This window comes from Meleagris gallopavo, chromosome 6 (genome assembly GCF_905368555.1).
Source record: "Meleagris gallopavo chromosome 6, MGAL_WU_HG_1.1, whole genome shotgun sequence".
NCBI lineage: Eukaryota > Metazoa > Chordata > Aves > Galliformes > Phasianidae > Meleagris > Meleagris gallopavo.
The window spans coordinates 30,162,208-30,306,386 of NC_139409.1; the positions used below are offsets into that span (position 1 = coordinate 30,162,208).

A 144,179-nucleotide genomic window follows, 5' to 3' on the forward strand; every position below is an offset into this window, starting at 1 on the left:
CTGAATGTCTGCCCAAGTGAAAATAGTAGAAGCCCACCTGGAGTCAGAACATTATGAGATATAGTTTTTCTTCTTGTGCTTAGAAATAAAGAATCCAAAGAATTGCAAGCGGCAAGAAGTTTATTTTTAGTTACAAGCTCATTAAATAGCATCAGCCTTGAAATTCTGAGCCTCATCTGTTCTCTCAGTTGCAAAGCTTATAGAAGTGTAGTCCTGTTAATTTCCAAAGAATTACTCATGCTTTCACCCACTTCTGCATCTGTGAGCAGGAGAATGAAGTTGTCCATTTTACGCAGAGCTGATTAAAATTAGCTGAATGCTTCTCTTTCTGTTTCTATTCCATGCTGAAATCTGTAGACCAGTAATAGAAACTTAACCTTAGAAGTATGGGAATAAGGGAATGTCTAGTAGACTGATGACCAGAATCATATGTAGCACATTTACTGATGAATAACTTAAGACAGATATGTAGAATTAGACAGCCTTTAAATGGCTTAGGTGAGAAGGGACTTTAAAGATCACCTCATTCCAACCCCCTCATGTGAGCAGAGCTACTACCCACCAGATCAGGCTGCCCAGGGCCGCATGGCCTTATATGCCTCCAGATCTGTGGCATTCAAGACCTGGAACGCACAGTCTCCTCACAATATTATTCTCAGTGTGAAGAGTTTTTTTATTATATGTAATCTAAATCAAAACCCTTTTAGTTTAAAGTCATTACCCCATATATTCAATTTGGTTTAGTGCATTTATATAGCAAAAATATACCCAAACAAAGAAGAGCTCAGTGAATTGTAATTTTTCTTGTTAATAGATTTCTAGGGAAAATGTATGGAATTCCAGTGCTTCATTCATGCATTAGTACAAGTTTAACCATTTGGTATTACAGTTTCTCTGTTACTGAAATAATAAAACTTTTCCTTTAATTTCTAGATCGATGTGAACAGTGTGTTTGAACTGTCTGAACTCAGGCAGGAGAGTATGGAGAGAGTAACAAGCGTCACCAACAAAGCCCTGGTGTACAGAAGATTTCATGATAGCTATGCTTATCTCTGACTAGAGGACCAGCCTGAGTTCATGAGGCAATTTCTTCCTTGTGATCATGGTTTAATGTCCACAGAGATATCTCTTACATCTTAAGTCTCTTGCTGGCCTCCCACCACTAAACAGTGTAAAGAGCAGGCAAGAAAGCAACTAGTCTTAATAACTGGCTATTTAATAAGAAAAATTTGGAGATGTATATGCAAGTTTTTCTCTCTTCTGCTTTAGATTGATATCTAAGAAAATCTCTGTGTTCAGATGAGTAAGTCTGAAGACTCAAGAATTTTTGAAAGCTGCTTTAGGGTGATAATGTAGCCTTTCAAAATAACCTTTCTAAATGTTATTAAGAAGTGGGGCTGGATGTTTAAGGAGTATCTTTTAAGATACGTCATTTTCAGGTTAAATGGAGTGTGTTATCGAAGTAATAAGATCGGAGTCTTTGTATGTAGTACTTCTACATGCACTACTGAGCTGTGTTTGTTGCTTTTTATAGTTTTTTAAAGGTTATTTTTGTTTGCTTTTGTTTCCTAAATATTGTACTCGCAAATCCTCTTGGGTTAATTCTCAGTAGTACTTGCCATATCTAAAAGGTAGACTCAAACTCTATTGAAATTATATAGTTTTACAACATGAGTGCCAATGGCAGGACCAATAGAGCTTAGTACATGTTTATTCACTACAGTAAGCAGTGTTTGCTGTGCTTGTAATTTTACCTTTCTTTCTTTGATAGTCTGATTGACTTCAAAGGCTTTATAAAAGTGACAGATGCTGGACTTCAAAGAGAGAGGCATTATTGTGCACTGGCAGAAATCACTGGTCACCTCTTAGCTGTGAAAGAGAGGCAGACAGCTGCTGGTAAACCCTTTGAACCTTTAAAAGAATTGTTGCACTGTTGGTAAGCTACAGACAGAAGATGCCAGACCAAGTTTGCATCCAGTAGAGGTACTGTATGAAGAGTAATATTCCATGTTTACATATGTGTATATATAGCAATGTTTGACCTCAGAGCTGTAAAATAATTCCATTCTTCTTTTTTGTCCTTCTAAAATGCCAGGTATAAAGCAGTTAGATTTTATTAGGTTCTTTAAATGATTGTTTTATGTGGATGATGGCAATTAGTTCCTTGTTGCATTTTATTCTGAGAAGGTCTGTAGTAATTTTTTAACATTTTTTTTTCTACTGGCAAAATCATGTTTGGTATTCATGTCTCCTTGCAGAAGCTTAGCTATAAAGAATCTCTACTGAGTGCATTTTTGATTTTGAGCATTTTGTGAATGCTTCACATTCCTTTAAGCAGTTAGCAGTAATTTGGGACTCTGATTAGCTGTGGATACGAAACCTGGGATTTAATGTCAATCAAGCAATATTTTCAGGTATCTTAGCCATTTGTTACTGCGTTCTGTCCCACATCCATTCCAATATAATTATCGAGTCTGGCAAGTGAAATAAGAGGAATGTCAAATGGTAGAAGGAAATTCAGTTGTTCAAGAAAGAGTGGGATATGAATGATTGTTTTAATGCAGATTTTTTTAGGAAAGAATTATAGAGTTAATATATGCTATATGAATGCTACATTCTTAATTTTCTCCTAGAAGTATTTATAGTTTTGATTTAAAAAAATCACACTGAAGAACATCATATTCTTTTTGGTTTTGCAATCTTCCTCCTATATTTTCGGATAAACATTAAAAATGTCTCTAATCTCAGCTTAGCAAATATCAAGACAATCCAAAATATTGCAGATTCTCTTTAAGCTCGATACTGATAATTTTCTGGAATAGTTAAAATCAGTGAATAGAAATTATAAAAGCCAGAAGAATCCCACTTCAGAATTGATGAATTCTATGTGAGAAAATTGTAGAAGGTTACAAGCAAGACCACTTCACCAGTGGTTATATCTCAGTTAGATCTTCATTCCAGAATAGTATGAGTAGGAAATCAACCTTGTGAAGTTCTGTTTACCTCAAGAAGTTGTGTTTCATAGTCAGGGTTAAAAATATGATATATTGTCATGAAGGGGAAACAGGACAGTTTCCCTCAAATATTCCAGCTACTTCTGCATAATGCCAGTGGAACTGAGTGTATTTAATATGATGTACACATAGTGCCAGAAGGCTATCAGAAACTGACACATGAAGTAACATAGATGCTTGGATTTTGGGTTGGATTTCAAGAAGATGGAATATTTGGTGTGCTTTCTAGGTAGTGGTGGTGCAGGGCTGGAAAAACATAATAATAAAGTCCAGGAGGTACTGCTGCATGCTAGACCTCCCCCCTGCATCCATCTATCTGTTATAGCAGATTATATATAGCAGAAGCTTGTTTTTACCAAATGTTGTTGACACTTTTATCTGTACTTTCTGTTTCAGAGCAGCATTGATGATTGGACTAAAACCCAGTGGAGACAGATTAATGGGGAACAGATGGATATAGAGATCAGATGATTTGCCAAGGCAGGTTCCATGGCTGTCTGCTTCTACAATTTATCTGTCTTGGTGACACCCCTTTCTCACTCTTCCCACCCACTTTGATGTTTCAGTGGATTTGTTGCTCATGTCCAAAGAGAATGTTCTGGTTTGGTTTGGAGCTTTCCTTTAAAATTTAATATTTTCTGGCTGAGTTTCTAATCCCTGTGGGAGAATATGGTAAAGCCATGTTATCACTTTTCTTATTTGGGCAGTGTGTGAAAGAATAATGAAATAGTAATGAATGACCAAATGAAAATCATTATTTTCTGAGACAAATAAGGTTTTCAGAATTTTATCTGCCCTTCCCTCAGACACAGGTCCAGAGTAGCTGGATTCACTCCATAGGTTGAGCAAAGATGCTCCACTTCAAAGGGAGGACACTTTCTTCACTTGAAGAATTTGCAGTGGGTTGTTGGTAATAATTCTGAAGTCAGTTCTAATGGAACAAGGAAGGAATTAAGTGAAAATAAGAACAGAGGCCCCCTGAATATTTGCAGGACATTAAAGGAATAATTGTGGTCCACAGATAGTGTAATACTTCAGTATGGAATGAAGAAAGTATTGAACCTAGTGGATATAATAGTTCTTATTTATGCATTTGTTTCATGCAGAAATGAGTAGGTTTAATTGCATGCCCAATTAGTAGTGCTTTAAGAGAAGAATTCACTTACAGAAGACTTCTTGTCTTAAACCACTTCAAAATGATACAGCTTCATGCAGCCAGTTGTGATACCAGGGGTGACTGGAGTAATAAAAGCAAGGATAGAGCTAAGGTCGATGCATTGCTCTTCTACTTTCACATCATTCACTACGGCACATACTCCAGATTATGGAAAAGGGAAGATGCTGATGGATACCACTGATGCTCACAGACTGATTACTTGTCATGTTCTTCATGCTCAGGTGTACACAGGAATCTCCCTTAACTCTCTGTGAATGGAGGATTTGGATATATTAAATTCATGAATGTTTTTATCTGAAGAGAAAAAAATAATAGGAAAATTAATTAAATTGGAGCTGTGATGAAGTAAGTGGCTTGATCCAGCTTGAATCACATAATCACTGTGAAGATACAATACTAACAGCTCCATTATTTAACGTGCCATACTGGAAAGTACATTTTCAGAGCCTTTATTTATTTACCACATAAAGTAATTACCCCAGTGAAATCTTCCCTAGTCTTATGTTAACTACATCTGTCCCAAACATCTACAAATGAAAAAGAAAAATAGATTTTCTGACAAACTTCTTCAATTTTTCTAATATCAGCAAAGTACTAATCATTAGGAAAATGTATTTTATTGTTTGGGTGGTCAAACACTGCGCCAGGCTTCCTAGAGAGATGGCTGATGCCCTTTTCATGTCAGTGTTCAAGAGGCATTAGGACAATGCCCCCAATGATATGCTTTAACTTTTGGCTAGCTCTGAAGTGGCCAGGCAGTAAAAAAATTAAAAGAAAAAATTAAAAAAGGCAAATACCTTTACCAGCCTCTAAGATGTCTACTGTGAAGTACTGTATCTATCTGTAGCATGTTTCAACTTTTGTTGCAGCTGGTCAAATAAACTTGTTGCTTAGTGGTATGATGTATGTGCTATGTCTTAATAGAAAAAACACGCAGAATACCATAAACAGACTTTCAAAATGAAAAAAAAAAAAATGAAGGAACAGTGTTAAAATAATATTTCATCTAGGCTGATCAGGTTCAAAGTTTTGGTGCAAAGATGGCAGCATATCTGCTATTTAGAGTGCATATAATATTTGAATGTTTTTCACTTGTATTCCATTGGACATTTTACATGTTTTTCTGTGAGTTTTCTTACTCATTTATTCGTTCTGCTATCTGCTATTGTTTGCTTTCTAGGTCAGCTATTAGTAGTAGAAGATACTATCTTGACAGAACTTCTGGGACTCCATAAAGTAGAAGAAATCCATGGTATAGTTAACAGAGCTGTGCTAGAGTTGGGTACTTGAAACGTGAGAGATCTCCATCTTTTTCTATTTCCATAGAAGAGTATGTACAGATTGCTGTCTTGATTAGGTTTTATTACAGGAAATTCATGATACAAATGAATAGTTTCATGTGAGCAAAATTCAGTGGCTTTTTGTATGCAATGTAGTTTACAACATTGTGCATTGAATATAATTTAATTAAAGTTTTCAAAATATGAAATGTGATATGTATAAACAGAGGTTATAACTACTTTTCTTGTTCTCAGATTTTGGCAGGAACCAGCTGAATGTGGGCTGCCGTGGAATTTTCTTATGAAGAGCATCACAGGAACAGAGCTGCTTTATTAGTCAGTTGATCAGCTGCTTGGGACTCTAGATAACAATCAAGTAAGGACTTGATAGAAATATGATTAGTATATCATTATTATTCCCTCCCTTGCTACACTTCAAGTCAAAAAATTTTTTCTGAATTTTTATCAGTGACTTTTGTTTTCTTCAGATGTTATTCATGTGAGATTATACGTGCTATCTAACTATGTGTATTCTAAGAACATTCTTATCTCCTTGTAGGAGTTAATAAAAACTACAGCTTTCCCATCTTATGTTTTTCTAGCTTTTGTTAAAAATCATTTAATACTATGCTGTCCATTTGCAGCATTTAAAAATGTCTTTTTTTATTGTATACAGTAATAAGACAATTTCTTGAAACTATCTTAGCCCTTGTTCCTCTATTTGATGAATTATTTTTATTAATGCATTTTTATTTTCATAATTTTGTTATAATCTTCTTTTATTTACTCTTCATTAGCTTTTAATCTCCTGTAGTTGCACAGAGGAATGATACTTCTGATTTACAGAAATCCTTTCTGTGAATTTCTTTGACATTTATGACAGCGATAAATGAAATACAAGATTATTGTATTAATTGATGTAATTAATTTCTTTTGCCAGACATGGTTCTGTATCAGCTTAAACATTTTCACTTTTGACAAAATATCAGGTCTTCATTGTTCATTCCGACCAAAAAAGTCACTGAAATCTTTATGAGTAAAGAGAAGACCTTGTATTATTGACATACCTATGATTCAGTCCACATATGTCAGGCAAATTTCTGAGTATTCACTATACAAATTTCTGAAAAGACAAGATAACAAGATCATATCAGAAGGACATTCTACATTTAAAACTTTAAGTGAATTTCTAATTGTTTGAATCTGCAATCTAAACAATGTGGGCTGCAGCATACCTAACGGTACATACAGATTCTACATTATCACCTTTGGGCTAGTTGAGAATCTAGTCAACAATGATGAAATTATTTATGGCATTTAACAGGCACAAATTTCTTCATGGTACGTGTTGAGAAAAGCACTGATCTTGCACACATAAGCAGAATTGTCATGCAAGTTAATGCTTTCTTTCTGCAATCTGTCATTTTTATTTTGTTAGAAGAGATCTAGTAGTATAATCAAATGGTAGTTGTCTGAGTACCTTTTCATTTCCTTCATGTTCAGTCTAAACATCTAAATGGTTGTGGATTTTCTTTTCTCGCCACTTAAGAAATAAGATCTCAAACAAGCTGATGAGGTGCCTTCTTCCACCTCTTTTCTCTATACTTTCTTTTTCTTAGTATGCTAAACAAATCTGAGTGTTATTCTACATGTTGCAACTACTTTTCTTGTAACTCTATTCAGGAGTTAGTGACTAATACGAGTACAAAAAATGTGATAAAAGCTACCACCAAACCAGAGACAAGAAAAAGATTTGAAGATTTGATGTGGAGATAAAAGTTACGGAGAGTTATGACTTGTTTGGAAGACTGGCTCAGGAACATTCAGGGAATGAGCTGTTAAGTCAGGTTGCTTTTTGTCTATATGTAAATTTATATGATAATTTTTTGTCGTTTGTTACTATCTGACATATTGGACTTGTACTGCTTTTCATATGATCAGTTACATTTGAAGCATTGTTTAGTTACATATGGATTTCATGCTGTAAAACTTTGTCTAATCCCTTAAAAATTCTTTCAGTTTGGATTTAATTTACTCTCTCTCACTCCCAAACTGAGACTGGGAGTCTTTCTTTCCTGCTTACAGCAGGACATACTGAACTGTACTGCAAATGTCGTCTTCCAGTACAATTTATAGCTGCCTTGAGTTCATCACTGATCATCATTCTTCCATCCTGTAGAGAAATGATATTCGAAGGAATGTTATTCCTTCTTCCTTTGAGGAAACAATCATAAGAAATTTAAAACAAAAAAATGAAAACAAAACCTACCACTTGATTTGTGCATCATTCTTTGTTATGCATGAACAATTATTATCTTTTTCTGCTCAGATAGGCGTGAAATTGAGAGTTTTGAATCTTAATACTTTTAGTGTGAATATTAGTATGTATTTTCATTTTGTTATTCTTCATACATGAAAATGTATATATCTTAAGAAGAGCGCTCATTTTGCTCTCCCGTTAGAGTAGTGATTTGGGTTTTGTTTGTTTGTTTTCAGATTTCTGTTATCTGTAAATAACTTCCCTGTCCCCTGTCAAGAACAAAGTCTTCTTATGCCTTGATTTCTGAAACTGGATTGTTTGGAATAGCGGAGGGGAATTTCCACATAGCCAAACATATATTCTCATTTCTCTGGTTGTATTTCACTCTCTTAGACTTCTTGGTTTGAACCAGTACGAAGAACATGTTCTGTTTTGTTTCCTAGAAAGCAAATGTGTAAGGAGTTCTGCTTTCTGTATTTCTTACAGAATTTCCATCATTCTGAGGAGATTATACAAATCCTATGCTTTCTGTTCCTGGAAATTTAGCTGTGTTGCATTTGCTTGGATCATAGGTTTTCAGGAGTTAACATGGAAAACTCCAATAAGATCACCAAATCCATTCTATTTCTGGTGCTAACTGATCAACTTTCAGACATGCAGTGTTTAGTGATGATAAGACTGAAAGATAAATGATCTTTGTTATGTTGTTAGCAATTGGGATTGATCGTTATACAAGATATTTTTGATGTTTTCGAGGCTATCCTTCTGTTATCCTTTCTTCAATAATAATCTTCTACATTTTCTGACATTTTGAGACCAATTTGTTTTAAAGCACAAGCACTTTGCATTTCAGAAGTTTATACTGTTATCTACATGCTAGATGGTTTTCCTGGCTTCAGTGATGACCATCTATGACTGTTAGTTCTCTGAATACTAGAATTATTGGTATGCCTCAAGCACAACTTTTTTTTTAAAGGGATGTGACATGTAACAGAAGTACTGAAACTTTTCCAGCACTTGACTGGCTTGAACACTGAGCCTTTTTGGATTATGGATTCTCACAGATTCTTTTAAATAATAAACTTCAGTGGCATGCTTCATCCATTAATTGCTCTATGCCACATATAAGGAGAAGAGCAGGCAAACAATCTTTTATTCTATTTCTCAAGAGTAGATCACTGTCTACATACCAGCATGGTCTTCAGAATCCTCAGTCAGAAGTGTTTTCTGCAAGGCATTTATACCTGAATAAACAAATCTTCATGAAATAAGCATTAACAATTATTAATAATGATTCAGCAATTATTAATAATGATTTTAAGTCTTCTCAGTATTATATTGCGCTTAGACATTTAGACTCTTCTGACAACTCCCAGTAGTGTCATTAACAACTGTTTTAATAGAAATAAGTGTAAAAGTAGAGTGATTGAGGCAAATCTAAGGGAAATGGTTTCTTTCTGCCTCTGGTAGTTTTTGGTGCAGGTGCCTCATCGTCTTACAGACTTTTGAGCAAAACTTTTGATCTTAAATGTCAACAAACAAACACTGCCCTTGGAATGTACAGCATACAAAAGGAGTATGTTTCTTTCTATGAAGGGTGCAGTTGCAACAGTCAGGTGCGCTGAGTTCTGTGGAATTTACTTCATGGATTTTCTCTCCTTTGGGATATAGACTGGCATGAAATGTCAATTATGAGAAACATAAAGAAATTTAAAAACTTACAGCTGTTTTTTCCAAATTTCAAAATATCACTGTTGTAATTACAAGGCCCAAAATTGCCTAATGAACTAATATTTGAATGAATTACCTACGTGCCCCTTATGTGTAGGTTTATAAAGAAGTGTAGAGGGTTAAGTGTTTAGAAGCAAACAGAAAAGACAAATTGTACCGAAAACCACAGGACTAATGAAGTTTTTGGTTGAATATTGCATTTCTCATACTTCCTCTCTTCTTCTGCCCTCCTTTCTTCTTAAATAACACTTTCCAATCCCTTCCTCTCTTATCCTTTAAGGCATACCTCTCCAAACCTCCAGCTCTCACCCATATCCACTATCAGCTGTTTTTGAGCCTCTGGTTTGCTAATTGGCCATCCAGTATGTATGCTAACTGGCTAGTGGTAGGTCAGAAAGAACAGATCAGCAGCTTCTGAGACAATAATGTATTGTTCCTGCAACAGTGCTGAATGGATAAGCATTCACATTGCATAAAATCAATCTTGCATGTGGTTCTAATGATTGATTGTCTCAGCAGGGAGGCCGCAGTCTGAATGGGCAAATACATGCAGTTCACCTCTTAAAGATGGATTCTCCAAGATACATTTGAGTGCATGGAAACTTGGGAAAGACTGTATTATTTGTGCTTACACTGTCTGCAGAACAATATATCTAGACTTTTACATTTAGAGCTCTAAGATTATATCACTGTATGTTTACATCAAATGGATATATGAACTAAAACAATGCTATCCCAGTAACTGGAAAAGACTCCTAAGAATTAAATCCTACTGAAGAGACAGTGTGGAGAGAGAAAAAGGGAAAAGAGCAGCAACAACAACCTCTTAGTTCAAGTCTTCAAAGGATGTTGATGTAAATAGTATCCTTTGTAAAGGTTAATGAGATGAGCTTCCTATTTTGTCAGTATAGATTGTAGCATTTATACTACACGTGCAGGTTTATGCTTTTTTTCTTTTTATCAAAAGGTAGATTCTCGGTTTCAACACCCTGATGAAACTATACAAAAAATAATGTGTCCCTACATCATGGAGACCTATGAAGAAAAGCACAGAGAATACAGGGTTTTTGGCTACTCAGCCCAGGTTGAACTTATGGGTCCACAAATCTGGTGAGTTTCAGATGTACAAATGGCATTCTCTAGACTGGAAGAGGGTTTGGGTTAGACCTGAAGGATTATCACAAGCAACAGGTATGGATACCTTCTTTTTGTTTAATTCAGAGAAAATCTGCACAGTGTGAAAATGATCTCATGAAAAGATATAAGATTTTCAACCCTATGGTAAATCAAATCATTAAATTAAATCATTAGAATATTTTGGGGAAATAAATAAATATGTCATTTCTGTTATCTCATGGGTGTTTTTATCACATCTTGATTACTGGATTTTCCATGGGTCCATTCGGAACTGAGATGAAAGATAAAAGCAAAGATACTGACAGAGTTCAACCACATTAGCATAGCAAGAACAGAGTGCGCAGGCACCACTTATACAAGTGTTAAATCCATGCATTTGTGTAAGGAAGCACAAACTATTGGTTTTGTTGTGACAAACCACTATTTAAGTTAGACCTGCTTTCAGAAGGGTAGCTTCTGATATGTGAATTTTTCATCTGTTCTGGTATGAGCATTCTTTCTTTCTGTGAAAACTTTAAGTAGTCCAGTTGTTTCTTTTTCCCAACCTAGAGAATCTGCCAAGTGGATATGCAACATGGGAAGGAGGCTTATAAGGAGGGGAAGGAGTTATCTAAGCTTTATCTATCTTTAGAGTTACGTAAAATGTATCCCTATAATATATGTGATGTGGTGATGCTTCTGCAAGCAGAGCGCAGCGCTGTCCCACATTGTCACTACTTCCTGTCTGGACGATATCTGTGCTGAGGACTTCTGGACTGGATCTGTGAATTAGGAATGACCATCTGGACCCCCGCAATAGAGAAGTGGAGTTTTGGTGTTGTTTTTTTTTTAAAAAAAAGTCTGTAACATTTTGGGATACTAGGCAATTTCATACAAAATGCTGCTACTGGTATATCCCTTATAATTGCATTAGTATACATCATCATGATTTGCTACAGAAAAAATAGGAAGCTCAGTGAAATTACCTGCCAGTGAGCAGCAAGGTATTTCCTCTGAATTTGAGGTTATTAAATGGAGTGCAGATAATCCTTAAGGTTTTTGTTATGTCTTAATTATTCCATCTTCAGTCTTCCACAGTGTGTTTTTTTTTCCTTTTAGAGGCATATATGTGAATTTCTAGAACAAGGTACTCTTTTCATGTGGTGACTATAAGTGCATGCATACAGAGTATTGAATGCATGCTTAAATCAAAATACTCTCTCCAAGTATAACTAAGATACAACTAAGGTGGCTGTCACATGCTACTAATTTGAATCCACACAAGGTTTCACTAGATGAGGATTGAAATATGAAATTATTCTCATTTCTCTTTTGACCTCTTGAATCTCAGATTTCTTGAAAATTCTTTTGTACCCAAGAAAGCATGTGAGAACAGTGCCTCCCGCCAGTGTTCCTCTAGCAAGTTTCAATACAGGGTGAGAGGCTCCAATGACTTTATTTTTTTTGCCAGAGATTTTATTTATTACAATTTCTAATCATTTTCTAGACTAAAATGATGCATAGAAATTTGGTCAGGGGTTCTCATGGCCTCAGGTATATGTCCCAGTCACATCCTGTAGATTAGTGTTGCAGCTTACACCTTCTGATACACTGTTGGCTGCTATTTAAATGGAAACACTGAAGACACACAGATTTGAAAACTGTAAAATGAAACAAAGTGGATTTCTAAAATGGCATCAAGCCAAAAAGAAACTCAAGAAGCAAAATTAGACTTGATCTGGTAAAAGCAACATCCATTTCAGTGCGAAGACTGCATGGTTCATAAGGGTTTTGGCTTAATAAGTAGTAATGTACTTTGCTATAATAGCTCTATTACAAAGATCTTATGATACACTTCCATCTGTATAAAATCACCAATGCCTCAAGGTGAGTTTAATCTTTTATAATTGATTCTAGTAGTTACCACTCATAAATGGTGAGGAATGAGCTATGAAACCTACTGATGACAGCTGTAGCTTTGTGATGTGTCTCATTGCTTTCATCTGAATAGCTCCTAAAAGGCATAATGACTCTGCAATGGCTTTTTAGGTCACCAGTTCATGAGGTTTTGCTTGGCTGTTACATCTACACCATAGATGGGATGATGCCCAGAAACACTGCTTTGGCACCATTGGTGATGCTCAGTTTCAGGACTTTTTTACGAGTACTTGGGAAATACCCCTCGACTACTTCTTACACCTTTGACTGACAAGTAATGAATGTTGCTAATAGCAGTGTCAGCTTTTTCTCTTTCAGTGAATAAAAAATTAACTGCTCAGTGTTCTTTCATACCTCATATGAATTTTATAAGGTTTTCTTAGACCTGTTATTGAGACAAAGCATCTTTGAACATGTGCATGCTTGTAAGTGTGCACGCTTAAGTAGTACATGAACTTAATATCACTTAATTTAAAAAATAAGTTAAATATTTCTTGCATAATATAATGTATAAAATTAGTGATTAATCTGAAGAGGAGTGTGAGTGGATCTATACCAAGGTTAAGGGGATTTTTCAACAAAATCATTTTTCTCCCAATATGTTAAAAATTCAAAAAAGAGTACTTTTTCACACCACATGCAACAAAGACTTTTATCTGGAATTTTTTTGCCAGAATCAGTGATTCAAGAAAGTGCATCCATCAATCCTGGCTGGCTTGGTAGTTACAAATCACAGATGGGATAGACTATATCCCATAGATTATATCCAAGAACCAAGCCTATAAATAAGGCAAAGTAGCAACAAATATCCTCAAGTTTCCTGTCTTGTATGACCACAGGTGAGATATTACTCCTTGGTTAAAAACAAACAAACAAACAAACAAACAACAAAAGTTGATGTTTGGTTTACATATATAAGTTTCAAAAAGTGTAGTGCACAGAAAGCAATTTCCTGCACTATAGGACAGCACATTATCTTTTTTTTACAGTACATATTTATACTTCATATGCTAAGACTAATCTTTCAAGAAAGAAAGCTTTGAATGTAAAGATATGACTATATTTCATGCTATACTTGTGAATCAAAATGATGTTCTGTGAGTGAATAAATTCCACAATTTTTTTTCCATTGTGATGGGCAGGAAAACAATGCCGATTTATTCCAACAAAGTTTTGGAGCTACACATCGAGCTATGTGATGATGGTCTTTGATTTAGTGCAGATTGCATTAACATTTTTCACTGTTTTAAACAAGACTTGAGAAAAATATGATTCTATGATTTTATTTCTCAACATTGTGAAGTTCAGCGAGCTGCAGGGCATTGTCAGGTGTCTGGAGAAGTACAAGTGCGGATTTGTTTTGTGGCATTGCTTTTCTGCTTCAGATGGCAGGACCAGGCAGCAGCAGGAATTAGCTTTCTTGGTTTTGAGCCTAAATTTATAACAAGCAGTAAGCAACATCTGCTTAGAAGAAGGAGGTTAAGATTTGAATTCATGATCCTCTGCAAAGACTGTCACGGAAGGGGCTGCCATTAGTCCTCTCTTTACAACACACAATGTGGGGCAAAGCACTGCTCCAGACATTAGGATTACTCGTTCTTGTTATATTCCCTACTCATTTTCTAAGAAGAAACCTCCCTAATTCAGATGACCTTCGAGTCTTTAACCTTGGGAAGCCTTCCCAAGCTGTAACACAATGCAACACACCACAATATAGATGAAGCAGTAGCTAGACTACGAGGGATGGAGCTGGCAAGTAATGTTTGCTACAGCAACCTGGGAATCATAGAATCAAGGTTGAAAAAGACCTGTAAGATCATCAGTCCAACTGTCAACCCACCACCACCATGCCCACTAGTTGTGTACCTCAGTTATCGAACACTTCCAGAGATGGTGAATCCATCACCCCCCTGGAGGTTGTCATCTCTCTGAAGTCTTTTTCTAAAGCATCACTGCTCCTTCTGAGAAGAAATTTTTCTCAATAACCTGGTAAGACCAGTTATAACTGATCTTTTAATGTTCTATACCTTAGTCTTAGCAAAGATTAGAGGGACAATGGCTTTCCCTACAGGTGTTTTTTGAATCATATAATTACAATAGTTTTGTTCTTAAAGTTTGAACTAAAGGTTACGCTTAAAAAATAAACAATTAAATCTCTGAAGGCAGGCAGAACCTTGTAAGAGTATTAACCACCCTTAAAAGCGAAGTCCTTTTATTAATGATCATTTCAGATATGTTAGGGTATTATACTGACTTCCAGTCCCTGCACAGCTCCTGCTGATGTCTTTCAGTCATTCACAGCGAATGATGCTGCAGCTGAATGTGCCTGCCCAATGTTTCCTGGTACCTGTTTTACAAGCCCTGCATCTCTCAGCTGCTGCCTTTGTGTACAGTGATGTTACTGAATGCTGACAATCAACTGTGTCTAATTATCTCCTTTTCCTTTGAAGTAAGGTCCTTGTTAGCTCTGACTGGCATTCTTAATTGTGACTCTCTGGAGCTGTGTTTTAAAAATGTTTGCACACAACAGTCATTTTACTTAAGTGACTTATGTTTACCATGTTTAAGTACTAATCTGTGTATCTGCATTATGGGGTTTGTTTTCTTCCTTAAGCCCTGTGCCATGGTCGTCCCTGACATTGAACTGACCTATGAAATTATGTTGGTTGCTGCAAGGTTTATTGATGCACGTCTGTTAGCCAGGAAGTTTATTAGCTTGTGAACTTTCCGCAGGGAACTGCTCTCTAAACAGGTGAGGTCTCTGAGCTTCTTGTTTTTCTACGTGTTTCTGTTCTACTTGGAAACAGTGTAGATGGACATTGTATAATAATTATAATGGTGGTTTTTGTTTGTTAAGTGTAGAGTCTTGTGTTTTTATTTTGAAGGCACTTGAAATCATATATCCATCCTATATATCATCATCAGGTATATCGGATATCATCCATTATATATCATCAGATATAAATTTTAAATGAATAAATGATTTTTTTCTATTCTTGGTACATTTGTAATGTATTAATTTTGTGTTAAAAATCATATGTCATTGATAAGTATGTGGGATGGCTGAACATATTTCTATGACTGTGTGGTATCTGTATTAGAATCAAAGGTACCTCTTGGCAAGAGGAAGAACCTCAAGGGAGATCAGGAACTGTTATGAATAACAAACAATATATAATGTTTAGATGTATGTTTGTTTAAACTCTTGTCAGTGAATATGGTGAAGGATTGTTTAAAATTGAAGCAAAACATTCCTAAATAAATATACGAGGAATTATTTTTATTCAGAATATCTTAGAAATCTGTAACTTATATACATCTATATACATCTTGTATAAATCTATAACTTTCCATACAAATGTTTTTAGACTTGTCTAGGCTGAGTAGCTATCTGTGTCTCTTCTTTAATTTTGATGTTAGATGCAAAATATGTTGCTAGTCTACCCAATTTTCTACTCAGGAAGCAAAAAAGTATTGCTAACATCAGGTCAAATTAGATGTTTGGCATCAATTTTTTTGCTTGCCTCGGTTCATTATGGAGACATTAGTTGCAATGAATAACATTTGAAAATATAGTGGAAGAGGTAAAAGAATTTAGTTAAATACAGCCTGTGGGAAATGCTGAAAATTTCTAATAAAATCATGGCTTCCCAGGAAAACTTGATCTTTGTGATCTCTTTGTGATAGTTCCTACCCTACAGCCTTACTCCTGTGATGGTAAAGTAATAGAAGTGTCTTGAACTTGACAAGTAAGAAACAACTGATTTTTTGAGATGGCACCCTGACATCTCAAACCTGAGTCTATTATATTCTCTGAAGAAGGAAGGAGATATGTTGCATCTTTCTTCATCACTGGAGGAACTGTATGTGGCCTGCTTCTGACATCCATCCCTCTATTTGATTTTTGTAAATGGTATTTGTTAGTATAAGATTGTCACCAGAGGAACCAAAGCTGAAATGGGTCCAAAAGTTTATGGAATCACATTCTCACACTATAGTCCTAAGTCTTTTATCTTCTGGAGCACATTTTCCCACATGAAAATACAGGTGGGGTATTAAAAATTAAATAGATATACATTTTTCACCCTTTTAGACTTTTGCCTTACTTATGATACTGACACCAAGTCTATAAAAAGGGGAAAAAAGGTGTTACTTCATGTGTAAATTGATCACTGTCTTTTAATTATTTACTACCTGGTTTCTTTTCCTATGCTAACATGACTCTTTAAATTGTTTTCCCAGTGCACTGTGACTGGAGACTTTGTCAGTTCTGACAGCTGCTGGTTCACTGAAAGGAGGAGACAAGAACAGACCTGAGGACCAGGTGCAACCTTCACTTGGAAGGTGCAGGAGTAGCTGTTCCTGATGTTTTGTCTTGGAATAAAAATAAAATCCTAAAAAGAGAACGGTTTAATGCTCTTGTGATCCATAGTTTGCCATCCTTTTCCAGGTGTTTATGCAAGCTTTAAGAGATTTCACTTTGCCTAAAATGATGACAGATGATAACCCAATTTTCATGGGCCTAACTAATGACCTGTTTCAAGTTCTGGATGTTCTGAGAAAGAAGAACCTGCAATTTGAACAGATGGCCGAACAGTCTACCCTGGAGTTTCACTTGTAGCCTGAAGAGATCTTAATTCTCAAGGTAAAATAATTCATTGCCTTTAATTACTCCCCTTAAGAGTTTCAATCAAAATAATTGCAAATGGGCTATATTAGACATGAAGGTTATTTCTGAGTATGTTACAGTACTGATAAGGTGTCCTCAAAGTCTCAGTATTTCAAAGACATGGCAGTACAGCACCTCAGTACCCGTAAGGAAATACGCTCTGTTCAAAAAGGCAGTCTCCATTGGCAAATATATTTATTTGTGTAGAGCACCTAGTTCTTGTATTTGGTATCATTGTAATAGTTGGTGAATATTTACAGGGAAGAATGAAGATTAAGGAAACAAAGAAACGTACAAGTTGTGGATGTAGAATGTTGGGTGACCTGTGTTATTTTTTTATGTTTGTTCAGGTTTTTTTGTATAATACAATGCGCATTGGGTGTGAGATATGAGTGCATGAGCATATATGCATGTGCATACTCATAAAAATTAGTTGTCTACAAGCTAAACTTAAACACTAATTATACCTTGAGTTACAGACAGATTGAAAAGTTAAAACAGTGATACTGAAATATAAGTTTGTGTGGACCAAATTTGGACTACTAATAAAGTATATTCTCACCATGTTTAAAAGATTATCCATTATTTGCAGTATAAAATTGCACTCTGCTTTGCTTGATTAAGCTTTATTGGAAACTAAAATAACCAATCAGGTTAAATGTGATCAATCTCAGGATTTAGAAAGGATTTTCTGCTCCAGACTATCTTGTTCCACCATCTTGGCAGAAGTACCAAAACCAACAAGCTATACCTTGGAACTTTCAAGTCAGCCTTCTTGTAGAGTGCTTTGATCCCTGCTAACTGGGTGAATCAGAAAATGACCACTGAGGAATATGAACTTGCTTCTATTAGACTTGAGAAAATCAATATGGATTCTCTTCACTAAGACAGAAATCTATAATCAATCAAGATCTTTCCATTATTTTTCTCACAGAACTAGTTCTTTGGAAGAAATATATTCCTTTAGTGGACCAATACTAAATTATATATAGAATTGTTTTAATTGTGGAATTGTGATCCTCTAAAGTGATGGAAAACTTGTGATAGCTCTTCTATACCCTTGGTTGACACTGTTCTTATAGGTGTATATCTGTATAGCACAATGATAAGAGTTGTTCTCATTCACTCATTAAAATAAGCCAGTGCTCCTCTCATTCTCTGGGAAACAAATGATGTTGCTTGGTGCAACACTGGCTCCACAAAGTCTGTTGAGAAGGCATTTCTTACTAAAGAGGATAGGAAAGAGGAATGGGACGATTACTTTTTTTTGTGTATGTGTCTCTCTTTGGCAAGAGGACAACAGTAGAGCAAATGTTCTTGCTACGTATTCCAATTGTGTGATAGGTCATTCAGCTGGAGAAGCTAGTGGTAGTGCATCACTGTGTTTGTGGTTGGCAATGCATGCACTGGAAAGAGCAAGGTGTCTGCCTACCTGTACAGTGTTTTCAATCTAATTTCAATTACAAAGAAATTATCGTGGTTCTTGCAGAAAACATTCTGCTTGATGCATTGCCTTTGCCGTAGGCTGCTGTGTGATAACATGCTGTTCAGGCCATCCAGTCAGCCGTGTGACGTGCAATGGCAAAATTCAAGCGTTACAAGAAAATTGTACATTTTCTACATTGTTGTTTACATGTCCCAAAGGAAAATTAATCATGACAGCAAGTAAAGAACAGGATATTTGACAGATAGACTAAGTAATACTTTGTATCAGAAGGAGATGCAGAATGATTTAGTCTTCTGGAAAGAAATAGAATGATATATTGCCAAACCACTATGTAAACAACTTAAATAGATCGTGCTTGCCTGTTTGTGCTACTAAACTTTGGCAGGCCTGTGTTTTTACTTCCCCTTTCAACATTTTATATGAGAGACTATGGAGTGGAGCTGTATTGGGATGAGATTCTCCCTTTGAGTCTTAGAGGAAATTTGTGCTATACTTGCACAGAGGCTGGAGTACAACAAGATGAAGATTTGTTTGAGTGTGGAGATCTGCAGAGATCCAGTTTAGAGAGAAAATCAAAGATTCCTACTATCTCTAAATTTACACTAATATGCAGCTTGTACCTTCTCTTTACATACTATATGAACGTGAAACAAAAGTCAAATTGGAATGACCTCAATCCAAAAGCTCTGACAGCTGGTGAGCTGTTTGGTTTTATAAACCATGCAACTCAAGAATGGAAAGATAGTAACCTCTCATATCTCCCCATATCGTTAAGACCATTGACACGCAGGAGTAGATTCTTACTGTATAAAATGTAGTTGTTTTGCTGTATCAAGTGTTCAGTAAATCTACTTTTGTTTTACACTGACAATCTAAAAAGCAAAGGATGGTTTTGATATGCCACAAAATCTTCTTGTTTCAGTGATAAAGACTGAAGTTTTAATTGCTGTACACTACTAAAATTGTGTGATTCTCTTGAAAAACAATTTATGAGTCTATTGTCTTCTCTACAGAGAACAAACTAAAGCTACCCGTGAGGGGCCAAAATGGTTACTTTTGGACAGGAATATAGATCAAATGTGGATTAAGTCATTCAATAATGATAATGATGATATCAAGGTGAGCAATTTGGAAGCACTATCTTCCTCTCTATATGTTTTCACGTTTTCCTCTTTATTTTTTCTGGAGATAGTTTTTGTGTGTGCAGTCCTTTGATTTCTTTGGTTTTCATTATTGCAATGTGATGTTTTGGCATCTGATTAAGCCATTGTCACACCTAAAAGGCTTCAAGAGTCCTATGTTTACTATAAGGCTGATTGTGCCTCCTAGTGTATGAGTTGATGTAATTCAAGATGTCAATCATAAGATTATTGAAAGTGGCATTTGGAAAGCCTTTCAAAACAGATTTAAAACTTTGTGAATTAAGTATTTGTGTCACTGTAGCAGGGAAGGCTGGCACTAGGAAATCTAAGTTAGTCATTTTAAGAAACAACAGACTTCTTATGCCCTTCTTATTAGTTCTACAGCTAAATCAATGTTTTTGGCTGTTCCAAATGCTGCAATGTAATGAAATTCAAATCTAAAATCTGAATGTAACTTTTGGATGATGGTTGTAGCTTAGCCCATTCTATTGTTTTCTTCTTTTGAGAATCTATTTCCATCTAGATATAGTGACGTTCTCTATCTGCATTTTAATAGCAGCTGCCATCTTTGATACTGTTGAGAACACTGCGGTTTATACCAGCTTGACTCTCTGCTCCTCTTACTCCATTGGATCACTGCTCTTTTAACTTGTTTTACACAAGTTCTTTATGCAAATTAATTGTAAAAACATTTTTTTTCTTTTAAGAACATGAGTTTCCATGTTTAAAAGGGAATTTAATTGTTAAGAGCACAATGCATTATTTTAAACAGTTCAGTGTGATCTTTTCCTCTCATTTTGCTGAGCTGATACAGAACGGTTGTGCAAACTTCAGTAAAAAGAGAATAATATTTTTCAATCAGTGTTTTTATTTTCAAGCGAAATTACTGCATTTTCATGTCAACATTCAAATTTTCAGCACTCCAATATCTCACTAATGCTTCATTTCTAGCTATCCGTATTAGAGCAGTGTGTCAGGACAAATGGAGAAGCCTTCAGTGCTTGTATTTCTGAGAGAAATCTTGTTAGTGGGAGAATTTAATTAAGCACCTTGTGTTGCTTCAAGCTGCCCACCTGGGATGGATAAGGATCAGAGGATTGGTGTGGACATGGAGTGGCAATAAGATATCGTGGCAAACACCGTGTAGAGGTGGAAACTGTAGGCAACAAACTGTCCAAACAGGACAACTGTGAGTGACTAAATAATTGGTTCAGGTGGTGTTTGACTGATACTGATACTGATTGAGCACTTTAGAATATGGGCAGTTAGGAATGCATCTGCTGACCCAAAGCATATGTTATAGTTAACATAATTAAACTCGACTTTAGGCCTTGGTTGGAACAGAAACTAGAAGATGAGAAGAATTAATTTTTTTGTCTTCAACTATACAATACCAGACTTTGCAGATAGGCTGGCTTATATATACTATTGTAGATATCTGCAATGCCAGTCATGTTGAACTTGGGTGTCACACAATCCTCAGCTTTATGCACAATTTACATACTGGTATTTTAAGTAGCTTGCTCTAAAACAGCACAGAATGAACATAGGATCCTTGCTGTCACCAGCTTTTTGATAGATCAGCCCTCTGAAAGCAGGAGCAAAGTATCATTTGGGACCTACTCCTTGCTCTACCCATAACAAAAGATGCAGTCAAGGAAAACAGGTGTAGCCATATGCCAGTGTATTAAGCTATCAAAACAGCCCTCAGAAATGCAGCAGCATGGTGACATTCACATGAACAAATAAAAATGTTGTAATTCTGATGGTATTTGTGTGTCACTTCCAAACTTCTACCCTGGATGTGCAATGCACTTAAGATAATCACAAACAATTTTCAGAAGTTAAAAAACAATTTTAATTTTTTTTCAAATTTTTGCTCATGAGAAAATGGCTGCATTTCAATCTGTCTTGCAGGTACTCTGGCAGCTGGATAGAAACAAGGTGAAAACAGTCCTAAAAGCCTAACTTTGTTGAAGATGTGCTTCCTTATACAACTAAGAACAAACTTTAAAGCTGTTTGTCCTATTTCTGATCAGTATGGTACAGGTAGGCATTAGACTCAAAGTGACTTATTGTTAAGCAGCAGTATTTCTGAAATGTCCATTGAGCATGTGGCCTTATGCAGAATAAAAAAAATGTTTAAAATTATTGTGAATCTGAAATGTATGCAAGATGAAATCAGCTGGATACTTTCTCTGGAGATACACAGGGGTTGAGAAGTGTCATGTTGCAGAGATCCACAGTAACAAATAGAAACGTAGTGTGATTATGGCATTGGATATATTTCATTGATATCTGACTTTATCTTGCTTCTGTCTTAAAATATCCGGGGATCAGCCATTTCAACTTTCTGTGCAGCCATTCTGTCTATCTAATGAAGTGCTCATTAAATTCACTAGTGTTAGTTACTCTTATACACTGATAATGAGGCTGTAAATTATTAAACTTTAATAAAGAATAGAACTTGAAAGGACTTAAGAATTTAAATAGCTTCTTGAGGTCACTGTCACCTCCCCAAGGAGAAAGACTCACAAGTCACTTTTTTTACTATTTATTTGCTGCACACTCTCTGTTCTCTGCTTTATTGTTAGCTGGCCCCTGAAAATGTGCCAATGGATTGCCTCAGAGGGCTCTGTGAGTTGCATTTTGTGTTTGTGTGTTTGGGCATTTGTTGGGGTGCTGCCTAAAGCTCAGGTAAGTTGGCAAAAATGACCACAGTATGTCACTTGTCCTTGAGAAACATCTATACAAGCGTCCCTACATATATGCATTCATAAATAGATATATATACATATGTATATGCAGGTTTCTACCCACTAATTACTGATGAGGGTGCAGAACAATGACTTACGCAACTGAATTGTTTGGCCTGTAGTACTGTGTACTTTAGTGATCAGAGTTCATCTGTAAATGAGCTAATTCAGCTGAAGGGTAAAAGGCTGCCTACAAGGCTGTGTGCAGCTTCACTCATCATGCATGGAGAAGGCGTGTTTGCTTGGAGAAGCGTTATCAGTTATCAATTTTAGATTTTTACTTATATTAAAGACCCAAGAAACAAAAAGTAATATGAAGGTCATGCTTACCAGAAGTAAAACTCATAAAGGGTCCGATGTATGTGTAATACTGCCTTTTGTTTTTATAGTAAGAAATGTAAATATAAGTGAAGCATTCAAATGCGTTCCCCTCCATAAGATCTTCTGTTTTGATGCCAAAAAGCTTTGAATAAGAAATTTCTAAACCTCTGCAATCACTTGCCAGTATTTTGGTTAGTTTTGTTGTTTTTTTTTTACAGACAAATATCTAGCCATACTTGCCTATTTAAAACTAGCAAAAATACAATTGGCATCTTCAGTAAATATAAGTACTTACACAAATGTAGAGCTCTTGCTAAGAACCAATTTATGTGTACATCATCCATAGGTAAGGGAGAATAACAAATGCAGGTCAAAGCAGGAACAATCCTTTACTGCATTAGCAGACATGGAAGATCTTTCTGGTCATTAAAATCTGTTATTTTTCAAAAGGCCTTGCTAATCTGTGGTCTTAATCAGGAAGACCTTGTCATATCTAAATTTAAACTTAATTTAGAAGTTATAGGTGATAAAATATTCGATCTGGATGTGTGATTGGTTAGCCTTGACAAACAGTGAAACACTCACCCAGTTGATTGTGCACTCCTTTGAGAAAATAGGGTGAAAAATCATGTGGATTAAGATGAAGACAGGAAGATTGCTTATCCATTACAGTCATGGGAAAAACAGACTTGATTGGGAAAAAAATATTCTAGTTTTCACCAATTAATATCGATTCAAGTAGTGAGAAACAAAGACAACTGAAATACCTTTCTTTTCTCACCATCCTCCTCCAAGCTCAGCCTTATTTCTTGGCTTTCCTTTCTGACCACTGTTGGTAGATGGGGCTAATGGTTAGTACACTGTGGTGTCTGTCTACCGCTCCTTCCCTCTCACAGTTCTCCTCAGCTCCAAAAAGGGCTCTGCACAGTCTGCAATTCCTTCAAGAAATATCTTACTTGCTTCTGTTGGAGATCCTCTGTGGACTGCACTCTGGAATCTGTTTCAGCAACATGAAGAACCTCCTCTTCCTCTGACCTTGGTATTCTGTTATTTCTCACTTTTTAAATACAGTTTCCCAGAGGTGCCTCCAGTGTGGCTGGTGTCCCATGATTGGGCTATTGGAGCTGGCTGGAACTGTATATGCCTGGCATGGGGCATTCCTGACCTCTGCTTACACCTGCAGTTCCACCACCCTGCTGCCCACACCTTGCCATCTACACCCAATATGCAGTGATACCAGGAGGAGGCCTCAATTAAGCCTCAAACAGCAGTAACACTAAAATATTGCTATGATATTCTTGGGTATCTCATTCTACTCATATATGTAATTAAAAATAAGATTTATTTGCAAGTCTGTTATTTATATGCGCTGTAGGTGTATGTCATATTAATGTCTTGGTGTGGAAATAATACTTTAAGAAATTAATGCACCATTTTATATTTTTCATATTACCAAACCAAATATTACCAAATTCAGTGGCTGAAGAAGATGAAGGGAGTGAATTTTCCATCCCAAGGCATAATGTTTAATCATTATCTTAATTCAGAGATGACAAAGTTCAAGCTCTGAGTGTTATGAAGTTCCAAATTCTAAAGTGGATCCAGATGCATCTCTGCAGATACATTGTAAGCATGCCAGTAACTATATGGCTGAGCATTCTTAGATGCAGAAATCATGACAATACACCACTACAATTCATAGATGTCCTGAAAATAACATGGGATGTGTTTGGATAAATCCCTAGTGCCTGAGCTGTGTGGCTTTAATTGAGGGTTGATGATGACATTGTACTTTTACATCTTCCTACATTACTGAAGCACTCCTGAAGACAAATCGGGTACAATGTGCTAGTGGTTTTATACTTTTTTTTTTTTTTTTTTTTTTTTTTTTTTTTGCTCACAGCACAGGAAACTCATGCTCCAAGTCCATTTAACCATATGAGTATTGAAGTACAAAAAACTGTATGCCAAAATTTCCTGTTTTATGCACAGGTATTCTTTTGCCAACTAAATTCCCTTATTATAGATGAGATCAAGGAGAGGGAAATCGCTTTATCACTTTTCCACTATGCCCTTATCAACCTATGAAATTAGAATTATATTTGTGTGATGGAAACTGTAGGAGCTGTGGTAGTACTAAAATGCTAACAGAGGAGAAAGCAGGAGCAGTGAGTAAATGCTTAATTGCATTATTTGAGGCACCTGGCTTCTTGTGCTCTTTTTTTCAGTGTGATTCACATATAATATTCTTAAATGCTTTACAATGTATAGAGTGCATTAATTTTTTAGTCTCTTTAATTGCTTAGATAAGTAGGAATTTTCCTCAGGGGATTAAAAACTGATGGATAATGCAATATGGAGCTGATGATCAGACATTATCTGTTATCAACTATCTTGAAATAAGATTGGTTTTTTTTTTTTAGTTGTAGGAGAATAATTGGTAGGAAAATATAGAGCTTTGAAAATAAAGACTTATCAGGCAGTGAATAAGTAAAGCTAATCTGTTGCCAACAATTTTCTCAAAGAGTTTTAGCTATGTTGAAAGCCAGGTCTAAAAATATATCAAATGTTAATTGAAAAACTAAACAGTATTTGGTTGCACCAACCTTTGATTTCTCTTCTTTATTTTTGAGAGACTGTCATTCCGCAAGTGTTGAAATGGAATTATTTCATTTAAGTTACCAACTGATTTCAATGTTTTCCTACTAGAAAAAATTGAGTACAAATTTTCAGGCAGAAGGGCTGTGAACATAAGAGGTAATTCAGCAGAATATTCTGTTACAGTGATTGTTTTGAAATGGGAGAATAGTGTATCCCTTTTAATCCCTTTTAGAGCTCAGTCCTAGACATATAGAGAGAAATAGAAAATACCGTTTGCTTTCAAAAATAGATAATGTTGTACAGGTTCTGCTTTATTTTGCATTTTTGGTTTTTCTTTTTCCTTTTGAATTTTAGGCAATCTTGACTGCATGTCTCAAGTATTTCATTGATTTCGTCTTAACAAAAGGCAAACCGGTCCTGGTCATTGGAAACACTGCAGTAAGAGAAGCGGTGTTTATAAGCAGCCTTGCTGCACTCTCCAGCAAAGGACTCAATGGCCATGGCCTGGCTACATGTCCAGAATTTCTCAGTTCCTGTCTCTTTCCTTGCAGAGAAAATGTTGATATAATACACAAGCAGACAGGGCTGTGTATCGGCCAAAAACATTACACCAATTGTAGGTTTTGGAGCAAGAGCAGTCAGACAGTCAAATAGGCCCATAAAAGATCTGTTCCTCTTCTGCTTCTCATGAACAACACAATTGAGGGAGAGCACAGCTGCCTGTGGATATGCTCTCATAGCCTTGTTTTTCCTAGCAGTAGTTTGAACTGTCATGGTATAACAGTATAGAAAAAATATGACATATACAAGCAGTAAAAAGCACTGGAAAAGATGCAGAACTAATTTCTCCTTTAAAATCTTCCCAAAATATATGGAGTCTTTAGATAATTTTTTTAGAAAAAATGGTTTGACTGATGCTTGGGTAATCAAATTTTAATTTTCTAGCCAGTCTAATCTGACATTAGTGAATCAAGTTTTTACTAGGATTAAGTAGTATTAAATTCAAATGTTTTGGCCGAATAACTTTTTACCCTACTTTCCTGTCTCCTGTTGATTCCTTCTGTCTTCAGGTTGGATAAGCAAATACTGCTTTCAATTTACTTTGTACCTTAGTTCATTCTTTGAAGTGCTTCCAAATTCATGTTAACTTGGCATGCTACTTTAACATAACTAAATGGCCTTTCTGCACTTGAAATGGAGAGGTTTGAGGAAATCTGCTGTGCTTCAGAGTGAGATCGTGAGCTGATGTAAACTGTCATAGCTCCTTTAATGAGAAATCAACCTCAGAAAGTTTTTAGATATTCCTTTGTTTTAAGAGGGACTGCTTAGCTAATGATTGCCATTTTAGCAGCAACCATGACCAAAGCAGTGGAGCACAAAGGCATAATACATCCCATTGCAAACAGAAGCTGATGAAAGGAGCTCCTAGGTAACTGATAATGAAGGTTATGTATTCTCCGTGCAGGAAATTTCTTAAATAAACCAAATAAGTGAACACAGCATCACAGGCACTTTCCATGCAAGTATAACACCAACTAACTATACTGTAGCATAAAACATGGGAGTTCATGAAGATTTAAGGATTTGTTATTATATATTAGTATCATTCCTTCAAATTTTAAGTCAATATTGTAAAGCATCTGCCATTCCTTTAAAGAAATATTAATAGATGAACAAAACAAAAAATGGACTCTGGTTATCTGCAGGTCATTCTTGTCTCCGCTGTTCTTCAGCCAAGTTCCTCCTGTTAAGTGCTCTCCCAGAAGTCACTCACCACTATATGTGAAGGACTGCACGGCAATTCAGGACCAACTGCATTGTTTTTGCTTTCCATTGTGTTTACAATGTCTTTCTGGTGAACTGTGACAGAAGAATGATTTTGTTCTGTCATGTTCAGCTCAGAATGATAACTTCTTATATTTTTATGTTTACGGACACTGATGCTTCAATCCTGTACAGTGATTTCAAGTAGTGATCACTCACAGAATTCACTACAATGCCTGCAACTTTGGTTTTGGCCAGGAAGTTTGTAACAACCAGGTTGTTGTTTAAATGGGAAAAGGCATCCACATCAGATTACACAAATGAATAATTTAAATTAAGTATCAGCTCAAAATTGAGAGCTTAAAAGCTGAACTTGTTGAAGTACAGCTATTCCCTCCATTGCCATGTTCTTTCCAGAATTTAGAGGTTAACATATTTTTTCTTACCTATCATATAACTTTTAATCTGCAGTATTTCCTACCAGCTCCCATTTTGTACATATCCACATAACTTTAATTGAGGTATCTGCTTGAGTGGGTGTGGGTGTTGGGTTTTATTTAGCATTCTTCAAGACATATGACTCATCAACTCTTTTGGTGCCTCTAAGCACCAAAAATTTCAGAATGGCAGGTTCTGGTGCAAACTTAGATTGGTATCTAAAATTCGGTCATGAGTGATACTATAGTCTGGAAAATTGCCACAGGGTAAATTTGCATAAACAGGCACAGTGGGATTTAGTTCAATGGATTTCCTTATTGTTGTAATGCAGTATTTAAATAATGTAACGAGAACAAAAGATTATAAATGTGGACATAAGATTTGGCTATAGTTAAGCATCAAGAACAACCATTCCTAATTTAGGAATAAAAAGCAATGATATATATGCACTTTAGTTGAAAGAAGAAAGTCTTCCCTAAGATACTGAGATAATTAAGATTTTGGCCACGAAGTGCTTTCAGAACTTTCATGTGCCCATAACTTTTGTGCTTTTTTTTCTCCCTTTGTGGCAGAAAATTAGGATGATTACAGACAGACAGCCTTTTTTTTTCAAATCTTATCATCTACCTACAACAATTATAAGGTTTTTATTTCTGTCTTGTCCTCTAGCGCATCTTCCTTTTTCACCTGCACAGTATCTGTCCTTTTAGCTGACTAGATGAAATGTGTTTGGGAGCATTTGTTATCTTTCTTGAACTGTCCTGACAAACTCACTGTTGAGGTACACAAAGGATTTATTTCACTGTTCGAAGAATCTGAGATGATAACGCAGTGCCCCTTTTGTTCTAATGGAAGCTGTTTGCAGTGATATGTTTGTTTATACTGCTTTGTCTAAGAATCAAAAACATCTATGGAAAGTCAGAACTGCAGTGGAGCTAAGACATAGGGTATTCAGGTGTCACTATGCAAGTGCCACTCCCACTGCCTACAAGAACTCTTGAACACATTGCCCATTAAAAAAAAAATCAAGGCAAGTTCAAAACCATATATTTACATTTGACTTTTTTCTATCTGACTTAAAAGACATTAATATGCAGCATACTAAAGTGTAAATACATTTTAAAAAAATCACAATGTTAGCATATACTGGATGCATTTACTCTCCTTTATTCTTGATACTCAAGTCACAAGAAAAGTCATCTTCTTTGCAAGACCAATAGTAAGCGTAATGCACAACACTATTGTTTGTAAAGAATGAATCTCAGTTGCATAAGATCTGTATCAAATTCTCTCCTGTGCTGTAAGGTTTATAACCATCATCCTTCATAAAAGTTTCAAAACCACCTTTGTTTCAAATCCCTTACATCAATGAAACCAAGAATTGCTCTGAAGTTATGCTGCTCACTAAGGCTGTCAGCCATGGTCTCTAGGACTTGCTGAGAAGTTTTCCTAGAAGTCCACCTATTTCTGCACTTTCACTTAGTGCAGAACATTTATATGATTTTATAAATGGCAGAAGTTTATGACATAGGAAGGGAGAGGAGATGGTTTGGTTCCAACCCTGTTATAATCAATTCTTAGTGGGTTCTACAGGTTCATATTTCTACATGCAAAATAGAAGCTGAGGTATCTGAGCAGCTGGAAGTCAAATTTTCATGAAGTTTGGATCTTTCTTTGAGGATCCAGGAAATACTTCATTAAATGACAAAAATTGGGGATCAAATCATACTAAAATACAATATTTTAATAAAACCTAATAAGCAAGCAAGCTGTTTATATCGTGTTTTCTTATGCCACATACAAAGAAAACAGTGTGAATGGTCTGGTATGTAAAGGAGAGAAGTGATCAACCATTAAAAAAAAAATTAAATACACGTAGATATCTGTGCACTGTCAAAAGGAGGTGAACAAACAGGCAGGCTATGCGCATAGAAACACTCATTTCAGCAGAAGGAGGCTGAGCGTGTCTGCTTGGTTCTGTGCTTCACCAAGTGTTCAGCAATTCCTTTCCCCTTATATCCCTACCACTTTTGTTCCACAGAGGGCTCTTCTTACTGTCACGTATGCTATGACCTGCCCGGGGTAGTGACCAAAAGCATCTTTGCTGTTCTTGCCTCTTAATATAGAACTGTATAAGTTTTTATTAGGTAATATTTCATCTCATGAAAGAACAATAAAGCGTATCATCTAAATATTTTATTAAGGAACAAGATATAAAGAGAAAAAGAAGTAACTGCTCAAATCTGAAGCATCTCTAGATCATTGAAATCCATCATGTCTAACTTAGTGCCATGCAAAGTCAATCTGTTGCATTGTCCTTCTGTTTTCTTCTCAGAGTTCTATGCTGCTGTAGTTAGTGATCTTTTTGTTTTCTCACAAAATCTTTAGAGTTTAATTCTAAACAGTTCACAGTTTAAACAGTGTTTAAACTATACGTGCTTCTCTGTTTTAAATTGTTCCTTTTGAAGCAAAAGATAACAAAAATATTAAATTTTAAAAATGCATCAAATTAGGGAAAAGTTACCTTGCCATTTAGGAATTCTAAATGCAACCATTTGATGATCTATAGTAGAGAAGAATGCAAGTTTTGTTGCAAATATACAGGAAAAAAATATCATTTTTTGAGAAAAAGATACATTTAACTATGAAGTCCACTGAGAAGTTTATTGATTTAACAAGGACTGCATGTATTGTTTTTGCAAAGATGGTAGCTGCTTGGCTTCCTTCAGTTGTATCTTAACTTTCAAAGAAGCGAGGCTGTCTACAGATTTGGGTAATTAGAACTCAAATGACCTGATACTAAAAGTCTCTCTTTTGAAAATTATAGCGGTCTCCTTTTAATTTACTTAGAGCCACACACTATCATTTGGAGAGCCAGAAGTAGTATTTATCAGATGACAGTGCAAATCAGGAGTGATCTATTAAGCACGCTGCCTTTTTAAAGTATAATGCTTTCTCTGAAGTGTACTTGGTGTTGGTTATTTCACATTGCTCTCAGAGCCACTTCCTCATGTTCATGTAAATGATCTTTGTAATTTTGTTTCTTATTGAAATCTATGCACTTTATCTGCTGTTATCAGACTGTGCACTCTTGAACTGATTTGAACTTCCTTTATCTGTGTTGTGCAAGTCGAGTTTGGACGTAGTTTCATTCAAAAATTTCTATTGTCTTCAGAATTTTTGGTGAAAATACAGTATGCTCATTTCATTGATCAGAATATTTTGAAATAGTGGAGGAGTTTGTTGTTGTAGTAGACTTTTAATTTGGTTTGTTGTTGTTTTAAAGTTTTTAAATGATGTCCTAATTTGATACTTTCATGGCCATTTGCATTCCAAAATTTCCAAAAAGGCAGAAATATTCATTCTTTTATTGAGGATAAGCCTGAAAAGTTGACCTTTTTTTTGGTGTCACTGGTTTTAATCAAGCTACATTTGCTATCAGGTACGATAAGCAGAAGGTAACTACTACAGAAATTTATAGTTGTCAGTGTAGTTGCCTGTATGAATCCAACTGCTGCCAGTTCACTATCATCTGTAAGCTCCAGGTACGATTTTAAGTGTCATATTATAAAAATCTTGATTAATTCATAAGATCATTATAATTTACCTATCTCTGCAATAGTTAAGAAAGCAAAGGAGAAAACACATCATCTGAAACAGTACAGGTTCAAAATCCTGAAGTACTTATAGCTAAATAGAAAGAGAGAGATGATACTGAGAATCCACTGAATTTCACAGCAGTTGCAGTCTTGTGGTCCTTCACCTGGCAGATGTGCCCTTGGGGCTCAGAGCCAGACATGAAACTGCTGTGGAACTGCACCAAGGATGAAGCTAAAAATGAAGTATTTTCTGTGACACTTGGGTGACTGATTTTCACCAGGGTGTACTGTCATTTAACACTCCATTTAATCTTATCTGTTGTCTTGTGATAAGGAATCTTTCTTTTTCTCTTTTCATTTTCAGAGACATTTTGTAGAATTTGCTTTGAACTTGTCTTTTTCAGATTCCCAAACTACCATCTATACAAGATAGTTTTCTTCCAGTTTCAGCAGCATGCTTTTAATCTCTCAGTACTGAAGAATATTCCAGCCATCATACAGGTAGCCATATGCCTTCACAAGCCAATGGTCCAAAACTTCTCACTGACTGCTATTAAATTCCACTGTGCCTTCAACCTGAGAGACCTCCCCACTGTCTTCCAGACTATATCATGGGTTGATTTTCTACCTCATGACACTCTAGCATTGCTCCTTATTATTTATTGATGCAAATCCCACTGGACCATTCTGAAGAAAAATGTGCAGAGATAATCCATGCCCCCAGGTGACTATGCTTGGATAGATGGAATGGATATATAAAGCTAAGGCAGAAAATATATTTAATGTCAGGTCCCCTCTTAACACTGCTCAGTGTACCACGGTTTGCATGATGAACTGGTCAACTTCACCATATCTGCACCCAACCTGGCATGGAATGTTTTAAAGAAAGAAGTTTGGACTCACAGATTTGAAAGTGCTAAATTGTTTGTGATAAACTTTGTCTCATTTTTTCAATCAATACTGCAAAACAGGCCTAGTGAACATGTAAGATCCTGACTGATGCTTCCCTGTGCGCTGTGCTGCACCAAGGCTACAGACCATGAGTCACCTCGTGCTAGTCCATAAAGAGCAGACGTTTGTTTTAATTATACTTTTGCAGACTCAGCTGGCTGTAGAACTTGCTAATTTAAAGAGAAATTCTGGTTCATGTTGAAGGTGGCATAGTTTCAAGCACAATGTATATTTGGTATCTAAGCAGCACAATTAATGTTTTTGAGGAGAGAATTTGGCTAATATTCTACAGACTGTCATTTTGGTACCAAATGAGAATGCTGAAAAAATAAACACTGTGTTAAATTTTTAGCTACAGCTACAGCTGTGGCTACAGCAACCCAATGAGAGCCAGCAGCTTTGACTGCATGAATCAATACATGTCTGTGGGGACAAACTAGTCAAAAATGAAGACTGTAATTTCCTTCGTAAAACAATGATGGACACGATGCTCAAATATTTTAATATATGTTAATAGCTTGAAAATATTTTACATAATGTCAGTAAGTTGAAATCTTTGTAGCAAAAGATCTTATTTAATGGAACCATGAGTAGCAGTAGAACACCAGCATTTTATCTTCAGCCCCCACTATAAGCACCTTCCTTGATGAGGAAAAGCAGGCGCTGAGTAAGTGATGAAGAGAAATCAAGGAAGTTTTCCCTTCTTTTTACCCTTTCTAACTCTTTGCAGCAGTGGTAGCTTCTTGCCTGGGTATAATGTTTAACTAATAGGAATGTCAAGTATTTCTGTTGTGATGTTGTTAGTAACTTAGAGGAAACACCTGGGCCTTCACTAGAAAAGGGAGGCAGCAACCTGTCTGTGGATATGATTCTTCAAGTTCATCACTGTCCATGTGGAAACACATTGCAGTTTTCATTTTCTCCATTTCCAAATAGTGTACTTCCAACAACAAGAGGGTACTTTTATTTTTCTTGGAAAATTGTTCCTTTTGTACCAGACTTCCTTGAATAGTTCAACTTGAGAACTAAGAGTATTTGTGTATAGATTTACAAAAAAGGAATTAAGCTATTTTTCAGTTAATTTTAAATTGCAGTCTCTCTTTGGATTTCAGAGCGTGTTAGGGAGAAAATTTTTTTTTTTTTTTTTTAACTGCAAGCATTGTTCCTAGTCCAGAAAAAGTATCCATTATCAACTATTAGATATGGAATGTGCTACAAATTGCAAGGCATACTTAAGATGCAGGTTTCATTTTGGGCTTTCTGCTCTTTGGATCTGAGAGATAATACACCTGTCTGATTTTCAGTGAGGAGACACTGTAGATATAAGCCAGGGTGCAAGTATGTTCCTTTGCCTTAATGTTCTCAGTTAAGCCTTGACACACATGCCTCCTTTTCTTGTCCTATGTAATGAAATATAGTACCTCTCAGTCACTGTATCAGACATGCTACAAGAAAAAGGAAATTATGTGTTACACAGTTGTTATGGCATATATAGTTTCTTCTGGAATTAGTGTGCTGGTGCCAACACCAAGGAGGTATCAACTTATGTGGACCGCATTACTGTTTCTACTTGCCCTTCTAAAGCTCTTCGCTTGAAAGTATGCTTATTTTTCATCAGACAAAGAAGCAGAAACATGAACTAAAATAAACATACTGAATTAATGTATGTTTAATTTTTAAAAAAAGAAAATAGTTTTCTTAAGAGTCAAAAAAAAAAAAAAGGAAGAAGAAGGAAGTGCAATATTTGAATTTTTTCAACAACAAAAAATGGAGACTGTAAAACACCGTCTTCATTTCACAATCTTTTTTTTTCCCTTGCTTTCCCTTGCCTGTGAAAAAGAAGTGAGAAAAACAGAATAAGGATAGAAATGAGGGCATCAGAACAGGAAAATTAAAAGAATTGATAGAATGGGGAAGAGCAAATGCTGCCCTTTTCTACAGACCAGTGGAAGGATTGCAAGTATTGTGGGCTATACTTGAAGAGTCCCTAGAAATCTACTGTGAAATGCATGCTTGAATGAACATATCTATATTTAAGAGTTTTATGTAGCATATGTAAGTGGAATATCTATTAACATTCTCCAGGCAACAAGTAATTAATAATGATGTTATAAATGTTTGCATGAAATTATTGTTTCTGCTCTTTAGAGGTTATTGCAGTGCTGACTCATAACACTCTTAATATATGGGTCATGGGAGGGCACCATGCAGCAATATTCCTGGTAAACATGTTTAGTTTGTGCCATTATGGAAGAGTAGATTGTGTTGCTATGACCAAAGCTAAGCTCCATTTTGTTTCTTTTGGAAACATTTAACCCTTTTTCTGCTACACAGATATTAACAACACTTGTTAGTTGAAAAGATAACCTATAATTTTGCAGTCTGCCTTATTTGCATTGAAATATTTCTCTACAATAATAGGCCCTCATAAGAAAATATTTCTCTCTTCTTTCCAAGAAAGGAAAATTGCTTTTAAAATTAGTTTAATTCAAAATAAGAACAAGTAAGAAAATACCTTAAACGTCTTCATTGTTCCTCCTTTTCATTACTTATAATTCTCTTTCAACATATATAGTCCTTCTAGTTATGAGTAATATCAATGATTTCCAGAAAGACAGAGAGGCCCATGCAGAACTATGCATTGTTAAAGCAGTTTCTATTATTTGCAGTGTCAAATCATTTAACATGGAAGCTTTTCTTACTGAGTTGGACTAGAATTTCAGTGTCGTTGTTTTTCACTTTGCACATATTCAGGCAGGAGCTATATAAGAGAAGGCATGCTTGACAAAGCAGTCTATTGTAGAAGTTTCTATCCAAGAGGATTAAAAAAGAGCTTAAATTACAAAGATAATCTTATGGATCTTTCATAGGGACTGTAGATCTTGTTCTGCTGATTTAGAGGTTAATGTGATAATCATCAGCAATGCAGACAGAAGCCTTCTCGAGTATCACTAATTTTGCCTGAAAATGTTGGTAAGCCATTATCATCTCCTCTGAAGTCTAGTGACCGAGAGTAGTATCCCAGTTTGGCAAACAAAGTGGCAGGGTGTCTTAGCCTTACATTTTGGCAGACCCTGAAGAAAGAATGTGAAAGTAAATCCTGTAAAGTTGATTTTGTTGTTGTTGTTGTTTTCCCCCCAGCTTTTATAATTTATTTTTATCGATCCATTGTGTAATCATCAATAAGGCTGACAAAGCTCTATAGTGAAGTCAAAGAGGACTGTATTTCATAACATTTAGGTTGAACAGGTTTCTACCTTTTTATTACATTCATCCAAATTAGATACACTATCCTTATATATTTATTTATTTATTTAAGAAAGTTAAGAATGTTTTTTCAGGAATTATTTTTTTTCTGTGGCATGAGATATTTCAGAGAATGAAATAGCTTTTTGTTTTTTTTTTCAAGCAGATGTGGTATTCTCATGTGCTCCTAGAATGCAGTCAACCTTCATTCAAATTAACTAAGCTTTTGTTTTGAGTCACGTCAGCATCTGTCAGGATCTTGGAATGATGTTTTAGGGCTGCTCAACATAAAGAATGAGCAGCCAAACATCTCTGCTCATTGTAAAGCATTACAGTTACCATCAATGTTTTGAAGGAGAGCAACTTTTCTTTCTATTTGCTCATTTATTGGAAAGAAATAGAATGCTGACATGGAGATAATGTATGTTGGGATGTCAGGAGTTCACTGGCACAAAAATATTTGTGGTTAAAAGAATCGGAGAAAGTTCATTACAAGGGTTGCTAAAGACTACATCACATTACTGCTTTTTGTCACTGAGTGCCAGACCAGTTCTATACCGGGAGCCTTTAAGGGTTAGGTACTTCTGGTTGCAGCAGGTGGTAGTGATAAACAAGTCTTGTCAAGGCTGGCAGCACGCATCTCTTCCCCGGTGGTCTTACAAATTATATGGAAGAAAGACTGTGGAAGCCAGAACCTTGAGGTAAACTAATAGATATTATTCAAGTCTGTTGAGTGTTAAATACTTCAAGAATGCAGTGTTTTGTTGCTGCACAGACTTGATAAAATCAGAGGTGAGACAGTATAGTTTCCAGTAATAATCCCTATGGTTCATGGGATTTTCAGATGTACCTTGTATTTTCTTTTTCTCTGTAAAATGTCTGGTCAAAAGTATTTTGCTGTCTGTTTGCTTCACAGAAATTTTAGTGTTTCTTCATTTTCTCCAATACAGATAGCAGACACTTCAAACACTACCAAGATGTATTTGAAATTCTGAAGTTAGTGATCTGCTACCAATTGCTGCACATCATTGCACAAGTCTTGATTTAGTGGAATAAAATTGTTATGGGTGAACCAAGTTGCAAAATTTTGCCCTTGCTGCATGTTAGTCACTTAGTGAAACCGCTCATATGCAAAGATAAGGAAGATAGTTGAATGAGGTGCTCTATTCAGCTTACAGACTTCCTGGCTTTGTAAGGTTGAGCCCTACCTTGGAAGCAAATGTAGAAGGAGCAAAATATTTCCTTCACTTTGTGTATACAAAGAGCAAAGCTTCTAGATCTCAAACAGAATAATGGCTGTTATCATGGCTAAACTAGGTTCAGGGTTGTCCTCAAAACTGCCTGTTAGCCTGGAGCTGTGATTAAGCCACAACAATGTATGTAGTCTGAGACATCAGCTTTATGTCCTGGAAAAATGGAGATTTATTCGCTGTCTTACACAGTCTCTCACTTGTGTCACTCTCCTTCCCAGGGCAAATGAGATTCAGTGCAAAGCGTAAGCACAAGTGGTCATTCCCCGCCTTGCTGTTGCTGAGTGGAAAATTTCCAGTCCTCTGCTAACAAACCTGAGAGTTTGTTTTCTGCTAGGTCATGTGGCAATTCATTCATATCAGCCAGCACTGACCTTATTCTGTATTTCAAGTGTAATCACAATCCAGCACAACAGATTTTTTTTCTTTTTTTTTCTTTCTTCCCCTGAAACTCAATGCCAGAAAACATTCCATGTTTATTCAGCTGCTAGCACAATGGTTCTGTGTCCCTCTCTGGTGCATCTATGAATGTTGATAGCAGTAGTAGCAGCATACTGTGCTCAGTCTTTAAGTGAAATTACATAGGAGAGCTTTCTTTTTTTTTTTTTTAAATAAGTATTTCAAAGCTAACAAAGTAGACTTTTAAGACAGTAGAGCTGCAATATCCAACTTTTAATACACTCATGGAGAGATTTCATTCATTATAGAATCACAGAATCATAGGCATTGAAAAGGAACTCTGGAGATCATCTAATTCAAGGTAACCCTCACACGGGACCTATTTTTATCATCAGCACTTGGTCATGTCAAAACCTCGGTGCTCATCATTAAATACAGAAAACAGAGGCGTGCTGTCTTTCCCTTCGGATGTTATGCAGCAAATTAGCAATATGTAAACAAATTGAAAAATATAAGAAGTCAGCAGCGTGTTGCTATTCACTAATGTACATTTCATACTTTCTCTGTATCAACATTTTAACAGAATATGAATGATTGCCTCCTTTCTGTTCAGGTAGATATTGCCAGTATGTGCATCAAGACTGGTGCCAAGAACATACCCACAGTGTTTTTTCTGACAGATGCCCAAGTTCCGGATGAACGCTTTCTTGTGCTGATTAATGACTTGTTGGCATCAGGTGATTAGACCAACACATTTCTTGAAAGATCTTCTCCAATGACAAATGATCTGTGGTTTCAGTGAACTTTAAAGAGATTATTTCTCTTTCAGGTATTTGTAGGGGAAGCCTTTGGAGAAGCCAAATAAAACCAGCCAGCTTGAGCATTGAGTCTAACTTGCTTAACAAAACACAGAGGAGACAAATTGCTAAGGCTTATCATGCATGAGTGCATTGATTTGGTGGAGATATGAATCTCTTTCACTTAGTATGTTTTCTTTGATATGATTTCACTGACATCAAGATTTTCCTTGTGACTGTACAGGTGTAAAAGAGAATAATGCAGTTGCACCCATCTTGAAAATATGAGAATCTGGATTCCAATTGTGGGGATCTGGAGAAAGGAGAGAAAAAAGACAGGGGTGGGGAGAATAATAATAATAATAATAATAAACCAGAAAAACAGGATAAATACCATGCTATGCAACTGGGGAGCATATTGAATGTATTTTAAAAATATTATTTCTATTTGTAACCAGACAAAACATCTGGGAAGAGAAGAACTGCTTTTCTGTGGGATATATCATGTCTGTGAATTACCTATTGGCAAATATTTTTGCCTTCTAAAAACAATATTGTTTCTTCTCCCTTAAAAAAAGAATTGTTCTCTTTAAGTAAGTGAAAAGGTGTTGGGAATAAGAGAGATGCTGCTTTGTTACTTGACTGACTATCAGAACAATTCTCTTGTTGTGTACCAAAACTTCATCATGCTAAATACTACATAGATTTTTTTTTTTCTCTGAGTGTACTCTGTAAGGCTTCTCCTAACTGCCCTTTTGTCTTTTCTCAGATCTTCCTGATCTGTTCACTGATGAAGATGTGGAGGGTAAAGTTGCAGGAGTCAGAAAAGAAGTCTCTGACCTGGACTTGGTGGATACAACAGAAAGCTGATGGAGGTGGTTCTTCAGTGGAGTGCAGTAGTTGTTAAAAGTAAGGTATGCCTTGGGGAAGAGAGGCAGTAGTGAATTGGTTAAAAGAACAATATATCACAGTCATCTCACAACCCTTCATATGTTGGCACATCTCTCCTGAAAGACAGTCCTAGTTCTCAGCCTCTCTTTGTAGCAGGGGTGCTTCGTCATCTTCATGAAACTTTTCTGGACTCTCTCCAGTATGTCTCTTCTCTCTTGTAGTGATCAGCTCAGAACTGAGCATGGTACTTCAGGTAGTATGACTTCACCAGTGCTGAGCAGAGGTGAAGGACCACTTTCCTCAGCCTACTGGCAACACTTTGCCTGGCAACTAAGGATTAACCTTCTTTGTTGCAAAAGCACATTGCTGGCTCATATTCAAACTGCTATCCTCTAGGACTCTCAGGTCTTCTGCAGACTTGATCCAAGCTGGCAGCCCCCAGCATGGCCTGGTGCATGGATCTGTTCTGCAGATGATGGATTTTGTAATTCCTATTGAACTTTGTGAGGTTATAGTAGTTATCATGAGGCTAAAAACATTATAGCATACCACTTTCTCATTTTTTTCCTCTCAGATTTTCCTCATTTCTTTCCTGCTTCAGTTTTGCTGATATTCCTTCCTATCTCTAATTCTGTTGCCATCATTTCTGACCCTCTACAAATTTCCTCTGTAACCCAAAGTCCAGTGGAGTCTTATACAGGATTTAGTCTTACATATTGATTTTACTTTTCTGGACTTCAGTGACATGATCAATAGCAGTGCTTACCTTCAGTATATCTCTTTCTAATCAGTGCTATTTGTCTCTGTTTTGTGGATGTTACATTTTTTAGGACAAGGTGTGTAGCATTTCTTTAAGTTCTTAATCCTCTTTTCTTTCCCTTTTCCTTTTGTGTTTTCCCTATTCCTCCTACTTTTTTTTTTCTTTTTTTTTTTTTCTTTTTCTTTTTAAGGGCTTTTTGAAAACGAGCTTTCAAACACCTTCACCTTTTACCTTGCAACAATTTCAGCAGTCCCCTACTGTGCAAATTAATGCTTCTGGAGACAAGAACAGGAAATATCTACTGACGTTGCAGGGAAGAAAAGTAGAGATGCTATAGTACTAAAGAAGATATAAAATTTCATGAGTTAACACACTGGCAGATATCTCTATGGACTTTTAGTTAGTGTCAAGCAACATCCTGCCTTCTACTTTCCCTAAATTTGAAGAATGAAAGACTAATGAAATGTGAAAAGGAACAAAAGAAGGAATTTAGACAGTTTCAGTATACTGAGGCTTAGTGAAGTAATATGTTCTCATTTTACCATTTCATTCTAAAAAGTCAGGATTCTGTGCTAAGCCACATTACCATTTTACTCACCCTTCGTCTTATCAATGCTTACAAATATCTCATGAATAGGAGTCAAGCTGATGGGGCCAGGCTCTTTTCAAGGATGCTCAGTCAGACTACAAGGGCCAATGGGCACAAACTAAAACATAGGAAATTCCATACAAATATGAGGAAAAATATGTTTTCTTTGAGACTGACGGAGCTCTGGAACAGGCTGCCCAGAGAGGCTGCGGAGTCTCCTTCTCTGGAGATATTCAAAACCTGTCTAGATGACTTCCTGTACAATCTACTGTAAGGAACCTTCTTTAGTAGGGAGGTTAGATTAGATGACCTTCAGAGGTCCCTTCCATCCACTACAATTCTGTGTTTCTATACCCTGCAGTTCTCTTTATGATGAAGAACACAGCTCAAGAACACAGACAACACACTGCCATTATTTAGACCACTGCAGTTTTGTGCAGCTTTTTCTTTGATTGTCTTCAGTCTGGAAGTTGCAATCAATTCTACTATTAGTATACTGAGAACATGTAATTTATGAAGGTATACATTTATGTCAGTGTAAGATGGAAGCATGTCAGTTGAAGACAGAGGACTGCACCATTATAACACAGGGGTCTGCAGTTGAGGTTTGTGCGTGGATGTATATGTATCTGAGAATTTCAAAAGCTTTGGTGATGAACAGTTAAATAAATTAAAAAGCAAGAATGTGCTTAAGCAAACAACTCTGATGGATGAGCACTCTAAATGGTAATGTACTGATAGAGATAAGATATGCCATTGCATAGGCTAAAAAATTTCTAGAGCTCACTCTTATTTGATGGAGATCCAGAAGTTTTTAAATATCCTACATGTCTGTGCAGTAACCACTCTTAAATACTCTGGAAGTTGCCAAAATCTCGTAGAAAATAAAAGGCAGAATAAGCAACTTCTTCTCAAAGGCATAGGTATGAGACAGGACAGTTGATCCTCATGAAGATCCTGAACTGCTGTCTTTTGATCTCCACTTGATATTAATTCTTTTGATTCTAGCAACTTTTCAACTTTTTCCCAAAATAGGGAATACCTGGCCTGAAATACCTTGGAGCTCACAGGTCCTACAGAAACGTACCCCTTAAGTGTAAATTTCCTAACAATATTATAAATACATACAGCTTTTCTTCTGAACAGCGTCTCTGTTACTCAGTCCCTGTGTAGCCAGTATTCTTAACAAGCTGCCAGTCTCTACTGCAAATGCTTTTTCCTGTTTATTGAACAGGTTTCCTCATTGTCTGCTTTTCTCACTTTTTTAAGTTTACGGTCCCTAGATGATATCTGTTGTGAAGTCCCAGCAATAAGAATTATATCTGCTGCTGTTTTGTCAAGAGACATCTTTTTTCCATTGCCTTTCCAGTAAGCAGACTGGGCTGAAATACTTTAGCCATCACATCCATGACATCTCCATATACAAGGAGAACATTCTTCTCCTTGCATGGTCCTGTCAGTGTTTAGTTTCCTCTCCATTTTCTGAGGGACTCCAGCTTCAAATTTCAGTTAGAGTCAATATCATTTGGCAGGTGCCCTGCATCACTACAAGTATCATCTATGATATTTTACTAATAGTTTTCTTTAAAATAATTATCTCCATTTCCAAATCCTCTTTCATCAGGACGTATTAGCCTTTTCTTGTGCTCTGTTTTGTAAATTGTGCAGCCCCATCACAGCAGGGCTGTTGGCCAGTTGTCACAGTTGCTTCTTCAAGAGAATAAATGCACATGCCTTTCAGCTTGAATGCCTTAATCCCAGCTAGAGAACTTCTGACTCTGTGTTTGGCTAATATTACCTGGTTTTGATTCATGAGGATATGAGTGTACAAGAGGTGGTATCATCTATCACTTACCGACTGCACCTCTTGACTAATCTTTGAAGTCAACAACCAATGCCAGCAAGGAGGCGCATGGATCAAGGAGAGACACACAAATACTTCTCCCCAACTAAATGAAGTCTCAGGTTATTAGACAGTGAAGAATGTCCCAGGATTCTTAAGTTTTGTAGTGCAAAACCTAGCTTCTTCTGTAGTTGTCAGGCTCTTATGGAGTTCTCTGTGGAAAGCTCCAGGGTTTTTTTAATTTGAATGTCAGCCATCTTTTTTTGAGTAATGTAAGACTACATCTATGTTAGTGTATTTGAAGCCTGTTTTACAATCCTCAGGACGTGCTGTAGTGTGACATGACTGGCATCCACTTGACTTAGCTTTTCCCTTGCTCTGCTCATTAAATCTGTTTCTTTAAAATAAAATAATGGATTTATCTGGGAGAACTTTATTTTACTGAGAAACACTCACTGCTTATATCTTGGTTGCCTGCATGAAAATTATTTGCTTATTATGTTTACCAGCTTTTGCTAGATGCTTCATCTGTTTCTCTCCTGCCTGTCTTCAGTCATCAGTCTGTTCACACTCTGTTCCTTACTAATTTTTTATGGAAGATAAGCGTCAAGATCTTTTGTGTCCTGTGGTAACCCACATGAGATCTACTAGTACTGTGCTGAACTAGCATGGGATTAGAATAAAGATTAGAACACATTTCTATAATGTACTCTTTAAAAAAGTCCAAATATTTTTGGAACAGTGGCTGAAAGCAAGGAGGAAATAGATGGATTCTGGGTATGATTTTGTAAATCTAGCATTTAGATGCTAGGAGAAAGTTAGAGAGTGAACAGTCTGAAGATGTCAACATTATCTTTCAGGGATCCACAGTTTACATAAACTTATGTAGGTCCTTATAGATACTAGGTCTTTTAAGTCCCACCAAATAATGTCAGAGAAGGCACCTTCTTTCTGAAAGCTCAACACAAGACTGACGTAAATAAGGCTTGAATCATTCCATACAAAGAATTCTGTACAATATTTACGAAGGATAAAATACTACTGAGGGCACAAGACAAAAATACTGATTTCTGTTTGGCAAATGGTGCCAGATTTTGATTTGGACACTTCTTGCATTCCCTTGCTTAGAGAGTTAAGTCCAAATATGACTAATATGAGCCTTGTAGGAACATGAAAAAGGTGCAACTTCCAGCAGGACTATGGTTTGCAGACTTGAAGGTGTAGGATAGATTCAGTTTGGCACCAATGCTGTAACAAGGACACTTGTAAGAAGCACACTAAAGGGATGTCAGATATCTCTAGGCTTTCCATTACTATTGCTACCATATCAAGGGTGATATGTTTATATGAGGAGGTGGCTGCTAGAGGGATAAGAGGAGAAAATGAGGTGCCACAAACATCAACATTTTTTGCTATGTGTCTGATAATATAACTTTAGAACTTTATCAGAAAGCAAGGTGACATGAATGAGAGGGAGAATATCTAGTTGCAGAATGTGTGGTGTAAAAGAGAAGAAACTTCTGAGAAGTGTCCAAGGTGTTCAACAATCTTGAAATACACACAACATATTCTTCACCTACGTTACTTCTCTATTTCAGACTTTTGAAATGGAGACTCTCTATTCTTGAATCTTTTTGATTGCTGCTTCCTTGTTTGTCCTTATTTTTCATCGCATGATGAGACCTTGCTGTAAATTCCGAGATCTTTCTATGGTCTTTCTTCAGTTTTAGCACAGTTGTCATCATTTTGCTTGAATGATTTCTACATGGATATTTCTGCCACTTCCCTTATTTTTTTGGAAAAAAAAAATAAATGCAAATAAAGTCTTCTCTGTACATTAGGCCACCTTGCTGATTGACAGATATTTGTGCTGTCCCTGTACAAGCTGGACTCCATTGTCTTTTTGCACAGACCAGTGGCTACATTTCTGCTGGCACTCTTGAAGACAGCGTGGGACATTCTTCTTTCAAGTGTGAGAACATGTACTGCTGCTTGTAATTCTTGCAAGAGTCAAAGGTCACAAATGATTTAAAACCATTGGTTTCTCTTGCTGATTTGTTCTCAGGTACTTTATAGGCAGTTTGCAAGTCACCTGTGGTTAGAAGAACTTTAGGCTGTAGAAGATTTAGAGAGGTATTTTAAGCTGTTTCATAATAAAATACATCAGCAGGGGGACCAGAATTACTACAGCAATTCAAAACGCTGTTTTAACAAGAAATAGTCATCCATATCTTGTTCCATAAGACAGATTAAAAATGTACTATGAGAAGCTATGGGAAGCTGATAAGTATGTTGGAAATGGAATAGGTTCTAGTGAATACCCTCCATTTAGAAATGTAAAGAAGTAAATGGACTAAATAAAAAGTGGAACATGCAGTTAGTTCACAGTGCAGTCTAAAGCACAGACTTGGGGAATCTAATTTATTAAATACTTATTGTTCACCAACCAGGAAAGATTTCAATAAATTCTTCCCTATTTTATGCCCCACTTAATATTTCAGTCTGCAGCATCTTGGTGTCTGTCAGAACTTGGAAAATCATTATTTCTGTTTGTCTTTCTTGCTTTCTCTCTGTCTTTTATCATTGTTCCTCTCTTCTACCTTTCTTCTCTTCTATTTGCACCACAACTCCCAAGAGAAATGGACTGCTTCTGTTTTTCTTGCTGTTACAGTTGACCTTCTAAAAATGGTGCCAATAATCTGAAGCTTTCGGTTGTCTCAAAATCCCATCCAGTTTGCATTGTCATGAAGAAAAAATTTTTGTGTGATACAGACTGACATGGCTGTAACCAAAGGACATTTATTGATTGATTCCGATCTCAGCCTTGCCAAGGAGGATGTGGGGATTCTGAGATTCTGGTGGATGAAAAGATAGGCACTAGCCAAAAGAGCATTCTTGCAACCCAGAAGGCCAATTGTCTTGGGCTGCACCAAAGAAGGAGTGGTCAACATGGAGAGGGAGGTGATTGTTCCCCTTTTGCCTTGGGTGATCTTCTCTAGTGCTTGATTTAGTGGCTGGCAATTCTGTCCATGGCAGGAGATTGCAACATGATGATCTGTAAGGTCCATTTGTAACCCAAGCCATTCTATGATAAGTCTTGTAAGCCAAAAGGATACCTCATTTAATGAGAAGTACATAGGAAAGAACACAGCTCTGTCTTAAGATTTGAATGTCTCTCATTTTGCTAATTAAACAAAAGCAAACACCAGGACTAAAACATGCGTTAAAAGCATTAAGTAGGTCCATGGATATCAACAGATAGATGGAGTAATCCTTCCTTCCCAAATGTGAATTGCTTTGGATAGGCCTAGTAATACCAGTGGCCAAATACAGATTTATTTTTCTTTGACTATTTTAGCCTGGTTTGGGCTTTCCCCTTTTTTAAAAATACTTCTAAACATTCATGTAGAAACCAAAATCTGAATCTTATTTCATTTACATTCTTTTGACAGAGTTGCATTGTGTATTAAAATGGCTGAAAGTGGCTTGAATAGATTAAGAAACCCGAGAGCTGGTTTGGTGTCACAGGGACTAGGCGAATGTGTGCTTCATTTCTTTGCAGCTGCTTTCTTTCTTACAGTTATTGAAGTGAGAAAACTGCTAGTCACGTGGGGAGAGGAAGCAGAAGTGGTGAGTATGCAGTGTATGTACAGAAAGAGAGTAAAACATATTTGCCCAAGGTACCATTCTAGCTGACTAAGTTTTGTAGCTGCCAAATTGGTTTGGAGCCTCAGCTGTGAGCTGGCTCACCCTGGCGTGGGTTCATGGTTCACTGCATGCTTTTCTTTGCTGGTCTCCATCACTATGTAGCTTTCCCTCCTTCCCTCCCTGCAGATATTCTGTTTCTGCCCGGACTCATGCTAGCAGCTTGGGTTGTAAGTTCCCAGCATCTCTAACTGTGTGTTATTGACAAACTCTATCTGTGGTTGCAGGACGCCCCGTGCTGGGCAGTGGGAGGCTCACTGGGGGCACCAGAGGGAGATCAGTACAGAGCCTTTAGCTTGTTAGTCCTGTAAGGAAGCAACAGAGATATCTGAAAGACTGGTAACTGAATAAGCTGAAAATGGAACAATGTTCTTTAAAGTCCTTCTTGCATACTTGTTTTCAATGTTGTTCAAGCTCTCCCCTGCTAAAAGCTGCACTTTATGAGCATACCACTCCAGTTCCTTTGGAGGAGTGGTTGCTTTGGTTGAATTGATGATGTTTGTGGTCTTTTCCAACCTTAATGATTCTGTGATTCTAATTTAGGGAGGTCAACATAGTACTCGCAGGGAAGGGATCAGAAAAAGGAAAATGTGCTGTAATTCATAGTACCACTGTCTTTGCAGAGTCCTTCCATCCTGAGCTGTTTAGGAATACCATAGGTACAGAATTCATTTTCCCTTCTCAACACAGTTGAATGTATTCACTCACACTGCAAGCAGGGAGGCTGAAATTTTGCAGTACGCACTCCAAGCTAACTAAAGAAAAGCTATCAGTTAAAATTTCCCCTGTGGCATGACAAATGCGTTTAGAACTTTGCTGCCTGGATAATTATTCGCTCTCTGGCTCTGGTCGGGGCGGGGGATAGAGCCAAGAGCCCTCCCGGCGGGCGGGCACTGCGGCTGACCGGGGCCGTCAGCTCGCGGCGCGCTGCTGCCCCCTATAGGGAAGGTTGGGAAGTGCAGCTCTGCTGCGCCTCGGCGCTCCGCTCCTGCAGCACCGCCCGCGGTATTCCAGCAGCACGCGGTTACGTCTGCTGGAATATTTGGGGGGGCTTGTTCTTTTTCAACGTGTTGCCAACTTACATATTCCCGTTTATTTTTAAAGAAAATAACAGGACTATGCGGACATAAAGAGAATAGACATTTGTTTTAACTTAAATTCTTTTTTTTTTTAATCAGATTCTTAATTAATATTATATCTTGCTCCTTTGAAAGTACATCTGATTTAGGCTTTTCAAATGGAAGTTATAATTTGCTTTAAGGATTGTCTTCCTGTGTGATTGCTTTGTAGCTGTTTAGAAGAATTCCTAAATTTTTGGCACTGGAACAGTTTGCCCATAGCAGTCAGTGGTGGATCCCCCATCCCTGGAGATATCTGAGGTCAGCCCAGATGGGGCTCTGAGCAACGTGATCTGGCTGTCAGATGTCCCTGTTCACTGCAGGTGAGTTAAGTAAAGGTGATGCCTTTAGTGGTCCCTTCCAACTCAAATAATTCTATGATTCTAGAATTCAGATAGATAGTAAAGAACAGAACACTTTGCTGCTTGTGAGTGAAAGTTCATGCAGCATCGACACAGGCAGGGCAGTGCCTGAATTAAGCAACAGACGGGATATGAAAAAGCTGAAGAGGAGACAGGATGGATTGGAAAGCGATGAGAAAAGTGGACCCAGAGCAGAGACATAGCATAGGAAGGTGTGGAAACATGAGAAACTGTGACAGTTTTGTAAGAGAAGAGATTTAAAACTGGACTAGAAAAGTAGGAGAAGTACCTGGAGTTCTGACACATAGTATAACTGCTGGCATTGTGAAGAGCAGTGAAAGATCTGTTATTGAAATATTTTGTCATAATTAACTCTTCGCTTTCCTGTTTCACTATTTAGGAAGTGTACTGAATGTTTCTGCTTGTTACATATTACTTTTAATATTCTATACAAATATGTCATTATATCTACATGATGGTGAACAGGAAATGGAACATTTCTGAGTTTAAATGCTAAAGGAAATCTAGGAAAAAAATCAGAGTGATTGAGAACTGGGGAGGAAGCCACGAGTTCCCTATTTATTTTTAAGCCAGCTCCAGGTGTTTTTCTGTAGGATGCAATTCGTCTTGGGGGAGGAAGGTGAGCTGCAGTGCCAGTGTGTGCTATGAAGGAGAGTTTGAGCATTCCATCTGCATTGTGTGGAATTTCCTTTTCCCACAGAAATCCCCACTTATTCCTGGCCGATGTGGGGGTGAAGGGCAAGAGGGGCAGTGAGTTCAGACACAGTCAGAGGGAAACTGAGAGCATCAGAAATGTAATTGGTTTGGATGCCTTTGATTGGATGTCACCTTGGCAGGAAGAAAAAAAAAAGAAAGAAAGAAAGAAAGAAAGAAAGAAAGAAAGAAAGAAAGAAAGAAAGAAAGAAAGAAAGAAAGAAAGAAAGAAAGAAAGAAAGAAAGAAAGAAAGAAAGAAAGAAAGAAAGAAAGAAAGAAAGAAAGAAAGAAAGAAAGAAAGAAAGAAAGAAAGAAAGAAAGAAAGAAAGAAAGAAAGAAAGAAAGAAAGAAAGAGGAAAAGAGCCCTCTTCTGTCTCAATACTCAAACTGCTGAACTTGGATACACAAAGATCACAAGCAAAGAACACTGTGCAGCAATACCAAAATCTGTATTCTGAGCTGAATGAACATCCAAAAATGCCTTTGTAGCTCAGTTGGTATAAAATATCATCTAAAGTATTTTAAACTAGTTTAAAATTATTTTAAAATCATGTCTGTCTCTACATTCAGTGGTGAAAAATCGCCCTTACTTTCTACTGGTTTCATGTATCACCATAGCACATGGTAAAGGAATTGAATTAATTAATCTATCTCTTTTAAAATAGCTCAAAGTACATCTCTGACATATGGTTTTCATATTTATTTTGCTACTGCTGTCTTGTATGCTGCTCCTTCAAGACATGGCGCTAAACATCATATACAAGTAAGCATACCAAGGATAAATTAATTATGATTTTAGCAAAATACAAAGTATTTTACAACAATGATATGGAAAAGAAGACAGAAATAACTTTTTTTTGGCCTTCTCCTCTTGCCTTTTATACTCCCCCCACATATTCAAGTTCAGAGATGCACCCAGTCTTGCTTGATTTATCAATTTGGTCAGGACAGATTTACACCTCAAGGAAAGCAACAAGGAGGACTCAGGCAAAGCTCCTGTCTAAGTTCTCCTTGTAACATGCACTGTTGTTTTTGGATGCTTAATGTCAGTCAGCCAAAGTCTAAAATAGAGAGACTGCATCTCAAACAAACAAAAAGCATTGCCCATATATGTTCTTTCACATTTGAAGTAGGCTTATTGCTCACTCGTCTTTAGGACTATTGAATCTGAATTGTGACAATCTATTCTTCACTACTGGTTTCAATCTACTTTATGCTTTCTAGTGAATGGCAGTTAAATCAGATTTTGTTACTGTATCAACTCATTTTGTTCGATATTTTTTGTAATAAGGCTAAATTAGCAAGAATACTTTCCTTTGCCTAAAACCCTGAATAGGCATATACTGAAAAATACAATGTAGCATTAAAAAAAAAAAAAAAAACAACAACAAAAACCTGGAGATAAATGAATGGCAGAATAAATAATTTATGCTAATGAAATTACTGCAATTAGTAGTTCCACAATGACCCTTTTAAAAGCCACAGCTGTTAATGTCAGGAAGTGCTGTCACCGTTGACCTTATCATAAGAGAAAGTGACAAATTGGAAATGCAGGGAAGACCAATCATCAAAGAGGTCTGTTCGGGAACGATTAGTGTTTTCTGAAAAACAGCGTGAATTACAACCAGCTGCTCTCTGGCTCGGCGTGTCTCCCATGCTGTGCCATTTTGTTAAGCTCGGTAACAGTAGTTATTTTGCCCCATTGAGACAAGTTGTCTCGGGCCACTTCCAGCTCTACCGGAACCCACTTCTTCCCTCTCTGATTTACAAATGAAATTGTTGTTAGAGGGCTTTTCAGGGCTGCTGGGTAGAGACCTCTCATAAGGATCATGTGTGAGAAGGCTATCTTTGCCTAGGAAGATCCGTATGGCAGGGTGTGTGTGTCGAACACAATAGGAAAGGAGAACAAGGCTGTAAGAGATGTCAGTGTAAAGCCAAGTGCTGCACAAATCTGCATAAAATGCCCATTCCTGCTGACCAGCCTTACTGTTAGAAGCATCTTTTTGCAAGTGCACGTAATATAAGATGGATTTATGCTAGCTTTGCTTCAACTAATGTATTTTTTTATTATTATTATTTGTAAAGCAATTTCTTTTTGCTTTCCCTAAGCGTAAATCATTCTTTGTTTAGTCCTTGCATTAATTTCTGTTGTAGCAATTGCAGGTGAAATACGTATTCTTTTAAACTAGATTTTAAAAGTCACGAGAAAATAATGAGGTTTCTCACTGAGAAAAATGGCAAGATTTTCTGCATCAGCCTGATTGTAATATTAATGATGTAGGCTTAAAACATTTAACTGCATCAACAACCACTCGTGAGCAATTTTCCCAAAGTTCTCTAAGCATTATTGACAATGCTTTGGTAAATTACGTGTGACTTTCCTAAGAGTTGGTGTAGCTCATTTAATTCATATTAATTGATTTTTAGGCTTCCCTTGATTAATTGAACTGGGTTAGTCTTGTACAGAATGCAATAAATAATCATTAAAATGAAGGAGATGTGACTCCACAAATTATAAAGTTAAGTATGCTAGAAGTCACAGAGGACAAAATGGAAGTTAGTTACACTGATGGAGTTAAATAGGCTTTCCTAGTATTTCCCTGTTAATTTAGCATGCAGTATTCTAGCTTAGAGCTGTATATGGATATATTGTAGTATTATAGCTAGATATGATCCTTAATATGAAGATAAATGAATTTAGAGTGTTCCTTTTTCCCAGGGAGGTACACTCTTAAAGCTCCATTTTCAAAAAATTAAGGAAACCAACAGCAAGTAGCTGACGAAGTTACCAGCAGGTTTTCCCCTCTGCTCACATTGGGCTGCCCTGAGGGCCTCTGGTCTGAGCTGGGGGCATGTAATGGATGGCCAATTCTGTTTGATCCGAAGTTAATGGCATAAAAAAAAAAAAAAACATTCTGCTCTGAGTGGGAATTTAACAATATTTGAAGTATGTGGAGATCAGAGGTTTTAGGGTAACCACTGTATTTTCTTTATGGGATATGTTTTTAGGTGGGGTTTCCAGAGGTGGAATAGAAAATTCATGTAGAGTACACAGAATCATAGAATAGTTAAGGTTGGACAAGATCACTAAGATTATCTGGTCTAACCATGACTAACTTTATTAATTCTGCATATGTAGTGATTGCCATCATCTGTGCTTTTAGATTTTAGGAGTATTTATTAAAAAAAAAAAAAGAAGAACTGTTGAAACACTTAGCTCCTATGGGAATGAAGGCTTCATGAATGCCAGCAAAGAATTAACTAATTTATATGCAAAAAAAATTTGGAGGAGACTCATTTAGGTTCAACGTCCTTTACATGATGACAAAATGATGTTTTAGGGAGACTTTGAAGAATATTGTTATGAGTGAGCCATTGTTAGTATCCTCTTCTGTCGTTTTTGAGACCTCTCTTTGCTTTCGTATTTCATTTGTTCCTGTTCCTTGGTTATGCTCAGCCACTCACTCAGGAATCTATTTGCAATTTCAGGGCTTAAGACATGCAGCTAGAGGGTAGTGGTGGAATGCAAGTGTCACATAACAGCCAAATCACAAGAAGATGAAGCTATGTATGTGGGAATTTTTTTGCATGGCCCATGACCAACTGAACAGTAACAAAGACAGGTGGAACCTCTACATCAGCAGTCCGCTTCTTATGGGGTCAGCGCCACTTAGCCCCCACTCAGTGCTGCTGTCTCATTTGTGGCTAGTCAGGGAAGGGGAGGCTGCTTTCAGCCTTTCTCCACACACACATACCTGCTCATGACAAGATGTAATCTAGTAATATCTTTATATAAAACAAAAACAAAAACAAAACAAAAAAAACACCCTGTGTGTTTTACATGAAAAATGTAGATGAAATAAATGAAATGCTCAGTTACATCTTTGCATAGCGTCGCAGCTTTGTATTGCTACATGAGTTTACCATTGGGAGTTGAGTGGTTCATTCCCACTTCTCAACCTAAAGCCCTGCAAAAATAGTCAGAAAAGTATAACTGCTGTCTATTTGAAATAGCATAGCCTAAATAATGATTAAAATACTCTGAATTCTAATTCAACAATGACCAAATAGCAATCTGACAGATGGGCCACTTGGATGATTGAATGGTTATACTCAAAGAGTTGCAGTCAATAGCTCAATGTCTAGGTGGAGATCATGAGAAGTAGGATTTTCAGGGGTCAGTAAATGGGTCAGACACTATTTAACATCTTTGTTGGTGACCTGTTCAATGGGACTGAGTACACCCTCAGCAAGATGGTGACAACACCCATTTATGAGGTGTGGTCAACAAGCTAGAGGTAAGGGATGCCATCCAGAAGGACCTTAACAGGTTTGAGAGGTGCGCCTGTGCAAATCTCATGAAGTTCAACAAGTTCAGATACACGTGGGTTGAGGCAATCCCTAGCACAAATACAAAGTGGGCACAGATTGCATTGAGATCATATTGAGAGAAAAGGACTTGGAGGTGTTGGATGATGAAAAATTCAACACAAGCCAACTTGTAGTCCAGAAGGACAATTTGGGCTGCATCAGAAGAAGCATGACTAGTTGAACAAGGATGTTGATTGTCCCCCTCTACTCTGCCTACTTGAAACCCTACCTGCAGTACTGCATTCAGCTCTGGGACCCTCAGCACAAGAAGGACGTTGAGCTGTGGGAACAAGTCCAAAGGAGAGCCAAAAAGATGAGAGACTGGAGCACCCACCTCTCCTGTGAAAACGGGCTGAGAGAGCTGGAATTGTTCAAACTAGAGAAGGTTCCAAGGAGACCTTATAGCAACTTTCTAGTAACTAAAGAGGGCCTACAGGAAAGCTGGTGAGGAACTTTTCACAAGAACATATAGTGATAGAACAAGAAGTAATGTCTTTGAACTTAAAGAGGGTATATTTAGATTAGATGTAAGGAATGAATTCCTTACTCATAGGGTGGTGAGGCACTGAAACAGGTTACACAGGTAACGCATTTATTCAACGCCAGGTTCAGTGGGGCTCTGGACAACCTGGTCTACTGGAAGGTGTCCTTGCCAACTGCAGAAATGTTGAAACTTATTTTCAAGGTCCCTTCCAACCTAAACCAGTCTATCATTTTACGCTGAAACACCCGATCACAAAACAGCTTCGGCAACTAGATGGACATTTGAGCATCCTGAGGGAGATGTGCAGCAGGTACAGTTAGACTGTTCTTACAAAGTTCTCAAAGTCGTCAAAATTCTGTGAGCTGCAAGTATGGAGCTGTCATATAGAAACAAAAGGTGATGCTTTTAATAGAGATCCATGAAGTGTACATGAATTTTATTTGTAGATCAGCTTCTTGGGACACATTGTTAGAATCTCTCAAGAATGATAGCTAATGATCCTGACTCCTGAATAATGCATTATCTTTTTCCCTGTAGGTAGAAGATCTAAAATTCGAACTTGCTTCACAAGAGGCAGAACTGCAACTGAGAAATCAAGATGCTGAAGCTTTGATTGCTAAGATAGGGTTTCAGACTGAGAAAGTGAGCCAAGAAAAGGCCGTTGTCAAAGCAGAGGAGCAAAAGGTCGGTCTAATTCCCCCGTTTAGTGCTGTTGAGCTATATTTAGCAGAAAATAAACCTTTTTAGGTGAATAGTTTTGAACAACTTCCTCTCCAGGGAGCATAAAGTCTAAAGAATTATTATACTTACACATGTAACAGCATTTCACACCGTGATTACCACTTGACCTTTCTTTACATTATGCCTTTTCCCAACCTTTTAGCTGTTTTAATGAGATGAAAGAACAATAAATACTGAGCTCATTCAAGCATTTAATGGATGTGGATCTTGAGAATCAGACCTATTTGTAATACAGTAAAGGTCAGAGAGTCATCTGAGCACTTCAGATTTCTAAAGGCTTTGAGGCTCTAGGTGAATTGAACAACTCGATTGATACAAAAGTCCATTCCAGTACATTGCAGTATTGCAAGGTGCAAGCCTTGCATTTTAAGATTATAATGGAATTCCTAATTGTATGCGTCATCAATGTTGAATCTTCCTCCTACTCCTCTCATTTCAGCCTATAAGTATTAGTTATCAACTTCCACACTGGAAACATAGAGGTTTAGTGTATTAGCTCTCACCACAGACTGGATAGAAATGCAGTTTCATTTTTATTCTATAATTTTAATCTACTGTTAAAAGTGCAGTCTTTGAAATTAAACACCAAAGTATTAAATGCTATAAACTGAAGCTCCTCTGCCTTTAAATCTGAAAGGCTCATTCAACTCTAGCATTTGCCACAAAACCTTAGGTCCATTGTGTCATTTATCAGTACTGCAGAGAGAAAATTTTAAAGGACTTACAATAGCTGTTCACATCTGATTTTGGCAACTTTAAATTGCCAAAAAGATTGTAAACCTTTTTCAGATGCTGGTGAATGGGGAAAGCTATGCTGTTTAGGAGCAATCAAAACTTTCATTCACTTCTGTTTTGCTTTTTTTAAAAAATATTATTATTAGCTGATATTTAGAACTTTCAGTAATAACCTTGTGCCTCACCCTAATTTTAATGAAAGAAAAATGTTTTTTGCCACTGACATAAATGAAGACTGTGTCAGGACCTTCATATTTCTTTGCATTATGCTAATTATGGATTTCAGCCTTTCACTAGTCCATATCTTCTGTAGGGATCAAAAATTGCTATGAAGTTTCAAGTCAAAACAGTGCAATTAATTAAACTTGAGCAAATTGGATCGAAAAGTTCAATGTCCTAATAATCTCTTTTCTTTGGTGCTTTTCCCCTATTAGTTCTATATGCCTATGATGCTACAATTTAAGATGATAAAAAAATAAAGCATTCATTAAGCAACTAGGTGAAACACATTGAGTGACTGTCATGGGATAATAGTACCTTTGGGACACTTTGTTTCAGAGATGACATTCAGCATGTTGCATTAATGATTACCATATTCTCCTGTTCATTGTTTTATTGCACTTGTGAAATGTTTTCACTGGAATTAAGGTGTTGTTTAATGCTCATTGTTATAAGGCTTATGGAAGCTTCTGAATATTAATCTTCTTCTAATCTTTTTGTTACCAGAAGTCCCCAGACCAATACCCCGCCAGCTAAGTAATTTGTGATTAATCTTTGTAACTGATTAAAATGCACTGCTTTTTAAAAAATTATTTTGACTTTCCTGTTCTGCAGGTTTCAAACTGTAGTTTATAAGGATGTTTTCAGTTTTACAACACTTGAGCCATTAAATGCCCCAGAGGTATTCCACAGAGTGAAGCATTATGTAAGAAAAGAGTGGAAGTCACTTTAGATCAGACTCCTCAGAAAACATGGGAACAGCTTGGATGCCCTGTAAACATGGTAGAACTACATATCCATACAGTAATCAACAAGTAGTGTTGCACAACTAATGAATGTTTCACTACTGAGGTTTAAAATACTGGGCAGTAACACTGATGTCATTTTATGGGCCGTCTGCGTGCTTTGAATGCTTCCAGCCAGAGAGGTTCCCAGAGGAAGATGCATGTGACATTGCCTTTTTAGATGGGAACCCTTCCAGAAGAAGAAATCAGACAGAGGAGGTTGTAGGTGGGTACAGGACAATGACATTAGCTGGGGACTGGGGGCAAAGATGAATCCACACTGACCAGCTTTTCTGATTTACCTCTCTCAGTTGAAGTATGCTGTTTACATTGCATGTTTAAGGTGCTGTGCTCATGATCTGATTGCTAAGGGCACGCAATAGGGCACATTCCTTCTAGCTTTTCTAACAATTTAGCAATCATTTAAGATCTCTATAGTGTAGAAATTATTGATGTGAAGGGGACTAAACTTCTGGAGAAAGAGTGAAAATCTCCTTCATCTCTTGTGAAGGGAAATAGATTTGAGAAATACTTTTCTAAGCGTTATCTGCAATTTGTTTACTTTTCTCTCCCTTAAGAAAAGTGAACTTGTCCTGTATTTGATTCGAGCATCAGCACACAATAAGTAACTAAGTGTAAGGGAAAAAAGAGACAGGACTGTAATGGAATTTGTGTGACTTATGATAACTCTTTGTTTTAATGAAGAATACTCATGTATAGAATAATGAAGAATCTCATGTGAGAAGTGCTGCATACTTGGAGTGATGCTTTTTCACCTGGTTAAGTGCTTAGTAAGTTTAACCAAAGAAGCATCTTGACTGAGTTTTAAATTTCTTCCTTTAAGTTAATTTTGACAACATGGCCTCAAACTGTCTTAGAGACCATATGGATCAATTCAAAGCTGCAACTGTATATGCATTATCTAATTCATTTATTTATTAATTTAAAAAATACACTGTGACTAAGGTGCAAACCAATAAGAACCGGGAATTTCATCCTAAAAATTACACCGGTTCTGTTCAGCACTTTTCTTTCACAAGAGACAAAGATTTAACTTTATTAGTAACATTTCTGGCGTAATTAATATTGATTTTTAATCCTCGTTATTTCCATGGCTAATGCCTGTTTATGTCCCTTCTAATAAATGGATTCATGGAAAGTGCCCCTGACAGTTGTAAAAATAAATTTTGTAAGGATCTTACATTCGTATAGAGGCTTGTTATTGCTAATGCACAATGCTTGATCCAAATATTAACATCTTGATCCCTGTGATATCCTCCTTCTCTCTAATTAGACTTTGGTTAAGCAAGACCCAACAGGAAACATGCCTGTGAGATGAGCATGAGGTACAAGGATAATGATGAGCTTGTATAACCAACTTCAGCCCCAAGCAGTGTGTCCTGAGAAATATGCATGATAATCTCCCAGATATGCAACTGCAGATGTCACAATGCCCTCCAGGGAAAATCTACCAGGTAGATTTGCACCCATGGAATTATAATCAGTTCTTAAACTGCTAGTTAAGTCAGTGCAGGAAGTTGTGAAAGTGCTCAGATTTCACTTAAAACTGAAGCTAAGTGATATAAAGTCAATCTGAGCCACTGCTGAGCCAAAAAAAGATTTTGATGAATCTGCTTATGTTGATATGTTTAATTTCCAAGCCTGAAATGAAAGAAATACTGTTTTCATACAGGCTATGTTCTTTTCTTTTGTTCAGCCCCTTGTTTGAGCCTTACAGTTTCAGATTTAGCACAGGAAAACAAAAAGAATGAAGCAAATTTACCAAAAGATGGAGGCTGTTTTGACAAATCTGATGCAGTTATCCATGCCCAAAAAATACAGTGAATGTTTTACTTTGCAGGGAACACCACAGTGTATGGCCAGGACTGACTATTGGATCCCTGCTTTCATTTTCTAAAAAGGAGCCTTTTAAGTGCAAAAAAAAGGCGGAGTGATTACACAAATGTTGAAGCTGTCACCAGGTTAACGACACGTATCTAACATGAGAGCAAAAATAAGACAGTGTTGTGGAAGCTGGAATCAGAGCAGCCTGTGAGAAAGAATTTGAAAAGTTATTATTTTGAGTATATACTGTGCTTGGCAGATAAATCAGATAAAGTTTCTTGCTTTTCAGCTTGCAAAATTGAGCACTAAAGGATGACTGAGAGTACCCCATTATTATAATAATCCAGATGAAGACTCTTTGTGATGACACGGGCAGTTGTCGGTAAACATAAACAAAAATGATTTCAGGTGTACCTATCCAAAACTATTTTGCTTTCTACCTCCTGTGTATATGTATTCACCTCTCGGTCTCAGTTTGAGTTTTCTCTGCAAAAGGGGCAGTCAGCAGGTTTCCACCTCCTGCTATTGTACAGAAAGGGCATAGCAAGGCACAGAGATGCTTCATAATTCAGAGCAGTAAGGAAGAATTGAAGCCTATATACCAAATTTTCTCTCTGGAGCAATGAGAATAAATGTGATCTAGCTACCCAGAGGTTAAAATACTATTTTAGCAGAAATGCTACATACAGAATGAAGCGATAAGAAACTCAGAAGCCTGTTGACTTGTAGTGATAGTAGACAGCCGATTTGTCAGCATATCCCTCTGTCTCCAGCTCTTTATCACCTTAACCCCATTAGGCACAAGGCCTCCTCTGAAGCAGTTGTTTTGTATAAAGTAATATGTTTTAAAATCCACAGCAGTAGCTTTCAATAAAAATCATAAAATTCATTGTTTTAATGGGTGGCAGCAATCCAAGCAGAAGTACACTGGAAACAGAAAGAGTGTGAGGCTATCCTGATGAAAGCCAAACCTACTCCTGTCATTGCTAAAGTAGCCTTAGTTCACACTTAAAAAGGTAAAGACTGCGTATTCTGATGTCTGCTAAAAAATTGTTTATCGTTTAAAGTTAAAAAATTGTTCCAGTGGCAAGCTGCCAAGCACAATCAAAATTCCATTGTTTCTGTGCAAAAACAGGTACCTGAGCTGGTGTTACACTTCCCATCAGCTTATGTTGCCCCTTACATACAGAATTGCAGAGACTGTGATCATGAATATTTTGTCATGTAATATTAGTGATAGCCTTCAAAATTCCTGCTAATCAGAAAGTTCTGTGGAACAAATCCACTATTACTGCACAGTCCTGCACATGTTTCTCTATTCTTCTTTTTTCAGGTTAATCTTACAGATCCGAAAGCCTTCACCAACCCTCCAGTGGCTGCAACAAATGGTATTGCTGCAGTAGTGGTTTTTACTGACTTATGAAGAGAAAGTGCCGTAAGACCAAAGCTGGAAATCTCTGGAAGTCTTTATGGGAAGCTTAATGGCCAGTGGGGTATGGTATAGGATCTGAAATCAGAGAAGAAAAGGATACTTAAAAATTGGAGGCAGAGAAGGAGAAAATAAATAACATATTTATTTTCTCACAGTTTAAGTCTCTGGGGATAAATGCTGATTCTGCTTTGTTCTCTTCTGTGTGAGTTTGGTGACAAGTTTAAGCCAGCCTGAGCACCATGGGAATTTATTAATAGGAAAAATAGATGAAAAGACAAAGGGAGAGAATTTTGCAATATTTATCTCATCTCTAAAAACTTCTTACACGAGTCACAAAATATGTTTTTGAGGGTAAATTCTTCAGGATTTGGAGGGAAATAATGTTTTTGCTTTTACAGCATAATGTTTCCAAAACAACAACTTAGTGCAAGATTTCAGTTTTGCATTTGTGATGAAAGTAAGAGTTAGCTTCTGGTTCTTTGAAATGGAAAAGAAATAATGCACTGGATCTTCTTTTCTTGCAGGTTGATAACTTCTTTAAAGCTTTAATAAACTGTGATAAGGAGCGTGTGCCTGGGTTATCAATACAGTAAATTTCACTTAGTTGTTATTGTACCAATTCCTCTCTTTACTAGCACTGATGGGGAAATTTCTGTTATTGAAGGTCTTTATTATCTTAAAAAGCTGAATTTAGTGTTCTGAGGAAAATACAACAGCAGCCTCCTTCCAAGGAAGATATTCAGTACTTACAGAATGTATATGTGTATTTATTTTCAGAAAAAAAGCTGAAAAAGAGGTGCGGCTGTCCAGATCCTTTCAATTTTCATTATGGTTCAACAGTTGGGAAATATTCATCTCCAAATGTGAGTGTTTAAATCAAAATGTCCATCTGGGTCTGGTTGTCTAGAATGTAAGACATATAGTTCATCATCTGTGATTCCCCTGAACACTTGGTAGCAAGTTTGCTTCATTTATCCTAGTACGATAGCAGATTATCATTTTATTACAAGACAGTAAACAGATAATCAGGTTAGAAACCTACTTAAAATTAATATCTGTCTTACACTTGTATTCTAAAACTATGAAAAAGTTACATACAGATTAATTTCAGCTGAAAAATAGGCCCTCTTGAGAATGTACTTGGTTCTGCTTAAAATACCCTTACATGAGCTATAATTGCATATCCTCTAGTCTCTATATATATACACTGAAAGAAATCTCTAAATATTTCACTGGTGTGTAGATGAATGGTTCTAAAGCAAATGTATGCAATAAAAGACCAAGAGGGTAATGTGAAAATCTTTCAACAGAAGTTATTTGCAAATTTGATAACGAATATGTGACCAACATTTTGTCTAATGTACTCATGTTGTATGTCTTTTCAAGGTGTACAGTGAAGTAGAGTCAAAATGTTGTGAATCGGTCCAGGCAAATACTAAATTAGCAACAGCTAAAGAGAATCTACACAAAATCAGGAAGAAGCTTATTTTAAGCAACACTTCACTTATATGCATACTTCTCTAATATCTTGAGCCCACCTAATTTATCTATTTAATTTATTTATTTTGTTTTGTTTTTAATCGATTTTATTACTTCTCAGCTAAAATATTAAGGATATATTTACATCGAGCATTGTCATTATTTTTTTCCCACTGCAAAAAATTCAGTGGTTCTGCCAAGTGTACATGAAGCTGTTCCTAATAAATTGATGAATATCCCAAAAACCATCTGGATATGTTATACCAAATAGATTAGTAAACCAAAATAATAGTTGGTACAAATAAGTGGCTATGATTTTTACTAGATATATATGCTGAGCATTTATAAGGAAGCTACTGGACTATCAGAATAACTAGAGTAAAGGACTGTGGCATCTCCAGCTCGTCTGTGCTCGAGCTTGTCATTTCAATATCATCAAACCTCTTCTGATTTTTTTTGAAAGGCCTCCAAACACATACACATGCATACATGCATTAGAAGTGGAAAATTTGACTATGTACTTTTACTGACAAAAATATTTTCCGTATTGACTGAACAGAAGATCATGTTTACCAGCAAGTACCCATTGAACATTTCTGAGGGATTATTTCTGGATGTTTATTAATTATTCATTAATGGAGTAACTGCAACACAATGCACTCCTGAAACAAACAAAGTCACTTTTGGTATCTTTGGAGATGGGGGTGGAAAGAGTTCCTCTACTGCAAGCTAATTACTCTGACTTATCAAACGCGACATTAAACTATTCAAAAAATGTGCATTAACTGAGTTCAGAAGGCTTTGTCTTGACTCTTTCTGTTGTGAGACCTGGAATCTCAATTTAAGTTATCAAGCAATAAATGAAGGCTGGTTGATTTCATAATGTGGGGATTGTTCTCACTCTTCTCTCTTAAAGTATCAATTTAAGAGAATGAAAAAGATCTGCTTTTAATGAAACTCTTAGAAAACTGCGGATTATGGTATCTGAAAGTTTTATTCCTTCTTTCAGTAATTCCCAGTTAGTTCTCCTGCTACTATAGTACCCAGCTTTTCCTGTTCTGGAGATGCAGATTTAATAGTTTTAATAGATTTAGTTTAATAGACGTAGATTTAATAGCATTGATCAACCTTCTTCTTCTAGTCCTCTCTGCCCTTCACCCCCAAAATCCCACTAGCTGGTACAACATGCATTTTTCCTTACTTGTGATATAGCCTTCCTGTGACCTATTCATCGCATCGACCCTAATGAATGTTGCATCTACACTAAAAAATATCTTGATTGAAAAGTCTTTTTTATTGTTGTATATAGCTATGCGAATTGATGTCTATTAAATGCAAATATTTTTTGGACAAAATTGCCCTTAATTACTTTTTATTTTTAATTTTAATACACAGCAGTCACCCCTGAAACTCATAGAGTTTTTTTGTTTGTTTGTTTGTTTGTTAAGTGCTCCTCAGAGAGAGCACTGATATATCTCTATTCTTTGTCTGACAGTATCTCCAAAAATCCTTTCTTATTTAAAATTATCTTGCTGTTGAGTAAGTTTCCAGCTTTAAGCCTAGTCCTGTCTTTTATTATTTATTTGCTTCCACTTCCATCTCTTCATAAATTTTTTGGAGTTGTTTAGCAGCAGTTTATTTTCTCAATTCTACTGAGTTCCTGGTGGGAAAAGAGTTCTGCACCACAGAAAAAGCTGCAGTTCCCTTTGCAGTTATCTGTTTCCTGTGTTAGGCTAACATTTGTCACACTGCCATTTATTATGAGTTTGGGTTTTTTTGCTAACTGCTTTATACAACCCATATTGCACCTTCTAACAGGCTTCCTTTTGCACGGTGAGAGGATCCAGATAACTGACTCATAGAACAGCTGATAACTTGATGAACATCTTTAAGTAGGTCCTTAGTTGCTTAACTTGTGATTTTCCAGTAGGTATTCCTTATAAGAGTATGAGCTCCAGAGCTCATAAGGCTGTTGAATGGAGAGCGCTGTGGTAGAATAGTTTCTCTGTTGATTGATGGAAAATAATGCATATTGGAAAGAAAATAATGAGCTGTTCAAGAATACTTCTTGATTACTGTATATTACTTATTAGATGCATTCCTGGGCATTTTTAATCTGGTCAATCACTGAGGCATCAGTCAGGAGAAACAGATTTAAAGAAAAGATTTGGATGTGTTTGGAGCAACTTCCTTTTAATTACATGTTTAAATCATGTCCTATCTGATAACTGTGTGCCAGGATGGAAATGATCAAAGTGCCAGTAAAATTACAGAGCATATCATGAAGATGTGTGTATAAAAGCCTTTTTTTTTTCCCCTGCAATTGGCAACTATATGAAAACAAAAATTGCATGTTAGCACATAATAGAACTTAAAAAGACTTCCAAATCCTAGAAGGAAGTTTAAGCATCTTTTATAAGAATTCTTTGACACCTATTTTATGAAATTATCATTCAAGAATTTTCAACTATAAAAAAATTGTATCACAGAGAGATGCAATTCCACTGGCTTCTGCTCCTTAGTGTCAATTAGTACCTGTGAAGTGCTGGAGGATGATAAGAGTCACTGAGTAACCCGTCGCTCTGCTGCCATGCCCTTCCCAGCAGTGCTGTAGGAGTTGCTGCTTCCCTCTGTGTTCCCCTCCACCTGCGTGTTCCCCTGGTGATGATTTAGAGGTTCATGAGGTTCAGCAGGTGGAAGGAACTCCACAGGACTTATTCCTGTCTTTGCATTTCTGCTTTTTAATTGAATTCATATTCACTTATACCAACATATTCACTTATCCAACAACATGCTTGGCTTTGTTTTAACCATAATTATAGCTGGCATTTCATAGGTCCTCCACTTCACTTTCTGGGCTTAGCTTTCTCCGACTGAACATGCACACAACTGTCAACAGGAAATAACGTAGTGTGCAGTTCTTCATCTCTACTGAACAGCCTTATGTGATTGAGGGACTGCAGTGTCCTGTCTTACACTTAAAATCATATTTAATTCCTTAGCTGGAAACTTGCATTAATCCACAAGCAGAAAGACATGATGTTCAACATGATGTCCCACGGCAAAGTCTGTTATGTACATTGACGTTTTGCTGGCATCCATTTTTAGAGTTAGCATGAAGTACTGTGTAAATATTTACCAATATCTTCCACTTTTCCAGTGAGTTTTACATATCGGAAGCTTTCATCAGCTCCATTTTTCTAACTATGGTTAACTTCCTATCTGTTCACAGTATTTTGCAATATGTCCCTCTTGCCTCTTGTTCCACCTGGCTTATAGGAGACATTTTAAAGGTATAGTTCGCTGTATAGAGGAGCCTGTGAAATGAGTATAAAGAGAAGGCCAAGTTGTATTTATTCTGGGAAAGAGTGTAAAAAAAAAAGTAGGCCAAGATTTAATTGACCTTAGGTACTGATAACTCCATGTACATAGTCAGTATGCAGAACGCTCTTGTTCCTTATTTCAGTTGTATGCCTCTGTAGTCTGTAAAACATAGAAGTCCTCTAATTCTGAAGGAAGGTAACTGCTGATGCACAGCCATTCTTACATACATCTCTCTATCTGATTTGGATCCAATCTGGAGGAAGGTTTCATCTCGCCACCATTGCTTCAGAAGTCAACATGCTGTGCTGCCCTATCTGCTGTCTTCTAAGGGGTTAAACTTCTTTTAAGCTTGTGCAAGACCTCTATGTTCAGCCACAGGAGAAGGTATTCTACTAGTGTAAATCCTTTCACATTTGCATCGAATCAAGCAGAACAGAAAAGAGAGACTCTGTCTGTCATTTATGAATGTTAGCTTTTCAATAGCCCTCTCTATTCTGGAGCTAAACAAATTCAGTAAGAGCAATGAGTCAGTTACTCTTCTATCTTGTCTCTTTTGATTCAGCACATTAAAGTGACATTAATGTTTTCTTATCAGCATCCACAAATCAATCCCTGTGTTCAGTTGCACCCTATACTTCAGTTTTTCCTTGTCCTTTTCCCTTCTGCTCATTTATTTGCCTGTCTCTTTCCAACCTTCCTCTATCTAATTTTGTAAAGAATAGACATTGAGGGCAGAGTATCAGTTGTTAGTGATCTCTGCTCCTGCACTCACTGCTGTGCTCTGCACCCTTACTCATAATTCAGTTTCTTTCTGTTGGTTGAGAGATAGAGGAGAGTTGTACATATTTTTCATATGGAAGTTTTTGTGGGCAGCAATTTTCAGTAATGATAATTGCTGCAGCTGTTGGTAATCAATAATACACCTTCAGCAGAGACAGCGCAGTAAACTAACCTCCTTTCACTTTTCATGGTTTCCAGAATATATCTTTAAATGACAAATTAAATTCTTATCAAACATGGATGTTATTGTAATGAGTATTGTCACAGTAATTTTTTTAATCTCAAATACATACAAACCAGTACTACTACTAAAGCTCTATGTTGTTTTAAATGTTTACAGTGTTCTAAAGATGATTGAAAAAATATTCCTTGGATGGTGATAACTGTAGATCATATATTGCAGGTTTAAATTTTAATATACAAGCATAGACATTTGTCCATCTAGCTGAACAATTGCTATGCATTTATACTAAATGGAAAGAAAAACAGATTAGGAAATAGAAAATTAAAAATGGATTTCTTTTCACAAATTTTTTAAGCATTTTGAGTTAAACGAAATTGAATCTCCATCCTTTGAGAGACTGCAGTTACCTTCTAAAAATATTTGTTAAAATTCTGATTGTACACTCATGTATGTATTACAGTAACTAAGACAATTACATGCAAAAATAAAAGAGAATTGAGGTACTATGTCATTAGTGTTAAAGTTAAAAAGTTGGGCCAAGTTCACTCTTTTGGAGGATATGGTGCAATCTGTACTATTTATCATTAGAACTGCTTTACTATCAATATTAATGTACGAGGGTACTTAAATATGATGAAATACTCCGAACTGGTGCTAACCTTCTCCCCAACAAGTAGCAGTCCACATTACAGGATTATGTGTGAATTATCCCTTAGATTACAGCAATTTCCTAGCTTGCTAAGCTGGAAAGTACAGAATTTTTATTTTTACAACCAGAAGAATCTTTTTCTTTTTTTTCCACTAACTATTCTGGACTAATTATTACCATATTTTTAGACGACTTTTTTTCAGAACAGGATGTTGAAACTTAAACCACAATTTAAAAAAAATTAGTTCCTGTTCCAAGCATCTTTCAGCTGCTTTAACTACACAGGCATTAACAGAAAAATATATATATATGTGATTTATTTAAGAATACCATGTCAACTTGAATGCTCTATAAAGGAAATCTGGAGAAAACACTACAGCTAAGAGAGTCACCACTTATATGGCAGAAGTGGCTGATCCTGAGTTGAGGTGTGTTCACTGGAAAATGTCTGAAAGCAGAGTGAGGGCACATTGCTGTGCTTCAAGCAGAGTGCAAAAGACAATGGTTAAAGTGTGGATTGGCACTCGGGATATCTGTCCTCTTTCCTGTTACTGGTAAAGCCATCCTGTCTGCCCAATAGTAAATTGTTGGATCTTATGCTGTGGGCTCCTTATAAAAAAAGTTTGCTAATTATTTTTTCTTGCTTCTTTTCTTCCTCTTTGGTGCAATTTCAAATGATCTGAAGCAGTGTGCTTAACTATGTTGTTCCAGGAGCTGCAGAAAGAACAAAGAGTACAACAAAACATTTCCTTAAAAATTTTTATCCTTTGAACTTAAAGGCGCTATCTATCATTATTATTAAAATATGTTACTTGAAATAAAAGCGAATAACACAGCAACAAAAAGCAACCTTACACTTCAAGATTTAAATGAATCCCTTTACTTAGTAAGTCTTGGATAGCAATCTGTGTAAGCTCACAGCTTCGTTTCAGAAATCAGTTGCAGAGAAAAACATACAGAGATGATGTCAACTGTCCAAATAAACAACACTACTGAGATGGCCAACGGGTTGGTCAAGGGACCTGAGGTAAGAAGACTTTGCCTGAATGTTGTAGTTGGCATGAGTTTTGAAATATTTAAAATGTTTCATTAAACGTGGAAGCAAGTTTTGAAGATGTAGTAAGGACAAAATGCTGGGAGTGACACCTGAGGTGACCCTCACAAGGAATCTTTTAAATGAAGGGGGAAAAAAAGAGCATAATAAAATCCTGAAAAGCAAAATGTGCTGCACTGCAGCTGAGGAATATAACTTCGCATTTCCTAAAGGAAAGAAAAAAAGCAGGTATTACTGAATGACTGATACTGGCATGATTGCTATGGAGAAGTCTCAATAAGTAAGGCACCACATTTATACATAACTGAGAACACATCATGACAGCCTGGGCAGCCTCTAGTTAATGAGCAGAAAGACTGAATAATCCTCTAGGTCAGGATAGAGTCACCCTTCATCTGCCTTCACTGCACTTTTGATTGTACGTAAGTGGAAGGCACCAATCAGATATTTGCTGCTTGCTTCTGTTTTTCCCTCTTGCCTAAACCATTCATTTTTAAATAATTATTATTTTAAATAATTATGCATATATTTCATTGTGTTTATTACCTTTATTTATAGACAAACATCATTAAAGCTAACACATGCTTCCTTAACGGTCGCTGGCCATTTAAATCAGCCACAGCATTGCTGTGCGCTCTCCTAAGTCTTACACAAATCGTCTGTCTTGGTTCATCCTTTAGAGTTTTATTCATTCCTTTTTCACAAAAAGTGTAAATAACAGTAAATAAGGGCTTCAAAGAATAGCTAAAATACTATACAAAAGGCAGCCTTAATAAATTTTTCATAAACGTTTTAACTCGGATTTCATAAGATCATTGTGACCTTTCTTTCCAGGTTCACAGAATATTTTTGTTTCTGCAAATCTCTCAGCAGAAATTGGCAATTAAAAAGATTAGATCAGTTTGTAAGAAATGCACCATTAAAGTATAAAGCTAACAGTAATTTAAAAAAAATAAATAAACAGTTCAATTAAAACAGATCCATTTTTGTTCTCTGATTCTGAGATTAGTACACTCAGAAACTTGCAGTGTAGCAAAAAATAATCTTTGCTTTGCAGAACAACACTGAAGTCAGTGGTGTGTAACAATGTTATCTGCATATGAATATCCTTGTTTTCCCCAGCATGCCTAAGTCAGTCTCTGTAGACCTAGCCCAGCAGATCCTCAAAGCCTTTGGAGACCCTACGGAAGCCAATGGGCCTTGCCGATAGTGAGTACTCTGGATTGGATTTGAAGCTTTATGCCTAGTTAAGTTTTTTTACAAGATACGAGTTTTTATTAGTGATGTTTTTGTGTAAGTTAAGGGGGGAAATATTTAAAAGGATTAATTGAGAGTGTCACATCTTTTCTGCTGAGAATAAATTCTTTCTGACTAGAACAGGAGACAGTTATGTTCTGAAAAGCATCAAGACTGATGATTTTGTCTATATAGCATTGACCTGCAAGCTCAACCATTCAGACTAATAAATCAGGCAATTTATATTTAATCATTAACTAACTCCCGAGCTGAACAGCTGTTCAAAATTAGAAATGGGTCACCCCGGCCAGGATGACATTACAGGCAATCTATAATGCATTAGAATAAAATTATAGTGATTTTTAACTGTCTGGAAATTTATTACACTGCATGTTCCAACTCTTAAACCCTTGTTAGCCAATGTCACTAGTGATTTATGGTGCTTGGGTGGTACGGTAAAATTACTGAAGATTTAAATAGACAATCATTCTATGTTTAGTAAATCTTCAAATTCCAAAGCTATTTTGGAGAATGAGGTGGGTGCTCTTTATTGTTTATGACTTTCCAGTCAGTGACAACAAGAGGAGAGAATGGATAAATCAAAAAGCTCTCTTGTAAATTAATGGATTTTTGTCTTGTTGCCTTCATTTAATGATTTAAGGAAGAATCCTTTGATATTTGTAGGAAAAAAACAGCTGTCTAAAATACTTTAAAACAAAGCTCTTTTATATAAATATTACTGTTATAGCTTTCCATGGAAGTAGCCCTTTACTTGTCCCTAGTTGAGTGTCTCTTATTAATGCAACTGGGGCTTGGGAGGCCTTCCGACACTGCCTTCCTGCATTTTCATTGTAAAAAATTTCAGTGCTAACAATTAAGCACTGCATTTTACAGATAGTTCCATTTTCTTCATGTCTTCTGGTTAACCACTTTAGTAAATACTTCCAATTCCCTGAAAGACATAGAAGTAATATTCTTCATAAATATCAGCTTTAACACTTACTTTTCTTCTTACTTTGTTTGTTTAAACACAGAGATTTATTTTTTAAGTGGAAGAAACCATGGGGAATTCTATCTATTCCAAGGTTCTCATTTTTTTATTAGATTTTGATTAGAACAAGTAAATGTCTGGAAAAAAAATTTTTTTATTAACATCATCACTCTGAAAAGTGTCTGTACTGATAGTGGGTAAAGAACAGTGTGTTTCCCTTCTTTCTAGCTGGCCCTTGATTTACATCAGTCATTCTGCCCTCTGAAATATGGTGAAGGTGACTCTAATATGTCTTCAAGAACCATACAGATATGGCACTGAGGGATTTGGCTCAGTGGACATGGTGGTGATGGGTTGAGAGTTGGACAGGATGAAGTTAGTGGGCTTTTCCAACCTTGTTTTCTCCTCCCTTCTTACTTCTTTTTCTTCCTGACAGCCTCCTTTCCTTACATTTCCTTTTCTGAATCTGTCCAGAAGTGATTGCCTTGACTCAAAGCACCATCATACAGCACCTTGCTGTATCTGCCTGCACATGCCAGATACTGCCGGTGATGCAGTATGCATACCACAATGTACCTGCCCTAAGTAAAAGCATCAAAAAAGAGGAGGAAAAAAAGAAAAACATAAAAAGCTTTTAATGAAGAGTTCTATCCAAATTTTTCAGATTCGAAGGGTTCAAATTGCCACCAGAAAGCATGAATTTTTTCAAGCCTTAGAGCCTTAGTAAGTTTATCCCTGACTGACAGGAAACATTTCCTCTGGTGCAATTCTTTTATTTTTAATGTGAGGGTTGAATGTTCTGTCACTTCCAAGTTGTTCAGGAAATGTTATTTTCTAGTCTTGCTCTGCAGCCTGAAAATATGCATTGGAGCCAATCTGTCGAAAAGCTCAAAGCATAAAAGAAAACTGTACGTGGTGCTGTTACGTCAGCAGCAGCATTTGCATCTTTCTTTGGAGCCTTCACGAAACCATACAGTCAGGAACAGATGGAACATGTCCGGATTCTTTTTCTAAAGCAACAGAAGGTGAAATTTTACTGTAAAAATGGCAGTCTAAACTGAGGAGTCTAGTTTGCTAAAGTCACAGTCTCTCAAAAATTTAAAGTATTTGTTGTTGATTATTGATCATATTTAAAAGTGGCTATGAAATAACCTGTCTGATTTCCAGTGTATACACTCCAGTACAAAATACTTTCATCAGTACTTTGAGGATAATGGAAATGAGGACGTAAGGAAAAGAAAGTTCCTTTCCTTCCCAATTCCATGAGAGCCTCTAACCCTTGGAGTTGTATCTTTCTCACTTGGATGCTTCAGTATTTTAATCTGTAGCCTACTAAATAAGAGACTTGTATTTCACCTGTTTCTGCCACTTCATTCATCTCTCAAACACTGCTCATACAGTATGGCTGTAGCATGATGTGGTGTGACTGGCATGAACTTACATCATGCCTGTATTGCTGCACACTCTGTGCTGGGTTGTTCTAGTGTCGCTGCCTTTGCAGCTCTGACACCTTGTCTTCCTTGTCCTTCCTTGTTCCTTTCCTCCTCACTGCTGTAGGTGCTCCTGACTTCTTCCAGCTTGTTCTACATTTCATGTCTGCCACAAATCTCAGTGCTGTACCACAATTAGAGCTGAAGATGCATGTGAAGAGTGGAATGCTTGCCCCTATTTTAAACCACTGAGCTAAGGCACAACAAATGAGCTGAGTTGCCTGAGGACACTCCAGAAATTCACAGTTAAAGCTGAATGCTGACTTCCCAAGGTCAGCACTCAGAACTTCAGTGCCATCTTTTTTTGCAGTTTTTTGAGAGTTTAAAAATAATTAATTTGTGTAGAGCTATGTCTTGCTCAAAACATTTCCCTGATCTTTCCAAACAAAACTTTGTCTACATATAAAGTCCCTTCTAAGTACTTCTTTCCACCTTGCAGCATAACACTGATAGGTAGGAAAATGCCCTCCCTTTACTCAGTTTTGACAGTCGGGCCCTGGAAAAAAACATAATTCTTTATTTTTTAAGCATCCTATGAAATGGATGGAAACTTTTAAAAATAAAAATAGTTTATACTGTAATTTTGTATTTTTAAGATGGCTATATATAAAGATATAAATAAAAGACGTTATCTCAGATTAGATTATTTTCCTGCAAATAGGGAAGAGTGGAAAAGAATGAGAAGTGCATATAGAAGGTGATGTTAAAAATTGTTAATTTTAGTTTAGAAAGAACAACAACCAGTACCACGTCATGAAGTATAAGTTTTCCTATTAAAATACATTTCTTGTATTGTGTAAAAACTTGTATTAGAAATCCTGATAACACTTTGTTGCTTGGAAGTATTTCAGTTCATGGAGGTGAGTATATTTTTTGTTTTACAGTTCAGAGACAGAAGAAATCACATTGTCATATATTGGTACTTTTAAATAAATGTGTTATATGCAGGAGATATGTATGTTAAATGCTTTCAAGGATACACATCTGTTTGGACCTTTTATTTTGGACTTAGTGATTAGAATCAGGGTTTAGATGCTTTTGGACAGAATTATGTATTTTTCCTACTCTGGCAACTGTGACATTTTTGCCACAGAAACTTCATTGGATGTATTGTTTAGTTTTTATTAATATTAATGTGCAAATTTGGCTCAACTTACATACATATAATGAATTTTGTACAAAAATTTTGCATGCTTTTAGATGTTAAGGTGCCTTTTTAAAATAATCTCAAGTCTGCAAGGCAACAAAAAGGTCTATATATCTAAGGAAGAAAAGCTGGGATAATGTGGCGAAGAAATTGGTGGGAATTTGTCCTGCATTTCACTGTGAAAAAATTAAACACTGATTCCAGAAATACCTGCTCAAGAGCATGCTTGAGCACTGAATTTGCAATATCAGAATCCATACACCCTGAAATTTATAATGCATGGGTTTACCTTCTCAAATATAAATGTATTTTATGAAGTAAGCAACTTAAATGAAAACACATTTTTGAAAATCCAAGATAAATACCATAAACTAATTCTTATGCATCTTGAGATGGCAAGAGTTCTCTTTAATATCCTGCCAGGAAAATCTTTTAACTACTTCAGCCCAGTTACCATTGCACTGAGTCACGTCTTGGTGCCTGCTAATCTTGGTGGTTTGTTGTGTTTCACTCTGCCTCAAAGTTTCCTGTTCCTATGATCAGACCCTGCTAACCTGATGGATGATGTTCCAAGTGCAGCACAGAGTAATAAGGGACTGCTTGGTGATGAGATATCAGCAGAACGTGCCACCATTCTGACACATCATCCTCTGATGATGGATCCCTAGAAACAGGGAATTAAATGGACAAAGAATAAATACAGAGCAGACTTTAAAGCCATACATCTGGGAGAGAAGGGTTATGTGTGTGCTGAAAGGCTGGCTTTCATGCTCTCTGAACTTCCCCTAAGTTTTGTGTTTGCTCTGTGTTGGAATGCATTTACTTGACTACTTGGAATACTAAAACACTGCAGCTTATTTACCCATTGTATCATTTTCCATTTGAAATGGTGCTTAAAAGGAGGCGTTTTGTTGTACTTTGTTCAAGTGTTGAGGAGAGAATAAAAAACAAGTTGGGAAGGGCAAATCAATGTTCCATGGTAAGGTGCAAATCCTGATGGTATGGCATAGCTTGTTCTGTACAGTGTAGTCAGCAAAATACTGCATGTGCACCTAAAGGAGGGGAAAATTCAATCCAGAGTACTGCATTCAAGGCATGAGGTAATATCTGGTCCTTTGCAGATAAATAAGTACAGTTTTAATTCTTGTTGCTTTTACTGGATGACGCATAAGTTAAAAGCACTTCCATGCAATTGATCTGTTCATATCATTTTTCATATTTACTTTGATTTAGGGAGACAACTATTTAAGTCTTGAGCTGTTCCACTTTAAAGAGTTATCTGAGTTTATTTTACTGAATTCCAGATAAAACACAAAATTACACAGCAGGTGGTCATAATAATGTCTCATGTTTAAAAACTGTTAATCGTTTATCCTGTCTGCTCCTCTTTTTGACCACCTTATTTTTTCTCTTACCCAAACACTACAAATATTTGTGAATTTCACTCATACTTTGCAGTACACTTCTGCATAAAGCTAGCTTGTCCTAATTATTTATCTTCCACATTAATCTGCTCCCTGATTGCTCCCTATTGAAGCAGAGGTCTTCCAAGTTATTCAGTCTAACCATTGAAGAAAATGTTTATTACATAGAAATTTACAATACTTAAGTATAAAGTTAAAAAAAAAATGTTAGTAGATATGTTCCCTCCCTCCTTGGTTTCTACGTCTTTAGTGTGGGGCTTGATTCTCATGTTTGCTTACAGGAAAATCTTCAGCAGTATATTTCTATTTAATATCAGGACTAGAAAAGCATAAATGTAAATATGTTTAAATCCAAATGGCAGAACTCTTAACAAGGAAGTCTTTGTGAACAATTTTGCACAGTTTAACCAAGTTATTTTGGAAAAGCTTCTTTGATTTTATTATAGAGTTCTGCCTATGATCATCACTTTTCTAATATTCGAGGGGTTTTTTCCTTTTCATGGAAAGTTTCCTGAGGACTGTTGATACAACTTTGGCTTGTGGAGAGATTATACTAATCAGAAACAGTGCTGAATCTATTGATCCCATACTTGATTCCCTACTTGGAAGGCATACAGATGAAAGGGGAAGGTATATTTTTGTAATCAGAATTTGTCCATGACAGCAGGATATATATTGCTTTGATTTGACACTTTATGCTATGTTATTTCATAACACTTCATGAAGTTATTTATTTATTTTAAAATTCAATGCCTAAAAACTGATGATGAATGGATATTAAAATGTCAATACTTGCATCTGATTGGATTAAAAAAAAAAAAAATCTTCTCAATTCTTGAACTGAACTTGAAATATAATACAGATATGCAGGAGATTTCCTCAACTCAAAGTGCAAATGAATAGTTCTATATTTTAAAAGAAACAAATAAATAAATAAAGGAAGCCCAAAAAAAGAAGCTGTCCCAAACTCTCAATGGAAAGGCAGCAGCATTCTAACTCAGAGGTCTGGAGATGGGTGTTCAAGTGGGAGATTCAGGTTCAAACCAGGTAATTCAAGACTGACTTACTGTGTCTTCTCTCTCTGAAACTGTTGCACCTGGTGAGCAGGCATACAACATGTTCCGGGTGTGCCTATGGATCTCAACTTTTGTTTCTACACCTTCCTTTTTTTCCTAGATTTTTTGGAAGAAAAAAAAAAAAGCTATCAAAATTAGAAAATACCGTCAAAATGAATTCCTATGATCTAGTTAAGGTATTCTAGATACATTTTCATGGATGATAATAGGAAAAGTCATTAAGTTTATTCACAACACTTTGTACAAAAGCATGTTAGACTGTGATGTCTTCTATCACTTTACATGAAAGCTTCCAGTGTAATTGCTGCACCTGTCAGCCTAAAGAACAATACTGATTTTAAGTTGCATGAGTAAACCACGTAAACTACATTAAATGTTTGATCTGGCTGACTGAAATGCCTTGTTATTTTTTCCACTCAATTATGAATTTATTTTTAAGTCCTACAGGCTCCTTCTATTCTATTTCTGTTTTCAGTCAACACATTCATGAAGTAGACTTTTCATGTTTGAGAATACAATTCTCTTTTCGGTAAAAATTAGAGATATTCCTAAAGCATTTCTTGACAGGCCTCAAATAATACTCAAAGAACATTCAGACTGCTTGCACAGATTGAGATTATTTCAGGAGAATATATGAAAGATATATTCAATAAAACTGATATGTGGTTTTGTACAGATCACTCAAGACTTTCCTCCCTCCTCCACCGCCCAGAATTTCAAGCATTTGTGCCCATGCTGTAACTTTAAGCAACAGTTCGTATCTCCTTGAATACATGAAGCTACTGGAAGATACACTCTTGCCCTGTACCAAGACTTGAAATCAATTTCTCTGGGTGAGTATTTTAGCAGCACTCCCTGACTCAGTGTTCTATGGCTTGCTGAAGATGAGGCAGGTCTCCTTTGTGAGGCACCGGTAATATATGCACCTCTGTATCACAAAAGAAGGAGACTTTCCCTCATTCTGGATTAATTTCTGTTATTTGTTTATTTTTGTAGTTGTGTCAGGCACTTTGGTATTTTTTTTCTTCCTAATAAAGAAAGACTAGAAAGGTATTTGTGATAGATATGGTGCAGTCCAGCAGTTGAAGTTCATTAATAATTGGAATGTTGCAGAGTATGAGGTAATGAATACTAATTACTCCTTTCATGTCTGACAGCACCCTGTGGACCAATACATCAGTCCAGACTTTAATTTGGTTCTAGTAATGGTTTCATCAATAGTACATTAATTCTGTGTTTGAAAAGATATACAGTTGAACCTGACCCACACAGTAGATACCACTGTCATAAAATGGCCACATACTGACAACAACTGGATAATTACAAATAATTAAATCCACTGAGCTTCAGACAATCCTAATTTTAAGTAAAATATATCTTATCGTATCAATCGACAGAAAGCATAGCTAGGGAGATTTATCAACTTGTACTCCTTCCAAAGCAAATTTACTGGCCTGCATATTACAGAACTTTCTGTTCTGTGAAGCAGCTTCATGAAATTCTATTCTTCCCCATACTGCTTACCAAGATTGCATTTGTGTCAGATGCAGATATTTTATACCACTTCCACCATTGTTTTTGAATGAAGACAAAAAAAAGAGACTCTCAGCTTCAGGACACTTCAAATATATGTATACATTTACATTTTCTTCAAAACTGGGGTGTGAACTACAGGTACTTGTTATCTCTGAAAACTAGATTTTTTACTTGAGTCCCTTAGCTAGTAGTCAGAAGCCTAACAAGCTTATGGTGCTCAAGTTTTAGTTTAGCTCAGTTTTCTGGAGCTGAAAGCCGGCTCAGTGGGTCTTAATATATGTTGATCTCATGTTGAAAAGAACTAAAAAATGCTAATATTTTTATTTCATTTTTTTCTTAGAGAGGAGAAAGAAAAGGCAAAAGTTGTTAATTTCAAACCTTAATTGTTGCAGTACACAGCTCTATGTAAGCACAGATGATACAAAAAAAAAAAAAAAAAAAAAAAAGGTAAAATTTAAGTACTACTTATTGGCAGCATATGTAAAAATGATTCAGAATGCACACACTGAGATTTATTGGAACAAACAGCTCAAGGCATGGAAGTAAGCAGATGCTAGTTTTGTACAGTTTTGTTGTTGTTTTTTTTTTTTTTTTCCTGCTCTAGCCTGCTGATTCCAGAAGAGAAGTGATGCCAATGAATATGTTTGGTCTGGACAAACTTTGATATTTAAGGTTTATCTGTGTATTTCCTATCCTACCTCCCCTGATCCATTGTCTTGGAGATAACCATATGTAAGCATTAGCTATAATAAGTCAGTCATTTTGACTAGCAATGGAGATGATAGAGGAATAAATTCATTGTTCATAAGACCGCTGTTTGCACTCATATGAGCTGCTACACCCACTCAGATCCTCCACACCTTCACAAAGTCATGTTTCTTCAGCTGCGAGACTGAGCTATTCAGGATTGTTTAAGATGTCTAGAAATTTGATTTATGTGAAAATGTTGTTTGAATGAACAACTTTCCATTCTCATGAGGCATGACTGTTATTCACACATATGCTCAGCAAGACAATTCCTTTGGTTTCTCTACAGGGATGGTTTTCGTTGCCTTGAATGTCTTTCCAGCTGTGCAACTCTAAGGCATTTTCACTGAACAAGTTTGACCAACTTACACAGTCTGCCTACTGAGACTGCCTAATAACAGCTCCCTTCTGCACTTGTTTTCACCTGATTTGTTCAACTACTTTGTCTACATTACTTGCTGAAGTTTGCAAGTCTTTTCCAGAAGCTTTTAATTTTAAGCAGCGGGAAGTGAAAGAAAGGCTCCTCTGGAAAATGTGTTTATCCCTCTTTCTTCATACTGAAAAATACTGTTTCCCTTTCATTTCCCTTTCTTTTCCCATCCAAGAATTTATCAGTTATTTTCTGTTGTGGTTTAAGCTGGCAAGCAGCTGAACACTACACAGCTTTTTGCTCACACTCTCACCTCCCAGTGTGATTTCTTCCCAGTGAGTAGAACTCATGGGTTGAGATAAAAACTACTTACTAAGACAGAAAACAAAGAGAGAAATAACAGTAATAACAGAGAGATTATATAAATAGATCTATATACGAGGGATGCTCTGAAAACAATGCCTCCTATTTTATTATGTTGGTCCATGATGTCAGAGGGGACGTTGGTGGTATGGCAGTAGAGGTTGAACCTTCCTATCAATATTCTGTTACATGTTCTTGCTGTGTGACAGACGGCAGCAGAGGGGCAGTCTCACAGAATAGTGTCTGACATGGAAGTGCATGTGAAGCAAAGGGGTGGAATTGAATTTCTCCATGCAGAAGAAATGGCACCCACTGAAACTTATTGATGTTTGCTGAACATTTATGGAGACCAAACAGTGGATGTGAGCACAGTGAGGTAGTGGGTGGTGCATTTTAGTGTTGGCAACAGTAATAACAGTGGGTCACCTCCACTGGTGCAGGTTTCTACAAGTGCTGCATGTGAGCTCTTTTTTTGTTGCTGGTAAAAATGCACAGCTAATGGTAGTGACTATGGTGAAAAAACATGTTATGTAGCTGATAATTCACTTTACATTTAAATACTCTTTATAATTTTGAGTTGAACTAAAGTGTTTGATAAGAATTTTTTTTTATAAACTTGAGCCATTTCGTGATATGAAGTTGTTATTGTATGATCAACATATTTTTATCTTTGTTCAATGCTCTGATTAAAAGTCCTACACATTGTTTCTTTAGGCAGCACTTGCACAGGGGAAAGCAGTTATTGTGCTGAGAACTCAGATTTTGGCAGATCAGAACAGGTATTGCACTCATTCCTAGACTTCTCACAGATGAGATCTCAGTGCCTGCATTAGCTTCTGAGCTGTATTCATTCTTAACACTTTTATTGAAAACCAGTTATTCCTCAATATTGACACAGGATTTTAAAAGTGCTTTGGGAACCACTTTTGAATCCTTTAATCTACTCTTTCATGATCCATGAGAATTCCAGTAGGAAAACAGTATATTTCAAAATAACAGAGAACTGGATCTTAGATGAATCACTCGGTGTATTCCTGGCTACAATGACACATTAATTTGGTCGGTTCTATCTGTCTCTGCTGGTGGAATAAATGATTATGAAGAAAAAATTATCAGAAGTATATTTTATCTTTAGTAATTTCTTTGGAGTTCATTTTTTCTATGCCATCCATCAAACACTTCCATAAATGGTACCTATACATACTGCATTATTTCAGAATCCAGGCAAAAACTTTAAATGGATGCATTTCTCTAAAAACAAAACAAAAAAACGTAGTTCTACTGAGTTTCCTTACCTTTGTATTTTTAGTTGTTGCTTATACTCCTTGATCCAAGCGAGAGCAATAACATAACATTTACTTTTCCCAGATCTGATCACAAAACCTAGAATAGTAGCAGTAATAAAACTGAGTGATTATGTAGTTTTTGCCTTTCATAAATGACAATCACAAAAATTGGTGATTTATTGCTCCTCTGAATTGAGAACTCATAAAGTAAGCAGTGCAATTCTCTTAGTAAAGTTTTTCTTTTCATTGTCAAAGCAAACTAAAACTCACCTTTTGTCAGATTTCTGCTTCTGTCTTTTATCTTATGTGTTCAAAGCACAGCCAAATGGCTCTGTATCGAGCTGTAGTGCTCCGTTATCTCCGTCTGCAGACAATTTTGAAGGCTGTGAAGAGGCTGTAGTGTTAGAACTGAAATCTATGTTGCAGAGCTGACAGGAGAATTCGGCTCCATCTAAGGAAGGCTGCATGGCTGTGTGGTTGAATGTACCTAGCTGGACACGGCTATGGTGTGTGAGCACAAGCCAGGAATGCTCACCTCAGTAGATTGCATTGCATTACTGCATACATTATGCACACATCTAATGTTGTCTTTTAGAGTTATGGGTTTCCCAGCACATTAAGTTATTCTTAGGAATTCATTTGCAGTGTATCATAATTGGCTGCCTTTTCTTCCTGGTCCTTGGTGAAATGCAAAAGTGCATTCAGAACATCATTTTGTTTAGTCTCTGACTTCTGACTAAGTGGATGCCAGAGGTAGGCAAGGATACTAAATGTTGAAATATATGCCCCTGACTCTAGAGGTGTGCTTTGATATCCTAAAAACAAATCAGTATTTATGTTTGTTTCATATCTGCTTAGTGCTGTAGAATTTCTTGCAAAGCTATTTCAAATGATAAAAACAAAACAAAACTGAAAAAAAACCCACCACTTAAAGAAACAATTATAAGAACTAGGAGCTATGTGATAAAGAACTGTTTGAAAACATCTCTGAGCTTATGTTAAGCAATCAAGATAGGTAAGTTTACCCCTGTGCCACGAACTCTTCAGCACAGCAGTGAATAAACTGATGTCTGCTGTATGTGCAAACGAAACTGCCAATTAAGAAATGCTGTATGAATTCTTCATATAGTTTTGATGTCTTCAGTTATTGTTTTGTTCCTTAAACTGCAGGCACATAAAGTTTGGTTTGCATCTGTTGCTTGTGCTGGTAAAATTATACAATACCCATCTTTTGCAATTAGGATTTTTATGATTTCCCCCATTCTTGTGTACTTTATTCCTTAAGTATCCAGCTTGAAGACCAAAAAAAAAAAAAAAAAAGTGAATTATACAGGAATTTCCATCTCGTCCTTCACACTAAACTTGCTAACCCTCCCTACAAGCCAGAGCTGAAGGCTTAGACCACCCCCATTGCTTTCACTGTCACCAGGGACTGCTGGAAGAACAGTTGTTTTCTAAGGACCAGTTTCCTGACTTGGAAAACCATAAGGTAAAAAATGTATTTTGATCTTTCTGTTGCTCCTGAAATTTTAATATGCCTGTTTGCAACTGCTGTGCAGTAATTATTAGTAACCCACACATTAAAGAGATTTTAAGGGTCAGATACTGTAAACTGTTGGAAGTGTTTCTATAGATTTGCTTAAATTGGTGCTCACAGAGAGCTGTGCTCAACCTAAAGCTCTGCTAGAAATTAAATTCATTGTGATGTTTTTCCCACACTTCTTTCTACTGCTCAGTTTGCTCTGTGCATTGCCTTTAATTTACAGTACAGGATTAAAACCCTCTGCAGTGCTTTGTGCTTCAATGATCTTGAGCCAATAAGTGCAAATAAATTTCATTCCAGTCCACAAGAGGATATGATGGCACTGTTAAGACCTGGGGCACTTGGTTAATAAATCATAATTTATTCCTGCAACAATGCAGTTCTGTGGTTTTTGGCGTCATAACAAATACACAGTAATTTATGAGCAGAAATACCTGCACAAATGATGATAAAGGGGAAATTGAGCAGACTGATCTACGAGCTAAAAAAAGAAAAAAATTACTTACAGATACGAAATGAAAAAAAAGAATGCTTCCTATTTCTCTAACATATATGTCCATTTAACTCATGCACTTTACAAACTTTACTAGCAAAAATTCACTGCATCTCCTTGCTGCTTCATGCAAGGGCAAGCTGGTCCTGAGAGTTTAATCACCCTTAGAAGAATGCTTAGGACCATGATGTGAAAGCATCTAGCTATTTTTCTCTCCATCAAAACGTTGTTCCACATGGAGCTGTATGCTTAGCACACCTCTGTCATTTTGGATTTTGGTGTGAGAATCAGATTGGGAAAATCACAAGCAGACCAGTCAAGCTATTGCTCTTTTAGAAGGTCTGTACAGCAGAGTAGACTACAACCATGCTTCCTCACCCACCCTGCTTGCTGCCAAAGTGAGGTTCTTCAACCTGGAGCTACTCTTGGTTTTTTTCAGCTTACATACAGATTACTGTTTGTCATCTCTGGCAAGATCCCAACCCTTTTGCATCGTCTGAAAAAGAAGGTTAGAAAAGAGCTGAAATTCTACTCTGTGCTGACTGTGCTCTCCTTGACCATGACCTTGACATTCTTGCTTTAGTGTCCCAGAAGCTCTCTCTTACAGAAATTAAATTAAATCAACAGATGTAATTAAATGAAAAATGCAGCTCACGAATGCTCCAAAACAGTGTTTTTAGTGCTACTTTTTATTGCTTAAATGCAATGTTTTCCTTGTCTCTGCTAGTCAGTGCTGGAGAAGCAGAAGAACCTCTTTGAAATCAAGCTCAAGCAGCTTGAGACCAAAATGCTACTCAGTCTGTCAGCTGCCCAGAGCAGCTTTGTAGGTGACAGTGAACTTGTAGAGAAATTTGAGTCAACTGCAGGAGAAATATATTGCAAGGTAATAATTGCTGAAATAATTTTAACATCTTGAATTCCCCTGTAAAATGTGTACTATTAATTATTTTTAGTAAAATGCTCCTATAAGACAGAAGCAGTCAAATTCCTGTCTGTCCAGTAAGTGCTGTCTACCCACATGTTCACAGCTTCTTATTTATGGTAAGGAATTGTCACATAATCTTTTTCCTTTTGATCCATTTCTTTACTTCATTAGAATAGTCTGGACAACATCAGCCCCATCTACCATTACTCACTGAAGTTACACAATTCTCTCTCTTGATTTGGTTTCACAATGCAAGAAATAAAGTGCTGGGTATCCAGCAGTGAAGTCCAATGTATTGATTATTATTTGTACCAGATGATTATGGTGACAATATTGTGAGTCTGAGAAAGGACAATGCCATGTAACCTCTTGTTGGTTTACAGTACCTCCATATAGGTGCCTCATTGCTGGCTGCCTCCATTCTGATGAAGCTTTCTGACTGTGTTTCTCTTTTTTGCAGCCATTCCAGAGGGTCAGGGAGGAGGAGTTGTCAGGGATTCTCTCTGAACAATCCACTGTGGCAAATCTTCCAAACTACTGATACTAAGAGACAGGACTCAAAATTATTGGCTTTCTTGAGCGAGAGGGATACATCTGCTGAGTTAAATAAGGAAGAAGAAGAGTACTGCTGTCTTCAGCACTTGCTCATGGATTGTTGAAAGTTTCTTCAAAAGATTCTTGGCAGAAGTGGTTCAGCTGCCTCAAATTTTTGACGGCTTTGGACATCTCTTCTTAGAAACCTGCATTCATAAGCAAATTGATTATCTTGCATGCAGGAAAGCAAGCAAAATTCCGGAATATATGCAATAAAAGTGGGAAAAGAACCAGAAGAAACCCTATTAGACATGGAAGAAGTTTTATTGATATGCATTCAGTTCAAGTGCAAAAATTATTTTGGTTGCTATAGTTTTGTAGCTTACTTCTACAAAGTCAAAATTTCCATCAAAATAATAATGAATCTATTCCACTATCAACATAAAAAAAAGAAAAAAAAAAGAAAAAAAAAAACAACTAATCACCACCAAAAAATCAAAATAGCAACTCAGAAATGGCAAATTTCCCAAAGGTTTGTGACAGCTTGCAGTCTGAAGAGGGCCTAGAAAGATGATGTGGACAGGTGTGCATGACTTGTACTTCTGCCTTTTGAGACATAAAATGGATACTTGAAGATAATTAGATGGAATTCAGAAATAATTACTTCTTTGGTAGTGCAGAGTAAAATAATTTGTAGCCAAGTTTATGTAAATTTATCTTCAGTGCTCAAGATTTACATTTTTGCTTTTTTATGTTCCCCTAATCTAAGGAAAAATAAGTGCTGATATCTGTTAGCTCATTTTAAAATTTAGGTGAATTTACAATCCAGCACATAAATGAACAACAGTTCTATATTCTGCAAAAATATATGACTGTCAGTTTGAGTTTGATTTTCAAAGTGATTTTAAGAGAAAAGGTAAGTTCAATTGCATGTGTGTGAAAAAGTGGTTTTGGAAAAATCTGTCAAAATCTTTTATAACAAATATTTCTGAATACCATTCTATCTGCAATAGATTTTAACTTAGTGTTTTAAAGCAACTTTAAACCAAGATGTAAATTCTTATGTCAGAGATTCAGAAAAAGCAGCCAGGAGTCCTTGTAGCTCTGAGCTCCCTACTCAGTGAAACTTTGAGTGCTGAATACTTTAAGGCTGAAGTGGCTCTGAGCCAAGTTTGATGGCCTTTTTCAATTTTTGTACACTGTCAAGATACTTCTAAGAAATAAAGAGATAGAAGTACTTGAATTGGATTTCCTTCTTTGATTCAGAGTTGAATGCACTTGCCAGAGTCCTGTTGACTTCCTAAGTGCTCAGTCATGAAGTGCCATTAGATTAGATTGTGAAAATTGCCTTTTAGTTCTAAATCATTTTTTATGTTATTTCTGGAGACATGCTACAACCAGACAATCTCAGATAAAGTCATACATTTCATAGGAATCTGTGGTAGAAACAGTGATGCTTTCAAAGAGTTGTATTTGCCTTTTGAATGTATTTTTCCTTAGCGATTGTGTATTGTGAGGAAATCCGGTTACACTATAATTTGTGTCCTGGAAAGATATCACTGATCTTCATACTGCTTCTTACTATATTAAATGTTCCACACAAGGTTTCTACCTTGGTATATCTTAATGTTTAACAATAAGGAGATGGTAAAGCAATACAGCTTTAAGCAAAAATCAACTCTTAAAAATAATAGTAATTGTGGATGTATGATTTAGTATCTGAAGGTACACCTCGAGTCTTTCGCAACTGGTTAAACCAGACTTTTTTTTACATATTCCTGGAAGTATCAGTATTTGCTTTCCCTTTCCATCCTTCACACAGAAAGAAAACATAGGAAAAACTTGTTTATCAGAACTGGCTGTCCAGAGAGGTTGTTGTCTCTTGGATGTTTTCCTGTGTAACCTATTCTAGAGAACCTGCTTCAGGAGGCTTGGACTAGATGATCTCCACAGTTCCCTTCCAACCCCTAAGATTCTGTGATTCTATGAAAGTGTATCATCTGCATTTCTGCCTTTAGTATGTTTCTAGGCTATGGCAGTGGTGGACGCGTTCAAGAGGTTAGATAAAGATATTAAAGTGTCCAGCCAGAGGGGGAAAAAGTGAGTGGACTCAAAAATGTCCAAAAAAGGAAAAGCTCTCCTGGGAATGGAAACACAAAAGCTCTCTTCAGAAACTAATCATACTGGTAGCAATCCATCCGGAAAGAATGACGTATGCTCATAGGTATGAAATCTGATGACATCTGCCAGGGTATGTGTGAGAGTAGCTTGTATGTAAATACAAGGAGAAAAAAAAAAAAGATTTAAGAAGTAGGCAAAGAACTTATAAAATTGCATGATTGCCCAGAATTTGAAAGAAACTCCTGTGGCCATTCCCAGACTGTTCTGCTAATGAGAGTTTACTAACAGGTGGTTTGTTGAGACATGAGTTGTGACATGTTTGAAGATATATTTTTGTGATTTCTTTTTTAAAATTCAGTATCCTTTTTTGAAAAATTCTGTTCTTCAGCAAAGATTCAATCTGTTCTTATCTCAGTTACTTTCTATTTGTACTGTTTTAATCTTCTGGTCCTAAGTGGTGGTCTCATAGACCTGATCCTTCACACCACAGCACCACTGTGTTCTTATCCTTATCCTTTTAGATGCCTTCTGAGAAAGCAGTTTTTCTGTCCTGGGTATTTATTGTGCCCAAGTGCCCTGGATTTACAAGACAGCATTGCCTTGCCTACATTTATTGACTTCTTTGATTCTCTTACTGAAGAAGTCCTTCTCATTCAAAAGTTGCAGTTTTCTGTCATGTGTCTCTATTCCATTGAGAAACAGATCACCATCTGGCTACTTTTTTTGATAGCAATTCACTTTCCTGACACTGTCCTTAATGAAACTGCTTAGGCCATCATTATCAGATTTCAAGTTCAAGAATAGTAAAGTCTACATCAGGGAACATTTTTTATTTAAAAACACATTTTCTGTACATTCAGGAATTTTGTGGAGGCAGAGTGTAGCTTGAGATATATGGAAGGCAAAGGAATGGATTTAGTAAAGTCATACAAAGAAAGCACTCCAACCACTCCTTTGTTTTTCTTTCCATCTCCAGGAGCGAACCCATTTGAAGACATGGAAATCTAGGTAAGCTTCTTATTTGCTTCTGATGCAAGGATCATGCAGGCATGCTTAACTAAAGAAAAAATGAGCTCCCAAGTGAAATGGACCATACAGAGCCATATATGTAAACATACCAATATATGATATTTGTATATGTGCTTGTATGTATGTACTCATACACACATGAGTGTGTATGAGTTTATTTTTACTAAACAGATCAAAGCCCTCTAGAATGATCTGTCATTAAAATGGAGTTACGTGTTACCATGGAAAAGTTGGCTAGGGTTTATTTTCAGCAGAAGATTCAAGTTCTAAATTTCTTCCACCCCCACCATTTTTATGGTAAATTGGGTGGATGAAAAGTGTAAGGCCATAAGTGCTACAGTGTGAAGAAATGTTTAGACTGAGCATTCCTCTGCTTGGCATAATGCAGCTTTCCTTTGTACTGTTTTCTACCTTTTGACTAGATGAGGGCCAGAGGGCAATTTTCTCCATGCTCATGTAATCATGTGCCCCCTGTGACTAAATAATGGTCATTATACAAACTATACTCAATTGTATAGAGTTCTGTCGCTTTATACTTAGGATTACTATTCCCTACAGACAATAGTGAGAATACCAGGTTAATACAGCTGTGACCTCACTGTGCTCAATTTAAACTCAGGCCTCACAAGGTGAGAGACTTGTGCATTTACCCACTGAACCAATCAGTTAAAAAACTGATGTGATATCTACCACATGTTGCTCCCTTTTTTATAAGGGAATTGCTCTGTACCCCCTGTAAGAGTTTCTAAAGCTCAGTAACAATGCTGAGCATCTATCAAAATGTCAAAAGGTTCATTATCTTAAAACCAAGGGAACAGATTTCTGCAGGCTTTTTCTAATACCAGCAATAAGGCCACTGTTGAGTGCTTGCAATTTTGCTTGTTGAAATTCTAAGGGTTTAGTGAAGTGCTTCAGAAGAAGTAATATGCATTGCACAAGTGATAGTGAAATTAATGGGGGCATTATCATTCTTTTTCCTTTCTGCTCTGCTAATTTTCTTATCTCCTCCCCTTCTGTCATTCATTCTCCCCCAACTATTTCTTTTACAGACAAAAAGCTTCCACTATAGACTCCAGAAGATTTCACATCTGTTTAGGACAAGGGCAGGAGATGGTTGCAGATGAGGACTTGATAAGGCTGCCAAGTATGGCGACTGGCTTCTTCTCCATGTCGGTGTTATATGGCCTCTCTGAAGGCAACTGTCCACTCAGTTGGAGGGATATTCCCAGATTACAAACAAAATATGAAGAAGGTTACATCAGAAGTTTTAAATGGCTAATAATCTTGTTCTTTTTTTCACTCTTAATTGTAACAGGATAAACATTATATTAATAGACTGTATGCTATATTTTTCTTAACGTTATCCTTGCTCTCCCAGGAGGAGCAAGAGAGATAGCACAGCCTCTGGTGAGTAGGTAGGGCTCAGGAATATGCTTTCCACACATAATTAGGAACTATAGTTCCGTTCACTGGACAGTGATGGAGACCTTAATAAAATGGGTCTGACTAGGTCTTGGGAAACTGCGTAATTACTATTGGAGAATTGCTCATCCAAGATAGCAACAACAGCTCTGATCAGCTCTGGAGCATTGCAAACTCTGCAGCAGACAAAAACCCCATGCAATGCCCTAGCAAACCAAATGACATATAATGACAGTGTTGACAGGAACACTGCAACTGTCACTGCTACTGAAAGAAGGTAGCAGCAGTAGTAGAGGCAACAGGCATGAAACAGAACACGCAAAGTTCCATCTAAACATAAGGAAAATCTTCTGTACTGTGAGGGAGACAAGCACTGAAGTCCCCTCTTTGGAGATCTTCAGAAATCTCCTGGACATGAGCGTAGGCAACCTGCTCTAGGAGAACTGCCTGAGCAGGGTGTTGGATCAGATGGCTTCCAGAAGCCATCTATCCCCAGCCATTCCATGATTCTAAGATTCCCTCTTGCTAAAGCAATATTCCTTTGTCCAGAAATCATAGGAGAAATGCATGTCCCATCGTTGATACTTAGAAGGTGATTACAGGTGATTTCCTCCTCATCTGGATTTAAACTCAGCAACACACATTCTGCTCTCCACCAAGTTGTCAGCAATAAATGAAGAAATGGGCTGGACTCTGGGTACACTACCGACTGAAATAGCATCACCAAAAGGCCCTGACATGCCAGAGAGTCTGCAAACATGTGCAAACTGACTTCATCATTCAACTACATCTGAAAGAATTCTTTAACCAGATTTCATAGGAGTAAGCTACTTCAGCTGGCCTGAAAATGCCCTGGCTTTTTCTACTGAATGTGGAGAAGTATTGGGAGAGCAAGAGCAGAGTTGATTTTCAGATGTATTTCAGTGTTACTTTGGGGACTAAACAAGAAAATGGGAGATGGTAGAGATCCTAAATAGACAGCATTGCATATCTGAAGTCACAGGAATAAATGGGGAATAAACTCATCTCTGCATGGATGGATGTAACCTGTATGAAAATGCAGGTGTCACTAGGACACTGCCATGGCATGTGACATGAAAGTCTCTTTCCATCCCTTCATTCCTTTTTCCACATGTCAAGGGATAATTTGGGAACATCCTTCTAACAGCTCTTGTGAATTAAGTGATGCAGTAGCCATCAAGCAAAGCTGATATTCCTACTCTTTGGCTGGTGTGTGCATGGAGTTTTAATTCGTCTTCCACTGCATGGAGAGAGAAGATGGGGCAATCATTTTCTTGCGCAGCAGTGAAGAGTCAGGGGTGGCTGAGCTGCGATTTGAGTTAAATTATTAGTACTGTAACAAAAAGGTGTAGTGAATGGGTGAAACTCACAGAGCTCCATTTTAAATCTTGATATTTCCATCATTTCCTAGCAGGTGGTTTGGAGACAAATTCTTTACATTTATAAAGAACTTCTCCTATCTGTCAGTGACATTCCGTTCACTTTGTATATTAAGAATATTAAAGATTCTGATGTGGTATGAAGCATTTTTTATGTATGCTATATATAGCTGTAAACATTTCCTTTTGCCTAGCACTTCTTCAGTCATGCTCCTGGTATGTATTGGACATGTTTTGTCTTTGGCCTCATGTTCTACAGAGAATTTAAGTTACATTCGAGTTCTCTACCACTTTACACTTATTTTTATATGTGAGTAATGCCACTATATCACTCTACTCTAGTTTTATAATTTCATTGGATTCAAAATCAAGGCCTGGAACAAAAACAATGTCTTAAGGATAAAAAATGTATTTGTTATCTCACAATAAACTTATTGGTTGTTTTCCAGCAGAATATTTATGTGGCAGTCAAGTGGCTAGGAACCTTGGAAAAACTCCTTGAGTAATACAGTGAAGAAAGTTACTCTGATTTCCATGTCTTCATTAGTGCTGAACCAGCACCAGCCCCAGAAGAGCACATTGTTCTTCAAGGAATACTTGAAAACTGGATTAAAATTACCAGAGGAGCTCCTACAAGGATGCGACCTAATCTATACGCTGCCCTCTCCAGTTTTGACCAGGTAAAAGCAAGATGGACTTTTTTCATTCATGTTTTATTTACTCCTTCCTCTGTGGGGAGAATTGATGGTGTTGATGACTAACGTGTAGCAGACCACAACTTTGGGGTCTTTTTGCTAGCTTCTGTTTCCAAAGTAAATGGCAGCCACGTAGTATTGTCTGCCATGTGCCACCTCCATGTTTTCCATTCATTTTGGGGGGAAAGTTGTGTTAAAAGTACATAGGTAAGCATCATTAAATATCTAGGTATGGATGTGCATAGCTATGTTTATAAAGATAGAAAAAAAGGTATGTTTATTGTACCAGCTGTACCCAGTGGCACATCTTATCAAAACACTTGCTCTTCCATTTGATGGTACCCCATTAATTTTGTTCGGCTCTTAGTTATTGCTAGATTAGACCATATCCATTGTCACGCAAAGTAGATTTATGCATCCAGATATTCTGGCATTGCTTCAGTACCCTATGTATGAATTCTTGTTAGGTATAAAGAAGGGAATTTATGAGCAATAATTATGTACTGCTCGCTGTTTTGTCTTTCACTCTTCTCCTATGTGAGCACTGCTTGATAGGAGGAAGTAGGCAAAGAAAGAGGTAGAAGACCTGGATGGACACTGCCTGCTTCCCTCTAAGACCCTGGTTCTCCTTACTCTGAGGAACTTATAGACAGATCTTCACATTTGGTGCAAGTCAGCTGTGGAGGTACTAGAATAGCAAGTTTATGTCAGCAAATCATACCATGATAAAAGCAAACAAAATAATTTACTTTAGCCACCTAGTAAATTATTCAGGCTTCTCAGGACAGTGGTCATGGAGCCAAGCCTGTCAGAGTTCAAGAAGTATTTGGACAACATGCTCAAAGTACGGGTTGAATTTGGGTGGCCATGTGTGGAGTCAGATGTTGAACTCCATTATTCTCGTCCATCCTTCCAACCTTGGAGATTCAGTAATACTATTAGCATGTCTTTATGTTTACGTAGGATACATGAAGGCAGAGCCTAGATGTAAGTGGAGTAGGAGATGCTTCTCAAAGAAGCTCTGTCAATCAATACCTGGAAAAGCAGAGCTGTGCACTAAAGAAGCTGTGTCACAGCCGCTATAGCTACAAAGGCATCAATTATGGCAGTATGAGAATAGCTATAGTTTTGTGACTAAACAGAGATCTTCTACTGCTGTGATGTTTTTCCTTTTTTATATACATAACTTATTATAGTAATGCTTTTAAAGGAAAGCTGAAAGAAAATGCTAGACAAAATTTTTAGTAAAAGCAACCCATTTGCATTATTGTCCCACTTCAGACTATTTTCAATTCAAAAAATACATGTGTGTGTTTTAATTAGCTTGTTCCTAAGCTTGGCACGTTGGAATCACGCTCACTCCTTTTCCCTCCTTCCCCTTATTTCAAGCCATGGGTGTTTGAAACTTACTGCAAGTTCCCATGCAGGCATTATATTTAACACATCTCTTGTCAAGGTATTTTAATTCTTTGGAGGAAATAACAGGATTGAGAAAATGAAACTATACCTTACCTACGTGAAATAAATTTCATGTTTTGTTTCTATAGGATAGAAGCTTGTCTTGGATTTTTAATGGTTAAACTCAACATGATGACTTGAGCACAGGTTTTTTTTTTTTTGTCAGACAGAGTCTTCGCTTTTGCTCAGACTTCGCAATGTGTTGTTAACAGTGACTTGTTTACTTTTGGCAGCCAAGAGTTTATCCCTCTGAAGTTTCTTCCACACATCTATGTTTTTATGGGTATCAAAATCATATTTGTTATGTCTGTTTCTTTTAAAATTAAAAGGTAGAACATAGAGAACTGTCAAGGAGTCAAGAATTAATTTCTGCAAGATTTATGGGGAAATGCCGAAATATCTCAGTAGTTTTAAGACTAGCTAGAAATCTTCACAGAATTTTGCTCAGAGTTTTTACCAGTACTACAAACAACTAAAAGCAAAAAAAAACTGATTAAATTTCACTTTCAAACATGACTTTTTCAGAAATGGTGCAAAGTCTGAAGGAACAATATGCTTTTCATAAAATGTCAAACTTGCATATTTTCTACCTGGAATGAAGCCTGTGGGTGGCTTATGCAAAGAAACGATAGTGGTTTTTATTTACATATTTCTACTTAAATTCCCTATATTTATTATTTTCAGTTGTTCAACAGATGTAATTCGTAAGGGACGGTTGTAAATAAAAAGGTAACCTTCCACAACTTTGCTTCTGGGAAATACTGCCCCAAACACTGTGCCATAGTTGCTCATCTTTGTTTCTCTCTCCTCCAAACCTCAGGCCGTGTGCATTCCCTTTCAGCAGCTGAGGCAGGGACAGCTATCAATAATACTCCTGCCTGTTAAGTGGATAAGTGTATTCCATTTTTTTCCTTTGGCAGGATAGCCTTGAACTGTGTGGCAAAGAACAGGAGTGTAAGAGCATCCTTTCCTCTTTTCATTATTTTCACACTCGTGTTGCCAGCAGAATCTTCTAGCCTTCCAGACTGCAAACATAAATATACCCATTCAATACTAGAGATCTCACTGTTTGCATCAGAGTCCTCTGCAACTATTTAGACAATCACAGAGAGGTCAGACACAGTAGTCAGTTAAACACACGCCAAGGTTAGTTTGTCTCAGTCAGCTGTTCATACTGAATAATGGGGATATAGTTTTTCTCTGAAGCAGTTATTTAAATATCTGGCATTATGAGGTTCTGTTGCTAAGAATGAAAATAAACCAGATCAAAGCTTCTTCCTTTTTTTTTTTTCCTAGTGGTGGGTGCCTGAACTTTATAATATAGGTCAAACCAGTTCCACATCAGTAGCCAAGGGGGAAAAAAATGCCCTTCATTATGTTAACAAAAACAGTGGTTTACATGTGCATATATGCCAAATTCATTAGGCAGGTAATGAAGCATTTGCACAAATGTAATTACATAGAGCAATTCTGACAGTTCATAACACTGCATTAATAATCACTACAATTAGTTCTGATGATGGAAGCAATTTACAGCGCGTCACATGTATAAATAATGGTGCATTTCCTGCATGTGTCATTATTATGTATTAAGGATGCCACCTTGTTGTGACTTTCTCAGTAATGTTCCCCTTGAGTCGAAGTTAAGGGTAGATGAGTGATTTTATTTCTGAGCTACAGCATATTTTACACTCGTATAGTTTAAACACTCAGTTGAGGTCATTTATGTAAGTTCTGTAAATGCAGTGTCTAAATAATTGCAATAATTATTTATTGCTGAATAATGTGGTTAGTACAGAACAAGTCCTCCTGTGGTCAGAATTTAATGAAATATAAGAGATATTTATAGCTTTAAAGAAAAAAAAAAAAAAAAAAAGAAATATTACCCCTTGGTGATATGTTTCCTCTGTATCTCCTAACTTGCATTTACTCTTAGAAATTAATTTTCCTTTTTAATTTTTCCCCTACTGACCTTTTTTTGGCTAATAGGACACGAAACTGGTTTTCCTTTCTGTAGTACTTGGTGTCACTTTTAAATAATTGTTTAATTTTATGGTGATGATTTAATAATGTTTCCCATTTAGAAAACAAGTCTTTGAAATCAGCTGATTCCAACTTTTAGTTCTCTTTGCTAATAAATCTTACCGCTCTTTAAACTTAGTTCTTTTCAAACCACACTTCATAAGCTTGATAATTAATTCTGCTAATTAAAGAGAGGGAGGATTCTGATGGCAGGAAGGACTAGAAAAGTCTGTAAGAGCAAGAATTATTTCAGCTCTCCGTTTGGTAATAATGTTTATTGGCCCTTTTCATTGTAGAGGTTAGTGATTCATTACACTGTGGCTTTATCAGCATTTTTTAACATAGATATTGTGGAGAGAAGAGTGAAAGACTTTCCAAAATGTAACTCCATATGCATATCCACATGTGTATATGTGTGTGAATACATACATATTGATATAGCTCCCAGTTTGGTACCCTTCGGGAACAAACTTGTTTCATTCAAGTAGGGATTGAGCAGAGTAGCAGAAATGCTGAGTCACAGCTTGAACCAGTGATTGAGCACCTGGTGGGAAGGCAGGGCCAACCCAGAGGAGCTCAGGTGCAAGCAATGCTTCTCAGTGACCGGATGGGCTGGAGCCAGGATCCATCCCTTCCCACACCTCATTTAAGGGTTGGCAGTGGAGGTAAGGGTATCTTGCTGGAAGTACCTAGCAACCTGAGACCTCACAAAGGTAAGCACATTTTCTTGTTTCTGCATCCACGGCTGCTGCACAGGGCTTGTTCTTGTTTGCTGCAGCCTCGGATTGGGCCACCCCACTATTACTGCAGTACCTTCCATCACATTACAACTAGGAATAGTAGACTAGGAAGCGTTAGCTAGCCCAACGGCTACTGCAGAGTGTTCCATCTCCTATTGTTGTCGGCATCCGTTTGTGCTGTGAATGCGTATTTAACATTCTTGCGTCTCAGTTGGACTTAACACATTTTCCCACTGGAAAGATGAATTCTGCCACACTCACCACTGGCAACTAAGGTGAAGTGACCTCACCTCAGTGTCCTACTTTTTCCCTCCACTGTATTGTCCATGTATGCTCATACATGGAGCTGTTTGGTGTTGAGGGGGATGTGAGTTCTAGTCTCTCTGTATTCATCCAGTGAGCAATGGTTCAGGGCTTTCTGAATAGAAACAGACCAATTTTTCATAATTACAACAGCAGTTATGCAAACCTGACAGCCCAAATAATTTCTAATACAAAGCCTTCACTTTTCTTGCAGCAGTGAAAATGTCCCTCTTATAAGCTTTGATTATTCCCATGTAATCAATGTTTCTAAAGGTATGTGTCTGAATGAGCCTGTACAGAGTTAGAATACTGATACACTCTTCCAAAATACAAAGGGAAGCAACCATTCCTTTAGAGAAACATATTTTAACTGTAAAAAGCATTAAGTGTTCTTCTATTGCTGACCAAGAGATGCAAGTTTATTCTGACGGCAAAGATGTTCCACTTTAAGCTAAAGTTGTTGGTATTTTTCACAAGGATCCTCTGCTTAGGCTTCTCATCACCAATGTGTGACGTTGCTCACTACGTTCTGGTGGCCTTTTTTTCTTCCTTTCTTCCTCTTTTTCCCCCCTCCATTCTCTTTCAACCAATTTAAAAGAAAGATGAATTTGAGTCTCATGTATTCCAATTGAAATAAAGTTGCAGCAAGCATACTGGAATAGCAGCAGCTATTTTACGTGTTCTGTTCTGTCATATCATGTAATATTTAAAGCCTATAATTAAGTTTTTACTTGATCCCTTGGGGGCAGTATTTGCCTCCCAAGAGTGTAAAGGTTCCTGTTTGGAAAGGCTTCATCACAAACTGGCGTATTTTGCAAACCAAAGGGTAGCAAAAAGAAGCTTCAAACTCTGTGAAGCCAAATGAAGCAGAAAGACAGTAGTTCCTTGAACAAAATGTGTTACTGCTGCTAATCACAAAGCATAACAGCAACATTATGGCTGGAGTTCTACAATAAACGTAATGCTTATGTGATGTGGCAGTAATGGGATTAATATTAATTCAATTTTTACTGAATTTTTTGAATAAATCCCAAATTCAAATGAAGTAGAATTTCAGTTACTTGGTGTTTCCTAGTGAGGCAGTATAAAAGGCTGCAATCAGATACAAGTTTTTTATTTCTCCTCTAAGAAAGGCACAGTAGGTTATCTTCCTGTCACTCATGAGGATTATGTTTTTAAAGATCTGCATGGGAAAATACATTTACTTGCTAATGAGTTATTTTCTCTTATACCATGCAGTTTTGAAAATGTAATTTTCTCCTTAAAGATTTTTAGGAGGGATAAGTTAGAAAATATGACATTCGACTCAGATGATACTGCTTTACACCATCAGACAACTGTAGTCATAAACTCGATATTATTAGTCAGGTATTTATAGGTACCTCTTGCTGGATTGAAAAAAATATATATTATAATAGAAAGAGAGCCAGGAAATCTGTACTTCATGTAGTTATGTTCTAAACAACAACAAAAAAAAAAAAAAAAAAAAAAAAACAGCAGTGAGAATACTTAACTATGAAGTAGTTTGTGGAAGGAAATACTGGTGTGTTTTTTTTTTGTTTTGTTTCTCATAACAGTATTTATTCTGAGCAGCTTTGATTTTATTCTCTTGAAAACTGATGTTGTTTCACCTAATGATCTTGGGTAGATTCTACAGGAGGATTTGAGTTATCTCTTTGGTGAGCACACCACCAAAGCCTGGGACTGCAGGCTCTGCTTCATACATTTGCCAGACTTCATCACCTTGTCTGTGTTAATAACTTTCATACCTATACGAGTTGAATGTGTATACATAGTTTGTTAAACTCAAGGTAAATTCATCTTTCAGGACTGGAGCCTTCTGGGAAAGTCCACAAGCTTTCTCATCTTTGTAGTCCCACCATACCAGAAATTTGACTGTCTGTGTGGAATAAATTACCTGACTTGAAATGAGCACAATGATTCGTCACCAGAAGATTTTGTCTGCAAGATTTGTGACTTGGCACATTGCTTCTTTAAATACTTTTGCAAGCACTTACTTGGCAACTTGGATTCAATGTTTTGTAACACTGCTTTATATAGCCAGCCTAGTCACTTAATGGTTCAGTGTATTTAGATCTTAATTTTCCTATTTTAATTATTTTAAGATGTTACTATTTAGAAATGCCTGGGTAGATATAAAGATATGCTTTTTATTAAGCTGCACTTTAATTGATAGATTCCCCTGATACAGCAGTCCAGAGTGGCCCAACCCTCAACACTTCTATCTAATTGCTTAAATGTCTTTTTCTCTGGATAGATAATAGCGTGGAAACATTATACATTTCCTTTCATTTTCATGTTCCCAAAACAGGGAGAACAGCTTATTAGAGTGTGCATCGTTTTTCACAGCTCTCTCACACATCTGTTTCTGTAGCTGCAGCTTTGTCAAATTGCCATCAGCTGATGTATACTGCATGACCTGAACTTTGCCTTTCAGTTTTGGTCCCGGATGGCAGTGCATGTGGAGCAGCAAAGAGTCTAAGGTGCAAAACTACCTAAGCTGCTTCTATTCAGAAACAAAGGGCGGATCTTCTAAGGGTACAAGAAGAAAATGCTACTTTTAGTTCTAAAACTCTTGCATCGGAAATACTTTGATCTGTTTTCATATATGAACATCCACATAGATCTGTATAAAATGTGGATGAATATGGATGAATATACAGATAAGAACAACCCTAGCTGATTCCCCTCTGCCGCTGAACTAGCCACTTCAGAGCATTTATTGCATACAATTTGTGGAAATTACCGGAGAGCTTTTTTTAGTGCCCTTTCCAGACTTGTTATTTTTCTTTGTCCAAAAATAAAAAGCTTTTTTGGAAGAGGAAAAAAAAATTAGCAAGTTATGCTGGAGCGGGTCATTTGCTGAGCCTGGCTAGCTTAAGGAAAGTGCATTTTTCACCCTTAACTCAGCCATAAGGTTCTGGGCAATATCAGTTTGCTCACATCTCCCTGTCCCTAACAAGTGGGTTTTCATAATGTCAAAGAGCCACACGCAGATTAACGCAATTGGAAGGAACTCTTCTGAAGAAGAGGCCCAAGAGGAAGTTGCCATGGAGATGAGGAGGCTAAACACTACTGTACTTGTGACCTCTGCCAGGATGATTTCTCCAAATGACAGCGGAGGTCGCAGGGGCACATGGGGGAGCTGGTTCTGCCTGTCCCCACTCTGCATCCAGCCCCTGGGTGAGTAAAGAATGACTGCTTCCAGTTTAGGCAGTCCATTAGCCTTCACAAGCCTGAACTTTCATTCGAATAATTGTAAAATAAGTATAGGTGGTGAAACCTGAGGAGAATCACTGCTATTTGTATGGCCTTTGGAAAGTTTAGAGACCCAACCCTGAGCGGGGATCTGCTGCTGTTTCCGAGAATGAGATTATATCTTTCCAAGCTCTCTGCTGCAATTGGAAAATGTTACAGCACTGGCAAAAACAGAAACTTGTATGCACTGGCTGATGGTCAAATGAATGCAAACAAGACAGATGTGCATGCATCTACATTCTGCATTTGCTGGGGAGATTGCCTTGTCTTTTTCTCACCTGTGTTGCTGCTGAATTCCTTTAGCAGTGAAGTCTTTTGCAAGGTATATTAGAATTAAGCAGCACAGGTCAGCTTTGCTGTCCCTCATCTGGGGTACAACATAGGGACACAATGGTGGTGGGTCCTTGCTCAGATCTCAGTGGGCAGCAGCTCTGGCTGTGTGTGTGGCTCCAGGAGTGCCAGCACAGAGCATTAAGTGCCACAGCCTGGTGGCATTGATCTTTCACACAAGGTGAATAACGGGGCTCTTTTCAACACCCAGGCATTGCTTTGAAGTGGCGTCTGAAGGCATGGTTTATTGTGGGTGAGGTTAGTTGTGCTGGCTCCAGTGTAGATGGCTGGTTGCAGAACCAGGATTACTTCAGAAATAAGTGCTTCTTGGTATTATTTTGAGCAGTAGCTTGCTGTCGACTGTTCTAAATGCCAAAAGCCTTTAAATTTTATTGTGATTTTGTGGATAGGACCCTGCATTAGCAAGAAATGGTTCCTGTGAAAAGCACCACTTACAGTCAGAAATAGTTCACAGGAGCAATAACTTGCAAGTCTAGCCTAAATCCCAGACAGGTCTGTGTTGAGTTCAGAGAAGCTCTGAATCCAGTGAAGTCCTTACAGCACAGGAGCTGGGAGACTGGAAAACAAGTATGACTGCTGCAGCTTTTACCCTGTTCTATCATCAGTCAGAGGGCAGGACCCTGCAGAGGATCTGCCTGTTCTATCAGAACAGCACAGTTAATAGTATTTTGAGCATAGTTAATAGTAGGTTGAGTATTGAGCTGGTTGATAACTTCATCTTCTACTATGAAAGTTATCACCAGAGTCCCTCTCATGGAGGATAAACCATCAGGACAAAACTTCATGCAAGACACCTGCATTTGGAGAGAGGGAATGGAGTTGCATATTTTTCTAGTCCAGCTTTTGAGTGTCAACAGCCAGGCAGAAAAGAAGGGGAGGGACATCATCTTTTAGGTCACTTCTTTATGTGATGAACGTTTGTATGCAAAATTGGGATCACTACTTCTGACAAGCCAAGAATTAATCAAATACCATATACTCTGGATTCTCTTCACATCATACACCTTTTGCCCCTTACTAAAGATTCTTATGGAGAGGAACAAGCACAAGTGTCTCGGAATTTTTGGAGGCTTCTCGTTGGTGGAGATTTCTAGGCTGAGGTACTAAATGAGTAGCCAATCAAGCTGAATAGAAAAGCTAAGGAATGAGCAAGGAAAAAAAAAAAAAAAGGCAGGAAAACTAAGACTGAAACAGCTTGGCTGTAATCATATACTATGGACGAACAACACTTTTCTCCAATAGCAAGTCTCTAAAGAGACTCTTCTTTAAGGGGGACTCCTAGCAGAGTTGTCTCATTTCTAAAATCCTGTAATCCAAGTTCTTTTCCTGTAGATATATAAACTCAGTGGTATCAGAATAATTGTCTCTTAAAAGTAGGGTAGGACTCATTCAAACTCATCTCTAGCTTGTGCACAAGTCAGAAGACAAAGCAGCTATGGAATTAAGTGCTGAATTTCATAGTTTAAGAAGGTTGAGTACTGTTGGGAAAACTTGTATTATTTAATGAATTCAGTGTGTATGCAATGGTATTATTCTGTTTTATTCCTTAGTATTAATTCAGTGTTACCAGGCTAAAAGTAGAAGACCAGCATCCTCTTTGTGTAGTTGTTGCTACAGTGGGCAACATAATATCTCCAGCAGTGTACTGCTGTCTCATCTCTTGCCCTATTCACAACACATATGAACGTATTCTGAAAAACATGAGAACCTGCTAACATCATGCCTCAAATTGTGCATGGCCTCCAGTAGCACTCAGATAACCCTTCTACTGAAAGTCAGCTGAAACTGACCAGGCTGACATCAATCCCCAGAGATGGGTAGTGAGGGCCTGGGGCATGTTACTGACCAAACAGCGAAACATCTCCCCTTTAACACAGAGGCAGAAGAGGGTGGGGGTATGAGGGCCGGGGGGCTGACTGCAGCTGCTGCTCTCTGGGCTGAGGTCCTTTAACAGTTTGCTTTGTGCCACAGGCACATCACCCTTCAAACATTCAGTTTAGAGCTTCTTTTCCTGTCAAGAGAGGAAGGACGTAAGGACCACGCGAAAGCTAGAATGTATTTTAACACTGGCTTGTTTGCATAGGGACTCAACTAGAGAGGTGCAGTATGACTGTCTGCAGACAGCAATGCAGTCTTGCTCCCCTGACAGCAAGGTGGAGGTTGGCTTGTTTTGTAGCATGCAGAACTTTTTGTTTCTAAACACTTTTATCAGTTTTGTTTTTTTTTTTTTTTTTTTTTTTGCCTTATTGGCCAAAGGAAAAAAAAAAACTGTTTTTTTTTTTTTTTTTAAAAAGTCAGTCAGTCTTAGGCTTGTAAACAACAGGCCTGAGAGGATCTTGTTAACAGTTCTAATACCAAAATACTGTTCTGATGTTGAATTACTGTGATTGTTATTTTTAAAGCTGTTATGCACGGCACACAGGAACAACTTGCCTTTGGCCAAGATGTGCTTGACTGCAGAAGGTACCAAAGAGACCAAAGAAGACCGGTCTTCCTAAAGAAAGGAACCTACATCAGCAGGCTTTTCATGGAAGATAAGGAATAATTTGAAATTGTTTGACCCCAATAAGCTATTACAGAGACTGCAGGTCCCTTATTTGAGTAGGTAAATTCCATCAGGAGCTGGACTCAAGTGTTGTGGTCCTATAAAAGGTGCAAAGGAAGTTTAGGAATGATAGTGGATTGCTGGCATTGGCCGCTGTGACTATACATCTCATACCAGATTGATGTCCTAATCACTATCTATATTGCTTGCATTTACAGTATTGTAAACTGAGACTAAATGTAGTTGACCTTGTAGAAAAGCAGCAGTTCTGAACTAGTCCGAAGACTTTACATATCAGTCACTGATAGTGATCACCTACAAATTTACTGCTGTTCTTACCAGATATGTTGGATCACATAATGATTATCTATGCTATCTTGGACGTGGTTTTAGGTTTTGAGGATTTTTTTGAAAAAGCTAATCACAAAATCATCCCTTTTTTTCTTCTCTCTGGGCACAGTGTTATCACTCAGCTAAGCTGATCTAACCGACTCTTTTTTGTTTGCCAGAGGCAGTACTTGTTTTTTGTTATGTTTCCTCAACAGCAAAGAAACTCTTGAGAATCCCTGAATTAGCACAAGGTATAATGGTGCACCCAGATGTGTGATACATCTGTGCAGTAAGTATAGATTTCATCAACAGTATTTTGATGTCAGAACTGTTAATGTGGTCCTCTCAGGCCTGTTGTTTTCATGCCTAAGACTGACTGACTTTTTTTTTTTTTTTTTTAAATCAGGGCAAGGAGTCAATTAGTGCAGTAGATGTAACTTGGCTCAAGATATGCCTGAATGGAAACCAAGTTCACCATTTCTTAATTTACAGAAAATACGTAAACATCGTACCTTGCACTTCTGGGATTGTATTTTCTTGGCAGTGAAGTGTCTAGTTTAGGAAGGACAATTAAGGCCTCAAAAAAGGTGATTTTTAGTTTTAACCTGAAAAGGTTGTCAACTAAGTTACAGCTAATTATAGGAAACGCGTATGACTCCAACAGGCAATCAGGGAAACCATTACTCACACTCTTCACTAGACTGGAATAAAATCACAGCAACTCTTTTAGAAGAGAATTATTGCTCCAGAAAATAAGTCAAGGTGAAGGTCTGGAGTGATGACAAGCATGTAGTTCAACTGCTGCTTTTAAAAAGATAAGCTGAATTTTTCAGAGAATATTTTAAAAATACTCAAAAAGCAAAGCTACTAATCCTCCTGTTCTTATGAGTTGCAGTTTCTTTGTGTTGGCATTAGCAAACATAAGCTTTCCTTAAGATCCCACATAAACTCTCTTCAAGTCCACTATAAGCAACGATTTCTATGCAGGTTTGTATTAGATCACAATAAGCAGCTGTTTAAAGCTCAGTACTTCTGGTCTAGCACTACAGAATACCATTTCAACTCTTTGCCTACGTTTATTGCAGGTGCTAGGTGAGACATCCAGCTGGGGTCTACAGCTGAGGAACTGACTCCAACAATGCCAGTCATTTTCATAAATGTTATTACAGTATAGCAGATGGAAAAGAAGAATGCTTATGATATCCAATTCATAAAACCAAAATCAGGTCCAGCTTACTTTTGGACTTTTAATCTGAAAAGTAAACAGAAGACTACCAAATGGCAGGTGTAGCTTTTCTCTTGGCTGTTTAGTACTAACCCTTCCATAGAATGTGTTCCTCTCTGATTCTACTTCACAGTTAAAGGCAAAAGGAGGTAAGTAGCTTCACTGACAAAGCAGCAGATTTGCCTTACAAAAAAGCATTCCGAAGTATAACAGTAAGGTATTATATGTTGTTTACTCATCCTTCAGTGTTGCATTCATGTGTTTTTCCATATATTTATTAGTGCTATAATTCCTTCATTACACTGATTATGGGAAAGTAAATGGGAAACATCACACTGGCTGCCTGCAGTTTGACTCATAAAATCTTCTCCTCGATTATTCTTTATTATCTCTACAGAAAATGAAATACATATCATACATGAATTTGAACATAATCATACAACAATACAAAAGCGTTGCTTGAAATTGTTTGAAAGCTTAGTTGCGTGTATGAAAAAAGAATCCAACTATGACCTGTATTTCAAAAAAATCCTCAACTCCGTGGTTTAAACCAGTTAACTAGTAACAATATCTGTAAGGTGGCTGGGTCAGGCAGCAAGTATATCACACACAACTGCTACTAAGCAATTCATTTTCTTTAATGGGATGTGGTGGTTTTTGTTCTTTTCTCTATTGTTTTTATTATTATTATTATTTTTACAAAACACTTCCACTTTCATGTTTCAGTGGTTAATTGCACTTCAGATTAAAAAAATAAAATATTCATCCTCCCACTGGTAGGTTTCTATCAGCTTTGGCTGGAATATAATGGCATTCAGATGGAAGAACACGTTCAGAAAGCAAAGGCTGGAAAATTCAATCTTTATGGTCAAATTGAAACAAGCATTTCTTGGGGTGTTGGATTTTGATTGTTTGTAAACAGAGTATGTTTTACAGGTAGTTGTTAAACACTCTTTTTGAAACTTCATACAATTGCATAAGTAAAAATATTGCTCAAATTAACAAAGTTCTCCATCATGTAGTTGTATAGTCTTGTTAGAAATTAACCACTCTAAGGTTGAAGAGTGCCATTCCACTTAATGTATAGGTCTGTGCATGTAGATTTCTCTACCAAAACATTTTCCTGAGAGATGTTTTTTGCATAAGACCACATTAATTAAAAAATTCCACACATTGAAATGTATATACTAAACTCTAAAATTCTATTTTATATAAAACACAGTAATAAACTTTTGAAGTCAAAACTTGTCAACGTATTAAACAGTTGCAGGCACAGCTTGAGTTCAGTGCTCTCAATTGTCTTCCACCAGTTGTTTTTGTAAACTAGAAGACATAAGAAAACAGTGTTAGTGTATTTTAGGAAACTCAGATTCCCCAAGAACATATTATTTCCATTTCTCAAGATGACAGTTTCCAAAACAACAACTCTATATGCTAGAAGCAACTCATACTGATTTCAAAACAGGGAAAAGTCGATTAGTTGTTTATGCAGGGCCTATGTCTCGCTTCAACAAAGCCAATCTCAGCCTAGGAAAATTTTGAAGAGATTTTTTTTGAAAGAAGGAGCGTCTATCCCTGGCAGAAGTCAAGTACTAAAGGGCTTCAGCATTTCTAAAAGGCCAACTGGCAAAAGAAGCTGCAACTTGGTTTAAAGCCCAGAAATTGAACAATTGTCATTAAAGCAACATTACCCATAAAATACCCAGCTTAAAAAGTCTCCATTGAGAATCCAAAATAAAGAAATACACTGCAGTTATTTGCTGTCTCAGAGACCAAATTTCATACTAAATTTAAGGTCACACAGTAATAAGGATTTGTAAAGCTATTTTGAAATGGCAAAGTCCAAAAGTAAAGAGACGTTTGTGCCCACTAGCTCTATAATGAAGACATTTTAAAAGTGCTCAACTCAAGCTTAGGCAGCAGTGTTGGAGACCTGAGCTGAAAGAACCACTGGGCACAATCCTCACCTTTCCAGGTATTCCTTCACGTTGTCATAGCCATAGAACTTGGCCAAATGGATGAGCATCCCTGTGGCACAGCGACCATCACGTTTGCGGCAGTAACTGCAGTTACACACACCGCGACAAGGAGGACAGATCCAGTCCTGCAAGGAAGAATGGGGGTGTCATTAAAGGCCAGCAGTAGGTAGGGTTATATTATCCTTTGCACTGCTCTAATAGACAGGAGTACGGCTTCCTTTTTGCCTTGTTATTCAGGGTAATCAACAAGTCAGCCAAACTTGTTATACTTTCCACATAGTGCAGGATTAAAATAAGATCATTACTACTCTGTTTGCTTCAATAGGTCTTAGTCTGCAAGCTCTGGCTCTCTGGATGACTTACTCATTATTAATTCAAAACAGACAAAAAGCACCTGTAATATTGCCTATCGCTCTCAGGGTTTTGGATACTATGACCTTGGATGCACCTCTGGGAGACTGGGCATGATGATGTTACATGGGACCAGAAGAGGCAGCAAACTGGGTGGACCAATTAGCAGAACTTTAAGCTAGATTCAATGGGGAAAGAGGATGTACTTTTAAGTGGCAGAGAAAAGGCAGCAAACATTGTCATTACAGGAAGCATCAGCAAAAAAAACTCAGATTTGCCCCAGAGAAATGTGGGAGAGCTCCTCCAAGAAGGTAACATGGCCAACTATCCAGCTGTAGTGCCTCTGCAGCAATGCACACAGCACAGGGAATAAGCGGGAGGAGATGGAAACCCTTGTGCAATTAATTATAAAATTACGAACTAATTGCTACCAGGGAAACATGGTGGGATTTATCACAAAACTGGAATCACAAAACATGACTGAAGGCTACATGCATTTTAGAAGAGATAGACACTGCAAGAGGGCTGAGTGATTTGCCCTCTATGTTAATAAGTGGACAGACTGTGAAGAGCTGCCTCTGAGAAACAGCTATGGCTTAAAATTAGGGACCAGACCAAGAAAGGACACCTGGTGGCTATGGTCTACCTACAGGACACCTGATCAAGGGGAGCTTGTGGATGAGGCCTTCCTGCGTCAGCTACAAGAATCACAGAATCATTAGGATTGAAAGAGACCTCTGGAGATCACATAGTCCAACCCCCCCTGCTAAAAGTTTTCTAGAGCATGTTACACAGGAAAGTTACACGGCTGTTGAATATTTCCAGAGAAGTAGACTCTACAACCTACTTGGGAAGCTTGTTCAGTGCTCTGTCATCCTCAAAGTAAATAAGTTTTTTTTTTTTCCTTCTGTTCATATGGAACATCCTGTGCTCCAGTTTGTTCTCATTATCTCTTATTGTCACTGGTGAAAAGAGCCTGGCCTCATTCATTTGACTCCCACTCTTTATTTATAAGCACTGATAAGATCCCCTTCTCAGTCTTCTCCAGGCTGAACAATCCCAGGTCTCTTAAGTCTTTCTTCATAAGAGAGAAAGTCTAGGCTCTTAATCATCTTAATGGCACTCCATTGGAACTCTCTCTAGAACTCTCTTGCTTTTCTTGAAATGAGGAGCTCAGAACTGGACACACTACTGCATATGTGGCCCCACAAAGACAGAGCAGAAGAGAAGGATCACCTCTTCTTAATGCACTACAGGATACCATTGGCCTTCTTGGCCACAAATGCACACGTCTGGCTCATGGACAACCTGCTGCCTGCCAGGACACCTAGATCCTTCTCTGCAGAGCTCCTTTCCAGCAGGTAAGCTAAGTACAAGTTGCACAGCTTAATAATAAATCATACTATTTACACTTTGTTCCCAAACCTGAAGCTATACTTACTGGATCAAGCAGTGCTGATTTCACATCTTCCCCATATCTGTTTCGAAGACATGGTCCACAAAACTGCCCCCTTACACCTCCACAGCCCTTGTTGCGACAGATGGTCTTTGTATCAATTGTCTTTTGTCGACACTGGTGGCAAGTACTGCCCTAAAAAAGTTGGAAAGGAGGAAAAAAAAAAAGCATGCTTAATTGGTTAACAATCCTAATACATCCGCTGACAGAAAAGCACAGACTTCAAACTAAACTAAAATTCAGCAATGAACATCTTAGTAAGAACTGTAAGTTTTCTCATTATTATCAATTATACAGTATTTCAGATGCTGGAGATTTTACCGAAACAGTACCTGTCCTTAGCTTTAGAGTCTCAGACTACATGAGGCTCATGCTACAGTTCTTATTCCCCACCCCAATTTGGCAGTGAGCTTATGTATGGTTATGGCATACTCGGAAAATGACCATCTCTGCTAATACAGCAGTGAAGAATAAACCACATAGTAAGATGATCCTCTAGCTGTTGATGACTATTAATAATAGCTAAACCAGATAAAGGAAAGGAAGGGTTGCAGCAATCTAGCTGGAAACTAGCCAACCCTTACAGAAATGCAGTTTCTTGAAGTATAAAGAGCAGCCAGGATCAATGGCATTTAGCTGTACAACCACAACAATTAAAATAAATAAGAATGAAAGATAATAGGTTTTCAAACTCTTATCACTGAAGAGTCATAGCTGTAACAACTTCCATTTTATTCTATGGCAAGAAAGCATTTATTTGCAGAGGCAAGAATTTGTTGGGATAGTATTAATCAGTGTGAATAAGTCCACAGCAGACTGTCAACACTTTCAAGTCGTGCTTGTGCAATACAGTAGCAAGAGCTACGCTCTCCAGAACTTCAGGAAAGCACACCTTTCAGCAAGCATCACATATGCTGTTAGAAGACCATTAATGGACACTGTACAGAAAATATTAGCCACTTACTAGAACTTTGTCATAGATTTTGTCTTTAACAGTGATTGCAATGTTGTCCAAATCATCCTCAGTAATATCCTCTACTGGACGGTAAGATGAATACTTTGATGATCTCCTCCTTTTGCGCACGCCACAATTCCCCTGTCAAACAAACTAATCTCAACACCTTTTGTCTGGTAGCATGAAGACTGTCACCACACGTGATGACAAATTATTTCATTTATAATGCACATGTAACTTAATGGGTGTAGTCTACAGTCTCATGGATCACTGAAAGAACAGGGAGTAGAGTTGAGCAACCATCCAAACCTACCGGCCTGTTTTCTCTCCCCTACTCCTCAATCACTTCTCTATTTATTATTTAGTCTGTTTAGTTATTCCTTCTTATGGTTATCTCCTTGTTACTTCTCCCACAAAGTCTACTTTTCTGCTTCTTTTCTTTGCATTCCCTGTACACCTCTACTAATTTCATACTCTACTTCTTTCCTCACAAAATTAAATTATAGCCACTTGTCTTCCCCAAGCTTTGTTAATTCAGTTTCCTAGCATGTTTGCATATTGCTTTCACCACAGACAATCTCTAATATTCCACTAAAAATCTTTACTTAAGTTTTAGTTTAGTCCAGCCCTTCATTACTATCTTGCTAGTTACATGGAAAAGAGTCCTCTACTCACTAAATGCTCTTTTTGTCTTTCGTATATTCTCTATAATCCTGAATCGTGGACATCATTATGCCCATTAGGAGATTTCAATCATGTATGTATCTCACCTAATCCTGAGCCTCCCCCCTACCCCACGTGATACCACTTTTGTCTTCCATCTTAAGTCAAATCTGCTTTTTCCAGAACACAGCTATTTTCATTCCATGTTTTTTAGTGGCCAGGTTCCTGCTATAATTGTTCATCTACGGACAGTGCTCTGGGAACTGGAAATCCAGTCCCTAGTATATACAGATACAAAGTAAGTCTTTTTCATAAAGACTATGTGGTAAATAAAGCCAAGACAAATGCAGATGGTTTCTTGGTGCAGATTCCCTTCACTCTCAGTTTAATTATGCAATTCCTAATCTCTCTCTGCTATTTCCAGAGAGGAGTTTTTGCTATTTTTTCCTGAGCCTGAAGATTCACCTTACCACTCCACTGTCTTGCCACTCAAATGCCTTATACATTTGGGTTCTAACAACTTTCAGACAACAAACACTAGAACCTAAGTAAACTGTCTTGTTATGCTTGGACAAGACAAGACACAACTACAGCCCAGAAAATGGATGAAAGGTGAGGCAGGAATGTCTGAAGACAATTTCTATTGCTAATCACAAATCAAAGGTTCTCATTAACTTCCTCCAGGAAGTGATGTCTACCCTAAGCATTGGCCAGCAATCTATATGAATGTTCCTCTTTAAGGAAAATATCAAAGTCTGGCAAATACCACGCTCAGGCTCCTCTTCAAGAGGTTTTCTTGTTTATAGCTTTGTAAGTGTTCTGCAAATCTGACAGCCGACATGGTAAATTTTTCCAAGGCAAATTTCTCAGGTGGACGAGCGTTTCTGGTTGGGTTCATGCGACGTGTTATCTGGCCTTCAGAAAACGTCCTCCTTGGTATTTTCTTCTGTTTCTAGGATGATGGAAAAAAAAAAAATCTAGTGATTGTAATTCCTAGTATTTTTCAGTTTCATTTGTAGTGTTAAACACCAGAAAGATTTCAAATGTCTGTTCCACTAGCGCTCTTATGAATTCATTGTTCTTCTACTCTTTATCTGTTAAGCCAAACACGACCAATTTCTAGCAGATAGAGAATTTTCCCTACATGCTATACCTTTTTGCTCTTTTTAAAAGACCAGTTTTCACAGTCAGATTATATTTCAATTAACATCTGTACCAAACTGTACCAGAACTGTACCAAAACTCTATGGATGGCATATTGAGCTTAAAGCTAGTTCTTGTTGCTCTTCAGCAGCTGAAGGTTCATAAGTTCCCACAACATGAACAAACTTTTAATTAATAAGCCAAAGTCCAGGTTTTCTTTCATATTTTTAATCTTAAAGGGCCATGCAAAGACCATGAATAAATCTCCTCTTCTACATTCCAATGAATGGCAAGAATCTCTTGATATTATCAGACTTAATTACGGAATAACTGAATTCATGCAACAGGAGTCCTGCATGGCCACCTATCATAAAAATATCCATAAAAGCGTCACTATACTACATCTGACAGCTTGAAGAAGATGAAAGCAGTTATATCTGCTTGCCATCATATTTCCTTAGCAAGAAGTGAACAACACTTTACAAGAAGAGAGGTTGGAAGTCAAAAAACAAGCAGAAAGGAAACTAGAACGTTCCTGATGCCTTTTCGACCCCTCAAATAAAGACACTAAATGAAAGTAACATGCTATAGAAATATAACTATTCCTTGAATACACAGGCATGCATTTAGCCACAGCTAAATTCAAGACTTTCACAGAATTTGTAATTCTGATTCACATTACCACTGACACACAGCAACATTTACATGCTGGTTTCCTGAAGACATGGCTCTTCAATTTTACATCTCTTCAGTTTGTAACATGTGAAAAAACATTACAGACAGTAATCTACTTCTGGCTAAGAAAAGCTACAGTATCACTACCCTAGTTTCATGTTGAACTGGTTGAATTTTATCTGCATTGGGAAGTGTGGATTTTAAAAGAAAAGTCTGTAAAAGTAAAATTAGCTGGGAAATTTAAAGGATCTAAACATGAAGGAAAGCAATTTTCCTAATTTGCACAAATGCAGATATCCATCTAGTATCTCAAAAGAATTTCTGTGACAAAAATTATAAAGTAGCATCTAATCTTGGTCTCCACAGTTCTTCATACAATTATCTTATAAAACACCATTTCCTCACAAAAACTTCAGTATTTGAACAATACCAAGAGCAAATCCGAAACAAAGTAACCAAAACCAAGGAAAATCCAAACAGAAGTTGGTGAAAGTGTTTTATCAAGAAGCATATTAATCAAAAGTCTAGCATAAATAGCCATCACCATTGTGGCACCATCTGTGCCAGTGCGCAGTCTTACCGAAGGAGTTGAGGCAGGTGTCTTCACTGGGAATAGGTCAGGTATGGAATTCAGTTCTGCTAATAACTGAGCAAGCTGAAAGAAACAGTAATATCATATTGAAAAGTTACTTCAAACTTGCATATTTTTGACATGCATCATCCAGCCTTTGTATGCACTCTGAGAAATACTTGAACGTATTAAATTTCAGCACATGAAAAACTTCAATAGGCACTTAATAAAGTGGGGCTTAAAAAAAGGGGCTTATTTATGTACGAGTGAAAAAAAAAAATTCCACAGTTTTGCAACTTCACAGCTCCCATTAATTCTTACTGGAATATGGCAGCTAATATTACATTCAATTTTGTCAAAACAGCACTGAAAAAGAGTGTCCTCAATACTGATGAAGTTTACAGTGGTAAAATTGGAATTAAAAGGAAGGGTGGAAGCAGAGGCCCACACACACCTAAGATTTGTACAAAATGTGCCTGGAGGCTGCTGGAACACTGGAAAAGATTCACAAAGGTCCGAAATCAACACGCTACAGTGCTAGAATTGCACACTACCATGAAAATTAAGATCTAGTGGAATTTTAGACAGGGGGAAAAGCATTTGGCAATGATCAGTCTCACTTCTCCCTTATCTACATACACACTTTCAGTAGTAGCAGTAAAGTATAATTAAACATCACTTTCCACATAACTGAAAAGTTATATTTATAATCCTTAGCAGTTTTGGGCAGGCTTTCCAACCAGTGAGTGGGCAGGCTTTCCAACCAGTGAGTGCAGAAGACTCAGATACAACAGGAAAGTAGAAATTCTATTGAATAAACAGCAAGAATGACCTAAAGGAACCCGATGGTTTTCTGATAGATTCCAAATTTAAGCCTGTAACACGGATACCTGTAACAGTGCTCATTAGTCTTACCATGGCTTTATTTTCTTTAATATTCATAGCTCTTTTAAGCAGAGCACTGGAACCTTCTTCCTGTGTTTCTTTCATGTCTTCTTCAGATTCTGAAGCAGAACCCTCTAGTTTGTCCCATCGCTTGCAATTTCTTTCATTTGAAAGAGCAGTGGAGGGTTTACTGTCCTTTAAAGGTAGCTTAGAAATAGCTTGTTCAGGCACTTTTTTCTCAGAAGACTTCCTGGTTGGAAACTGAAAGGCAACACGAAGACCAAAGCTTCTTTTTTTGGGAGATACTTTCTTCTTTTCCTCTTCCTCCTCTTCTCTCTCCGTACCCAATAAATTACCACGTTCTTCATCGCTCAAGTCTGACTTCATCGCCTACGGGCAGGGAGAACCATGTTATATTTGCTGCTATGACACACAAAATGTTATTTTTAATCACTAATTCTAGGCAGTAGCTTCACCATCCAAGTGCTACAAATTCACCCAAATCAACAGGTTTTACAAAGATAGCAGCATTCAACTTTCCCCAACACAAAGTCTGGGCACAGTGTACAGATACTACAGACAAGGCTATCAGGAACAGTATTGCCTACCAGTCAGCATACAAAGAGGGGAAGAACTTCTCATTTCTAATATGAAATACTGCACTCAATGAAAGTGGGTTTTTTTCCCTCTTTCAATATAATACGTATATTACAATATTCTTCAGTGTGTATAATGAACATCAGGGTGCATCGCTAACGCTGACTATAAGATAGAAATTCACATTAAAAAAAAAAAAGGAAAAAACCATCAACATATACATACTGCCTTTACTGGAACTACTTTCTTCTTCACATCCTCCCCACTAGATGCAAAGCCTTCAAATGCATCAGTTTCAGAATCAGTGTCTTCAGTGAAAATCTTCTGCAGCTCTTCAGTAAGATATCTGGACTGGTATCGAAGGCTCTGTAAAAATACCAGCCAGAAGCTATAAGAAACAGTCATACACAAAATAGTGACTAGTTAGAATGAACATGTTCAAAGGCTTGATCAAGTACCAACTAGATGATATATACTGTGAAGACACATTGCAGGCAAAGCTTGTCAAAAGAAGAAAAAAAAGTAGAAAACATTCAGAGTTTCAGCTCTGAGTTATTTTAACTTATTAAGTTGGTTTTTTTTTTTGGTCGTTTTGAGCACAAGAAGAACTGAGCTTGGTCTCATGGCAGAAACTTGATTACTTTGTCCTCTACTGCCAGCCAATAAAAATAAACTACCAGTTTTCTTGTTTATGAGTTTGTTGTGTTTGCCTCTTCTGGGTGCAAAACAAAAAACCAGGCCTTAAATGTCTTTGTATTAAAAATATTAAAGAAAAAGAAAAGAAAACCAAGCCACAAGCACAGGAAGAAAGAGTCCTCCTTTTTCACTTCACAGGAGAAACAGAACTCTTTTCTGGGTTTGCCACAGAAGTACTAAAGGCTCCTGGAGATGGAGTCTGTTCCTTCTCACACTGTTACACCATTACTGAAGCAACAGATACCTACAAAAAAAAAAAAGCACTCAGTAGTCTAACTAAAATCCCTCCGTCTTCCAACTGCTCAACTTCCCTTTAGCAGTGCAGTTCAAATTGTTCAAATGCGCTCTAGACTGACCCCAGATTCTACCCACAGACTAGGAAATGAAATGCCAGTCCATGAAAGAATAAAATCTCATTAGAACCCTTCCCAGTATATGTATATTCACATACCAAATATAGGACAAAATCTAGCGCTTCTTTTTGACATCTTTAAACACAGTGCATTTCCTAAATCAGAATTGCATTTCCATACTTCTAATCAGAATTAGCAGACCATTTCTCAATTCATCCCTGAGTCCACTGAAATACTTGTCCATAGTAGGAACACGCATGTTCACACCATACCTGCTTTTTGAGAGCCTACAACATTCATTTGTTTCCCCAATTTTCCTCTGCTGTTACTTCCTCCCACCCAAGATACAAAAATGACCTCTCATATGATGCAATTGTTAAATATCTTTATTGTTCTCTTCAATTCCCTCCTATCCCTGACTTTAATTACACACTTCTTTACATTAAGATAATATCTGGTGAAAAACAGATACAATACGTTCAGTGGATATACTTATAGGGGAACGAGAAGGGGGGGCTACCGTATACACTGTTTCTTTACACTTAAACATCTCCCTCAAGCTATTATGGATAATTAGAATGAGTTTTCTGTGAGCAAAACTGCTTTACTCTTTTGTTGATAGCTGCAGTGCAGCTGCTTGAGAAAGGAACAAACACAATAGGAAAGTTAAAGTGAAATTGCGTTTCGCAGAGGCAAGCAGAAGTTTGTATGCATTCTATGTTTCCTTGAAATTCCACAACGAAGGATAAAGAGTGACTGGGGGGGGGGAGAATCTTAATTAGTTTGTTAGCCAAAGTGGCTGAAAATAATACGCCTAAAGCTGTGCCATGTTAGACCTGTGAATAATGGTCTACACACAATGAAATAAGCATCAGGGATACCTACTGGAGAAACTGCTGAAACTCAGCAGAAGCACAGAGATTATAGGAGTGTAGAAATCTCAGAGGAAGGACAGAGACATCAGTCAATATTTATGAATGCAATTGTTCATTGACAACCAAGGGATTGCCTGATGTAGGAACGTCCCACTCCACCTCTGCAAGGCAGCTGCCTCACCTCCTCCCAGCCACCACTGCATTTTTTTCTGAAATCACCATTGTTGCTCTTCACACCAAACTCTTTTGGACTTTTTTATCTTCACTCAAGGAACCTAAAGGGAAGCCTTCTGCCTCTCTGGGGCATGGGTAAGAGATGTTACTAGAAAACTCATTAACCTGCTACAGTCCTCTGATTATTATCCATTAATGAGCTTTCATCTCAATGAAGATGAGGTAGTAAAATCTTTAAGGGCATTCTGAAAGGACTTTGGGGGCGACTGGTTAAAGAATCATCACATAGGCAGTTCTCTTTTATCCTTCCATCAGCAGAGAACACTACTGAGAGGCTCAGGCAACCCCAACTGATCAACATACGGCTACAAGGCTGGCATCACTAGCCAAATTTTGAGCTTTATTTGGAGATATCAACACAACATCAGGCCTACTGATGCCTGATGGGATGCACCTTTCTTAGAAGAGAAAAAGGATTTTTGTGCAGGGCTGATCAACAGAGCTTTAAACAAGAGGGAAAGGGAAAAAGATCAGTCATGACAGTGATAAACTACAGAATGGCACACCAAAATTTGAGGGACTAAGAGCCAGAGAGATCCTTCACTCTTCTCCACAAGATGCTAGGTATAATGAAGCACTTTTGAATGACTCGACACCAACACAGGCAGCATGAGGAAGAAGCAAGAGGAGCTTTACAATAAGGACAGTGAGGCACTGGATCAGGTTGCTCAGACAGGTGGTAGATGCCCCATCCCTGAAGACATTCAAGGTCAGCCTGCACATTGTTCTGAGTAACTTGATCTAGCTGTAGGTGTCCCTGTTCATTGCAGGGGAGTTGGACTAGATGATCTTTAAAGGTCTCTTCCAACTCAAATAATTCCAGAAAGCTTGACTCAGTCCCAGAGCTATAATATCACTGGCAGAGTGAAACCTGGTATGCAGAGTTCTGTGGTTGGTATGTCATGATGGACAGCTCTAGGCTCTTTGTCAGGGACAGGAAAGGCAGTAGGGGTGGGGTGGCACTTAAGGAAGGGGCTGAGCTCACAGCTGAAAATGTTGCAGTTGAGAGCCTCTAGATAAGGATTAAGGGATAAGCAAATGAAGTGTATGTCGTTGTAGGAGTCTGCTTTAGGCCAGCCAGCCAGGATGACAACATCAATAACTTATTCTATAAGTAACTAACAGATACCTTCAGATCAGCCACCTTTGTCCTTATGGGCGAGTTTAACTTGACAGACATTAACTGGAAATATCACACAGCTGATACGAACAGTTTTAGGAGACTCCTGAACCACTTTACTGATAACTTCCTGGTAGAGGTACAAAGGGAGCTGACCAAAACTTCGATCCTGGCTATGGGGAGAGCAGTTTCAGGCTGCTCAGAGAACTAGCTAACAAGGTTCCTAGGGAACTGCAATGAGGTTCAACAGTGCTGATCTCTTCAATATCACCTCTTAAAAGCACAGGAACAGACAATTCCAAAATGTCAGAAGTCATGCAGAATTCAATTTTATGGCCAATTCTCTTTATTATTTTCATCAATGACTATGACACAAGACTTGAAGGTATACTAAGTTTGTGGATGACAATAAACTGGGAGGAGCTGTTGACTCCCTTAAGGGAGAGTAGAAAGGCATTGCAGAGAGATCCTGACAAATTAAAGGGCTGGGCAATCACCGACCATATGAAATTTAACAAGAGCAAGCACCAAATTCTGCACCTGGAATGGGGTATCCCCAGCTACTCGTACAAAGTGGGTGACAACAGACTGGGGAGCAGCCCCATGGAAAGGGATCAGGGGATTCTGGTGAGAGTCTGCAGTGCCAGCTGTAAATTCTGAACACATCTCACTTGGAGCAGGGAATACTGTGGGATTCCTAGAAGCACACAGTAACAGTACTCAGCTCTTACACAACACCTTCTATCATAGGATTTTAAAACCCTTTGCAGCAGAGATTATTATCATAATCTCCTTCTCACACACTGAGAAACCAAGGCAGAATGAAGTAAAGTAAGGTGCCTGCAGTCATCAAGCAGGCAGGGAAGCACAGGATCCCACACAAGACTCTACCACCAATTAATCACTCTTCACACCCAGCATGAAGCCATAAATGTAACAGCAAGCCACCTTCTGGCTGTTTCAAGCCAACAGAACACCCACTGAGCAACAAGATTACAGAGCGACTCAGAGCTCAGCATATTTCACTTCTTAAGACACTATCTATCCCCATAGTGTAGACTGCAGTTCTACTTCCAAACAGCTTCCACATTTTGTACAAATCTCTCCTGACAGTATTCACTCAGAAATAGTACACACAGTACATACATCAGCAAGTCTCATTCTTCTGTTCCCTTTGCTAGCACTAGTCATCTTCCTTGTCTTCAGCAATGTTTAATATGATGGGCTTCAAAACAAAACAGACTGTACTCTCAGTAAAAACTCTCTTACAGAACATCAGGCCCTATCTATCAAGTATTTAAGCTCCTAAAAGATTGAAAACTGAATCTTCTGGCAGCCAAGACAGCATATCAGTCATTCCTTGCGAATTCAACAGGTACTTCCAGACAGCAAATAAGAGAAAGCAAAATATCAAATAATCAGGATTATCCATGCTATTTCAACCACTAAGACAGCAGAGAACTAGCAAATCTCAGAGACAGCTTCTCTGGGCCAGTACCACTACAACAGCAATTTCAGTGCAGAAACAGTAACAGAGGGTATTAATGTCTGGAACACGTACTTTGAAATCTGCAAGGATACTCACAAAACCAATCTATTCCCACATATTTCCACTTGTCCTATTTATTCAGAGCAATGACCTAGGATGGTCATATTCTTTCCTATTTGCTACACTTGCCTATTCCATCTGGGCTCTCCTTCTAATGAAACCCATTTTCTTTCTAATATTATGAAGCACTTTTTAAAAGCTATCATCAAAACTTGGAAAGGATAGGAAGTTTATCTAAATTTGTTTTTTTCTTTAATGACACAACCTCAGGTTCCTGGTTTTGCTGGGAGTTACGGCTCATGCAGCTGGACACAGGCTCAGAGTACAACTGCACCAGGAGAGCACATCTGGGCCACAGCAATCCATTCCTACCCTGGATTCAGAGAGATTGTGGATGCTCCATCCCTCGAGGCTTTCAAGGCCAGGCTGGATGTGGCTCTGGGCAGCCTGGTCTAGTGGTTAGTGACCCTGCACATAGCAGGTGGGCTGAAACTAGATGATCATTGTGGTCCTTTTCAACCAGGTCATGCTACAATTCTATGATTCAGGAGGGGAAAAAAAAAAAAAAAGCATCAAAACTACCATAGCTGTCTTCAGACAACAATCTCTGCCTGGAAGCATCATCTTGGAACCCCAGAAAATCTTTAGTGTCACTGAGGGCATTTAAACTACCAGTTACTCCTTTGGGTATCTGTTTCCAATTCAAAACAAGACAGAAGATATGAATCAGACATGCCAATTCAATAGGAAAACTCAAACTGGCAGCAGCACAACTTATTTTTACATTCCTATTCAAGTGCAAATATACATTACAAAATAAGCCATCCATAGCAAAACTGCATCTCATTTAACTCAACTCCAGGAAATTTGGTGCAGGCTGTTTTAATCCCTAAATACAGACTACAAATTTCAGAGAGAGGGGGATGTAATATGCAGACTCCACATGATAGTGCTTCTCAGATATAAATACACGCACATGCCCAGACCTTGCAAGTGCTGAGGTATGGCCTTTACTTGTAGTGAAACCTATTGCTACTCCTGAGCTTTTGTTGCTCTGTGAGAAGAGAACCGAGGATCATGCACTCGGATGCAATGAAATGCTGAACAAGTACAGAAAAAAACTTACCATTTTACCTGGTAACAGCACCATTATGCATCTTAGCCATCACTTAAATAATTCCAAAAATAAAACCAATGCAACTCCTGTTCTTTTTTCATTGCTTATCTGGAGTTTTTTCTGAGATACTTGGTAAGAAAGGGAAAATGCGGACTAATCAAGAATGCTTGTTTGCTAGAAGCTCCAGACTTAGCCACCAAGAAGCACTGCCAAAGGCACTTCCCAAGGTGACTAAATTCACCATGTAAGAGGTCAATCAGTTCAGCCCAAGCACCAAAAGAAACTTGTATCACCAAAGCTGAACATTTCCTACCATCAAGTACTTCAACGACTACGTCAGGTAAGCCTCTCTTCTTCACAGATTAATAAGGAAGCCTTCAGCCAGCTCTCACCTAGGCTACGCTAGGATTTGGTGCATGGAAGGACAGAGTGAGAAGGCACAGCCTTAAAAAACGAGGCAGAGGGCATTTTGCACTCTCTAACCTCCTACTCCTTCCTTCACTGAGTTTCAGAATGCAGTTTTCATACACACCTCTACCAGTCTGCCATTCACAGAAGTGCTTGAGGAGGCATGTCCAAATTGCTAACCAACACCCAGACATTCATCTCCTACATCTCCAGGGCAAGGTCTGCACCTTATGCACACTACTTTTGATTAAAACAAGCCTTTCTGTTGTTTGCAGCGCTCGACAGCCACTGCTCTGGGTAGATCTCAGAACACAAGTGAGATAAGCAGCCGACTGGCAAGGATGAGTTCCTTGCCCATGAACTTGTACACTGTTCACGGCAGCATGTCCAAGTGAATTCGTAAGCTAAGCAGCCTGCACTTGCCCACTGTCACAGATATCCACAGTTGCTCATGAAGCACCCCATATAATTATTTTGTTTGGGGTTTTCTCGTGCCAAAATAATCACTCCAAAGGCAGATTAGATCATTCTCCAGAAGAAACACTGCTGACAAAATTCCAGTTAGAAGAGCAAGCAGCATCTCGACCATAGCTTTGCTTTCTAAAATAAACACAGTTATGGGCATATGTGGGCTTAATTTCACTCTTACTCTGCTTTTCTAGAATCGATGTAGACTTCAAAATGGATTTACTATTGTTTGTGCAAGAGCAGAATTCATCTCTAATCAAGTGACCCTTGCAGGCACATAACAGCACTACGCAATGCACTGCCACAGAAGTCACACTGTCTGTATTTGAATTCTCTTGGTTATTTCCTCACCCCCATCTCTTAAAGCAAGCTGCCAGAATTTAGATCCATTGCTATGACAGAATTCACACAATACAGCACAGCCTTAAAAATGAAGCACTGTGCATTTTAATGGCAAAACACATAAGGAGCTGTGAGCTTTTTGTTATAAATTGCTTCCAGGAGCCACAACGTTCTTGTGCTAACGTACAACTGAGTTAGCCACTGCTGCAATTACTGTGTGCCTAATTCCTTCTTCGTCTATTACTTCTGCATCTGCACCAGAGAAGCCATTGTGGAGGTACAATTACCAATTTTAAACAAAGGAAAAAAAAGTCTTTCTATTAAAAAAGTTTATGTCTTCTCAAATACTGAGGTACTGATTTAAATAGCCTACTGCAGAACTTCAACAGTTTTTTGGTGTGTTGCTCCTTGAAGTCTGTCAATGAATAATCCCATTAAATCATCAGTGAGCCATCATTTTTACCTAATGGCTTAGGTTAATGGAAGAGTACCCGATACATATAAAATGGACTTACTCCAGGAGTTTAAAAACTTACCGAAGTAAGGGTTGCAACCACGTCTCTATGCAAAGTCGGTAACTTGATCAGCACAAATCTGATATCAAACAGCTCCTATAAGCAATCGGGATGTGAATTAAAGAGTATTTCTGCTCCTTAACATGGGTGCAGGCTTCAGGTGTAATTTCTAATTCACTGTGAAAAAGCAGTGCCTCCAAACAGGTCTTTATTAACCTTAAAGTCCAGACTGCAGGTTTGCTCACTCACAACAGACCAAAGCACGGGCAGAGACTCATCTACACACACCTCTGCACCTTCCTTTTGACAAAACTACACCTCTCAAGTCAAGGTTACGGCCAACATAAGCAAACACATATCAAACATGCTAGCTCTGGAAACCTCTGCCACGATGAGTTCTCCATTATTTCTTGTCCTCGAAGCCACCTGCTTCATTATTATTAACTTTCCAACTAAAGCACATTCAGAAACTGATTCATAATCAGCATCCAAGCCTGTCATTTTAACTTTGCCAACAAAGTGTCATATACCAAAAAAGAAAATACCTACGTGCCTAAACAAAGATGTTAAAATACTACTCTATTCTAAGGACTTGAAGGAAGCAAGCACTTTAAGACAGAATTTTTTTGCTACTAAACTTAAAAAAAAAAAAAAAGACAGGAAGACTCAGAGGTGATTCAAGCTTACTCAGACAAAATATTTCAACATGAAAAAGCCCACAGGTTCAGAGCAAATGGAAGTCTGCTATAATGTTGCAGATTTTAGAAATACTGTCTTTTACAGATAACAGTTACAGAAAGTACTGAAATTCAAGTGAAAGCTACAGACAATACACAGAAAAAGTATCATCCTTGATAAGAAATGTTATGTCTATTGAGTTCAGTTATTTTAGCACATAAAATACCATTACTCCTCTCAAGTACCCACAAAGCACTTGTCAAAAGCAGAATACTACCTGCTACCAACAGCATGCAATCCAACTATTTCCAGAATTACCACACCAGAGTACATTTTTACTCAGCAGGAGATGAAAGTTCAAGCTATTTTCATCCCTCTCATTCCCCTTCTCTAGATCTGCAGAAAGATCACAAGTGCATGCAGAATACCCTCGAATCAGGCAGCTTGCCATGAGAGGTATTACAGGGAACTGAGAGCACACAGTTCATTTGTGACAGAACTGTCACCAGACACAAAGCATGAGGAAGGAAAGCAAGGCTGAGAGGGATGTCAGATCTGCTGCTGGCACTCCACTCACAACTGATGGAAGGAAAGGCACCTGAGGTCTCCCACAGTCCCAATGTTTCTCTAACTGCTGTCCCCACGAATTCCTCCTGTGTTAGGCAAAAACAAGAAGAAAAGCCTGATGCAAGATGTTTTACTTTCCACATCAACAGCAAGAATTCTGATGTCTCCATTTGAAAGTCAACCATACTGATTCCAAAAGCAGATGCTTAGCATTCTGCAAGGCAACCAGCCAGGTTTGCCCAGCCCGGTCAAAAGGAGAACATGCCTGCATGCACACTTTGACTTCTGGTGGATATCCGTATGCTACTGTCTCCCCCATAACAGGTTTAAATATTAGTTTTGGTCCCACACTTACACATTCTTCTGTAACAACAAGGGATCAGGAGAACATCATGGGTGAGAGAGCAGGGAGTGATCTTTGTTTCTATTAGGCAAAAAAAAAAACAAAAAAACAAAACCAAGCAATTAACCTTTTTTAAGCAGGTGGCTAAATTCAGTAATGCTCAAGCTTTGTTTATTCATTTTAGTCAAACTGAAGTAATCCCAGTTTAATATCAAATGAATGTTAACAGAGTCTAAACATGTGCAAACTCGCACCTCCATTTCCTGCTGGAAAACCTCAATTTGCATTGAGCTGAGCACACAGCCCCAGAAATGCCACCCAAGGGCTGAGGTGCTGCATCTCCAAATAACAACTGAAGAGAGAAACGCTTCAAATCTGATAATTATCCCCAGCATCACAGGAATGGGGGGCTCCAGCCAGAATGCTGTTGGGTGCCAAACCAAACCCCAAAGCTATTTACAAAAGCCTCATCTTCCTACTGGAACCATAATGGCAAACAGCATTGTACACGAGCTTCATTTTAAACATTATGCAAAAGTAATAGAAGGTCAAGTCCTGTATGTAGGAGACTCACACGTTCAAAATGACTGTGAACACCATCTGATCAGTCTGAGGTAAGGGAAAATAATCCTTGCCCCAGGAGGTATCAGAAGATGAGGGAGGGACCAGATGATCTCTGCCTCTTCAGGAAACCTGGGTGCGTAGCATGCCTCTCCTTCTGTCTGGGCTGCCGGGCCCAAGGTCCTCCATCCATCAGCACTCCTGTAACCAGCCCCAGGAACCAAAGGTGCTGCGCCTAAACCTTTCCAATCAGACTCTGGGACAGGGAGCAGATCCAACAGTGCATCACAACTCAACACAATGCAGTACTACTGACTGATTTGGCAACTGCTTACCACAGGGGCATACATTTACTCACAGTTGTACTAACTGAGCAGCCTGCATAGGCCACATCATCTCAGAGACAGAGAAACCTTGATCGCTACCTCTTGGCTCCAACAGAGCAAATCCACAGCTCAGTACGCCATAAGGAGCAGGAACTATGGAAGGCCACAGGCCTTGCTGTGTCAGAAACGAGCTTCCACGAGGACCACAAGCACGCAGACAGACTATGCAGCACCACGCCAGCAGCCCGAGGCCCCAAGCTGCAGAGCAGCCTCACGCACTCAGCTGGCAGGGACCAGAGCTCGCTTCGGGGCGCTGATCACACCTGCGACCATTCCACTGCCTCCAACAAACACCCACTGCATTCACATGGTTCAGCCGTGTGTTTACAGCACCACGGCAGGGACTCACTTCCGGACTAAAAAGGGCCAGAATTAGATAGACAGACGCTCCTTAAGGCTCTGCCCCTCATTACACAAAGGGGACGCTACAAAGCAGCCACACCGCCGCCTCCGCGTCCAACGCGGCGCGGTTCAACCGCGACACCGGGCCGCCCTGTGGGAGGAGCCGGGGCAGGGCGCGGGGGGCGCCGCGCCACGTGGAGGGGCCGCGCTTCACGGACCGTTTTGGCGTAGCGCGGCAGGCGCCCCTCCAGCCCTGTGGACAAAGGCCGCCGCCGAGGCGGGAAGTGCCCTCCCCGCCCGCCCGCCCGCTTGTTCACTCGTCGCGGCCTGCGAGGGCTCTCACCTTGCCGCGGGTCGCTGCTGCCCGCGTTACCGGGCCCGCCGCCGCCACCGCCGCCGCTCGCCCCCGCCTCACCGGGCCCGCCGCCGCTCGCCTCACCGGGCCCGCCGCCGCCGCTCGCCTCACCGGGCCCGCCGCCGCTCGCCCCCGGCCGGCCGGCCGGCCCCGCCGCCGCCGCCCGCGCCGCGCCATCGCTGCAGGAGCCCGCCGCGGGGAGCGGAGCGGAGGAGGAGGGTAGGGAGGAGCGCGGGGGGCGCCGCCGCCGCCGGCAGCGCGAGCAGCGGGAGGCGGACGGGCGGCGGCGGGGAGGAGCCGGCCCGCGGCGGCGGGAAAGGCGGGGGTGTGCCCGGCACGGAGGGGCGGCTCGCGGGGGGAGGGAGGCGCTGGCCGGGGCCGTCCTCTCCGCCCTGCTGCGGCGGGGGTGTGTCTGCGAGCGAGGGGAGGGGAGGGGAGGGGTTGGGCGCTCTGGTTTCGCCGAGTGAAACGCGGGCGTTGGGGCTCGTGGGCTCTTGGGGAGGCGGTCACCTGCCAGGAACGGCCTAGCCTGGTTCCGCGCCTCCTCAGGATTTAGACGGTTACGTGGTACACGTGTGAAGTGAGAGCATTAACCCGAAAAAGCACAACGAACGTGATGTAACTTCAAAACGTTTTGTTTGAGCATAGAATTGTAGTATACCCCGAGTTCGAAAGGATGACCCATAAGGGTCATCGACTCCTGGATCCACGCAGGACCACCCAAAAAGTCAGACTAGAAGCATTCCCAAAGCTTCCTAAGTCAAGTACTCATAACTTGCAGTTATTATACAAGTGATCTGCAAAGCTTGTAGAATCAATAATGCTAGAAAAGATCTCTACAATCACCCAATCTGATCACCAGCCCATCCCCACCGTGCCTACTGACCACATCCCTCAGTACCACATCTACACAGTTCTTGAACACCACCAGGGACACCACCTCCCTGGGCAGCCTGTGCCAACTGCAGCACCACTCTTTCTGAGAAGATATCCAACCTGAAAAGATGAAACCACTGTGAGGCAGAACTATTTTCTTCCAACAGCAAGTCAGCAGTTCAAATTCCAGATGTCCCAAGGGGTGGCATATAATCAAATCAGAAACTGCCCTGCAGTCTAGCTGAAATAAACCCATGATAAGTGTCTTTAGAGGTTTGCGCTGATAAAACCAAATCATATGAACCAACTGTACTCCTCCATAGCTCACCTTCCAACCCAGTGAGGAATTACCACACTAAAAATTGGTCATTTTGATTATTTTAATACTATCAAAGTATTAACTTACATACATCAAAGAATTATGTTAAACACGTTTTAATTTGGGGCACAACTTCAAAATACATTGTGCAGTTTGTCACTATCATGGGCTCCCAATCCTGATAGGGGATTTTAAATACTGTACTGTAAATCCTGACTTACAGTAAAAGTCAGATAAAAAATCATTTTCTTGCGGAAAAGTGAACGACAGATGAGAAAAAAATCTTTTTCTACCCCGCTCTGAACAGTCAAATAAGTGGAGGAAATGCTCCTCTGTGCAGTATAGTATCTGATCTTCAAAATAATCCACACGGATAGATTCCCAAGTGGACTTCCCATTGAAGTACCTCCAAGCTTTCATATTCCAGCCGAGAGGAGAGTATTTGTTAGCAATGAATGTGAATAAAGTAATTACAAGCACACAAAGACCTGTTAGCCAAAGCAGACCATTTGAATGCTGGTATGCATTGCAATATCCACTACAGAGGCACCTGCAATTGTCACTCAGATTGCAGAAATAAGGAGCTTTGTGGATAAGGTAGGGAGGAGTGGGTTCAGTAGCAGAAGAAAAGCAGGAATTATGTATAATATCTGCAGAACTGAAATGCAGACTTTTTAAAATATGAAAGAATGAAAATCTCTCATGCAATATGGAGCTCACACATTCCCAAAAGACGCGTTTTATGTATTCGGTTGCTGACCCTGAATTCAGTTCTGTCACTTGTCCCCAACAGTCTACATTATGAAGCACTTCATTTGTTAAAAGCTGTCAAGATGCTACCTTGGATTGTGAACAGCGGATTTGAAATGATTGTGTTGACTGTCCTGCGCTAAATTAGAGTGAATAAAATTGCGTTCTGTTACAATAGAGATGTGTAGCTATTATGCTGTTACAAATACATTATGAATCGCCTGGTAAGATCTTCTGCTATTTTATGCAATTTATTTCTTTGTTTCTCTTTTTCTGTTAACTTTCCACTTTGTTTTGTACTTGCACAACCATTTGTAGCATTTTCCAGCCCTTTATGCCGTCTAGTGCTCTTTATTTTCTTCTTCTAGAAGTGGGATTTCAAAAATTCCCTTAGTTTAATTTGTCTTCAGCTCTACCTCATGCACTTAGCAGCACACATTTTCTGTCACTGAATTCCTGACCATTTTCTTTACCTCTTTTCACATTACTTCAAAGTTTGTCTTTCTAACCCCAATAGCTTTCATGTTATTGCCCTGCCAGTGGAATCTCATCAGCTGCTCAGATGAGGTTCAGCCAGATTCCAGGTACTCTTCAACTTCAGCCTTAATATATTAAGCCTGAACTATTTCACAACGACTGGGTCCAGAATAGCTTCTGACCTTGCTCATCATCCTGTGAGAGCGTTGCTGATAATGCCTCAGTCCAGGACTTCGGACTCTTAAACTGGATAATGAAACTCATAACAATAAGTTCTATTTCAGTGATACCATTACAAACCAGACTGTAACTTTCCAAACAGAACAAATGTGGACTGAAGGAATTACTAGCAGCTCTAACTATGCGCATCCAGAACAGCACATCAATTTATGTCGACCGCCTCACTACCATCCTGATGCACAGTAAAATTGCAGGACAGGACTGCCATTTTTCCAAAGTGGCCTTGTAAATGAAAAATTTGTTTGCTGTTAGTTTCAAATGAAAGGGTACCATTTTAGGTTATAATTCTGGACTTTCATGCTGTAAATTCACCAAGCTGGATAAAAGCAAAAATCAGTCGTCACTTCTGAGCTCTGTTTTCACTCTCCCTCCAACAGTCTCTGATTTGGGGGCCATTGTAGTCATGGCTGGGGGTTTTGCTCCTATCTTCCTGCCACCACATTTCCCCAAGACCTGTCAAGCATTTTAAGTAGCATGCACTTTCCCACACTTCTCAATGAATGCTGACATACCTAACTTAAAAGGATTACTTTCTGCTGAGAGGAATTGTAATCCTCTTTTCCTGCTCTGCAAATCCTCTAGTAAGTGAAAAAGAAAGGCCAAGATCTGTTCTGCTGTGCAGGGCAAATCACCATCTCAGAAGGTATAGAAGAAAACAACAAATCTAAGATTTACTTGTGGTCACGCTTGTCCAGGAGCTGTGTGGCTATGTATTAACTCATTGGCATCTTTCATCACTATTTTTGGTGCTTTGATATTTTCTGTCTTAGTTTCTAATAGCTATATGAATGCATGAACAATTGCTACATGAATGGTGCTCAGGACAAAACAAGTCTCTCAGAGTTGTCTACAAAGTGCAATGGATGCTGAATTGCCTTAATGCAAACACAGTTTTTAATAAGTTGCATTCTCTTAGCAAACCACAGAAACATACTTTTAACTCATGTACAAAAACTAGCAGTTTTTCAAACCACTTAATATCAGCTTGTATAGTATATTCAAAAGCCAACATGGAAGATGCTGGTGGAGGTGAAGGCTCGTAATGTGAGAGTAGCTGACGCAGGAAGATGAGCACAAATGTTCCTACTACTTTGATTTCCACCCACCCGTCTCAAAACATTTCCTCACACCCAGTGGTTGTTCAACAAACTGGTTTGTGAGTGAAGTTGAGGACAAAATTTGGGTGATCTCATTGTGCCATCTGAGTCTGAAGCCTCAGGCTATTCCATTACAATAGCAACCTGAATACTGCATACTAGAGTCTTCTGCGTGCTTTCTCAGTTCCCTTCAAAGAGTTGCAGTGGTTTGAGGGTTCGGGGGAGAGATGCTGCCAATAACATTTTCACTACTGAAAATGTTATTTCATTGTTTCAAGTCGCAAACTAATATTTTGTTTCCAGTGATCTGTAAGTTGATGAACCAGGATCAGTACCACATTCCCTGCCTTTCCATTACACTTGGACAACAAGTTATACTCACAAGGCTGATGAACTCCAGCATCCACAATCCACACAGGAGGTATTGTCCATTTCAGCACATTATTGCTACAGCAAAAAAAATAATAATAATAATAAAAAAAATTCCATGCTCCAAGTTTGTGGAACCATCCTTAGTATTCTTGTCTTGATCTAATTCTACAAGTCTCAGGTTAAGGTAAGCAGCCAGTGTATCAGTCCTTGGTAGTATTCGTCCATTGATCCTAAAATTACTTGTTGATATTTGGGTGTGTCACATTTTTAGTAATTTTTGGCTATATTTCAGCCCACTCTGACTGATGGCTTCTTCCAAACTGCCCATGGCAGGGTTGTGTTAATACTACCTAATTCCTCTATGGTGAATTCCGCAGCATCAGCAGAGCTGGTCATTTCAGCTGGATATGGGAAATGCCCTTCTCTTCCCTACCTTCCCAGCTATTCATCTGGGACAAATGAGCCTTATTGTTTGAGGGAAATGAACTTTGAATTCTCTCTTCAGAGGAAGTGTTGTTTTGTATGGTGTGAGCTGGGATCATCTGACCTTTCCCCTCCTTCTTTCCATAGATTAAAAAAGGCCAGGAACATATGGCAACATCCCATACTGTCCAAATTCTCTAGGGAGTCCTCTTCCTGATTCTATCCCCTACGATCTCTCATCCTTCTAATTTCTTTTGGAGGCTGATTTGTCAGTTCTGTAAATCCTGCTAGAGATCACTGTTGTTAGCAACATAGATTTCCTCCAAGAATCTGCTCTGTCTCTATCAATTATCAGTCCACTTTAATATTTGAAACTGGGAGAGAAATCTGCTCTGAATTCTTACACCCAATGAAGTCTTTATGTCAGTGCTTTTCTCTCATACGAATTATTAATATGAATTATTACTTTTGGCAAACTCTGTTTCAGTTTTACTTTCAAATGAGAGTCAATTTTTGAGTTTTGAAAATACTTCTACAACCTGACAATTGAGAGGTCTCTCAACGTAATTCCATCTTGACTCAGTGAGTTTTTCTCTTCAGCTTCTGGATCTTGTTTGGAAATCACCTGCATGATTCAACAAGTGAAAGCGTAGGCAATTACAACTTGCTTCATTTTGATGCAGAAAATGAAGGCACGTATGTATTAAGATATTTCTTTTTTGCATTCCCATTTACCTATAATGCACTTGGAGACCTGTTTCTTTAATACATTTTTTTTAAAAAAAGAAAACAAAGAAAATGGACTTTTTATTCTGCACAGCTCAGTTCCCCCATTCCATGTAGTTGTCCGCTCAAAACTAGAGTTCACTTCCTATCTTGTAGCTTCCATTCAGGCTTTGTTCTTATTGCTTTCTATATCTGAAACCAGCTGAGGTCTTGGTCCTATGTTTGTACTGGCACTCCTGGGAAAACCTCTCTTCTGTTCTCTGAAAGATCTGTCTAGTGGACCAATCAGCATCAACCCATATTGGACACATTTATATTTTTCAGCATCACATACTGTGCCACTTACTCTGTGAATTTGCCTACGAATATCCCATCTCCACATTACTGCTGAGAATACAGTGAAAGGAGAAAGGAAGGATTTTTTTTTTTGCTGTCCAGGCTGTTTACATTTCAGCCAAAGGAGGCAGTTTCTCTATTCTGAAATCTTCCCCTTTCCTTCTCCTGGCCTTTTCTCTCTTGCAGGTCAGACAGGGAAGTGAAAGCAGTAGCGAAAAATTGCAAATTGTAGTACACACTAAATAATACATAACAAACAGATATATCATCTATGTCTGAAGTTACAATGGTAGAAGATGCCAAGATAAGGAGTAACACATGTTGAGGTGAAAGTTTTGCCTTTGTGTGACACAGAGTGCAGTATCACTTGGATTCCCCAAAAAATCCAAATTAAGTAACGTCATTTTCTTTTCAGAGCCATTAAACTGAATATGGAGATTAATTTATCACCAGGAAGTACTAACAGCTCATCATTCACTAAATCTATGCAGCAAAACAAAAAAGAATCAGAGCACTGATCCTGGAGGTTGGAGAGAAGTGGGAGATGAAAACACAGGAGCAGAGTATAGGTTCTCATCTCCTTTGCCTCTCCTGCTCTCTAGCAGCTGAAGTGTCGCATCCCCTGGACATCTAAGAAGATTTAAGCCCAGTCCAGGTCATGCCAAGGCCTTCCTACTTGATACAGCAGCCAGCTGAAAACTCACATTGGAGGCTGCATGCCCTCAGAGAGGACTTTGTGAGATGAGCTCACCCTAGACCACCCACCTTCCTCTGTCAAATGGGGAGAAGAATGGCCAACATACAGACCAGGGCCATACTGCTACAAGGGACACAGCACACTGCTGTTCCAAGTCTCCAGCTGCTTAGGGAACACATTGCTTCTGCCCATTTCTGTGCTTTATTTTCTTGTCTACTCCTCAATAAACTATCTTAGCAAAATAATTTTATTAATGGCTCACATTTAATTCTAGCAACTGGAATTAAATTGGCTGTACGCAGTAGAAAGAAACACTGGCCAGCACCCAGCTTCTCTAATTTAGAGCACAGAAACCATAGTCGTGCCAGTACACCTTCTCCTCCTAGCTTTGTCTTGTGGGAACAGTCTTGTTTCCCTATTTCTCCTGAATGTAGACTCAATTCTTGAGATGCATGCACAGCTTGCTGGTTCCAACCTCTCAAAGCAGCATAGCTGACACTTTTTCTCTCTAGGTTGGGCAGGATTGTCAAGTGACATTCTGCCAGCGCCACGCATCTGCTCAGGGCATCATGAAACTTTAACTGGATATCTGCAATTCAAAGCTGCTCAATATGCCCCAAAGAATCAAATGATAAAAAACTACCAGCATGCAAAAAAGCTGTATCTCAAATATTATTTCATGGCACTTTGAAGCTGCCAATGGGTATGCATCCATAAACCTCTCTAAACTTTCCACCTGTACAGCATCTGAGTGATGTTCTTTCCTGCTGGCACTCTCTGGAGAGATGTGGATAATGGGCTCACGTGTGCCCTCCGCAACCCTTTTACAGATTTCTGAAACCCTGCAGTATTTTGGGAATATTGCCCTTCTTTTCGCACCTGCAAATGAACCAAAGCAATAAATCACCCCAGCAAGCATCCATAACTATGGGTTTAGGAATGACTTGCTAGTTGCAAACCAATTAGCAGGGACTTGTACAACCTGGCCAGGCACTCTCCACTTCTGGCCCTGTTCACCTGAATTTGTTACAACCACGTGGGCCAAAACATCTTTCATCTCTAGAAGTATCATCTACTCATGCAAAACATCTAGCTCTTTGCCCTACAGCCTGTGTTGGTGAAAATGTAGATTATGGCTATATGGACAATATAACCACAAGCCTGGTGGGCATTTCCTCAGCAAGTATCATTGCCTAATTCTCCAGCTCATCAAGAAGCCTTAAACTCCCCAAGAGCTGGCTAGAGCCACAGCTCCAAAAAAGCCACCACCTCCTATACATTATCACCAAAGAGAGCAAGTCTTGTGCAGCCTCAGTGTCTTGTAGGCAGGGCTGCCTGTACTGGATTTGCATTATGTCACCATTAGAAATGTGGTACTGGGGAAGCAGATGTCCAGTTCTCTGCTTCTATTGCCAACTATATCATACTCCCTGCATACTCCCTGCATCCTTTAAATAAAGCTGAAATCCACTGGCTTGAAATCCACTGCAAAAGCATTTTTAACAGCATCTTCCTAGAATCTTATTTCAAAATCTCATAGCTGTAATGGTAGAAACACCTGCTTACAAAATACGTGTTAAGAAACTTTATCCTTTGCATTTGGAAGTTGCATAGGTCAAGAAAATTTATGTTCTACTACAGAAAACCTGGAAAATGCTGTCTGCTGAACAAATTTATTTAAATCTACTTTATACTCACATAGCTGTAAGCGTCTCCAGTGATCAAATAATTTAAAAAAATAAACCAAAAGACTCTCACAAAAACATTACAAAGTCCTTTGTTATTTTAACAATGTTTTAGTACTAAATTCTAGAAAGCGTTCATAGCATTGAACGCAAGAAGCCAAAAACCCTGCAGGAGGTCAAGGGATACCTAATCAGTAGCTGGGATTTGGTGATAGGGAGTTATTTTTTTGCTCACAGTCCAAGAAACAGAATATGTAGATCAGTAACTGGGAATGAGAGGAAGAGTCACAGATTCAAGAGATGTCCTGGTTGCATTTGTGCTGTCATACCACTGAGATTTCTCTTTTAGAGGCAAGGAAGTGATGACTGGAGCAAGGGAAATCTTTTGATACCTTCTGTCACACTGCAATGTTAGCAACAGCTGATTTTCTTTCCAAATAAAGATGTACCAGCCCTGGAGTACAACTGCTCTGCACACTGCTGACACCAATGATGGACAAGATCCTGGGGGAAAAAGAGTGGGTGCTTTCTTTGACTAAAACAAAGGAGTGCATGGGAATTCTCTACCTTGCTTCATTAAGCACAAAACCACACTCACAAAAATTTATTGTACTTCTGAAATCTTTTCCTTCCCAACTCAGTATAGCACTGTAGCTCATGGAAGTCAAGAATGTAAAATTCAAGTCTAGTGTAGGAATAATCCCCCTCCTTTCTTTTTATTTCTATGTATCAATTACTGAAATTATCCTTCTCATTGTATCAGCGCAAAGACTCTCCGGATCAGACCCTATCTTTAGCAAATGTAAACAGATAAACCATTAATTGGAAGACTCATGGGCGTATCTACTGCAGAGATACAGGTTTATACCAACATACAATTACGAGAGTACTCTGTATTTAAGAGTCTTTCTGTCATTTGTTAAGAGCAGTTTTTTTGTCAGTTGTTGTAGGAATGAACTCATTACAAATAAATCTTATTCCACATTTCTGATGAGGGTAAGGTAGTAATTAAAGAAATTGCAGACACCTCTCACTTGCCCTTACTAAAGGTGTAATTCAGAGCACTGGTGAGGGAAAGGCTGCTTCCCCTAACAAACAGAAACTCCTGCGCTCTGCTTGAGGGCCAGACTAAGGTGTTCTAACATCCATCCTTCTCAGAAACTCCAGTTACGTATCTGTCACCCACAGTTGAAAAAAGAAAACATGCTCTGTTCCCAAGGAGACGCCATAAGAAATGCAGTAAGAACAAGGAAGATCTGACAATTCAAGGGAGGTCACAATCTCACTTACGTTTTCAAATCCTAAAGTTTTTCCCTGTAGGAGCATGGGACAGATGCAGTGCCAGGGAAGCCTTTTCATACCACCAACCTTTTCCCAAAATTAACAGTGCTCAGTTGTCTTCAGTGGTCCCTCTCCCATACACATACAGAATACCACACAGATTTTTTGAGCAATTTATTAGGCAGCTGGTGCTGGCTAAGCCTAGAGCACAGAGGAGTAGGTATGAAAGGGAATGGTTTGAGGGAAACTCAAACACAAGCAAAAACCTGAAGAGAACAGTTATGTATCCTTGGTGTTTGGCTCATGCTTTGCCTACATGTTACAGCACTACATATGTTGAGTCAGTCAGAGCACTTCTTACGACAGGGACAACACCTCCTACACGTTTAAACAGAGCCTAACTAGATAAGGCTTCAGGGCACTCTGGCAGCACAATAAGAAACCATATATCCAGGTTGATTGACAGAAATTGGTGAGACAGATACTTCTCTCAGGAAGTTCCCGTTACAGTGGCACATCAGTCACGGAATCCACTGCATCCCTCAGGACAGAAGATGAGCCCCTTACTAACAAGCCACAGTGAACAGCAAAAGGAATCTTTTTTTTTTTTTTTTTTTTTTTTTCTTCGCTGTGAGGGAGCCACAGAAAGGATGGTAATGCCTAGCATGGCTGATGTCCAGGACAGGATGTGCACCTACTGTGATCAAAGAAAGCGAGAACAAACATCTCTGTGGAACCCAAATACTTGGCTGATACCAAATATTTATTCTCAAGCATTACCTTTCTTGTGAGCATGCAGAAACACAAAAGATAGAGTAGTCATATAGAAAAAGCAAGGACAGAGCAGGTTTGTGTAAGCACAAGCTCTCTGCCTCACCCTCATGCAGCACTGGTCCAGTTCCAACTTGACTTACCTCCCTACAGCAGGCAGGGCACTAGCTCTCTCTGTTGGTAGGACATGAAAAAAGCAGGCTGGCCTGGTAGCTGGCTTTTCCTTCTTCCCACTGATCACCCCTCCCTGCAGCAATGTATCAGCCCTGTACCCCTTCTGGCCTTCTCCTATGGGTTCTTGGTAGAAGTTTTTTTTTTTCATCATTCAGAGGGTAACTGATAGGGCTGGACTGGAGAAGTGGCAGGTCAAGATGAGTTCTCACAATTCAGTGAAGATGAGGTGGTGATAGCCACAGCAGAAGTACATTTCAGAATTGTTTCTCACCTGCAAAACAGTGATGTAAGGAAACTCAAGTTTGTCAAATTAGTCAGAGATGATGTGCTAGCTCAGAAGAGAACCTGACAGGAAGGAAGATTCCTTCATGATAACCAGTTGATAAGGCAGCATCTCTAGTGCATACATTTTCCCTCCAGTCTTCGCAGTGCTAGGATACACTTTCAGTAAATCTTGTTGAACAGTGAGGGTGCAAGGTGGTCCCCGGTGGCAAATCTATGCCATGTCTGCCTAAGGAAGTCAGCACAGTCCAAAGCAGCACGAGTTCCAGCTCTACCAGAGCTGAACAGGGTTCTGTGCATGCAATTTGCCTAATGCAGGAAGGCATATCTTTAAACAGGATATTGTATAGATTAGGGGGTGTTAAGGTTTGTATTGGCTTAAACATAAGGGTGTTACTAAAAGTACAGTTTCGTGAGTGTTCTGATAGAGATCTTTCAGGAGCCTGACAATCCATCTGTTAGGCTCACATGTAGCCAGCACCCCTACCTTCTGCCTCTCACTTATATCAGGATGGGTTTTGTCAGTGGGTACCATTTCTTCTCAGTAGACATCACGTTTTTGTTCTTTTGATAACCCTGAAGAAGAAACAATGCTTTGTGATCTCTACAAGCGGTTGTTACATCTTCCAAGAGATGAACAGCTTCTAAGGTGCAGCCCTGGCAAAGAGCTAGGTATGAGAAATACCTTCAAGCCTCTTATCAGTATGCTATATCTTCAGCATTATTATCCCCCCAAAATCTTTTACTATGAAAATAACCAGACCAATCACCCTGTAGCCAGTTCCGTACCCATACTTTGATGTCTCTACTTGGTTACAGAGAAATGAGAGCATAATGAGAGCTTGTTTGGTCTAGTAGGCAACTACCTTGAGCCAAATAAATAAAGCACATTTTTTAAAAAGCCTTTTGCTTCCTGCAGAATGCTGCTTTGTTTGCCATCATTGTTTGGCAAATAGGAAAGGGCTTATCTCTCCTTCACAGAAAGTATTGCAGCTATAGAAGAGCTCCAGAAACTTGTCAGTCTTTACTAAGAAAAAAAATATTGGTTTAACTGCATTTGCCAGGAAATTATCTGAACCTTCAGAAAGAGAGAAGGTGTAAAAATCAGTTTACTGGACTATGCCATTCTTTCCAGGTTTTTAGCATTTCATTCAAATTCAAGGATCTTATCAGGAACATTTTCAAAAGGTAGCTAAGTAACCTTTACCATTAGACCATTCCCAAAATTAGATATTTTTTGGTTTGTTGCACAATTAGCATTCCCCTCTCCAATGCAATATGTGCCATATTTATGTTTGATTAATTTGTGATTAAAATTTAAGTGACTATGTCTGGTTTCTAGCAGATGGAGGCAAAGGCATAGCTTTGACCCTAGTTACAGTTTTGTTTAACCCCCTCTAGAGAAACATAGTTACTGTGCATTAATAGACAGCCTTTCACCACCAGGCCTGTTAGTGTACATTATGGACTAATAATAATAATTATATTGTCAAAGAATTCAAACTGCATAACAATACAATCTCCTCTGAAATGTGAAGCGCTATAGGTAATGAAACCTACTTTTCTTTATACAGTCAGCTCAAGCCTCTTTCTGAACAAACTGACGTTAAGTAAATAGTAGACCTGGTTGCCCTCTCCTCCAGGAGAAACCACAGGAGGGAGCAGAGCGGGAGGAAACCTCCAGGGAGTTTGTCCTTGTTGAGACTGGGCTTGAGCTTTTCTCCTCTCTGCATTGCCTCCTCCCCACGTGCATGTGAATGGGACTGAAAAAAGGTGACCTACCTGGAGGAGATGCTGGTGAGGGTCTCAGGCAGGTTGGGAGAGGAAAGGTGTGTTGCTCTTTGCACACTGCTGTCCTTGCAGTTCTCTGGGTACACAGAAAGGACAGGCTTGAAGGAAATGGTGGAGTCACCGTCCCTCACGGTGATCAAGCACTGAGGAGATGTGACAATGAGAGACATAGGTTAGCAGGCATGGTGGGGATGGGCTGATGGTTGGACTCGACGATCTTAGAAGTCTTTTCCAACCTTACAAATTCTCTGGCATCGCTGCAGCAGCAGCTGTACTTTACAGAGTAATGGCCCACACTGCTTCCTCTCAGCACAGTGCTGTGGCCAGGCTGTGTGCAGGGACTTTGTTCTGACTTCACTATCATTAGCAACCTGTGCATTTTCAGAGTGCAATGCCCCAGCTCTCCACACCAACCATCAGATCAGTGTACCCAGATGTTCCTGCAGTCACTTTTTGTTCATTTAGTTGTTAGAGCTATATAAACAGATGAAGCTCACAGTGTCCTGCCACTGTGGTTCAGTAGAAGCCAAAGCAACTCAGGAGCCGCTTTCCGAATTCTGGGCATACATGATTCAATATTTTTTCCACTAGAATTCCATAAATACTTTTCCTATGAAACTGCCCCCCTACTAAACGTCTTTCTCACGTACATCCAGATAAGCTCAGCACACCGGGTGAATCTTCCGGCCCCCACCCGCTACCCCAGCAGCCCGCCTCCGTTCCGTGCTGCAATGGCGCCATCTGCTGGAATGCGACCGCAGTGCTCTTGAATGTTGGGGCGGTTGGGCCGCCCCTAACACCTGCTTGGCCGCTGGAGCCCAGGACTCTGTGCCCCAAGAGAGAAGGCTCTGCTACCGCCAGCCTCTGGTCCCTGGACCACTCCTTCTTCCCCCTATGGAGCTGCCTGGCCGTAGTAATGCTGCAGCAGGAAAGGAGGGTAGGCCTCAACGGAACAGTGAAGCTAGGTAGAAAGGTCAACTCTTCCACAGAGCATGAAGCAGGTGGAACTACAGTCACTGCTGAGGCAAGGAAATAACCAAGATTTGAAACATCTCTAAGGAAAAAAAGAAAAAAAAAACTTAAAAAAAAAAAAAAAAAAGAACCACCAAAGAGACTTATTTCATTCCATCCACCCCTTGGCAGTCAGAGAAACAGCAAAAAACAACTTGTCTTACAGCACCCTGTACTGTACAGTATGGCTCCAATTCCTCCTACTACTTATATTGGTATAAAATCAAGAAAGGAAGGGAATTATACAGGTATAAAACCGGCATTATCAGCTCCTAGGTCTCTTTAAATATTACTGAACCATACTGCTGATCCTTCTTTGTCTGCCTGTTAGAGAGATTGTTAAAAAGGCACATGCATTTATCCATAGCACACTGTATCATGTGAAGGGGTTCTTTTATTGGCTTTGATCTTTCTTTTTTCTTTTATTATTTCTTTGAAGAAATGCAGGACTATTACCTCAATCTAGCCAGCTGGCCTGCTGGGGCTCCCTTTGCTACATCAGGGGTTTCCTCTTTTTTCTAATCCTCTCTTTATGGATAGCCCTTCTATACCTTCTAACGACTCTTGGCTAAAGAGTGTATTTTGTTATTACTACCTGTTGTTTAGAAATTCATTTTATTTGGTGTAGGTGTTGTTAATTGTTTGCTAATGAAAACCTGCACAATCCATGCAGGTCAGGATTATGCTGGTCTTCATAGCATTTAACTCTTTCTTCCTTTCTGTTCTCACTTAGAATCTCTATAGCACTTCTCAGCTTTTAAATATCAAGCCCATTTCTACTTTTTGGAGGACCCAACTACATGTAGCACCAGAAAGCTTCTCTTCCCATGTGTGATTTTAGAAAGGCAGAGATGGATGGATGTTTTGTAATTTGCAAGATGTTTGTGCATAAAATACATTAATGTCTGAGCAATCCTGGAGCAAGATGTGTAGGACAAGCCTACAGTCTTATAAAAAACTGAGATTATTCTGTTCTGGAAATGGGGATAACCTCAAAGCAAGGAAGACTACATACTCCTAAGGATTCTTGTATTCCTTTATCTTATAAATGCTATTTGGATGCAATACATGCCCCCCCTTTACACATGTAGAACGAAGAGTACCATGCTTTGGAAAGTTTACCACTTAAGAGAACAAAGGCAGATCAACATTAGAAAGACAAAGAACAGCTTTAATAGAAACACAAAACTTATCGGGCACCATTCTCTCCTCTATTTCGTTCCCTCTGGACAACCTTGTATCTCAGGAGTTTCTTTACATCCATGTCATCAAAAGGATGAACGGATTTAGGCAGGTGAATGCCCTCAGCCCACATGCTGCCCAGGCTAAAGATCTGTGTACACTGAGGAATACATTAAGGTAAAAGCTTTCAGGAGGAAGGTGCAGCACAGGACACATCTCCTGAGGCAGACATACCCAAGCAGCAGTTCCCTTCTGTCTTTGCTTAGGAGTGGAGTTTTGCCTCCATTTTGCAACTGCTGGAAAATGCATGAGCAGCAAAAAGAGGAAGATGCCTCTGTCACCCTCGCTCTGTCTTTAGAGAAAGGAGAGGAGAGGCAGTAAAACACCAATATGGGACAGGTTCAGGGCTGCCTAGGGAATCAGCAAGCTAAATCCCCACTCTTCAGCCCGAATGTGCTGGTGACTCATTGATGAAGGAATCACGCGTCTCACTTCCAGTTCTGCAAAGGGCAATGACAGTTCAACTGGCCTCATATCATTCCCACACCAAGAAGCATCAGAGCATTTGTGAGTTCATTTTTTTGTTTGTTTGTTTTACCTCAAACAAGATTTGTTTTTTAAAAACAGAACCATACTCTTCATGCTCTTCAGTATCTGGGATTTGAATAACATGGCTCTGAACAGTCATGCTTTGCATGATGTGACAAAAGTGAACAGTGTATATATTGAAGAGTTCACAGGAAATGGCTAAAGTAAAACCAGGAATACTACATTTTGCTTCAGGAATATTGCTGCAAGCAAGGAAAAGATTCATGCTGAAAAAGAAAGAGGGAGAGAAAGGATCATATATTATAGTCCATATAGCCTTTATAGTTTGTTTGCTTCAGTGTTGCCCTGGATGCTGAATACTGATGTGCTTTAATTAACTCTCTACCTTCTTGAGTTCCCTTGACAGCTGAATCTGTAAGGCTAAAGCATTATGGGACATCACTAGGATGTTATTCAGCCGATCTCTCTATAACAAAAATATAAGTGTCCTAATTATTTTTCCAGCCACCACTGCCAGTTCTGCTAGGTGCCAGGCAACAGTGCTGCTGTGTATGATTGATGGCACACTGCCAGCCATGTGTAACCATATTACTCATTGAGGCTCCAAGCAAAACCAGGTTGGCACTACATAGAATCATAGAATTGCTCAGGTTGGAAAAGACCTTAAAGATCATCAAGTCCAACCACAACCTAACCATACTACCCTAACTCTAACAACCCTCCAATAGATCACATCCCTGAGCGCTACATCCAAACAGTTTTAAACACAGTCAGGGATGGTGACTCAAAATTTCAAAGCTGGCTTCAGCAAAGGCTCCTTTCTTAGTGCAACCAGTATGCAAAAAGAGAAAAAGAAAGGGCAGGAGGACTGTGGCAAACCAAGACTAAAACTAAGTAACATCTCATCACTGTATGTTTGGAATGTAACTTATATTCACCACCAGTTCTGCCTTTAGTCAGAACATCTTTAAAATCTTAAAAGGTTTCCTTCATCTTTCTCTACTCATTACTTTTGATATTTCCCTCTCACTCTCTTTTCCCCCTCCAGTTTAGCATTGCTAGGGCTCTTTTTTTCTTGCCCCAATTGAGCTCACCTCAGCCTAGTTTCAGAGTTACTGCCTGTGTGCCCTGGGTCTAGACAGACATCCTGTTATGGTCTAACTGCTTCTAAGAGAGCTTCAAAGGGGCTCTGCTTCTTTCATTACACCTGGGGCCTCTTCACCCCGCTCACTTGCAGTGCCAGCATGACTAGCAGAAACCTACAGCAAAGAGAACTCAGGGAAGTGCCAACCTGTTTTTGCTTGGAGCTCTTCTTGATGCAGGCAACAAACCAGGGAAAGGGAACTCAGTTTAATAGCAGGGAGAAAAAAAAAAAACATAGTACAGGGAGCCAAAGGCAAAAGCTACCTTAAGGCTCAAGTTTTGTTTTTGAGGATCATTGAAGCAGCAAAAAAAACAGTAGGTAGGAAGTTAATTCTGGCCTGATTTGCACACTGTTCTGTACTACTGAAACGTTGGGTGCTAATTTTGGCACTGCACCAGCAAAGCTGCAGATACATTTGGGTATCTCATCTCACCAACTGCCTAATGTTCTTGCATTAGAAATTGGCTGTTTTTACCAAGGCATGATCATGCTAACAGGATGCTGAAATCTTTACAGGGGGGAGCAGTTGTTAGTTCACTGTTGTTTTAAAGAATTTGCCTTAAGGGTACGATATGCTCTGCAAGATACAGCATAAATGCATCAGATCACATCACCACATACTTCCTTTTGGCTTAAGACTGTTCAGTGGCAGCCATTAACACAGAAGAAGTTACTGATTTAATAGACTTTGGTTGGACTTCCTCCTAGTTCAGAGAACATGACCAAAATAATTTTATTTCAATGCTTTCATAATTCATTTGTCTGGATTTAACTTCATTCTTTCTTTTGTTTGTAGTACATTTTGGGATGTCCCTTAGAAGGTCATTAACGTGGACAAATCTTTCTTGGTAATGACCTAGTCTCTCATCTTTGTAAAGGAGATGTGTTTTGGAATTCTAGCAGTAATGCCTGCTTGGGCATTCATAGACTTAAGATATCATTTCTGCAAGATGCAAATTGGTAGTGTTATAGAGTCAGTGGGAGTAATCTACAAAAGCCTGTATCTTTCAAGCTAGTAAGGAGCTTATCTTCCACCAGCCTGCACACCTGTAGTAACTATTTGTACTGTGGGAACTAGAGTACAAAATCAGAAATCCAGCCTAGGAGGTAGAAGACATGAGTTTAAGCTCCAGTTCTGTCTAATGAAAATTAGTCCTGGGGCTGATGCTGAAAGCAAGGATCATATTACTTCTTCCCTGCATTATCTATCAAGCTTGAAGACACTTTGGGGCAAATACTGATTTACTGTGCATTGGTGTGCCCCCTAGTCAGAGTAGAAAACATAGCTGGGGTAAGAATAGTCAGCTTGAACAGCCATTGCAGTCAGTCTTTCTGAAGAACAATGCATGCCACATTAAGAAGTCAACGCATAGAATCATAGAATCAACAAGGCTGAAAAGGACCTACAAGATCATCTAGTCCAACTGTCCTCCCACCACCATTACTGCCACAGGCCACTAAACCATATCTCGTATCTCCTCATCCAGATGCCTCTTGAACATTGCCAGGGACAGCAACTCCACTACCTCCCTGGGCAGGCCGTTCCAGGATCTGCTATATATGCACCTGTAACACAATGGAAAGTGGAACAAGAAAATAGAGCAGCAAAATCTCAGGCCATAATGAGCGACAAGCTGCTCAAACACAAAAGCATCAGGTACAGAAATAAGAGAAAGAAGCTACTTAACTTTTGAAAGCCTGTAAGGTTCTCAAGTAGACAGGGACCTCCAGCAAGATACCCTCAACTCCATTGCCAACCCTTAAGTCAGGTCTGGAAAGGGGTAGATCCCAGCTCCAGACTTTCCAGTCACTCAAGTCCATTGCATACACCTGAGCTCCCCTGGGTGTTTGGCCTGCTTTTCTACCAGGTGCTCAATCACTGGTTCAAGCTGTGACTTAGCAGTTCCACTACAGCACCTAAAGGTGAAATTCAGTATAGGTGTCAGAGGGTTTTTTTAGATTGCATGCAAAATAAAGCACATATGAGATGAAGCAGGAGTAGCACCTGTGAATCCTAATTTCCAGGAATGTTGGATAGACATAGGGAGATGAAAATCTAGCGGTAGCAGTGCAGGAAATAAAATGTAGTTAATTTAAAATACCTTTTTCATCATATAGTTGGCTTTCCTATGTGAATACAAAGGCTTCTGAAAGAGGAGATTTTGTTTCCCATAATAGTAATTTTTTTGCTATTAACTGCTCTTTTTATCCTTCTCCACTTCTGGACTAAATGAGTGATGTGGAGACACATGACTGGCTTGGTGAAATCAGTCACTTAGCAACACTAAGGCCAGATGCCCGTGCAATAGAATGCCAAAGGAAAGTGCTGGCATCCTCCATGGCTTGGAAAAATGTCTGAGACGAATGATTCTGTGGCAACCTCCTCTGCAGAAGTTTCAGGACTATGATCGTAGCCCATGGAGAACTGCACCTCACAGCAAACCCTCAGGTTGCAAGTCTGGTGCTCTGCTGGCTTTTATCCAGCCGTTACTTTGTCAAAAGCGTTGGGGTCTTTTTGCATGTGTATCTGCAAAGAAACCAAAACCACTGTTTTTCTGTTCACCCCTTTTCACTAGTGGGGTGAATTTTACTGAAACAAAACAATTTTAAAAAACAACCATATGCCTGCTGTCATACTGGTAACAGCAAAGAAGTTATACAATCTTTCAGTTTCATAATTTTGTCATTTTGAGGATTTTGTTGTTTACTCCATACCAAAATTTGCTTCACGTAGTAGTTAACAGCTTAATGTGATTGCTTAATGTGAACCACTTATATAAATAGAAAAAGTAAACTTCCAGCCTTCTGAGAAGATTGAAACTGTAACTAAATTGGATCTACATTTTCAAAGTGGAAAGGAAATACAAAAGCTCAAAGGATATTTTGCTTCTAAAGTCTTAGCTTTTAAGCCAGTTTCATGAGCCTTGGTGGTTGAGAAATGGTTTATGAACATTGGGTGATGACAAAAATGTAGCATTAAGGCAAATTAACATATTACTAAAAGATCCAGATAACCCTTCTGCATGCAGGTTTTGGTTATCTCCATAGTGTGAAGCCTCTTGAGGCTCTGAATAGCCAACCATTTGATAGCACCTTTGTCACTGAAGCCCTGCCATAATCCACCTGGTAAGACACAGTGCATGTCTTGTCGCAGAAATTTTACATCAGTGTGATTTTCCAGCACATCTTGATCAAAGAGCAAAGGCAACAGTGTGACTCCCCGCATCACATTCATGCTAGGGTAGGAGGGAAAAAAATGGGCTTTATGGTTCATGCACTTGGCTGGCACTGAAATCAGGCTGAATTTCTGGAGTATGCTTCAGGTTTCCTGCCTATCAGTAAGCAAATAACCTTAGGGAAATCCACGTAGGAAATTCTTCCCTGTATCACAACAGCCTGGTCAGAACTTGTGGCTCAGAACTCGGCCCCCCAAAGAGGTGTAGCTGGGCCACACAGTCATACTTGGAAGCACCAAAGGGGCTTAAAGACTAAAGGGACAGGGCAGCAGGAATCAGAGCTGGAAAAGAAGTGAAAGCGGCCACTGGATTCAGAGCTGCCTACTGAGAGGAGAAGATGCTCAATCCTGAGGGCCAGGCCCACGTACACAGGGAAAGCTGTGGAGAAGCATGTTGCTAAGAGCTCAAACACTTGCATGTCATTTAAACTGTGAGGAGAAACCTAAATTGCAGCTGAGCGCAGTTACAATGGCTGATTATAATACAGAGCAAAGTATTTCTAGCAACAAAGGACCTAAGCATATTAATTCATTCAGCTAGTTGTATTGTGTGTAATTCTTGCTTACACTTGCTGTCATGCAATAGAGTTAAAATTTACAATCTTACTGATGTGAGAAGATATTTTTATATATACTACTTTGTTAGCCATTTTGCTTCCTAATAATTAATCAAATCCCCAAAGAAGTATCATGTTGGGGAGTGAGGATTTATTTGTGTTATTAAGCTATTCTAGCAGAGCGTTTCTGTGTGGTAACAGCTCTGTTACAATATGGCCCACTTGTTTTATGACAAGTTACAATTTTCTTGTAATGTTAGCTGCAATTCATCTCAATAATTATGCTAAATTAAGTACTCATGCACGTATAGAAATAAACATTAAATACATTAAAATAAAGTGAGAAACATAATTTAATCTCTCCCAAACTAAATAGAGCTGGGATTGCTTAGCAGCCCTCAACTCACTCATTTCAGCCTGGCTGAGGAGCCCCATGGCTTAGGGGTCTCTGGGGAGACAGTGGGTCTGGGAAGGACTTTGTGGATTCTGATTTCTGCCACTCTCCAGGAAACATTCCTTCTCTAATGTTCTCAAGCCCTGCCCCTAAGCAGGTCTGGATGAACAGCCCCATGGTCCCTGGGGGTGGCTGTCCCAGAGCCTCACTGCTCTCCTAAAGATCTCTTTTGTGTTCAGGGCAGCCATGAGATAGGAGAGGCCAAGGAGATGTGAAATGCAGAAGACAGTAAATATCATGATTGTGTCTCTGCTGAGTGCAGCTGTCCCTGCTGCCTCTGCTCCTCAGTTGGGTGAGCCTGGGGAGAACCCAGTGTTGTGGAAGGAGAACTCAGTGGCTGTCTGTTTGCCATACATACCTATCTTTTGTCCCTAGTTAAGACAGCAGATCGCAGAAGGAAGAAGACGCTGTGCTTACTTTCAGCCAGAAGAGATTTAGGCAGATTCCTCTTGTCATGACCGGCTAAAAAATACAAAATACTGTATCCAGACAAGGACTGTGAGTTTGTTCAACGTGTCCAGGGCCTGAAAAGCAAAGATTTGTGCTCATTCCCCTGATCTCCATGGTCCACAGAAGAAAATGAGGCCGAGGTAAAGGACCTTGTGTGGAGCTTGCAATTAGGAATTACAGCTGCTGGTAATTCAAGGCTTCTAAGGCCAGTGCCTCCATGCTAGATTCTCTGCAGAGATATGGCATGAAGAAGATCTTGTGGATTCTGCCATACTGGCATACACCCAGAAATAGAGCCTGCTGTGTGCTCAAGTCCAATGGAGTATTGACACAACACACCTTCCATCATTCTGTGCATTCCCTTGAGACATCAACAGAGCAGAGAAAGCTGTCTGACTGGGGAAAAGGGTGAGAAGGAACACAAAAAAGGAGGAGGGACAACATGTTGTCGTCTTGTTTTGAAAAGCTGTTTAGTCCTCAAAATAGGAACCACTTAAAGCCTAAAGGTATTTCTTGATTCCATTGTTAACTTCCTTATAAAAGGGTTGTGTGCTGCTATCTGCTTTTCTTGTCTTATTTTTTCTCTCTTTTCATCACCGTTGAAAAGAATTGTATTAAAAAACATTACCAGGGAGCATTGTGTTCAGGCTGGCACTTCTTTAAATATCCATCACAAAAGACACCTCTGCTGGGGACTAGCACCCCAAACCATGCACAGTGTTGAGCACAACTCTATCTTCACCCCTGGAGAAGGAAAGTTGTAATGGAAACGCACAGGAGACTCTCACCTGTGGCAGGTCTGCAGTGAGCCATTGTAATAAACTGCATGTTTTTTTTCTCACTCTTTCGAAAAGAGGTTTCCCTAGAAACCATTTGTCTGGTAAATAAAGTCGCTGTTCATAGGCAGATTTGCCTAATACTGCTGAAAATGCTTTAATGGCCTTAAAAAATAATGACAGGTTATGTGCCTCTGATTGTCACTATGGAACGGAAACAGTAGCATAAAGGAAATAAGACAAACACCACTGGAAAAGCAAAATACCTGGAGATAAAGATTTTCCCAAGATCTCTTGTTTCATGTAGGTTTCCATCATCAGAATTATGCAGAGAGGCAAAAGCACTCCTGGCCCCAGCATTAGCTACAGTCACAATGCCATGTCCAGTGACTGTATGGTCACAAGTCAGGGCAAAGTTGCGTAGTCTTATAGTTATGACTGGAACTACACTACCATGCCAAGAGCCACAGAAGAGAGCGAAGCAATGCATAACATGATACTTCTTCTATGATGTAACAAGTCCTTCTATCTGTAAAAATAAGCTGATACGTCTTTCTTTATTATCATTCCTAGTGAAGTAGGGACTTGGAGATAAAAATATATATATATTATTATTCACTTTTCTCCCAAAAATCTAGAGTCAAATGTCTCTCTAAAACATCTATTTCTTCTTTTCCCACTGAGATGAAATGAGTATTTGCTTACTATATTTACTCCCCTACATACAGAACAACCCTCAGATACAGAACACCCTGAACACAATGAACAATATAACTGATTTGTATTAGTTGTACTTTTTTTTTGGTAGGTTTTTCCTTCTTTTCAATGCAAGAAATGTTGATGAGGCTTAAAAAGACCTAAGTTTTTTGTTTATTTGTTTTCTTTTAAGCAACTATATCATTTTGATACATTTTTAACATCTAGTAACAGAAGCTACATCAAAGATAGACTGGGGTAATGGTCATAAATGGACTTGCTGTTTGAGATTACTCCAACTTGTGAGTCTGAAATCTGGACAGCTTACCTTCTTTATTCATCATCACCTCCAGAAAAAAGACCTGCAGATGTGTTCAGCATCTTGGAATCATTCTTCTTTACAAGATTTTGCTATAAATCCACTTGCTGTCTGATCTAAAGAAATAATAACTGAAAAAGAAACAAAAGTGACAAAATCTATAAGAAACAGACTGGGGAGAGAAAATCCTTCTCAGGAGTCAAAAGTCAGCAGGATTAGAACAAGGAAAGGTTTACAGATTAATTTTGCGATTGTTACTCCTCTTAACTTCTTTCTTTCCATAAGTGGAAAAATTGATAGTCCTATTCTGTGTGCTGTGCCCAAAAAATGAAGCCCAAAGTGATGAAAGCAGATATATCCCAGTTTATATATGCATACAATGATCAGTCCAAAGAGGTGGTTCCATTTTTTTCCCACGTGCTGTGTGATGGTGCTATGGAATCATTCTTGACCAGTCAGTAGACCAGCTCTCTCCCACATCTTTATCTACACTGAGAAGTAGTTATTAACCAAGAAAGATGGGCACGTGGAAATAAGAACAGAGCGTATGAAATATATCAGGTCAGGTGACCAAAGAGAATGATACAGATAGAAATCTCATCTGGGTGTCCCATAGCCACAGAGTTATTTGATGTTTCAAAGTGTCTATTTTCCCCCCAGATGACTCCTGCATACAGGGGTACTTTGCAGGGATAGTATTGCAGGGATCTTGTCTGGTATCTTCTGATGAAAATTCCTAATTGGCTCAATTAGTAGCAAAAAGATAAACTCAAAATGGGAAGGTTTTTTGAATGGACAAACTTGTACTTGTAGCCAGGTTTGGCCGCAATGCACCAAAAGATCTGTGCACACATATGTTTGCCTGCCTTGTTCAGTTGCCTTGAGCACTAGGTTGAGACTGATCCAACGTTATAACCAGAGCTAAATCCTACTAATGTCGATTTTCTATCACTGACACTCAGACACTGTAGATGTATGAGAAGTTTGATCGATACAGATTGAGGCAATGGCTTTATGTATTTGTCCATTCCATCCACCTTTCTCACCCTTTTTGGCAGTTCACCGAGGTAAAGGCATAATTTTAATTAAGGGTGAATCAAGCAGAAGGGATTCCTGCAGGCTATTATACAATGTATGATACAAAGAAGCAAGTAAACAAGCATGCTGGAGACCTTGTCTGTGACTACCGTGCTCAGCCATACAAAGCAGATGAATAGACTTTGCCTTCCCCATATCTCTTTTCTGCAGCTTCTCTGTTTACTCTGCTGTTCTGTAGGTCAGTA

The 144,179-nt window shown here is 38.4% G+C and overlaps 1 protein-coding gene, 1 non-coding gene and 1 pseudogene across 2 annotated transcripts; 2 read left to right on the forward strand and 1 right to left on the reverse strand.

Annotated features, from left to right (window-relative positions):
- Positions 1 to 5,599: 5,599 nt before the first annotated feature.
- LOC146544120 (dynein beta chain, ciliary-like) lies at positions 5,600 to 98,487 on the forward strand (annotated as a pseudogene).
- On the forward strand, positions 96,918 to 97,031 carry LOC146544121 (U5 spliceosomal RNA). Its single transcript, XR_014884248.1, has one exon. It is a non-coding gene; the product is annotated as a U5 spliceosomal RNA (small nuclear RNA).
- Positions 98,488 to 100,391: 1,904 nt separating the features above from the next.
- Positions 100,392 to 120,584, reverse strand: CDCA7L (cell division cycle associated 7 like). The gene is made up of 9 exons (XM_085226173.1): positions 120,215 to 120,584; positions 109,543 to 109,683; positions 108,751 to 109,110; positions 107,845 to 107,919; positions 106,213 to 106,398; positions 104,793 to 104,924; positions 103,814 to 103,963; positions 102,010 to 102,146; positions 100,392 to 101,365 (listed from the first exon to the last, which is right to left on the reverse strand). The coding sequence occupies exons 1-9, from the start codon at positions 120,401 to 120,403 to the stop codon at positions 101,335 to 101,337; spliced, it is 1,401 nt and encodes a 466-aa protein (XP_085082299.1). The 5' UTR covers positions 120,404 to 120,584; the 3' UTR covers positions 100,392 to 101,334.
- Positions 120,585 to 144,179: the final 23,595 nt, after the last annotated feature.

Excerpts from the sequence above, each read along its gene's own strand:
- CDCA7L (XM_085226173.1), bottom strand. The coding sequence starts at position 120,403 with ATGGCGCGGCGCGGGCGGCGGCGGCGGGGCCGGCCGGCCGGCCGGGGG. Across the intron at positions 107,920-108,750 it reads TTAAAGAAAATAAAGCCATG|CTTGCTCAGTTATTAGCAGA; the intron begins GTAAGACTAATG and ends TGTTTCTTTCAG. Across the intron at positions 103,964-104,792 it reads AAATCTATGACAAAGTTCTA|GGCAGTACTTGCCACCAGTG; the intron begins GTAAGTGGCTAA and ends CAACTTTTTTAG.